Source organism: Leopardus geoffroyi, chromosome A2 (genome assembly GCF_018350155.1).
Source record: "Leopardus geoffroyi isolate Oge1 chromosome A2, O.geoffroyi_Oge1_pat1.0, whole genome shotgun sequence".
In the NCBI taxonomy this organism is placed as follows: domain Eukaryota; kingdom Metazoa; phylum Chordata; class Mammalia; order Carnivora; family Felidae; genus Leopardus; species Leopardus geoffroyi.
In genome coordinates, this window is record NC_059331.1 from 109,990,105 (window position 1) to 110,134,283 (window position 144,179).

Sequence of the window (144,179 nt, forward strand, 5' to 3'; positions counted from 1 at the left end):
CCAGTAGAGGGCGCACTCTTGCCAGCGGCTTTTGTAGCCAGTTGCTTCCTCGGTGCTTTACCACCGGTCGATTTGCAGGCAGTCTACGAGCCATGGTACAGAAACCTCCTTACTGACGCCCCCATTCTTCTTTGCTGGAGCTCTGCGAGCTACAGTCAGTAGGCGGCCGCTGCGAGGAAAATTCGACTCTATTATTTTTAATTAAGAAAATACTCTTTCCATAGGTGCTTGGTTACCTGGTAAGTTTGAGAAATTTTATTTCAGTGGAGGATAATCTTTTGAATCTTAGAATCATAGTTAGTCTTACTGAGAAATGATCTCAAATACTTCATTTCAGTTAGAGTCACTTCTTCAAAAGAAATTTTATCCTATGAAACATGCAGTATAAATGGTTTCTTTTTATAATTATTTAAAATGTTATATTAAATTTCCAAGCTATTGTAGGTTTTTCAATTTCTTTCCATTGGGGAACAAAATATAAATTTATCCAAGTAAATAAATATTTTTAAAAAATCAAGATAGCACCACTTAGGGTTCATTCTTTCCAGGGGAATAACCACATTTTTACAAAATTATTTGGTCACATAAATTGAATGTAGGGTTAGAATTACCTATCCATTTATAATGTGTGTATGTATTTGCATGCATGTGTCCATCTGGCTGTTTGTCAGTCTTGAACTGAGAGAAAATAAACAGTATGAAAGATGAACAGTGGAACATAGGTCTGCCTCTTACATATTGCAGGGCATGGGTCTCTTTCTTAGGGGCAATAGTTACTACCAACTTCTCAGGCTTTCTTCCAGAAATACGTTCTCTATATTCAAGAATGTCCCCATTTATCATTCACTATCATCTCTGTATATACCTACCTATGATAATTTTTTACTTTTTATTTTTAAAATTTTAATTCCAGTATGGTTAACATACAGTGTTAGTTTCAGATGTACAATGTAGCGATTCTATAATTCTATACGTTACTGAGTGTTCATCATGATGAATGTACTCTTTAATTCCCATCACCTTTTTGGCCCATCCGTCCACCTACCTCCCCTCTGATAACCATCAGTCTGTTCTCCACAGACTCTAAATAGTTTGCTTTTTGGTTTGTCTCTTTGTTTTTCCTTTGTTCATTGGTTTTGTTTCTTAAATTCCATATATGAGTAAAATCATATATTTTTTCCCTGACTTGTCTCCCTGACTTGTATAATCATATTTTTTCCCTGACTTGTCTCCCTTAGCATTATACCCTCTAGATTTATCCACGTTGTGGCAAATGAGAAGATTTCTTTCTTTCTTATGGTTGAGTAACATTCCAGTGTGTGTGTGTGTGTGTGTGTGTATACATTTGTGTCTTGATTTTGGATACTAACCCTTGATGAGGTATGTCATTGCAAACATCTTCTCTCATTCAGTAGATTATATTTTAGTTTTATTGATTGTTTCCTTTGCTGTGCAGAAATGTTTTGTTTTGATGTAGTCCTAATAGTTGTTGCTTTTGTTTCCCTGGCCTCAGGAGACATACCTAGAATGATGTTGCTATGGCCAGTGTCAGAGAAGTTACTGCCTTTGCTCTCCTCTAGGATTTTTATGGTCTCAGGTCTCAGGTTTAGGTCCTTAATCCATTTTGAGTTTATTTTTTTATAGGATGGAAGAAAGTGCTCCAGTTTGTTCTTTTGCATGTAGCTGTCCAGTTCTCCCCACACTGTTAAAGAGACAGTTTTTTTTTTCCCCCATTACATATTATTTCCTTCCTTGTCAAAGGTTAATTGACCACATAATTTTAGGTTTATTTCTGGACTCGCTATTCTCTGCCATCGATCTCCGTGTCTATTTTTGTGCCTTTTGATTACTACAGCTTTGAAACCTGGAATTAGGATACCTCTAGTTGCGTTCTTTTGATAGGGATTGCATTAAATCTCTAGATTGCTTTGGGTAGTATGGATATTTCAACAATATTTATTCTTCGAATCCATGAACATGAACATCTTGCCATTTGTTTGTGTCATCTTCAATTTCTTTTATCAATGTTTGGTAGTTTTCAGAGTACAGGTCTTAAATCTCCTTAGTTAAGTTTATTTCTGGGGCGCCTGGGTGGCTCAGTCGGTTAAGCATCCGATTTTGGCTCAGGTCATGATCTCACGGTCCGTGAGTTCGAGCCCCGCGTCAGGCTCTGTGCTGACAGCTCGGAGCCTGGAGCCTGCTTGGGATTCTGTGTCTCCCTCTCTTTCTGACCCTCCCCCGTTCATGCTCTGTCTCTCTCTGTCTCAATAATAAATAAACATTAAAAAAAGTTTATTTCTAAGTATTTTATTATACTTGGTGTAATTATAAATGGTATTGTTACCTTAATTTCTCTTTCTGCTATCTCCTTATTAGTGAATAGAAATGCCATGGATTGGGGCGCCTGGGTGGCGCAGTCGGTTAAGCGTCCGACTTCAGCCAGGTCACGATCTAGCGGTCCGTGAGTTCGAGCCCCGCATCAGGCTCTGGGCTGATGGCTCAGAGCCTGGAGCCTATTTCCGATTCTGTGTCTCCCTCTCTCTCTGCCCCTCCCCCGTTCATACTCTGTCTCTCTCTGTCCCAAAAATAAATAAACGTTGAAAAAAAAAAATTAAAAAAAAAAAAAAAGAAATGCCATGGATTTCTGTGTACTGATTTTGTGTTCTGCGTCCTTACTGAATCAATTTATCAGTTCTAGTAGTTTTTTTGGTGGCCTTTCAGGTTTATATAAACTTGCCTATTAAATTTTTATATTAACATAAATGATGCCGTTCTGTCAATACCTCTGAACATACCATTTTCATTTACTAATAATATTGTACCATATCAGAATAGGTACTTATGCAACTATTCACTAAATGAAAGAGAAAGAATGACCTGGAGAGAATATTTATCCATCTCTATTTTCTAAATCTTGTAGAGTAAATAATTTAAAAAAATAGTGTTTTCTGGAAAAAAAAAAAAACAGACTCTTTGGTTTAAAGGAGAAGATAGCTCCAGAATTCGTTAGTGAGCAGTGTTATTTTATATCAAACATTTTAAACGCATAGGGTTTTCATAAGCTGCTCATGTTCAGCATCTGCAACCTATGGATTCTTGTTATGTCAAGAATGATTACATTTTCCGGTACAAAATAATATCCCTCTCATTTCCTTTAAGCCTCTCAAGTTTCTAAGTCTTGAGGATACTACAACTAAACACTTGGTAAACAATTGTTTTTTTTTTTTTTTTTCAACAATATGGATAAAAAAGAGACTTATTCCTTGGTACTTGCCCTGTGGGCCCTGTAGGCACAGCATTTTTCCTCCCATACAGGAGAGGAAGAGAGGAGTAAGCAGTGGGTCTGGGGAGCAAATAGGGACAGGGCTTCTGGATGATGTGTGGGACAGCTGGCTCCACTGAGGAACTGGAGAGAGTGTGGATTAGTAAAGTAAATAAAGTAAGATGACTTGGTAGAGGTGTATCAAGCCAGATATTAAACCTTAAGAGTGTCCTCTGTTTCTTAAGCTGGCATCTTGGGCCAGATTTATACAGTGAGTGTCTTTGTGGCTTCCCATTCTATGAAGATTCAAAGTTTGATTGCACTTCGTGAAAACTCCAGCAGAATTTAAATTTACTCCCACCTACCATGTCATGACTAAGCCTATGTGCAGGACTTACTGCAAATCTCCTGGATGGGGGTTCCTTTCAGTTTTGCCTTGAAGGCACACCTTGATAATAGGCTTATCAATCCTCTCTCACTCTGGTCTTGAGTGTACTTGAATTTTCAGTTTGGCTAACTGCACCTTTTTGTAGTTCCCAAGAAGGAATGATTTTTTTTTCCCTGTACTACTCAGAGGAGAGTTTGGAAGAATGTGGACTTCAGTTGCCATCTTGATTTGAAAGATGTCATTTACCTCACTTTAAATTGAGCCTAAAATGGGTTCAGTGACTTGGCCAGGCTCACATTAGGTGGCTCAAACTTTTATCTTTTCAACCCAAATTTTATGTTTTCCCCATTAAGGGAGACATGACACATAGTGCTTAAGAGTGGAGGCCCTAGTGAAGAATAGACAGGTTCTAACATCTGGAAGAATGGGCCCATTAATGGGCCATTTTGGGGACCTCAGTCTCCAGGGCTGATTGGAGAGAAAGCAAAAACCTTCAAGGGGAATTTCCCCTTTTACTGTCTTCTTTACAATGGGACCACTGATTTTAATCATGTATTTGATCATGCTTCATCTAACATTCTCATCATTGCCTTAACAATTGTCATGACAACTGATGACTTACAGAACTCATTTGAGAAATAATGATCATGGAGCCGTATATCCTCTGTGCTCACCTTCCCATTGTCCTGCTCCAGGCCCAGAATGTCCAGATTCAAATACGTCATTTGTAGCCACTGCAACCCAAGTTAAATCATTAATATAAGTAGCGAAGATGATAATGTTCATCTTACAGACTTGTAAGAATGAGTAAGAATGAATGAGTGAGGACCTGAATGAGTAAGAATGAATGAGTGAGGACCTGAAAAGTGACAGAAGGGGAACTCTGCCTTCCCAGACATGTTGTTCTACTGTGGACCAGGCTCCTATAATTGTTACTGGAGATGACATAGAAAGTACCAATGTCAAGTTGGTCTCTTTTTGGGAGAGATGATAAATGCATATAAAAAAAAAGTTGGATGAATTCCCAATATTAGTTTCCTTGCTTATTACTTTAACTGTTCTTCACATGGGCCCACTAAGTCCAGAAACTAAGTAAGAAAACTCTTTATCAATAAAATTAGTGGATGTGAATTTTCAAAAATTCACATATGTTTAGGGATTTTCCAAAATTGTATTAAAAAAAGATGATTCACAGGTTTCAAGTACTAATTCCACTTCTATTTTAAGCAAATTTAATTGTGTCTTCATCATGTTTTCATGGCTCACCAAGTTACTTTAGTGAATGCTGTCTGCTGAGAAGGTGAGATTCTAACCTGACCAGTCCAGGTAGTTGGGAAACTACAAAGGCTGAGCTGAATATATTCTCTGGTTCTGACATTAGGTGTCACTACAATCAAGGGAAAGCAGAGCAAGCAAAGGAGTAGCAAAGTGGAATTGTAGTATGGAGGGAGAAAGATACACATTTAAATTGTGGTGTGAAGTATCTGGAGAAGAACCTATGACTTCAAGGTTTGCATATTCACATTGTCATTGAAAGAAAAGAACATCCTAATAGATGTAAAAGCATCCATTTTCCTAAAACTCGTAAGAAATACTGGCTGACTACTTTGCATATCTTGCTATTTCTTCCCCTAACTGATGGTAAAACTGACAGAGGCTGCCAGGAATTTTCAAACAAGATAATTTTAATTTGTTATGAATGAGATTTTCATAAACTAGGTCACCTTAAGAGTCTAATTCTTAAAATTACTTAAAGGAAGATTTTAAGTTTAAGCTTTAAGTATATTTTAATTACATAACTTATTGGATGTTTCAAAAGACGTTTTGCTTGATAAAGATGTTATCAACCATTGACCTTAAAGATTGAAATTAAGATTCAATGACCTTAAATTAAAAATTTATTTCCTACTTGGAAGGTTTTTTTTTTTTTTTTCTTCCACGTCACTGCCATTTGTGTGCTAAGTGTATCGTTATCAGATACATTCACATTTGTTTAAGGAAAATATTTGTAAACAGTTGGAGAGAATGGAGCCCATCTAATGTTTCCCTTAATTGTTAGGCAACATGGTCAACTGAAAAGTCTGAAAAGTTCATATTCCTAAGAGATGTATTAAATTAATTTTCCCATGTGCATGCATTGGCAAACACTGTTGGAATAGATTCAGAGTATTAACGACTCTAATGTCATATGTATTGATGAGTCAAATGGATGCTAACTCGAGTGATGTCTGAGGGTTCTAGGGGGAAAAAGAGTGTTCCATTTGTATGTGGGGTAGGGCTGATGATGAGCATTTCATGAAGCAGCTATTTATGAATCAAACTTATGAAGTAATTGAACATAGTAACAACTGGAATGGCAGTATTGGATTGAGTATCAGCTTCATGTGTATATAACTCAACTTACCAAGGGTCCACAGGATCTCTGGTTTAGACTCCCAAAACAAGTACCAAAGTTCAGTCTTGCCTCCCTGTTGATAATGGTCTCTACTGACAGATTTTGAATGGGAGTGGTTTTAGTGATGGGGAGTTTGGACCTGGGGAAAAAGTGGGAAAGATCCAGAGGGAAGATTGGTCTGTGCATTTCTGTAACTCTTTCTTCCTCAAGCTGTGATGGAGGCCTGGATTCACCCCCTCTCAAGGTTCTTTTGGGCATTATGAGCTTAATGGTTTACTGAAGATTTAGAATGATGAGTATCTGACACAAGTACATTACTTTGGTGATGCTGGGGAGTATATTGATGATGGAGATACAAGTTGGGTTCTCAGTGTTAGAGATAAACACAATTTAAGGTGTCTTGAACACTGCTTTCTTTGTTCCACTTGATAATATACCAGCTTGCATTATATGAAAACTGTTGAATTTATTTGGCCAGAGAAAGGAGACCAGACAGTATGGTCTAGAGAGCAGGCTGCTGTCATGTGCAAGGTGTTTCTGCATCATTTGCAATGGCTAGATTGTGATCCCATAGTAATTGTCCAACTCTTATTTGATATTTTATTGATGGTTTGGATTTTGTTGGTTTTCTTCTCTGAAAAGAAATGGATGTATGACATATCTCAGACTAGTAATTTTAGTATTGTTTTGAATCTGCTGTAATTATTGAAACTGTTCTCAGTATTATCTTGATGATTCACAACCAAACTTACAACTAAGTTATCCAGGTTATATTAATCGTTATATTAGCATGCCTTAGAATTGCTAATTTTTTATAACTGGAAAGAATGAAATATCTAAATATGTCTCAATCTGCCTCTGCCAAGCTGTTTCAGTAATTATGTTCACAGCCAAAAGTATGGATGTGTCATAAAATGTTAAAACTATGAACATATACTTAGTTACTATTGCTTCAAGAATTAATGATTATCTTCATAATTAGGGACCTTGTCTACCAACATGAGGAAGCCACTGATGTCACAATATGCTGTATTTCACACTATACAAAAATTAATTTCTTTTAATTACACAGTTTAGTATTCTTTACCCACATTTACTTAGTTTGTTTCTTTAAATTTCACTGATAGCTGCATACTTTTTGTTCCAATTCCTTGACAGTTTTATTTCTTATGATTGATACCATCATACATTTATGGATTTCATGGTATAAGTTAGTTGTACTCTTCTCAAAATGTGAAATTACCTTGATGCTATGGTAGTTTTAAGTATGATACCCGCAAATGAGTTTAGAGGTCAGAGTATGAAAAGTGTCACGGATCAAACTGAGGAGCTCCTATTACATGGCTTATTGGATCAACACACAGAGAGAAGCAAGGGGAAAGAGATGTTATAATTAACATGACTTATATGGAATGCAAATAGAGAGGAAGGCCACATGCTTAAATCTTGTGCTATATATAAAATCTGTACTTCCTGCCCCTTTCTGCTAGATAGCTCGTCCATGCTAATAGTGGGTTTATGATAATGGAATTTGGAGATGGGCAAGGGGATCAATAGAAGAAAGGTACCTGAGTCAACTTGTCCTATTGAAGAGAAATAGGACAAAACATCGGACCGGTAGCTCTAAACAAAGAGCAATGGCTTTTATTTGTGTGGGGTAGAAAACGTGGGGAGCCAGTATAGGTGTCATCAATAGGTGACTGATTTAAGCATGACATTAACGAAGGAGGCATGATTGGAACCTAGGAAATTTGCAAGAATTTTGGCACCTTAGTTGAGGCTTGAATTCACGTAATTGTATGCAAATTATTTTAAGTTACACTTCAATTACTTTTTTTTGTCTCCAAAATATCTTTATTATTTTTTTTCTCATTGACAATTCAATCAAGGGTAGTACATTACATTTAAGTATATGCCTGTAACCTTCTTTAATCTACAATAATAACCTCATGCCTCTTTAAATGATATTACAAGATATTCTCCAGTAAAGCCACCAAGGCATTCTTATTTCTTTGTGTGAAGGTTTTTCATTACAGATTCAATTTCTTTAAGGCAAATATTCAGATTTTCCATTTCCTCTTTTGGACATTTTATCATTTTTGTCATCTTAGTCCTTTGAATCTGTCAGAAACTCTTCTTGTTCTGTTTTCTATCCAGCTTCTTCTTAGTGGAAGGGACATTCACCTCTAGGAGAAAGTGACCCAAATTCCAGGAGCATATTTTCTGGGTTTATTTGTCCCATCCCCCACCCATCTCCCTCCATTGACACTCAGTTTGTTCTCTGTCTTAAGAGACTCTTATCATTTGTTTCCACCCTCTCTCTTTTTTCCCCTTCCCGTATGTTCATCTGTTTTGTCTCCTAAATTCCACCTATGAGTGAAATCATATGGTATTTGTCTTTCTCTGATTCACTTACTTTGTTTAGCCTAATACCCTCTAGCTCCATCCCCATCATTGCAAATGGGAAGATTTCATTCTTTTTGATGCCCGAATAATACTCCTATATATATTTCCCACATCTTTATCCATTCATCAGTCGATGGACACTTGGTCTTTTTCCATAGTTCAGCTATCATTGATAATGTTGCTATAATAACACTACTATAAATACTGGGTGCATGTACCCCTTCGAATCTGTATTTTTGTATCCTTTGGGTAAATACTTAGTAGGCCAGTTGGATCATAGAATCGTTCTATTTTTTTATTTCTTGGGGAACTACCATATTGTTCTCTGGAATGGCTGTACCAGTTTGCATTCCCATCAACAATGTAAGAGAGTTCTCCACTTTCTCCACATCCTTACTAACATCTGTTGTTTCCTGTGTTGTTAATTTTAGCCACTCTAAAAGGTGTGAGGTGATAACTCACTGTGGTTTTGATTTGTATTTCCCTGATAATAAGTGATGTTGAGCATCTCGTCTTGGGTTTGTTGGCCATCTGGATGTGTTCTTTGGTAAAATGTCAATTCATGTCTTCTGCCCATTTCTTAACTGGGTTATTTGGTTTTGGGTGTTGAGTTTGATTAAGTTCTTCATAGATTTTTGGACACTAACCCTTTATCAGATACATTGTTAACAAATATGTTCTCCCATTCCATAGGCTGCCTTCTACTTTTGTTGATTGTTTCCTTCGCTTTTTATCTTGATGAGATGAAAGTCCCAGGAGTGGACATTTGCTTTTGTTTCCCTTGCCTTTGGTGACATGTCTAGTATGAAGTTGTTCTGGCCGAGGTCAAAGAAGTTGACACCTGTATTCCCCTCTAAGATTTTGATGGTTTCCTGCCTGACATTTAGGTATTTCTTCTGTTTTGAATTTATTTTTGTGTATGGCATAGAAAAATGAAGTTGAAGATTAGTTGGCCATATAATAGTGGGTCCATTTCTGGGTTTTCTCTTCTGTTCCATCGATCTATGTGTCTGTGCTTGTGCCAGTACCATACTATCTTGGTGACTGCAGATTTGTAAAATAACTTGAAGTCCAGAATTGTGATGCCTCTTACTTTGCTTTTCTTTTTTCAGGATTTCTTTGACTATTTGGTGTATTTTATGGTTGTGTACAAATTTTAGGATTATTTGTTTAGATTTGTGAAAAATGCTGGTGGTATTTTGATAGGGACTGCATTAAATATGTAGATTACTTTGGGTAGTATAGACATTTAAACAATGTTCTTTCAGTGCACGGACGTGGAAGGCTTTTCCCTTTTTTGTGTCCTCTTCAATTTCTTTCACAAGTGTCCCGTGGTGTTCAGAGTACAGATCATTCACTTGTTTGGTTACGTTTCTTCCTAGGTATCTTAGGATTTTTGGTGCAATTGTAAATGGAATCAATTCCTTGATTTCTTTTTCTGCTGCTTCATTTTGGTGTATAGAAATACAACAAATTTCTGTACATTGATTTTTATATCCTGCAACTTTGTTGAATTCATGTATTAGTTCTAGCAATCTTATGGTGGGGTCTTTTGGGTTTTTTACATAGAGAATCATGTCGTCTGCAAATAGTGAAAGTTTGACTTCATCCTTGCTGATTTCCATGGCTTTTACTTCTTTTTGCTGACTGCTGACTTCCAGTACTGTGTTAAACTCTGTCTTGTTCCTGACTGTAGAGGAAAGGCTCTCAGTTTTTCCCTACTGAGGATTATATTAGCTATGGGTCTTTCATATATGGCTTTTATCATGTTGATGTATATTCTACCTATACTTACTTTGTTGAGGGTTTTTATCAGAAATGGATGCTGTATTTTGTCAAAGGTTTTTTTCTGCATCTATTGACATGATCATATAGTTCTTTTTTTTAAAAAAAATTAATTTTAGAGAGAGAGAGGGAGGGGAGAGGGGCAGAGGGAGAGAATTACTAGAAGGCTCCATGATCAACATGGAACCTGATGTGGGTCTTGATCCCACAACTTTGGGATTGTGAGCTGAGCCAAAATCAAGAGTAAGACACTCAACTGACTGAGCCACCCGGGTGCCCCAGGGTCATAGGGTTCTTCTCCTTTATTTTGTTAATGTGTTGTGTATCATTGATTTATTTGTATATTCAGAGTGGTTTTTTTTTCCTTTTTTAATAAACACAGTATAGTACTGTAAATGTATTTTCTTTTCCTTTATGATTTTCTTAATATTTTCTCCAGCTTAATTTATCAAAACCATATAGTATATAATACAAATAACACACAAAATATGTGTTATCCAACTATGTTATAGGTAAGGGTTCTTGTCAACAGTAGGCTATTAGTAATTAAGCTTTGGGGGTATCAAAAATTAAATGCAGATTTTCGACTGTGCACAGGGTTGGTGCCTCTAACCCCTACTTTATTCAAAGATCAACTGTGTACTTATGTAACCATCTGCACAATTAAGATATAGAATATTTCCATCAACCTCCATCCTCCAAAATTCCCTTAGGCCATTTCCCACACCTGGTCCAAGAGACCACTAGTCAACTTTGTTACTATAGATTAGTTGTGTCTTAAAAAAATTTTTTTTTAAATATTTGTCTTTGAAACAGAGAGAGACAGAGCATGAGCAGGGAAGGGGAAGAGAGAGAGGGAGACACAGAATCCAAAGCAAGCGCTGAGCTGTGAGCACAGAGCCCGATGGGGGGCTTGAACCCACATACCGTGAGATCATGAACTGAGCTGAAGTCGGACACTTAACCAACTGAGCCACCCCTAATTTTGTCTTTTTAAAGAAACATATATATGATGTAGTCTTTTGTGTTTAGCTTCTTTTACTAACCACAATGTTTTTGAGATTCATCCATTTTGTTGCTTCTATTAGTAAACCATTCTTAATGATTGCTGAATATTATTCCATTGTGTTGCTATACGTCCATGTATTTAGCTATTCATCTATTGTTCAACATTACGGTTGTTTGTAGCTTTGGGTTATTATGAATAAAGCTGCTGTTAGCATCCAAGTGCCAGGCTTTGTGTGGATATATTCTTATGTCTTTTGGACAAACAACTGTTTCAGGGTCATGGGGTAAGTGTGTATTTATTGTAATAAGAAACTACCAATCTATTGTCTAAAATTACACTAATTTCTGTTGACATGACTTGTTCCACAGAGTTGTCAACACCTACTATTGTGAATCTTTGATTTTAGACATTCAAAGGATGTTTAGTGATACCTCCTTATAGTTTTATTTTTATTTTTCTAGTCACAAATTACTTAGAGCATTTTTTCATGTACTTGTCATTTGTATATCTTCCTTGGTAAAAACTCTATTAATGTATTTTCCTTACTTTTTAAAAATGAGGTTGTTACTAAGTTGTTGTAGTTACATATGGTGAATACAACTTTTTTTTTTTTTAAATGGAGAATATTGTCTTCCAGTGTGTAGCTTGTTTTCTAATTTTCCTAGGTCTTTTTTATTTCGTTATCAAAAAAAATTTTTTTAATGTTTATTTTTGAGAGAGGACAGAGTTTGAGGGGGTAAGAGGAAGAGAGAGAAGGAGACAGAATCTGAAGCAGACTCCAGGCTCTGAGCCTTCAGCACAGAGCCCGATGCAGAGCTCAAACCCACAAACTGTGAGATCATGACCTGAGATGAAGTCAGACACTTAACCAACTGAGCCACCCAGGCACCCCTAATTTTCCTAGGTCTTACTATGAACAGACATTTTAAAAATTCCCTTTTCTAACTTTGTGTGTGTCTATTCTAAGAAATCTTTACTTACTTCAGTATTGCAAAATATTCTTTCCTATATTCTAGAAACTGTATTGTTTTAGCTTGTCGGTTTAGGCCTGTAATCTACTTTATTTTGGTGTATGTTCCCCGTGCACTTGAGAAGATGCATATTTTGTTATTCCTTGGCAGAGTATTCTATAAGTATAAATTCGATCAAAGTGGTTGGTAGTGTTGTTCGTATTTTCTATATGTTCTTTCTGTTTTCTATAAAATTAATAATTTTCTGTCCTCGTATCTATTAGTTATTGCAAGAGAAAGTTGAAATACCTCATAATCATGAATTTATCTCTTTTGAGTCTGTCACTTTTTTTGCCTCATGGGTATGAAACTCCATATATATGTGTATATATGTAGTATATATGTATACATACATATACATACACATATAATTTAGGATAGTTGCATCTTTATGACAAATTGGCCTTTTGCCGTTATGAATTCTCTCTCTTCATCTATCCTCCAGTCTACTATTTCTGCCCTTATCCTGCAGTCTCCTATTTCTGATATTAATATAACACCTCTTTCCTGGGATTTATGTTTGTATAGCATATGTTATTTCTATCTTTATACTATAAACTTCAAATATTTATAGTTTAAGTGAGTTTCTTGGATAGAGGAAACAGTTGTTTACTCTTCTAATCTAGACTGATTACCTGTTTTAATTGGGCTATTTAGACAACTTTCATTTAATGTGTTTATTGATATGGCTGGGTTTAAATCAATCATTTTATTGTTTGTTATCCATTTGATCCATCTGTTACTGGTTTCTTTTTTTGCTTTTTCCTTCCCAACTAAGGATTTTTCTTTGTTGTTGGTTTATTAACTCTGTTTTTTATATTAGTTTTTAGTTAGTTCTGTTCAAGTGTTGACAACATTTATCTAATGTATCACAGCCTACCGTCATATATTATACCATTTCCTGTGGAATGTAAGAGCCTTACATCAGTTTACTACCATTGCTTCTTCTAACTTTTGTTTTATTGTGGCCATATGTTTTATTTCCACATATGTCTTAGTCACATAATACATTGCTATAATTTCCACGTCTTGTTGTTAAATCTTGTAACAGCTACTCCTTTCTGGAAAGAAGTGAGATCTCTGTGTCTTATGAATATTTAATGTTTACTAAGCTCTCCGTTTCTCCTTATCCACAAGTAATGCTCTTGTTTTTTTCCATCCTTCTAAATCTTGTTAAAAACACACATGTGCTACTTGCTTATTCCATTTGTTCTGTTTCACAGATTTCTTCCTATACTGGATACAGCTTACATGTTTTTCCATCACATTTGTTTTCTTCTCTTCAGTGATGCTATATGTTTTGCGCATAAGTTTTTCTAGTATGTATTAAGGATTGTGATGACAACTATTATAGAGCGATCTGTTCATTCACAGATGTAAGCAAGTGGCTTTGTTCTTAGATATAAGGAAAGAAGATCTTTGAAATATTTTAGTTGATTAAATCCATGGCATGCTCATGGTACATTGGTTTTTGGCTAAGCGTAACTGCCAGGATTTTTTCCTATAAGGGTGATTCAGGTTATTTCAAAGGTAAATTCATAAAATTGTTCTCGGTTTAATCAATTCTTTTTTCTGCTATAAGTGACTTTCTAATGCTGGCTGACATTTAAGAAAAATAATTATCTGGCACCTGGATGGCTCAGTCAGTTAAGCGGCTGACTCCTGATTTCAGGTCAGGTCATGATCTCACAGTTCATGAGATTGAGCCCTGTGTCAGGCTTGTGCTGAGTGTGGAGGCTGCTTGGGATTCTCTCTCTCCCTCACTTGCACTGTCTCTGTTTCTCTCAAAATAAGTAAATTACGGGCTATTGTACTAAATATGTGGGGATTTCTCTGTGAAGTTTAAAGCGGTTCTAAGTTTTTGTTTCCTCAAGGTACACTGTTTGGTTACCACCCTCCTGATGTTTACATGAAGCGGACATGGTAAAAGGGCCCACTGTGTTTCTTCCTTGGAAAAGCCTTATCAAGGAAGACCATGAGAACTAGCTTAGCTCTCCCCAACTTAGTGCATTTTTCCTTGGATTTTTTTTTTTTTTTTAACTCTTGATACAGTGGCAAAATGATAAGGGCCAAGATAAGGATGTGAGTCTGGACACTAAGAAGCCATTGGTAAAGACTTATCTAGGCTTATAAAGCACCAACACATTTGCACACCTCGCTAGAGCTGGCTTTTTTATAGGAGACCATGACTTCAATGCCTTGCAGTAAATAAATATACATTGTCAGGTGTGCCTACTTTGTGAATTTTCTTTACAAACCAGTGCAGATGGTAATGGGTTGGTCAAAGTTTTAGCATTCCAAAAATCTCTTTTTCATAGCTTTTTCCCCCATGGAGTCACGGGTAAATTGTGGTGTAGTATGACAGATTGCTATTAGTACGGGCAAGATCCACATACTTGAGAAGCAAAGTCCCTCATAGAGTTTAAAACTCCAGCATTGGAGGCAGCTTCTCTGGTTAATACCATAACCTACAAGTGTTTTAATTACTGGGTAGAATTTGTGAAATCTGGGCTGATGGAAATATTAATTCTGAACTCTTAGGTTAAACTCCCATGTGGAAAAGCAAGATTGGCATTGGAGAACATTTTGATTCCTGATTCTTCTTAGTGGAAAGATGATGCTAGTTAAATATTTGGGGGAGAGGACAGAAAAGGCTCATCTCAAAAAAGATAGCATTTAATTATGTAGGTTTTGGGTTTTAACTTAATGGTGCCACGATTGGTGGGTTGTACAGTATTTGCTAACCTGGAGTGTTCTGTTTCAGGTTTAGCTTCAGTTTCCTTTATATCAATGTGATTGATAAGCACCTGCCAACATCTAGGACCCAAGAGGCAGTCAAAGAAAGAATAATTTTCTAATCCCCCCCCCCCCTTCTCCATGGGCTATCAAGTTAATTCTGATTTCTTTCTTAGATATTTCTTATTTCTGTAATTGGGTATAGGAGTACAGGTGAACAGAGAAGAAATAGAACCGACCTGTGGTGATCTGAGTGGTTTGATTATGTGATATCCAAGGATTCCATTTCTGATCAGGGGCCTTTAGTAGACATTTATGAAGACCTGCTCATGGTTGTCCTTTCAGGGACTCCAGAATGTAGGCCAGCCACTTAGGGATAATGAGGCTGATCAGTAAAGAGTTAAGAAGTGTGAGGGCATTTATACCAGCCATGTTTATACTACTTTGAGTAGAGGTAGAAGAAAAACTTGACAGATCATAAACCTAAAGTTAAAAATTAAAAGTGGTTCTGTGGGAAAAAGAAAAGGAAGGAGGAGAAAGATACTTAGACTGAACCCATAGTATTTGCACAGTACAAGAAGCAAGTTAAAATATCTTTTACAACCAACTAAAGGCTTTAGGGAAACACTGGACTATCAGAAGAAAAGCTCAACCTTTATGTTGAAGAAAAAGGAAGCTCATTCAGGTTGAGTTATGTCCCTGAGTGAAGTGGCGAGTACTCAAAATCAGAATTGAAGGGTTAAGGAAAGGCGAATCTTTGAGAGGGAACATATGATAAAGGTCAGTCTGGTTCTCATGGCCCATAACAAAAGAGGCTTGAGAGGGACAGTGTGGAGCCTACTGGGTTATCATAACTCTCTCTCTCTCTCACTCTCTCTCTCTTTTTGAACAGTATCTGGTAAAACAGGGTAATCTGCTCACAAGAGATTGACAATAGATTCCTGAATGGAATCCACTGTTAACTGAATATTGAAGTAGTTGAAATGCAAGAGTAAAAGCATAACTAGAAAATGAGGAAATATTTTTAAATATCTGGAGTGGTTACTAAATACTGAGAAGGAAATTTGGGAACTGGGATCAGTGGTATCACCATTGCTAATTCTGACTTGAAGAGAAAACTATATTTTGGATGCCAAATTCTGAAAGATGGCAATGAAATTGTTTTTCTTGGATAGGTAAATGTAAAATCAGAGCGGCCCTGTTTACCTCTTGATAGGAGATTTCTCTTAAGTCCAAATTCATTCGAGTTTACAGATTGGGGGATTATGGAAAACTAGGAATTAGTGCTAAACTGACCAAAAATAAAACCATGGTCTTTTTGTCCTTGTATTTTCTCTGTGTTTTGTAATTTCTCTCATGTAACACAGTCGGCCATTGTGTATGGTTGACTCAATACTCTACTTTCACGTCAGTTTTGGTAATTAGACTGCACAAGAACTACCACTCCTCCAACCCCTACCTCTGCAGACACTGCTCCGTAACTTTAGCCTTTACTGGTGTAAGATGTCGGGAAGAACCCTCTAGCTCTGAGCAGTGTCTTTATCAAGGGATTTGGGGCACTTAGTTCTGCTCAACTACTCCCCAATGTTCATTGATTTTTGCTGTTTACATTAGCACCTCAAAGATTCTATGATCGCCAGAAGATACTGCTGAGGTACAATTCTCAAAATCCCTATTTTAAGATTCTGATTATTTAGTGTCTAAGTTATTGGGGAAAGAGATGTGTTTACAGGTAAACTAGAGCAGAGTTTAAACTGTGTTAACTTTGGTGAATGTTATTATTTGAGCTGAAATTAAGATGTTTGCTTTACTACTCCCGTGATGTCATGAAGTAAATGAAAATAACAAAACCAAAGCCAGGGTGATTTCAGTCTTCACTATGTTACTCCAGCAGTTTCCAGGAAGTCATGACTATTTACTATGAGGGATTGTAGAACTGGTTAAAACATTTCCAAAAGCATCATCAGGAAGTGTTAAAATATGTGTTGTAACATACACTATATGCTCTGGGTACACAGTGGTCCAGAACCTGGTCTGCAACTTTGTAACCCTAGTATCTCATGAATATAAACTATTTGGATGAGGTCTCTGGGGTGATGATGAAACAAAGAGAGTTGTGCTGAACTTGGTGAGAACTCGACAGTCAGGTACATTTTGCATCCAGTAAAGCTGCCTGGAGGAAGCAACAACATACCGGGAGACAAGTTTGAACATTTAAGTGTCAAGGAAGGGGTTGCAAGTGACCACCCAACGTGGTTGCATCTGCCTTTGGGGTGCCTGGGTGGCTCACTGGTTAAGCATCCGACTTCAGCTCAGGTCATGATCTCAGAGTTTGTGGGTTTGAGCCCTGCTTCAGCTTCTGTGCTGACAGCTCAGAGCCTGGAGCCTGCTTTGAATTCTTTGTCTCCCTCTCTCTATGTCCTTCTCATGCTCATGCTCTCTCTCTCAAAACTAAAATAACATTTAAAAAATAAAAGAGAGAGAGAGAGAGAGAGAGTCTTCCTTAGTAAGAGGAATTTTAGGGAAGAAGTCACCAGTGATGAGCTACTCTGAGGAGCTTATAAAAGTGTCCCTCCAGAAAGAGCCCTAAATTTGTTCATAGAGTGTGGGATGCCAGCTTAAAATAGTACCATTTCAGGTAAATGATTTCCCATCCATTTTATTGTTAATTGTTTCTCATCGTGTACCTAGTCCTCTGCCCCCATTGCCCATGCTCACCCCTCCCCATCCTCAGGAGGGAGAAGAAAATAGCTAAGGAATAGGGAAGGAGACAAAAAGGAGATATGGGCAAGTGGAAGGAGTAAAAAACAATCCAGCTGTGCCCATCCCTCCACCACCTTTGCCAGAAGCTAGCCTAAGCCAGGGAAAGGAAGAGGTTTTGGTGGTTAATCAAAGGAATTTTGATTCATATTATGGACTGAAAATTTAATTTTGTAATTAGTTTACAATTTCCAGTGTGTACAGAAATAGAGAACTGTGCATTACCTAAGAGTGAGCAAAAAGGCACTGGACCTGCTGTAGATCAGGAATTATCCTCACGAAATACATTTTGAAGTGTGATAAGAAGCCAAAGTGAAGTGTTTTGAATACAACTCGAGTCATGCATGGTCAGCATACCACAAATAGTGTGGAGAAAAAAACTGAGGGGCTGTGGTGTTAGGGGTGAAGAGGACACTGTGAGGAATGAATAAGTTAGAAGCTGTGCTTTTGTTGGCTGGGGCCTTTTGGGGTTGCTTTTGTCCTCGTGTCCCTCCCTTTTGATTTGTATGATCTGTCATGCATAGAAGGCCTCGCTGTCCTGGGAAAGCCTGTGGAAGAATAATCTCATCCTGGATACCAATTTGCTCCTGAGAAGGTAAATATGAAGGCCAACATTCAGGTGTAGCTTCTGGTAAAGGGAGTCCTGGATTTTTTTGTGTTATGCCTGAGAAAGAAGAGAAATGACAAGGTCCAGTCTAGCTCACTAGGATCCATTCCTTGAGGCCTGAAAAGAAAACCTTAATTTATTAAAACAGTGTTCATGACTCTGGAATGTCCCTTCTTCTGAAGGGTATGGCCTGAAATGACTGAGTGGAAATACGAAGTGCTGTGTAACGTTGGTCCCCAATTTATCTTTACTTCAGAGATGACTTAACGATTTTTTTAGACTGATTTGTCTATTAGAAAAATCTGGAATGCTTACTCCTGTACTTACTTGCTTTTTCCTCAGTTTTTGCATCCTGTATCTAACTTTTGATTTAGAATGGTGTCATAACTATCAGACAAACCACAGATTATTCCCCTGAGCAGCTCAGGAAATTATCTGATCATGAAAATGTCACATTTTAAATGTGTCAACAGCATACTTCTTTCTCCTTTCTTTGCTTCTTGACAAAATATCTCAGTAATTTACATGCTTTTTGTTCACACATAAATGAAGTTTATATAGTTTTTGTGTTTCAGGTTGCCTTTTATTACAAACATTGTTCAAAGGCCTTGTCCCAGCAAATGGACTCAATGGGATATCACTTTTCATTCTTAATTTTCTCAAAACAGAAATAAGGTCAAACTTGTTTTAAGCTTTGAATGAATTCCAGAAAAAAGCAGTGAAATCCAATTAGCTTTCTTAATGATGTGAATTAGGGTCATCTGCGTGTTAGGTAATCTTAAACCACCCATCTCTGCATTCTTCTGTTAAGCCTGTCTTTGAAAGGTCTTTTCCACAATGCTGGGAATACTAGAGCACAATGTGTACTGTGGGGTAATGTGGGTGACATGGGCTTTGGGGGGCCAGATGTCATTTTGAAACTAGATTCTCCTTTTAAGATGGAAATAATACCCTTTGAGTTTGTTAGTGTAGGGAAGGAAAAATTCTCCCTCTACCCTTCAAGGTCTTCCAGCTGGACTAGGAATTAAATTTACATGAGACCATTGAACAGAAGAAAAACAACAACAACAACAACAAAGTTTTATGTGGGCAAGGAGGTCCAGTAATGAAATGGAGATCTCAGGAAATGACCAAGGCAGACAAGTTTTATGCTAAACAAAGAGACAATACATCTGTGAGAAGTTGACAAGACAAGACTTAGCTTTTAGCCCTTCTATCAATAAGTAATGATGAACAGAATTTGGGCTGGGGTTGTTTATATAGACCTCTTGGCCCTGAATTTCCTATGTCTGGTGATAAGAACGTCTGTACCTCCTGATCCAGGGAGAGTACCATTCACATGGGAGATTTATTTCCTGCTCTCAGGGGGACAGAGGAGGGTCTGGCTGTCATTGTTGCACAGGGTATGTCCTGAGTAACTTGTAATTAAAATAATCAGTACGCCAAAGGGGTGCATTTTGAGACAGACTGCCCTTGGCCCCTACGTTATGATTAAGATGCTTATGTGAACTCAGTTAAGTGCCTACTCCATAAGTAATACCCTGTCCATAATAGTTAACATTATTAATGATAAAGATAATGTTTTAAAGGTCTTTTCTATGTTTTAATTGAATTAAATATCTTAGGATTTCAGAAATTCGTAGGTAGCCAACTAATGCCAAGGGTAGTGAGCTTTATTATAAGTAAGGTATGAATACAAAAATTAACGAGTTATTTCAAATTTCTTGTAGAAGAAACAGATTAAAGAAAGTGGCCATTGTTAGGTTTTTGATTTCAGTGGTAAGTTGACAGCGCCATCTGCTGATTGGAAAAGCAACTTTGGGAATATGTTGAAAGACCAGAAATTCAATTTGGTCTCTTTTCTGTATTTTTTTTTCCCAGCAAGGGAAGCCAACCTTTCATTTCCTCACTTGGGAAATGTAATTTTATTGAAGAGCTTGGTGACACAGAATATTCACTTCAAGTATCTGTCACTGTCTTCAAGGAAATGATTGCCTAAAGTTGTTACCTTCTTTAACCTTCACCTTCTTAATCCATTTAGTGACTGACTCTTATCAAGGAATTAAAGAGAAACAGAATTTGGCACCTAGAAATAAGGGTTTTTGACATAAGGGTTATTTTAAGCTAGTTATTTTGAAAAAACTGCAGACCAGGGAGAAGCTTGAAAACTTTTCTAAGTGAATTTATATCTATAAAAGAAATCTCCATTTGTAAGGGTGTCTGCCTCTCTGTACTGGGAAAACAAGGATGACTCCTAATCTCTAGGAAATCTTACTGAACTGAAATCTGCATAACAACCTTCTTCCGGTTTACTCTCCTTTTCCTCATAACTGGCCTCCCTCCCCTTTGTATCTTTTTTTGTCTTTAGCTGAAGACAGGAGGTATACGTGTTATTAAATTTCTGTTTTTCTCGTATTAATCTGTCTTTAGTTACAGGGGTTGGGGGGGGTCTCAGCCAGGAACCCAGACGGTATAGGGAAAATGACTTTTTCCTTCTCTTATTGGATTTTTTTTTAAATGTTAACATGATATGATCTATTGAAATTGTGAAATATAACATCTTCATGAACCTAAATTTCGGGTAGGTTTTCTTGCTCACTTAGAGGCTCATCCAGGATCAGATTAATGTGGATAGATGCTAGTGATTGGCATTTTGCTCCTTTTTACAAAATGAGCTATATGTTCACAAATAAGTAGGCTGCCTACAGAGGCCAGTGTGAAAAGACTCATAGGTCTGACTGACAAATCGTGCAGAGATGTCTGTGTTACATATCCTAGACTGGACCCTTGACCCCAAAAAGATAACCCGAGTCCCAGGGTCATTTGGAGCAAGAGCATGATTTGAAGTGTCTTCTAGCATGACCATAAATTGAAACCTATAGATTCTTATCTATAAAAGGTGGCAAATAAACGAACATACCACACGACATACCTTTCTAGTGTTTATTGGGGTAAAATTTGTAGCTGGGGTATAGGGGTGCAAGAGCATCTTGGCTCTAGGGGTCCAAAACAAACCAAGTACAGGCACTAACCCCTGACAAAATCTATAGGCAGAGAGAGCAGTGCTGGTGAAACCAGAAAGGTATTTCAGTGAGGTCAAAACTAGCATCTCACAGACTGTCCCTGAGGTGCCAAAAAGACTTTTAGGTTTATATAAGGAAAATGTGAAACAGAGGTTGAGGGTATGAGCAGGTGAGCCATGAAGGTTAAGTTGAGTTGTCTTGGAGTCAGTCATGAGGGGACTTGGTGGCTCCGGGCAGTCTTTACTCCTTGAGGCAGTAGTTTGTATTCTTACCAGAGCATACTTGGCCCTCAGAGTCTTTTTCCTGAGTTAAGAGATAGGCTGGAAAGAAGAACTTAATCAATTAGAAAGTTTGAGGTCAAAATGGAGGTAGTTGAAATCCTCTTTCAAAATCACTTAACATGAATTTATCATTTTAACCATTTTAAAGTGCACAGTTCTTTAAAGCGTACATTCACAATGTAGTGCACCCATTCCCACTATATATTTCCAGAACATTTCATCACCTCCATCGAGCAGTTATTCCCGTCCTTCTACAACCCCTGGCAATCACTAACCTTTCGGTCTACATGGGTTTTCGTACTATGGATATTTCACGCAAACGGAATCATAGAATATCTGGCCTTTCTTGTCTGGCATATCTCACTTAGCATAGTGTTTTCTAGGTTCATCCATGCTGTGACATGTATCATTCCTTTTTATGGCAAATAATGTTCCATTTTATCTATTTACCAAAATTGGTTTATTTATTCATCAGCATTTTTTTTGCTGTTTCTGCCTTTTGGCTATTATGAATAATACTACTTATTTTTTAGATTATTTTATGTGTATGTCTCTGAGTGGAACTGCTGAGTCATGGGTAATACTTCTTAATCCGGTGAGGAGCCACTGCACTGTTTCTTGCGGTGATTACACCCTTTTATATTCGAGTGGCAATGGAGGAGGTTCCAATTTCACATTTTTACTGGTGCATTTTTGAATATAGCTGTCCTAATGGGGGTGAGGTGGCATTTCATTACATTTTTGGTTTGCATTTCTCTGATGACTAATGACAGGGAACATCTTTTCAAGTGCTTGTTGGCCATTTGTGTGTCTTCCTTGGAGAAATGTGAGGTCCTTTGACCTTAATGAACTTTGAAAAGCATCAGACTAGGGCAGAGAGAATCATGAGTAGGCTCTTGAAAATTCTAAAGGACTGAACCTCCTCAGTTCACCTTAGGTAGGTTGTGGTTCTTGTTAGGCTACATGAGGAAACCAGCATAAGAACCAATCTCAACAGCAATCCAGGTCTTAGGAAGTATTGGAATGCAGGTTACCACTGGTTATCCATTCAGTACTTACTGACATTCAACACTTGGGGGCCATTGTGGGAGTGTGACAACTGGATCTCCAAAATTTGGTGTCTACTTGCCCCCTTTCCTGCTCACTCTGTCCACTTTGTCCCTGGCTTTTCTATCTTTTTTTTTTTTTTTTTTTTAATCTGTTTTGACACTCCTGTGGTTTTCTTTTTTTGTACTATTATAGCCTTCTTCGTGTCTTGCACTCAAAACTTTCTGGGAGAGGATCTGATGCCCTTGATTGGTTGTGTACCATGATGGAGCATTCGCCAGGCAACCTGCTCACAAAAGGCTTCTTTGTAGCTTCGGCCCCCATTAGTGTAATTATAGGTTCTACTGTCAGAGATAGCCCGATAGCTTATATCCAAGGAACTCACTGAACATGGTTCAACATATAGCTGAAGGTGAGGCAAACATAGAGGTTTTTTCATGGATTGTTAACTGTAATAGTTGACACTTTACATACATGTACAGGTGGATCTGTTTTAGTTTTCTTGTGGCTCTGTAACAAATGGTCACATGCTTAACGGCTTAAATGGCTTACAACAACACAAATGTCTTGTCTTACTGTTCGGGAGGCCAGAAGTCTAACGTGAGTCTTAAGAGTTAAAATCAAGGTTTTAGAAGGACTGATTGCTCCTAGGGCCCCAGGGGAGATTTTTTTGTTCTTGGGTTCTTCCTGCTTCTAGAGGTTTCGTATTCATTGGCTTGTGGCTACAAGATCTCTGCTTCCATTATCACCTTGCCTTTTCCTTTACCTGACCTATCTGTGTTCTTCTTGCAAGGACCCTTGGGATAGCAATATCCTCACACAGATAACCGAACACCATCTCCTTTTCACAAAATCCTTGACTAAATAACACCTTCAGAGTCCTATTGCGTTACAAGGTAATGTACACAGATTTTGGGAGTTAGGTGGATGCCTTTTGGGGGAGTTACATTCTGTCTATCATGGAATCATAATGAAGAAAAACTACACAGTTTAGATCAAGGGGGTTTGGTCTTTAAAACATTAAGTGGAACAATTCAGGAGAGTAATATAATTCTAAGTTTCTAGTGTTTCTCTTAGTGTTTCATTTACCAGACTGTGGTGTGCAAATAATGTTGTTGCCTTAATGTTAACATTTTGGAAATGAGCCACGAAAGGTCAAACACAAAGTATTGCTTGGCACAATTAATAAAATGGATTACTTACAGGAATTAAGCAGTTCTAAAAAGTAATTAGGCCACCCCAGGGGTTCTTTATAGCTCACGAACTCATTAATATTTAACAAATCACCCTGCAGGAGGCACAGAGTCTTACTGTAGATCTTTCTGAAAGAGCTAAGTAGTCCAGGGTCTCAGAAGTTACCTTCCTAGGGGCAACTGGCTGTCTCAGTGGTCAGAGGATCTGGCTCTTCGTCCTGGAATTGTGAGTTCAAGCCCATGTGGGATGGGGATCCTACTTAAAAAAACAAAATGTTACCTTCCCACTGAGGTATAGTTTCTCAAGGAAATCATTGCCCACATGATTCCCCCCCTCCCCCCCCCCATCACATAGGTGAAGCTTTAAGCCATGAAGAGATGGGGTCAAATTATATAAGGAGTACATGGATAAATATTCAACTAGTTAGACCTTTTCTAGAGCCAACTTATCTTGGAGAAATGGACTGGAGTGTTACTTACACAAGAGAGATTAAAACACTTCTTTTTGTTTGTTTGTTTAAAATATTTACCAAGAGAGTAGGCAGGATATGTGTTTTATCTGAAATAGCTTATGACTTGAAAATATTTCTCTAGTGAAGAACTATTTTTTGTTTGTGTTTATATATCACCTCACCTTTACTCCCTAGAACTACAGGACTTGAAGTCCAATGCACTTGTTTTTTAGCACACTCACACAAATGCTTTCCTTTCATATGGCTCACATTTGTCCTCTGCACACTTTTACCTGCCTAACCCCACACGTGTGCATGCAGAACTTTGGCCCTCTGTTCCAGGAGGTGAAATAGTTGGGTCTTGGTTTGGTCTCTAAAGCCCTGTCTTTTGCAAGCAAATGGAAGCTGGGGTGCTTGACCTGCCAGTAAACTGAGCATGACTTGTACAATCAGCATTTTTTTCCTGCTACTTCAGCTAGGATCCATTTCTCCAAGCAATGCAATTCACCCTCTGAGACACCCTCAATCCCTCCTTCACTTGACCCCAAACTTGTCTTGGCAAGTTTTTCACAAAATAAAGTATGGTAGTACAGGTCTCTCCCAAAGACTTCCCAAAGAAGTCTTTTAATACCTATCTATCTGCTATCCTTTCTGAGGTCTCATAGAGCCTTAGAATGTAAGTTCAAGGTGTGGGATTTCTTCAACTCGTAAAGATTTTTGGATGATAATTGTGGGTTTTAATAGACCCGTCCCAGGAATGGGAGCTCCACTTGAATCCCATTGTTTTTCCTTATCCAAGTACAGTTTATAAAAGAGGTGATGGCAATGTGAGGGAAATTGCTGAAAACTCTACTGGAAATAGGCCTAGAAGGATGCCTCCAATGACTGGCTTTCTGGATGTTTATCCAAAAGCTTCACTCTTCACATAGTTTGGGATCCAATCTTCAGCTTTGAAGTGTCAGAAATTTGACATCATCCTTGGAGCTGAACTTGAGGAGACCCATAAACAAAGCTCATGAAAGACTAATAGGCAAAACCAGAATGCCTGTGTGTAACTTTACCATGGGAAAAAAAATAGTTTCCAATAAGGCAGGTTAAGGGAAAGGCCTTTAGAATCAGACCGGTGGTGGCTTTCCGCGCATTAACAGCTTGGCTAGGCCTTAATTTAGTCAAATGTGGATAAGCATAGTACCTAGATAACAAGGTCATGTGCGGAATGATTGTAAGAATCTATGCCAGGCATTTGGTGGGCATAAATGGGGTCACTTATCATGTTCATTATTCACACCATTTTACAATTGAGTACACTGAGGTTGAGAGTATTGGTTAACTGCCAAGTGGCAGACTCAAACTGGAACCAGGTTTGCTGACCGTGTTTCTGAAAGAGCTATGCAGTCTTGGGTTTTGGCATTGAGCTTCAGACAGAGGGTCTTTTCTTTGTCCAGAACTGCTTACCATTACCCTACTTTGCCTTACACAAAGTGCAAAGCTAACTTCCAAACCTGACTCTTCATCAGAGAGGAAGACATGGTGCTGAAATTTCCATCTGTTCTGAATCCTTTCACTACTAAGTGTAAAAGGTTCTGGAAAGCTGGCTTTTTATAGACCAAATATATTTCTCAGGTCAGTATTTGTGAAAAAAACCCGAAGTAGCAATTGAAGTCTAAATTCACTGATAAGGTTTCACCCGTTCCTACTTCCCCCTACTTTATTTTCTCCTAACTCATTGCCCCTCACGGACATTTTTTTATTGAGGGTATGACTTTTGTGCATTGTAAGCCTTTTTTGTACTAACAATTATGTATAAATAAAAGCTGTAATGTAGATAATCTTTTCTGGGTGCACTTTTTCTTTAGAAAATTTTCATCTAACTGTATTTCTGCATTTCTTCAGGGTCTCTACTCACTTCATCCTTCACTCTCCTAGTAGGTGACTGCCGGAATGTACAGGTAGCAGTAGAAAATAGTAGGAAGGAAACTGTGCACATTCTCAAGATTGCCTTCCACCCTCAGCTCCAGCTCTGCCTGACCTTGAGCAAATCCTTTCCCCTCCCCTTTTGATATCAGTTTTTTTCACTTGTTAATTATGAATGTAGTCTGCTCTACCCATCTTGTGGCATTCCTGGGAGAAATAAATGAAACACTACAAGTTTTGAAAAGTCTAAGGTCATTGCAAATTATTTCTGACTGAAGCAAGCCTAGCATGGATCTAGACCACAGCTCACAGCCATTACTAAATCATTTCTTTCTCTGAGAGAATCGCAGTCTTCTGAACTCAAAGTGGGGAAAGGCAATGCTTTTTGTGAGGCTCAAATGAAGGAGACACAAAGATCTGAAAGCATTCTGTAAACTACAGAATACCACATGAATGCCAAGGTGGCATCAGAGAATTGTGCCACTTCCTTGCTCAGTGTCCTCTGGCAAATTGGGAAACTTCAGGCCTTTCGATTTCTACTGGTGCCTGCTGGAACTTTTAATCACCATTGGTTTAAAATCAGTTAATACTCCTGTATGTGTGTGTGTTGCTTAGCAATGTTTCAGACTCGTAAATACTATGCAGGTGCATTAAGATGTGTGTTCATCAACCATAATGACATTTGTTTTTTGATTTGTTTGTTTGTTTTTTGGATGACATTTGTTTTGAATTGCTTCATGGAATCTTTCCTATTGTAACTTTATTTGGAGAGAGAGTGAGTGTGAGCAGGGGAGGGGCAGAGAGAGAGAGAGAGAGAGAGAGAGAGAATCCCAAATAGGCTCAGCACCCCCAGCAAAGAGCCCAATGCAGGGCTTGAGCTCATAAACTGTGAGATCATGACCCTAGCCTAAATCAAGAGTCAGATATATAAGTGACTGAGCCACCCAGGCAACCTAATTGCTTCTTGAAATCTTAATTTTTTCTTTATTACTGACAGAAACAATTTCCAGACAACTCTCTGTGACCTTAAGATAGAAAAGGCCTAAAATATTGAAGAAATCAAAATTTGTTTTAATTTTGTTGGTGAAAATCGAAGTGAGGCAGGAATTGGATGGGCAGGGCTGAGGGTGAGGCGTTAGGAGCCCTTCTCTAAGGCACTGCTCTCAGCTCTTTTTACCTAACACCGCCTGGCCTGCCCCTCCCCCTCTCCACAGGACGCACTGTATATCCCTTAGCATGAAGGGATGGGGCTGTTGTATTGCCCTTTGGGTCTCATCTTCTTCAGGGTAGAGGACACACTTGCTAGTACTTCCAAACCTAGATTCTTTAATAGTTAAGGGGCGCCTGGGTGGCGCAGTCGGTTAAGCGTCCGACTTCAGCCAGGTCACGATCTTGCGGTCCGTGAGTTCGAGCCCCGCGTCGGGCTCTGGGCTGATGGCTCAGAGCCTGGAGCCTGTTTCTGATTCTGTGTCTCCCTCTCTCTCTGCCCCTCCCCCGTTCATGCTCTGTCTCTCTCTGTCCCAAAAATAAATAAACGTTGAAAAAAAAAAAATCAGGCAAGGTGTCAATGTGAAAAATCTTGAAATTTTATGTTCATGCATATATAGCATGGGAGATGTTATAATATGAAACAGAATATGGCCATTAATCTCCTTCTTGTTCCTAGGTTGAAGTTGTTCAATGAACCTGGGTCATGCCCCAGGAGCAGACAGGAATAGGATTCTACAGCTGTGTGTTGGGGAGGGGGAGCAGCCCACATCAGTAGAAAGAGAGATGTTCCAAAACTTAGGACTCATTTCTAGTCTCCTTCTCGCAGGGTAACAATTATTGATAATGTAGTAAGTGCATCACGTACTGCTGTTTAGTGCTACATTTGAAACCTCAAATTGCAGCAGCAATTAAATTTGTTTTTTTAATTTTAGAGAGTGCGAGAGGGGCAGAGAGAGAGAGAGAGAGAGAGAGAGACAGATTGAGTTTCAAGAAGACCCCATGCTCAGCGGGGAGACCGACAAGCAGCTCAATTCCACTACCCTGGGATCATGACCTGAGGGAAGCCAAGAGTCGAACACTCAACAGACTGAGGCACTCAGATGCCCCTAGCAATTTTTATTCTTCAGTTAAATTTGGGGGAATTCTAACCAATGGATGTTCTGAGTAATTGACTTCATTTCTTAGAAAGTATGCTTAAAAAATCAACAATGCCCATGTAAACAGCAGTTAGGTCTTTGCATGGAACTTTGCAGTCACGTGACATCTTGGCAGACTTGTAGGATCAGCACAGTCCACTTGGTGGTGCTCATGACAGGGCAACTGTCTCTTCAAAGAAATAAAACAAAACAAAAAAAGTCCCACCAAAACCACATCTTCACAGCTGTGACATTTTAGTTCTGCTTTGGTGAACAAAAAGTGGTTCAGTTCCAAATTTGATCCTGTATTCAAAATCACAGTGTGCTATAAAACATCGAGCATTCCTATGAAAACAGACTGAGGTAGAGTGCATTTGTACAGTTCTAGAACATTGTTTTGTCAGCAGCCTCTTCTCACAGAATGGGAAATTTAATGTGTGGCTGAAAAGCATTATAGCATGTCATACCCAGTATTGACTTTCCATAGTTAGAGAAATGGTCAAGAAAATAAAGAATGAAATTCATAAGGAACAGGGAACTCACACATAGATTCAGGACTATGTAGATTCACTCTCACTCACTAGACTCAGGACTCGGAAATCCCAAGGAATACAGTCAGAATCTCTCTCTTGTAGGATGTCTGCTTAAAAAAACAAAATGAGGGGCGCCTGGGTGGCGCAGTCGGTTAAGTGTCCGACTTCAGCCAGGTCATGATCTCGCGGTCCGTGAGTTCGAGCCCCGCGTCAGGCTCTGGGCTGATGGCTCAGAGCCTGGAGCCTGTTTCCGGTTCTGGTCTCCCTCCCTCTCTGCCCCTCCCCCGTTCATGCTCTGTCTCTCTCTGTCCCAAAAATAAATAAACGTTGAAAAAAAAAATTAAAAAAAAAACAAAAACAAAATGAGCACAACCAGGGCAGTTTTTCTAAAAAAGTTTTGATTTATTTATAAGTAAATTCTGGACCAGGATTTGTGTATTAGGCATGCATCTGTACATTCCCACCAAGGCTATTTGCTTTTTCCTTACTTGATTTTATGTTGTGTAAAGAAAACGTAAGTCTTAACACACCTCTGCAACCTCTTTGATATTTTCTATCAAATATCCATGAACCCTGAATTCCTTCCTCATGTAGAAGCAAAGTCATACTCTTTAAAAGCAAAACCAGATAATACTGTGAGTACATGGCTTTCCACTGATACATAATAAAAATCAAACTCCCTATTACGCCACCAGGACACAGCTTTTGCCTGTTTGTCCTACGTCATTTCTCAGGATGCTTCTCTTTATTCTTTGGGTCACAGAGTCACTGGTTTTCCTCAAGTGCCCCCAGTTGGCCCAGCTCCTTCTGCGTGCAGGGCATGACTGCATTTTCTTCTCTATTCCTGTGCCCCCGCCCCAGTTCTTCTTCTAGGTGACTCATCTTCATCCTTCCGTGTTCAGGTGACATGTCTCCTTTGAGACTTTATCCTTGTGACTTTATCTTAAGTGGATCCCCTGTTACTTTCAGACTTATATTTGTTTCTTTTCAACATTTATCCACTTACCAAAGCATGTCATTACAGTTGTTAGTGTTTGCTTCTTTTTAAAAGAGATTTTATCTTCGTCTACCTGAGTTCAAATTGTGTCTCTTCACATTATGAATGGTGGGCCTTGACCAAGCATGTGGCTTCTCTAGAGCTCAGTTTCCTCATCTATAAAGTGAGCATAGCATTTATCTTACAGGATTGCCATGAAAAATAAACTCATTAATACATGCAGAATGTGTAGGATACTACCAGAAAGGTAATGAGGGCTTGGTTTTCTGTCAAGCATAATTAGTGCTATCATAATCACCATGTCTGGGTGGTGGAACATTCTTCCCCTGAGGACTGTGTCTCTCCTCTTTCCCTTCCTTCAGGAACGGCTTCCCTGACAACCCTACATAAACTCATGCCAGAACGCCCTCCCAGAACTCCATTTCCTGTCCCTTTGTCCTGCTTTATTTATCTCCATAGCATTTTAACACTTTTTATGTATTTACCTTTTTACTGATGATATCTCCTTATCACTATAATTTCAATTCCATGAAAGCAAGGAGTTCATTCTGTTCACTGCTATATTTCAGGGGTCCATCAGAGGCACATATGAGGCTCTCTGTGAAGATCTGTTGCATGAGTGAATGAGCAATCATTACCATCATCATCTGACTTGCTCTCTAAAACGTAAACACGGATTGCGTCTGCTTACATGTATGTACCTGGTAGGAATCAGTTCCTAGAGAAATAGGCTCTGTAAATATTTGTTGATGGAAAGAGTTTTAAAATGTGGAAACAATATTTTGAGACTTTGTTCAAGTCATAGACACAATAGCAATAAATACCTCATGATTACCACCCTTTCATTTATTAGTGGTTGTAGTGATGTCTCGTGGTCAAATCTATTTCTGTAAAGAACTGTAGCAACTAAAAAAAAAAAAAAAAAAATCCTCTCGGGGCGCCTGGGTGGCGCAGTCGGTTAAGCGTCCGACTTCAGCCAGGTCACGATCTCGCGGTCCGTGAGTTCGAGCCCCGCGTCAGGCTCTGGGCTGATGGCTCAGAGCCTGGAGCCTGTTTCCGATTCTGTGTCTCCCTCTCTCTCTGCCCCTCCCCCATTCGTGCTCTGTCTCTCTCTGTCCCAAAAATAAATAAACGTTGAAAAAAAAAATTTAAAAATTAAAAAAAAAATCCTCTCACCTAAATGTTCTTTTCTTATGTAACCTTTCATTCACACGTGAAGACACAAAGAGGCATTCCCTGTCTTTTTATTACACATTTGGGATGAGGGGAAGGCACCTTGTACGCAGTACTTACCATATGATCAATCACATGAGATTTATCAAGAACTTGGTGCTACATAATACCTGTGTCCTTACTTAAACATCCTAACTAGATTCAATCTTAAGTTTAGTTACTGGATATCCACTGAACATCGATCATTTTTGTCTTAATTTTAAAGCTGTCTTTGTAAGTAAAATACAGTGTTCTCCATTTGTACTAAAGGGGTACTGCTAACACCAAAGACACTGTTTTCCCTCTTTGTCGTACATAAAGTCTGATGGTTCAGAAATAGCACATTCCTGGCTTCCTAATCTCCATGTCTCTTGGTGGGATTTCAGACCCCTGTCCAAAGAGAGTTAAATAGGTAAAGCATTACACTTAAAGGGCCTAAGAATTGGGGAAGAAAGTAGATACTGTTCAATTTAGAAATAGATACGGTCCACCAGTTCTACAGACCACAGGTGCTGACCTCAGATAGAAATGCCAGCATCTGGTATTTGTGTTCTGCTGTCTGCTTCTACCAGTTACAAAATTTCTTTTACAAATGAGATGTTATTACTTTCTGAATCTGCACCTGAAATTCTTAAAAGAATTAGTGCATTTCGTAACTTTGCCAGGTGTGGCATTTTGATTGTCCAGGCTGGTTTGCGATCTTAGTTTTTTTTTTTTTTTTTTTAATGTTTATTTATTAATTTTGAGAGAGATAGAGGTAGGGAACAAGCAGGGGAGTGGCAGAGAGAGAGGGAGACAGATATCCCAAGCGGGCTCTGCACTGTCAGTTCAGAGCCCGATGTGGGGCTCGAACCCACAAACCGTGAGATCATGACTTAAGCTGAAATCAAGAGTTGGGCGCTTAACCCACCCACTGAGCCACCCAGGTGCCCCAGCAGTTTGAGATTATATTTTTGAATTCCCTATGCATTATTCCAAGGAGAAGTGAGGTTTTACTTTTAAATTCTCATTGGATTAGACACAACTGATGATGTCATAGAAACACCTTTCCAGTGATTTCTTATTACCCAGCTCTCTGTCAACTCCCTTCCATATGCTCTATTGTCCTACATACAAGTTTACTTTTCCCTTCCTTATTGCAAGTGTTTTATTGCAAGTCCCATCCTTTATTTTTTGCAAAAAACCCTTGATCTAATGAACATTGCTCTTTTTACTCTTACTACAAAGAAACATCATGAGAAAACAATTCAATCATCTGTTTTCCCACTAAATCCTGTGACAGTGAAGACAGACTGTATTGACCCCCTTGTGAAAGTGATACATGAAGGAGAGAAAAGTTTTTGCAGTTTCTCTTTTCCCCCAAATATTTTTAGTTCATTTAGGAATTTCAATATTTAATAACCATTGTTTTCTGATTTTAACATTACTTTCAAAATGCTTTATGCTTGCCATGCAAAGGATAGAGAATGTTTTTTTTAAAAACCTGTATAGTGACATGGCAGAGGCAAAACATCTTTTACATAATATTAAAATATTTTCTAATATTTTCTCTTACACGTATATTTAACAGTCTTAAAAAATGTTTTGGTATAGGTTGAGGTGGCAAATGCATTAATTTTCTTCTTTAGTTGAGTTTATGTTTTTACATTTTTTTAAATGTTTATTTATTTTTGAGAGAGAGAGAGAGAGACAGAGCATGAGTGGGGGAGGGGCAGAGAGAGAGAGGGAGACACAGAATCGGAAGCAGGCTCCAGGCTCCGAGCTGTCAGCACAGAGCCCAACACAGGGCTCGAACTCACGAACTGTGAGATCATGACCTGAGCCAAAGTCGGACACTCAACCAACTGAGCCACCCAGGTGCCCCAGTTGAGCATATGTTTTTAACATCAGTCATGATGGGTATTTCTGAGTTTATACATTGCTTATGAGTATAAGTGATTGAAATACAATGAAGAATATGGCTTTTTTTGTATGTTAAGTATGATAACTCTGTGCAGAGTATTGTGAACAGGTGAGGCCTCCTTAGGGAAAGCTTTGCATGTCTCCTGCTATTCTTTGCAGCTGCCTAATTCTTAATAGTGGAAGGTATTTTCTTTGGTTGTTCCCACGCAGAGCTGGGTGAAAACCTGAAAGCAAGAGTTCTACTAGTTATTAGTTTGGGAAGATTGTCCTTGGGGAACAATTGATGGAAAAAGGTAGCATGGCATGTGTTTTGAGTTAATTTTTGCTTGATATAACTTCTTATATCTTCCTGCCAATAGTTCTATATTGCTCTGATTTATTTTAGAAGCAGGAGCTAAAAATAAAGAATCCATTTCTTCTTGTCTCAGGAGGAATATGGCTTGTGTTTCTCAGAAAGGACAGGGTAGGTTGGTTTCTCCTTAAGCAAAAGTGAAAAAAGAACAGAGATGTGGTTCCTACCATAGAGGAGCAACAAAAATAACTGTAAATACAATCCTCAGTGGGTTGGGATAATGTAAAGTCATGGAACTTAATGGAACTTAACAACAACAACAAACAACCTAAAACTTAGGATGGTGAGACCACATGAGAAATGACTCCTCAGTACTAGGAGCCATGGGGCTTTTTATTTCTTGTGTTGCTAACTTTGAGAACCGCTGTGATGAGATTGGAATAAATACCCCAACTGTATGATCAAAGGAAGACTTAAGTGTGTTTGCTTTGATCCTGCCAACGCTAAAATGGAACAACAACAAATAATGCCTAAAATCTTTTACTTGAGGGCTCTTTCTTGTTGATTTTCATCTGAGTCAGAAATCATTGTCAACATAATAGACATTGTCATGGTGTTACTTTTCTCAGGTTTTAAACCAAAGGGGAAAAGAGCAGCTGTTTCACGCGTTGTGGGATAGGCCATGGAAATGGCGGCACTTTGGGGCAGCATCTGTGCCTCGCAACGTTTATACCTCCACTGGAAAGAAGTTCGTCTCTCAGGCAATGGTGGTGGGCTTGGGGTCTGGCAGAGCTACCCGCTCTGGTCCACTATGTCTTCCTGTACTCTTTCTATTCCTTATGAGCTGCTTCCCTTTTTTGATAACCGGCTTCCTCTTTGCTTCTGGCTTCTCCTCCTAACATGTCCCTTCCCCTGTCCATAATGTTGTGACTGTATACTGACTCACATTTTACTAACATTTGAGAGATCATTTTTTGTTTCATCAGCATCCACACGTGTTAGCTGGGAAGACCATTGCTCTCACAAAAAAAACCACTTAAGGTATTGATAAGGTGGTTGGCGGGACCCTAAAGTGCCCACTCACTTACATTAGGATGTACCTTAAAATAATGTACCACTTTTGCTGATACTGTTTTGGAACACGGCAGGTGATAAAACTATGAAAGTGGGTGTGAAAGTGGGGCCACATGCTAACTGTTCATGCACATTTACAGTTCGGCAGTTAGAAAGTCTTAGTCAAAACAAATCTCTTTTCTGCTCTATAAAGAAAAAACTCAACATTTCCATATAAACCAAAAAATGCAAATATGTGCTATCCTCTAGTATTTTCCTACCCTGATGCGTGGCTAATCAAGTTTCTTTAGTATGCACACTGGCAGTCCTGAATTACCTGTGCCCCTCCTGGAAAACATTCATAAGGCGCTAATGCACCTGACAAGCAGAGAGGAATGGATTTTGCCTTTGTGCTTCTGTGTAGTTGATACTAAGGTAGAGACAGAAAGGGAGACGATGGCTTTCTAATTAAGAAATTGCCATTGCTGATGATGACCGGTACTTTTCTTCATTCCTGTCCAGGCTTACCCTTGACAAAGCCTAGACTCAACACTTACTCAGTCCCCTTGAGCTTCTTCAAGCTTACATTGGCACACAGACAACTCCATTCAAGAGGCCTAAGGGCGTTGGAGCCACCAGAGGGTACAGCTGTTATTGCCACACTGTTTGCACTAGACAGTGAATGGTTGTGGACGTTTCATGCCAGGGTCTACTCCCAACAGCACATGAGTTGCTCAAGGCATTTCTTTTGCATCTCTTCCCCACCCCATCCCTGACAGTACTTAATGATGCACACAGATTCTAGAACCAATGTGTCACCATGGGTGAACATGGTTAAAATGCAGATGCCTGGGAGGCCCATTTTTCATGGCCTAGATTTGGAGTAACTTCCTGGAAGATGACCTTGTTGCCAGGCACCCCTTGTTGTTTGAGTCAGACCACAGTTTGTGAAACCTTGAGTAAGGAAAGAAAACATTCAGTTAAAAAAAAAAAAGCCAGATTTTCCAGGGCCTAAAAAGTAAGCCAACCAATAAAGGTATATATTTAAAAGAAAATATAATGTGGACACCTCTTGTATATGTAAAAGCTTATGAAAGTCAAGTAATAAATTGATGTGCTGTTACAAGAATTCCAAAAAATTCCAGCAAATAATGCATGCAATTGGAATTAGGCATAAGATGATTGAAATCAGGAGCAGTCCCCAGACTGGCTCAGATATTTGCACCTTCCTCATAGAGTTTAGCTTTCAAACGCTGTGGTGACATAGACGTGAACCATGCCAAGATTCCCGGTGCCAGGGTCATGCCAATGGGTGCGGACATGTGTGGACCACACTTACCTGTACTGTAGTCTTTTGAGAGGCAGGAAGCAGGAAGCAATCAGTCAATCAGATAATCACGTTGAAGGATAGATGACACCTGAACAAGGCTGAGCATAGAGAGGGTGCTCAGTTAGTGTTTGTTAAATATTTAAAAGGTTCAACACTTGAGTGTATTTTATTTCATTGGGGCACCACTTTGCCTTTTGCATTTTTTTTCTCATTCACCTCTGTTGAGGATGTGCGAGGTTACCTCAGGCTCTTTGACTGTGCTTTTTCTCTCTAACCCAAACTCCCTCTAAACATCGGAACCAGGTAAGACTTCTAGTTTTGTGTTTGTTTTTCTAAAATGGTCTGCTTCCTACGTTCCTTGCCTTACGCCTATTCCTGTCATTTTGTTCAGAGAGGGAAAAAAGGGAGTTCCTTTTCTAAAATGTGAGGCTTCCAGTGTGGGGGCTTTTACCGGAGATTAAAACCTTCCCCATTCTGGCACTGGGAGGAGCTTCCTAACCCAAACCTAGGTTTCCTGTCTAAATACCCAAGCAAATGTAGCTAGTCCCAAGTCCTGTTCATGTTTATATATATTCCTATACACTGAAAAGAACTAGAGTTCAAATATAAATGCATATTTTAATAGGCCCAAGTAAAGGAAGTCAGCACATACCAAGCAGAGGAAACTTATAAACTACTTGGAAGTTAGAAACTAGGCCTGCATTGTCAAATTTGTTTAACACCCAAATATATAAAGAAGAGCAATGATAGGAAGGCGACAAATCAAGAAAAAATAGATTTCAGTAGAAACAGGGATAATTCAGTGAATAGAGGATAATGTAACAACAACAACAAAAAAATCAAGAATCTATGAAAAATTAGAGAACAAGAATGAGGTTTTAGAAATTAAATACTTCTTGACTAAACTGCAATTTTCTATATGAGAGTTTGAAGATAATATAGAAAGTTGCCTAGAAAATAAAGCAATGACAAGAATAAAGGAAACTTGGAAGAAAAGCTAAACCAGAGAAAAATCATTCTGAGATTTATAATAGAACAGGTCTAAAAATGAGGAACAAAGAAAAAGGGAGGGTGGAAATTTGCAAAGATACAAGAATTTCCCACAGCTCAAGAGAGAACTGAGTCTTTGGAGTAAAAGGCTGCTGATAGAGTAACTGAAAGAAGACACAGCTGGATTCACATCTGTGACATTTCCTATCCTAAGGATGAACAGAAGATCTTAAAAGCTTCTAGTGAGCCAGAAGGAAAATATTGACATAGGTCAGGAATAATCAGAACAAGATAGGAATCATTGATGCCAGACAACAACGGATGGCTAACATAAAAGGTCCGAGGAAAAACGGTGTGAACCTAGGATTTTATGTTCAGGTGAACTGTTTTATCATGTGGGAAGGCCAATGTCTCAAAAACATGCAGACTTAGAAATCGTAGTTTCCACATACCTTTATTCAGAAGAAGTTACTCACAGAAATAACCTAAGAAAGGAAGAAGGAACGGAGAGGGGAGGAAGGAAGGATTTCAAAGGGTGTGATAAACAGTGGTGCTAATCCAGCAGTTTGGAGTTAATTCTAGGATGGCCGTTGTATTAGTAGACCTAGAAGACAACAGTTATGAAGAGAGAAGGTCACCTTGTTTTAAAGGAGAAAATTCACATGGATGTCATTAAGATGGTGGATATTAATGACATAGTGACAAAAGTCTACGTCAAGTTTTCCACAACAAAAAAGGAGATGCCAATTCCCTGATGAACAAAGCCATGGCTCCAATGGGTGTGATACTGAATAACTAATGAGTAAGGGAATATTCTCCTTTAAATGTCAAAGAGATAATGACATTGGGCCTGTGGAGAAGAAAATGTACTCCTAACACATTCCTTGGCTCTTCTATGAAAGAAATATACATAAAAAAAAAAAAAAATCAGTCCGGTTTCATTGACAAAAAAAAAAATACTGACAAAGTCTTAAGGACAATGGGGTTTATGGCAGGGAATTAGGAGCTTGCTTAACCATAGAAAGGGTTAGCAGAGTGAAAAGCCACCGCTAGCAAAATCTTTGGTGCTGTCTTTACTCATTGGATCTAGAGGTCTGGAAGCTACCACTGTTTCAGAGGGGAAAAAGCTGCAGAATCACCACAGAAGTTACTGGGCACTCTGCTGGTCCCAGGGGACATGGAATCTACCTTAGCTACTGTAAACACTTAGGTTACTGAGGTCTAGGTATGCTAGCCACCACCTATGCCTGAGGGGGAAAAAATGGCTTCTGCCTCCTTTCTGCCTTCCAACATTTTCCCAGGTGTATATCACTGGACCACTCTAAATTTATTCTGGAACCTTCTTGGTGAGGGAGTATCAGGGAGATATGTTGTAAGGTGTCCTACCCTTGCAAAAGTAGGCACAGTGTAAAACAGATTGAGGATATGTGTGGATTTCCAATAAGCAAAATCATTCCCTAAGGATAATAGACGTTAATTTATTTTAAATTTTTAGAATCAACCTACAGCAAAATATGGAAGATGTAAAAAAAAAAAGCTATAGTACATAAGTATTACCAATGTTTAAGGTAAACAGAATAATGCAGTATTTCAGTATACTATTAACAGATTTAAATGTAACAATAAAATATATAACAGGTTTAGCAGATATTACAAATGTAACAGATTAAAATATAAAAGATGTGAACATAATTAACAGAAATAAACCATGAAATAAATGAAAATTCTTTTTTAGAGTAGAAGTAAATAGATGATGCCTTAAATGCTTAAAAAATGTGTGTTAAACATATTATTTTGAGTGGGAGAGGGAACCATGACAAGAAATAACAGAAACAGAAATAGGAAGTGGTATGTGAGGTTGGGTGGGTAGGGGTGAGGCTTGACACTATCACTTTTCACTTTAAAATCCTTTTACGGTGCTTGCTTTAAAAAAAAATATGCCTATGTTGCTTTAATAAAAAAATAAAAATATAAAAGACTGTTCTTTTTATTATCATCCTCAAAGATACGGCTTGAAATTAAAAAAAAAAAACTGAAGAAATGTAACGCCTTTAATGATATTTGTTCTTGGCTGGATTACTAAAGCTACTTGGCTCTATTTGGATCAAAGTGACCAGGATTTTGTTTTTCATCAGTGTCGCAAGTGATTCCAGTTAGTTAACTCTGTCTCCTTTTTACACCATCATGTTAGGCACTTACCTGAAGCAGGTGTGTTACTGAAAGTGATTTGCAGTTTCCAGGCTCTGCCTCCCTGGCTATTGGTTTCCAATAAGGCACATATACCATGTCTGGGTAGGGCCAGGATCCAAATGTATCCAGTTAGATCAGATACTACCTGAAGGTATCTGGGGAAGAGAGTTTAGTCAGGAATCATTAGTTGAAATGAGTGTGCTTGAAGTGTTTTAAAGTGGCATGTATTAATTTATAAAGATAGTAATGAGTAATAATGTGGAGAAAAATAACAAAAGTCCTCTATGTGCTAATATGATATACTTACTGCTGTTTTCCTTTTAAATAAGACAGATTGGATTGATTTCTGCCTTCTCCAAGCTGTTAAATATACTAGCCTCTACAAAACTAAGTTAAATAGGACAGAGCCATCTTTCTCAAAGTATGCACCAAAAGAGAGTTGCAAGGTCAAGTAAGTTAAGGAAATGCTGGTTAAACCTACCTGAACAGACTGACTCCCTTACTGAAGAATTTATTAGTCAATTCTAACATGCATCATGAACATCTAAGACAAAATATGTGGCATTCCCAGTTCTTGTTTCACTAAGTGCAGATATCTTTACAGGATTAAGATCCTATGAAATACAGATTTGAAATTTGGGAGTTTAAATCAGGCAGTTAGGAGAAAAAGAAAGAACAGTAAAGAAGGTCTGTTAACATTTAGGCAGAGGTATTGATATTGGGGGAAATTACTTAACAATTCTAACATTGTTGGGAAATAGTCCATTGTATCTGTCCCATCTTTCTATTCATCTGTCCACCTATCATCTATAATTTTTTTTAATTGAGATAAAATTGGCATATAACATTATATTAATTTCAAATGTACAGCATATATATCTATATATATACATAAACTACAAAGTGATCACCACAGTAAGTCTGGTTACCATCTGTCACCATGCAATTGACCCCTTCCACCTGTTTTGTGCACCTAAAACCCCCTTCCCCTCTGGTCAACAATCTCTTTTTCTGAATCTACAAGTGTGGTTTTATTTTATTTGTTTTTTGGAGTCCACATGTAAGTGATACCATATGGTATTGGTCTTTCTCTGATTTGAGTTCGCATAATACCCTCAAGGTCCATCCATGGTGTTACAAATGGCTAGATTTCATTCTTTTTAATGGCTGAGTAGTATCTCTCTCTCTCTCTCCCCCTTTCCCTCCCCCCTCTCCCACTGTGTGTGTATGTGTGTATCACACCTTCTTTATCTGTTTATCAGTCAAAAAACAGGTTGTTTCCATATCCTGGCTATTATAAATAATGTTGCACTGAAATGAATTTTTCATTTTCATTGAACTAGTGTTTTTGTTTTCTTTTTCTAAATACCCAGAAGTGGAACAGCTGCATCATATGGTATTTCTAGTTTTAATTTTTTGAGGAACTCCCATATTGTTGTCCATAGTAGCTATACCAATTTACATTCCCACCAACAGTGTATGAGAGTTTTTCTCCACATCTTCAGCAACACTTTTAGGTACTTTATTCTTTCTGATGCAATTGTAAATAGGATTGTTTTCTTACTCTCTTTTGCCGATAGTTTGTTATTAGTGTATAGAAATGCAGCAGGATTTTGTATATTGATTTTGTAGCCTGCCACTTTACTGAATTCATTTATTCTGACAGTTTTTTTGGTGGTGTCATTACGGTTTTCTATATGTAGTATCCAGTCGTTTGCAAATAGTGACAGTTTTACCTCTTTGTTTCCAATCGGGATACCTTTTGTTTCGTTTTCTCGCCAAATTGCTGTGGCTAGGATTTTTAATACTTTGTTGAATACAAGTGGGGAGAGTGACATCTTTGTCTTGTTTCCAATCTTGGAGGAAACGCTTACAGCTTTTTGCCTTTGAGTATGATGCTGACTGTGGGTTTGTAACAGATGATCTTTATTATGTTGAGGTGCATTCCTTCTGTATCCATTTTGTTGAGAGTTTTTGTCATAAATAAATATTGAATTTTGTCAAATGTTTTGTTTCCATCTATTGAGATGATCATATGATATTTGTCTTTCATTTTGTTGATGTGAGATATGGTGTTTTGCTTGTGGTTGTTGAACAACTCTTGCATCCCTGGAAGTAAAGCTCATTTGATCATGATGTATGATCCTTTTGATTTTTAAAAAAAGTTTACTGATTTTGAGACAAAGAGAGAGAGAGAGAGAGCACTCATGAGTGGGGGAAGAGCAGAGAGGGAGGGAGAGAGAGAAACCCAGGCAGGCTCTGTACTGTCAGCACAGAGCTTGTGAGGGGCTTGAACTCGTAAACTGTGAGATCATGATCTAAGTCTAAACCAACAGGTCACGTGGGGCGCCTGGGTGGCGCAGTCGGTTAAGCGTCTGACTTCAGCCAGGTCACGATCTCGCGGTCCGTGAGTTTGAGCCCCCCGTCAGGCTCTGGGCTGATGGCTCAGAGCCTGGAGCCTGTTTCCGATTCTGTGTCTCCCTCTCTCTCTGCCCCTCCCCCGTTCATGCTCTGTCTCTCTCTGTCCCAAAAATAAATAAACGTTGAAAAAAAAATTAAAAAAAAAAAACAGTCAGATACTTAATGGACTAAGCCACGTAGGCATTTCTGATGTATGATCCTTTTAATGTATTATTAATTTTACTTTGCCAACATTTTCCTGAGGATTTTTGCATCTACGTTCATCTAGTATAATTGCCTGTAATTTTCTTTGTATGTGTGTGATGTCCTTGTCTGGTTTTGAGAACAGAATAATGCTGATCTTGTAAAATGAGTTTGGAAGCATTCCCTCCTCTTCAATTTTTTGGAAGAATCCCAGAAGGGTAGGTGTTAAATCTTCTTTGAATATTTGGTAGACTTAACCAGTGAAGTTTTTTGCTTCTGTATTTTCATTTGGGAGAAGTTTTTTGATTATTGATTTAATCTCCTTTCTAGTATTAGTCTATTCAGTTTTTTTTTTTTTTATTTTCATGATTTAGTATTGGATGATTGTATGCTCTAAAAATCTTTCAAAAAGTTTTTTTTTTTTTAAAGTTTAAAGTTTATTTACTTGAGAGAGACAGAGACATCATGCATAGGGGAGGGGCAGAGAGACAGAATCCCAAGCAAGCTCTGTGTTGCCAGCACAGAGCCCATTGTGGGGCTTGAACTCATGAAACTCTGAGATTATGACCTGGGCCAAGACCAAGAGTTGGACACCTAATCGACTGAGCCACCCAGTCACCCTGTATGTTTCTAAAAATTTGTCCATTTCTTCTAGGTTGTCCATTTTATTGGGGTATAACTGTTCATTGTAGTCTCTTACGATCTTTTGTATTTCTGTGGTATAATTTGTAAATTCTCCTCTTTGATTTCTGATTTTATTTACTTGAGCCCTCTCTTTTTTTTTTTCTTGTGAAGTTTAGTTAGGTTTGATAATTTGTTTCTTTTCTCAAACAGCCCTTAGTTTTCATTGATGTTTTCTATTCTATTTCTCTACTTCATTTATTTTTACTCTGATTTTTATTACTGCCTTCCTTCTACTACCTTTGGCCTTCATTTGTTCTTTTTTCTAGTTCCTGTAGATGTAAGTTTATAATGTTCATTTGAGATTTTTCTCTTTCTTTTGAAAGAGAGAGTGTGTATGAGTGGGGAAGTGGGGCAGAGGGAGACAGAGAATTAAAAGCGGTGTGGAGCCTGATGCAGGGCTAGATCCCAAGAACCTGGCTGGGATCATGACCTGAGCAGAAATCAGGACTCAGATACTCAACTGATGTAGCCGCAAAGGCACCCTGAGATTTTTCTTGTTTCTTGAGGTAGTCCTGTATCACTAGGAGCTTCCTTCCTAGAACTGCTTTTGCTGTGTGCCATAAATTTTGGATGTTGCATTTCCATTTTCATTTGCCTCAAGGTATTATTTTGATTTCCCTTTTGATTTCTTCATCGACCCATTGGTTGCTCAATACCATGTTTAATTTCAATGTATTTGTGATTTTTTTCCAATGCTGTTCTTACAACTGATTTCTAGTTTCACACCATTGTGATCATAAAAGATGCTTGGTATAATCTCATTTTCTTTAAATTTTTTTTAATGTTTATTTATTTTGGGGGGAGAGAGAGAGAGTGAGACAGAGATAGAGCATGAGCATGGGTGGGGCAGAGAGAGAAGGAGACGTAGAATCTGAAGCAGGCTCCAGGCTCTGAGCTGTCAGCACAGAGCCTGATGCGGGACTTGAACTCACAAACCGTGAGATCATGACCTGAGCCGAAGTCAGACCCCTAACTGACTGAGCCACCCAGGTGCCCCTAATCTCAGTTTTCTTTAATTTATTGAGACTTGTTTTGTAGTCTGACATGTGATCTGTCCTCCTAATCTGGAGAATGTTCCATGTGCACTTGAGAGGAATATGTATTTTGCTGCTTTTGAATGGAATGTTCTTTATATATGTACCAAGTCTATGTGGCTCAGTTTTCCACATGAATTTGTCATTTAAAGCTCATATTTCCACATGGCTTTTCTGTCTGCATGATCTATACTTTCGTTTAAGTGGGGTACTGAGCTCCCCTACTATTCCAGTATGCTATCAATTTCTTCCTTTATGTTTTTTCAATGTTTCCTTTGTATATTTAGCTGTTTCTTTGTTGGGTGCATAATATTTACAAATGTTATATCTTCTTGTTGGATTATTCCCTTTATTATTATGCAATGCCTTTTTTGTATTTTTTTACATTCTTTGTTTTAAAGTTTATTTTATTTGATATAAGTATAGCTACACCACCTTTCTTTTTATTTCCATTTCCATGGGTTATTTTTTTTAATGTTTATTTATCTATGTTGGGGGGGGTGGTGCACAGAAAGAAAGGGAGACAGAGAATCCCAAGCAGGCTCTGTGCTGTCAGTGCAGAGTCCAACGTGGGGCTCAAAACCACAAATTGTGAGATCATGACCTGAACCAAAATCAAGTCAGTAGCTCACCTGACTGAACCACCCAATGGCCCTTCCATGGCTTATCTTTTTTCAGCCCTTCAGTTTCAGTCAGTGTGTGTCCTTAGGTCTGAAGTGAGTCTTTTCTGACAATATATAAATGGGTCTTGTTTTTTTTCATTTGTTTTTTTGTTTTTATTCATTAAGCCACTCTATGTTTTTTTCATTGGAGTGTTTAGTCCATTTATATTTATAGTAATTATTGATAGGTTTGTACTTTGCCATTTTCTTGATTGTTTTCTGACTGTATTTGTAGTTCTTCTCTCTTCCTTTTTTCTCTTTCTCTCTTCCCTTGCAGTCTGATGACTTTCTTTAGTGTTAGGTTTAGATTCCTTTCTCATTATCTTTTGTGTATCTACCATAGGTTTTTGCTTTGTGGTTACCATGAGTTCCACAGATAACAGCTTCATATTCAGTCTATTTTAAGGCAATATCAACTTAAGTTTGAACACACTCTAAAACCTCTACGTTTTTACTCTGTCTCCCTCAGGTTTTGTTTCTGAAGTCACATTTTACATCTTTTTTATTTTGTGTATCCTGTAACTAATTACTGTAATTATAGTTAATTTCACTCCTTTTGTCTTTTAACCTATACTTTGTCTATAAGTGGTTAATTCACTATCTAAATTATATGTTTGACTGTTACAGTCAGATTTTTACTTTTATATGGTTTTACCTAATAAAACCTTTACTTTTATATGGTTTGTTGTTACTAGTTAGTGCCTTTTTTTTTTTTCAACTTAAAGAAGTCCCTTTAACATTTCTTGTAATGCTGGTTTAGTGGTAATAAACAAACTCATTTAGCTTTGGTTGTCTGGAAAATACTTTATCTTTTTTTTTTTTTTTTTTTTTTTATTCTGAATGATAGCCATGCCATGTGGAGCATTGTTGGTAGGACTTTTTTACTTTTAGCACATTGAATATACGATACCATTTCCTTCTGGCCTGAAGTTCCTGCTGAAAAATCAGCTCATAGTCTTTTGTGGGTTCCTTCGTACATAACAAGTTGGTTTTCTTTTGCTGTTTTTTTCCTTTTACTATTATATTTTTCAAATACGTTTTCTGCGTCTTCTCTTTGCTCCCTCTGTAACCCCTGTAATGTGAATGTTTGTGTGCTTGATGTGGTCACAGGGGTCCCTTAAGCTATCTTCACTTTTTAAAAATTGACTTTTATTTTTGCTGCTCTGTTTAGGTGAGTTCCACTGGCCTGTCCCAGGTGGTTGGTTCATCCTTCTGCTTCATCTAGTCTGTTATTGAACACTTGCGGTGTAGTTTTAGTTCAGTTACTCTGTGCTGCAGTTCTGTGACTTCTGTTTGGATCTTTCTTTTATTTCCTTTCTCTTTGTTGCCTTTCTCACTGTTTATTCAATATTCTCTTGAGTTTGTTGAGCATCTTCATGACCATTCCTTTGAACCCTTTATCATGTAAATTATTTAGGTTCATTTCATTAATAGTTCTTCAACACCCCCTCCCCCAGGGGTTTATCTTTTTCTTGTGTTTGAAACATACTCTTCTGTTTCTCCATTTTGATTTTCTCTGTTTGTTTCTATGTATTAGGTAAAACAGCTACCTCTTCCAGTTTTGAAGGAGGGGCCTCATGTAAGTGATAAGTCTTTTTATTTGGCCTTGCCCTAGTTCTTTGTTGTCTCTCAGACTTTTGGGATTTTTCTAAGCAGCCTGATTTATGCTTGATTGGTCCTAGTTATTGAAGTCCTGCCAAGTCATGTCCATATTTCAAATAAAGGGATCTCTCTCAGAATCTAGTTCCTTACTGATTTGAAATCAGACCCTCAAGCAACACCTTTTACAGTTTGCAAATATATACTGTCCTGTGACACCGGGCATAAGCCCTGCTGAGCTGTAGCCCAGGTAATTTGGATGTGTCCTCTTAGTGACAGTTGGAAATATCAGGGCACCAGGATGGTGTATAAGCTCCTTTCCAGGAGGTACAAGCAAGGTGTAGTGTGGCCACAGGAGAGCATCAAGCTGCCATCCCGAGGATTTTATTCCCTGAGAGTTTCTCCATAGTTTCTTGATGTGTTGCGTATCTGAAGCCAGACCCTCATGCTGAAGCTCCAGGCCTATTTCACAGGATGAGTGCAAATGTGTTTAAGTTTGCTATCTATGACATGCCCTGGGATTGGTAACTTGCCAAGAATTATCTGTCTTAATGACTTGTGGGGCCCTGCAACTCAAGTCCCCCTTGTCATCAGAGTCAGGCATTCATGTATGTCTGCTGGGTGGACTGTCTGCATTGGCTGACTTCAGCAGGGCCACAGAGGAGCTTGGAGCTCAAATGAGCCTGCTGGCTGAAGCTGGTCTACAAGAATATGTGTAGTCAGGGCAAGCCTGTAGGCTGCAGTGGGGCCATGTGAGCCCGTGGGGGCAGGACAAACCTGCCAGTGTTACCAAGATAAAGAGAGTGTAGAAATGATACCTACTTGTGCTAGCAGCATGAAGTAAACATGCAAAAATGGCACCTGCCAGTGCCTCCTTCCCTGGAGAAAGTCCTACCAGACCCTTGCATCTCAGGCAGATACTTAAGGATAAGCTACTGAATCTCCTTTGCCCGTGGTCTAAGCACTTTTTACACTGCTACTTTTATGCTGGGTCCCGGGGTGGTTGAGCCTGCACACAAATCCTTTAAGACTGGACTTTGCACTCCTCACAGCCTTTTGGTTCTCTTGGACATAAGTCTTACTGGTTTTCAGAGCCAAATGTTTTGGCTCTTTTATTTCAAGTGCAGATCTCAAGGGTTTGGTTTCCTGATATGGAGTACGAGCCCCTAACCCCTCAAGGAGAAGCTTGTATTTATGAAATCCTTCCTGGTCATGGGTTGCATGTCTCTGCCTCTTCTACAGTCTCACTGTGGCCCTTTTTTAGTGGAGGAGCTCTTTAGCTGGTTTTCAGGTCTTTTTTCAAGGGAATTGGTACATACATAGCTGTAGTTTTGGTGTGTCTGTGGGAAAAGGTGAGTTCATGATCTTCTTACACCTTGAACACATCTTGAAGTGTTTTCTATTTAGAAAAATATCGTGGAGAGGGGTGCCTGGGTGGCTCAGTCAGCTGAGTGTCTGACTCTTCATTTTGGCTCAGGTTATGATCTTATGATCATGAGACTGAGGCCAATATTGGGCTCCACTTTGGGCATGAATACTGCTTGGAATTTTCTCTCTCTCTGTCTCTCTCCCTCTCCCTCTCCCTCACCCTTTGCCTCTTCCCTGCTTGCATGTGTGCTCTCTTTCTCTTTCTCTCAAAATGAATGAATGAATGAATTAAAAAGAAAAATGTCCTGGAGAAACTGTCACAAAACCCCCTCCTCAGTGGCCAGGGACATGACCAGGAAGGTTTTTCTTCCCGGTGAACACAGTCCCAAGATGTCTCACCAGTGTCTCCTATGTCCTGAGGAAATGCAGCTGTTGTCCTCACCCTGGACATAGCACTGATATCCTCTAGAGCTGTATATCATGTTATTTTTATTTTTTAAATGTACTGATTTTAAATTCTAGATTGACTCAATATATGTTATCCAGTTAACTAAATGGAATCTAGGGATCAGCTTTTCAAGTTTCTTGATTACTAAAAATAAAAAGTAGCTGTTTTTAGTATCACTAATTATTCTAAAACTGTTTTTCTTAACCACGTTTCAGGAATAAGATTGTAAGAACTGCAACATTCTAGCTGAAATTTAAGCAAATGTATTTATAACATTAACAAGAGGTAAAAAGAACTGTTCTCTTTTAATTTAAAAAATCTGATATTATCTAATCTAGAAAGGACTTCCTTTCAGGTAATTGGAATCCTTGTTACAAAAACTGAGGGAAAAGCCCTAAGAAAGAAGGAATTTGGACACAGAATGAAAATATGAAAATGAAAAACCTCTTCACAATATAGTACCTTCATTTTCTCCTCAGCAGCTTTTTTTATATGACAAATTCCCCTGAGAATGTAAAACTTTGTACACTGTCTGAAGCATAATTTTAAAGAGAAGACATAGTCTATTAGATTAATATTGACTGTACTGTTCCAATAGATGAGACTTTAATGATGGCTCAGAACCTAGTGTGGACAACAGTAGATGGAAACATCTGTGTAATAGTTATTGTTTTGTCAGAGATACACATAAGATTATTAGTAGAGATTTCTTGTTCTAGTATATCCCGGGGCACACTTAAGTTTCTGTGACTTGTCACCACGGAATTTTCCCTAAGGCAATTGCAAATTAGACTATACAGAAAAAAAAATTGATTTGCTATGCCTATATCTCATATTAACACATCATTTCAAGTTTTCTCCTAAAAAGATAAATTTTTCTGAGAGTGCTAAAATTGTTGCTATATATCTTTTCCCACCTTCTTTTTAATGATCTACTTAATTTTTTCTAATTCAAAAGAAGTTCATGATTTTTTTTGGCTATCATAGAAAACACAGAAAAATTGAAACAAATGAAAAAAATCATTACATAAAAAAATTTTAAGCATTAGCCATTAATTACTATCTAGATGGAGATAGTAATATTTTGGTGACTTAATTCTCAAATTTCATTTATTTCTTTTATGTATGTGTGTTTGTATTTATTTTTAACTATTTATTATTTCTTAATTTTATTTAAATCAGCTAGCGTATGTTGTAATAATGGTGTCAGGAGTAGAATTTAGTGATTCATCACTTACATATAATACTCAGTGCTCATCCCAACAAGTGCCTTTCTTAACACCCATCACCCATTTAGCCCATTCCCCTACCAAACACCCCTCTAGCAACCCTCAGTTTGTTCTCTATATTTAAGAGCTTCTTATGGTTTGCCTCCTTCTGTTTTTATTTTTCCTTCTCTTCCTGCTTTGTTTCTTAATTTTCACACGTGAGTGAAATCGTATGGTTCTTGTCTTTCTCTGACTGACATATTTCAATTAGCACAATACATTCTATTTGCATCCATGTTGTTGCAAATGGCAAGAAGTCATTCTTTTTGATCGCCAAGTAATATTCCCTTGTGTGTATGTGTGTGTATGTATATATATATATATATATATATATATATATATATATATACATACATATATATATATACATACATATATATATATATATACATACACACACATACACACACATATAAATATATATACTTCATCTTTATCCATTCATCAACCAATGGAAATTTGGGCTCTTTTCATACTTTGGCTATTGTGGATAGTGCTGTTAGAAACATTGAAGTACATGTGCCCCTTTGTATCAGCATTTTTGTATTCTTTGGATAAATACCTAGTAGTGCAATTGCTGGGTTGTGGAGTAGTTCTATTTTTAATTTTTTGAGAAACCTCCATACTGTTCTCCAGCGCAGCTGTACCACTTTGCATTCCTACAAACAGTGCAAAAGGATTCCCCTTTTGCCACATCCTTGACAACATCTGTTGTTTCCCGTGTTAATTTTAGCCAGTCTGACAGGTGTGAGGTGCTCTCTCAATGTGGTTTTGATTTGTATTTCCTTGATGATGAGTGGTGTTGAGCATCTTATCATGTGTCTGTTAGCCATTTCGATGTCTTCTTTGGAAAGGTGTCTGTTTATGTTTTTTGTCTATTTCTTCACTGGATTATTTGTTTTTTGGGTGTTGAGTTTGATAAGTTTTTTTTTTTTATGGATTTTGGATACCAACCCTTTATTTGCTATGTCATCTTCAAATATGTTCTCCCATTCTGTGGGGTGCCTTTTAGTTTAACTGATTGTTTTCTTTGCTGTGCAGAAGCTTTTTGTCTTGATGAGGTCCCAATAGTTCATTTTTACTTGTTTCCCTTGGCTCTGGAGATATGTCTAGTAAGAAGTTGCCATGGCCAAGGCTAAAATGGTTGGTGCCTATTTTCTCCTCTAGAATTTTGATGGTTTCCTGTATTACATTTAAGTCTTTCATCCATTTTGAGTTTATTTTTATGTATTGTGGAAGAAAGTGGTCCAGGTTCATTCTTCTGCATGTCACTGTCCTGTTTTCCCAAAATCATTTGCTGAAGAGACTGTTTTCCGTTGTATATTCATTCTTGCTTTGTCACAAATTAGTTAGCCATATATTTTGGGTCTATTTCTGAGTTCTCTATTCTGTTCCACTGATCTATGTGTCTGCTTTTGTGCCAGTACCATAGTGTCTTGATGATTACAGCCTTGTAATAAAGCTTGAAATCTGGAATTGTGATGCCTCTGGAGGGCTTTCTTTGATTTTTCAACTTGGCTTTGGCTATTCAAAGTCTTACTTGGTTCCATACAAATTTTAGGATTGTTTGTTCTAGTTCTGTGAAGAATGCTGGTGGTATTTTGATAAGGATTGCATTGAATATGTGGATTGCTTTGGGTAGCAAACACATTTTAACTATATTTGTTCTTCCAATGCATGAACATGGAACATTTTTCCATTTCTTTGTGTCCTCTTAAGCTTGTGTCTTATGTCTTTTATAAGCTTTCTATAGTTTTCAGCAAATAGATCTTTTACCTCTTTGGTTAGGTTTATTCCTAGGCATTTTATGGTTTTTCGTGCAATTGTAAATGGGATCGATTCCTTGATTTCTCTTTCTGATGCTCCATTGTTGGTGTATAGAACTGCAACTGATTTCTGTGTGTTGATTTTATATCCTGTGACTTTGCTGGATTTATGTATCAGTTCTAACAGTGTTTTGATGGAGTCTTTCAAGTATTCCATGTAGAGTGTCATGTCATCTGATACTCAAATAGTTAAAGTTTCACTTCTTCCTTGCTGATGTGAATGCCTTTTATTTCTTTGTGTTGTCTGGTTGCTGAGCCTAAGACTTCAAGTTCTGTGTTGAACAACATTGGTGAGACGTTTATGATATTGAACTGTGTTCCTTCTATCTCTACCTTCTGATGATTTCTATCAAGAAAGGATGCTCTGTTTTGGCAAATGTTTTTCTGCATCTTTTGAGAAGATCATATGGTGCTTATCCTTTCTTTTTTTAATGTGGTGTATCACATTGATTAATTTGTAGATATTAAACCACCCCTGCAACCCAGGAGTAAATCTCACTTGATCGTGGTGAATAATTTTTTTAATGTATTGTTGGATTCATTTGCTAGTATCTTGTTGAGAATTTTTGCATCCACGTTCATCAGACAAATTGGTCTGTAATTTTCCTTTTTAGTGGGGTCTTTGTCTGATTTGGGAATAAAGGTAATGCTGGTCTCATAAAATGAGTTTGGAAGTTTTCCTTCTATTTCTTGGAACAGCTTCAAAAGAATAGGCATTAATTCTTCTTTAAATGTTTTGTAGAATTTGGGTGCCTAGGTGGCTCAGTCAGTTGAGCGTTTGACTTCAGCTCAGGTCATGATCTCACATTTTGTGAGTTTGAGCTTCACAGTGGGTTCGCTTTGTCAGCGCAGGGCTCTCTTCAGATCCTCTGTCTCCACTCCCTCCCTGTGCCTCCTCTGCTTGCATGCTTTCTCAAAAATAAATAAACATTAAAAAAAAATGTTTGATAGAATTTCCCTGGGAAGTCATCTGGCCCTGGGCTCTTTTTCGTTGGGAGATTTTTTATTATTGATTCAATTTCTTTACTGGTTATGGGTCTGTTCACATTTTGTATTTCTTCCTGTTTCAATTTTGGTAGTTTCTATGTTTCTAGGAACGTATTCATTTCTTCCTGATTGCCCAAATTGTTGGCCTATAATTTCTCATAATATTCTCTTATTGTTTGTATTTCTGAGGTGTTCATTGGGAAGTTTTGTCTTTGATTCGTGATTTTATTTATTTGGATTCTTTCCTTTTTCTTTTTGATCAATCTGGCTAGGGGGTTATCAATTTTGTTAATCCTTTCAAAGAACCAGCTCCTAGTTTTATTTATCTCTTCTACTGTTTTTTTTTTTTGATTTCGTTATCATTAATTTCTGCTCTAATCTTTATCATTTCCCCTTTTCTGCTATTTTGGAGCTTTATTTGCTGTTCTTTTTTTTTTTTTTTCCAGTTCCTTTAGGTGTAAGGTTAGGTTGTGTATTTGAGACATTTCTTCCTTCTTTTTTTTTTTTAAATTTAATGTTTATTTATTTTTGAGAGAGAGAGACAGAGAGCAGGGGAGGGGCAGACAGATGGGGAGACACAGAACCCAAAGCAGGCTCCAGGATCTAAGCTGTCAGCACAGAGCCTGATGTGGGGCTCAAACATATGAGCTGTGAAATCATGACTTGAGTTGAAGTCAGACACTTATCTGACTGAGCCACCACGCTCCCTTCTTCCTTCTTTAGGAAGGCCTGGATTGCTACATATTTCTCTCTTATGAATGCCTTTGCTGAACCCCAATTGTGCAGCACTGTCATGTCTTCATTTGTATGACTTCCATGTACTTTTTAAATTTTTTCTTTAATTTCTTGGTTAACTCATTTATTGTTTAGTAGGATGGTCCTTAATCTCCAGGTGTTTATGATCTTTCCAAATTGTTTCTTGTAGTTGATTCTAAGTTTCATAGCATTGTGTTCTGAAAATATGCATGGTATGATCTCAATCTTTTTGTACTTGTTGAAGGTAGATTTGTAACACAGTATGTGATCTATTCTGGAGAATGTTCCATGTGCACTTAAGAAGAATTGATATTCTGCTCCTTTAGGCTGAAATGTTCTGAATATATCTGTTCAGTCCATCCAGTTCAGTGTGTCATTTAAAACCATTATCTCCTTCTGATTTTCTACTTAAATGACCTGTCCATTTTTGTAAGTGGGGTGTTAGATTTCCCTATTATTATTGTATTATTATCAACAAGTTTATTTATGTTTGTGATTAATTGATTTATATTTTGGGGTTCTTTCAAGTTAGGGACATAATGAGTTACAATTGTTAAATCTTGATGGATAGACCCCTTATGATAAAATGCCCTTCTTCATCTCTTGTTACAGTCTTTGTTTTAAAATCTAGTTCATCTGGTGAAAGTATGGCTACTCTGCTTTCTTTTGATGTCCGTTAGCATGATAGATTGTTCTCCATCCCCTTGCTTTCAATCTTCAGGTGTCTTCAGGTCTGAAATAAGTCTGTTGTAGGATAGATATAGATGGATCTTGTTTTCTTATTCATTCTGATAACCTATGTTTCTGATTGGAACATTTAGTCCATTGACATTTAGAGTGATTATTGAAATATATGAGTTTAATATCATTGTGTTGCCTGTAGAGTGGGTGTTTCTGGTGATGTTCTCTGGTCCTTTCTAGTCTTTGTTGCTTTTGGTCTTATCCCCCCCCCCCCCCCCACCCCCAAAGAGTCCTCCTTAAAATTTCTTGCAGGTCTGGTTTAGTGGTCACAAACTCCTATTCTGAAGACAACCTTGATGGATAAATAATTCTTGGCTGCATATTTTTCCATCTTGGCATTTTGAATATATCCTGCCACTCCTTTCTGGCCTGTGAAGTTTCTGTGGACTGATCTGCTGTGAATCTGATCTCTCTTTCCTTGTAGGTGAAGGACTTTTTTTTTTTTTTCCCTTGCTGCTTTCATAACTCTTGTCTGTGTATTTTGTGATTTTGACTATGATATGCCTTGGTGATGGTCAGTTTTTGTTGAATCTAAAGGGAGTTCTCTATGCTTCTTGGATTTTAATGTCTGTGTCCTTGACCAGATTAGGAAAGTTTTCAGCTATACTATGCTCACATAAACCTTCTGCCCCCTTTTCTCTTTCTTCATCTTCTGGGACTTCTATAATATGAATGTTATTTGTCTTAAAAAGTTTTTTTTTTAATGTTTATTTATTTTTGAGAGAGAGAGAGAGACAGCATGAGCAGGGGAGAGGCAGAGAGAGAGGGAGACACAGAATCTGAAGCAGGCTCCAGGCTCCGAGGTGTCAGCACAGAGCCCAATGCAGGTTTTGAACCCACGAACTGGGAGATCATGGCTTAAGCCAAAGTTGGATGCTTAACTGACTGAGCCACTCAGGCACCCCAGTATCATTCCTATTTAATATGCCTCTGGGTTCTCTAAGTCTTGTATCATGATCTTTTGCCTTGTTTCCCTCTTTTTTTCTGCTTCATTATTTTCCATAATTTATCTTCTATATTACTGATTTGCTGCTCTGCTTTGTCCATCCTTGCCATTGTGGCATACATTTGAGGTTGTATCTCAGTCATAGCATTTTTAATTTTGGCCTGACTAGATTTTAGTTTATTTATCTCTGCAGAAAGGGATTCTCTAGTGTCTCCTATGCTTGTTTTCAACCGCAGCTAGTATTCTTAAAATCAAGGTTTTAAATTCTAGTTCAGACATCTTAAATATATTTGTGTTTATTAAATCCCTGGCTGTCATTTCTTCCTGTTCTTTCTTTTGGGGTGAATTCCTCCACCTTGTCATTTTGGAGGAGGACAAAAAATAAAATAAAAAATAAAAAATTAAAACAAAACAAAACAAAATCATATAAAGTAAGCTAGATGTTAGGTTTGTTTCGGTTTGCTTGTAGAGAGAAGCTTGATGGAAAAGAAAAAAGAGAAAGAAAAAAATTTTTAAAAATTAAAATTTAAAAAACTTAAATAATAAAGTAGAGGAAAATAATAAAATAAAATAGAATAAAAAGTAAAAAAAAGTCTCCTTGTGTATCTGAGCAAAAAGAAGAAAGAGAACAACATAAGCAAAAACAGAAGCAAAGAAAATGAACAAACAGAATGCAACCCAAATGAAGTTACATCCAGTTTCCCCTAGAACTGAAACTTTGTAGAACACTGTAGTCTGCAGGCTAAGCAGGTGGGAGGGATTCGTGCTGGTCTTCTGGGGAATGTGCCTGGAGGGTGTAGTTTAGTGGGTCTTAGTGTAGTGGTTCCATTCTCCACTTGGTGGTGTTGGTTAGCTCACTGGGGTCGATCTGTGTGCATGCACGCTAGAGGTGAAATGGCTTCACCTGGCTCTCTAGTCTGTTATGTGGGAATTTCGTTCCCTCACACACATTCGATCAAGCACCCTCCTTGGTCTCAGTCTTCCATCCATTCCCCAACTGCTCTCTGTCTGTGTCCAAGCTGTCTGCCAGCCAGGCAATGCCTCCCTCCAGAATTTTATCTCACATGGGGCTGTGTCTCAAAACCCCACACTCGAGAGTCCCCTGGGGTTAGACCCATGCCAACTCTCTGGGGGAGGATGTCAGTGAGCAATGTATGGGTGCCAGCTTTTCCCAGAAAACATTCACGCAATTGCACAGCAGCACAGTTTCAGAGATGATGGCAAATCACAACACGCAGCCAGTGCCAGATTTTGCCACTCTCTGGCATCTTGTCCCAATACCAGCAGAAGTGGCTGCTCTCTGGGGTCTGCTGGGACCTCTGCCAGCAGGGAGGCTGTATGGCCTTTACCAAATATAGTCCAAGCAGGGGAATTGCCTCTCCCCATATGGCACACAGGCCCCTCAGAACACGCTGCCTGCTCCTAGGGATTCACCCTACTTCCTCACCAGAGCACCACCAGGCACTGAGCTTCAAACTTTCAGACTCTGCACCCTACTCTTTATAGAATCCTGGCAGTATTGAAATCCTCCCCTTTCTCCCTGTTAGTGATTTTAGGGAACATATTTCTTGTTCAGTCCCTGTGAATTTTTTCGCCCTTTCTCTCTCTCCAGCTACTTTTGAGGGGAGTTGCTCCCCTTTTGAGGGGAATGATTGTCTTGCCTGATCGCAGTGCACCACACTCTTCCCCTGGCTCTTGCTCTTTCTGTCTTCTTTCTGTGAAAACAGCTCCCTACCTTCCGTGGCTCCGCAGCTTTTCTCTCTCCTGATTCAGCTCTCTGTGCCACGTACCAGCCAAGTTCTTTGGCTCACTTTACGCAGATTGTTGTGTTAATCCTCAGATCAATTTCCTAGGTGTTCAAAATGGTTCGATGCTGATTGAGCTGCATTTCAGGGATGAGAAAAGCTCAGGGTCCCCATACTACTGCACCATCTTTACTCCTTGTCCCAGTAATCAATTTTATTTATTTCTAGATAAACTTAAACATGTGTGTGTGTGTGTGTGTGTGTGTGTGTGTGTGTGTGTGTGTGGATACTCTGGTCTTTTCTGTTTTATTTTCTACTATAGAGTCTGGAAAAAATGTAAGGAAATACCACTTTTACATCTCAGGGTAGCCAAAGTTATACTCCAAGGTTCTTTATGATTTTTCTGTTGACCAAGAACTAAAGTTACCAGTTCCTCAGAAAATAATCCTTATGCTTTCATTCTTGGAAAAGCTGAGGCTGTGAAAAACAAAAGCAAACAACTTTTCAGACAGAAAATGTTCCTTGTAGTTTTGGTTGATACTAGAATTTTTTTTTTTTTCCTATGGGGCTTATGAATGTGGCAGATCATGAGCTATAGTGAGATTGTTGGTAAATGTGAAGATTGACAGGAGCTGTGATTTGGAAGTTCAATGAAGAATTCCCAGGTGACAGATTGGCAAGGACAACTGAGGAGCTATGAGGTTTCTAGTAGGTGACCGTGAGAAACTGGGCAGCAAGACTGTCAGGAGTGTGTAGTATGAATTGAACATAATTGCCTCTCCCCAAACATTCTAAGTTTAGCTAAATATTCGAGATTCTTTCAGAAAGACTGAGAAGAAGCTTCTCTTGCAAACAACATATAGCTTAGAATTTTTTGACAGGCAAGGAGATGAGATGTGGAGCAGATTTATCTGTTGGAGAGAGAATAAGAAGACCAACACAGTCTTAATGTTCCTCTCAGCTTGACTAAACTTTAGACAGTTTTAGTCTAGACCATCATTCTCTGACTTCTCTTTTCTTAGAATATTTATGTTAGGAAGCTTTCCATTGTAAATTCTTTCTCTGCCTTTGAAATGTGAATTTTCTGCAATCCACTAATGCCTTTCTCCAACTTGAGAGCCAGTTCTTTGAAATCTAATCATCAGAAACATAGGGGGCTCCTATCTCTAAGTCCCTATGTGATGGTAGGAAGCTAACTTCGATATGCTCCAATTAGAAAATACAGAAGGCCTGATTACAGTGTCCAACCTCTCTCTTCAAGCTGGCACCAGAATTTGAAAATGTTTCTGACTTTTGTTTCAAAGAAGTTGAGTTCAATCTTTCTTCCCTATTATAAGTCTTGACCCTGTTGCAATAGTCTTGAGTAAAGTTTTTCTTGCTATTTTAGTAAGTATCAGGTACAATTTTTTTTTTTTTAATTTTTTTTTTCAACGTTTATTTATTTTTGGGACAGAGAGAGACAGAGCATGAACAGGGGAGGGGCAGAGAGAGAGGGAGACACAGAATCGGAAACAGGCTCCAGGCTCTGAGCCATCAGCCCAGAGCCCGACGCAGGGCTCGAACTCACGGACCGCGAGATCGTGACCTGGCTGAAGTCGGACGCTTAACCGACTGCGCCACCCAGGCGCCCCGGCAATTTTTGTCTTTAACAAAGAAATAGGACATTAGTTGCACCAGAGTATATGAAATACAATTCTTCTCCTCTCCTCTCCTGTCTTCTCCTCTCCTGTACTCTCCTCTCCTTTCCTCTCTTTTTCTCTCTTTTCCTTTCTCTGGATAATTTCCTGAGACCTTAATTCTGGACTTGTTTTTTGCTGGAGACATGAAATATTATTTCATTCTTTACATTGGGAACAACAAGGCCTCTGTTCCAGGCTTCCCTTGCCTGAGGCAAATTAACTATTTTCAGTGTTTCAATTATGGGAAAAATAGTTATACTCCCAAAGTTGGTTTTTTTTTTTTTGGTATTATTAAATGAGATGCAAATGAGAAGGCATTATAACATATATACATATAATATGTAGAAATATCAACCAATAGTTGTAGCTCTAATAATATTAATTGAATATACATGCAAAAATCAGGAGTGAGAAGAGTCTGCATCAGAAATGAGCACGTTTATCTTGGTCCCCTTGGCAAGTTCCGGCCTCCCAGAGAACTTACTTCTCTTATTTGTCTGACATGGTGGTTGTGGTTCTTTTGGAATAATAATCAAGTATGATTATATATGTGAGAAGCAATTTTGCAAGGGGATGACCTTATTATCATTACAATTCTCTACCATTTCTCCACTTACTAGAAACTCAATTTTAAAAACGGGAAATGACAATGAAATAGAAAAGTTTCCAGAAAAATTACCTGAAAAAAGGAGGTAAATTGATAAATGCTCTATAATAGATATAGTCAGATATGCAGAAGATCAAAAATTGAGTTTTTTTGCCAATATAAAAAAAATGTGAATGAAATACTTTTGAAAAGAAATTATTAGATTGTCTAAAATGTTCCCAGAAACTAAAAAAAACCTGAATGGACCTATATATATGTGGTGTAAAAATGACAGAAATTTGTATAAGAGAATTTCTGTCAAATATTTAAGGGATAAATAATCCACAAGCTATTTAAGCTGTTCCAAGGCAGAAAAAAATGGTAACTGTCTTGAATTTTACCAAAGTTTCATATCAATTTATTTTCCCAAAGTTTAATATCAATTTTTAATAAAAAAGAACTTCTTCCCTATTTCCCCACAAGAAAGCAAATCACAGAGCAATTTTTCTTATAAACACTTTGTAAAAAAAAAAAAAATCCTTAATAAAATGCTAGCTAACTGAAGTCCTCAATACATTAATTCAATCAAATCTTAATTGCACCACTGAATCCACTGTGACTTTAACAGAAATGAAGTTTCTAAGTGTAACTTAAAGAATTTCATGGGAACAGAGGCTCTGTAGGCTGGGGCTGATGGCTTTACCCAGCCACAGGGCCGCTCCAGGGAAGATTTTCTGGTCTTGATACTGGGCTCGGGTTCCATGGCTGTGTTAATTGATACGGATGATGCAGGAGCCTGGCCAGTGCCGCTTTTGAACTGGCCTTCACAGCAACTATCCTTGCCAGATTGGAGCTGCTTCTCCATGGCATTTGCTTCTTCTCTGTGTATGTCAATTTGATTGATCCTGGTTATATATTGGGACTTCTCCTTGTAAGGGAGGCTGAAGAAGAGTTTCTGTCTCGTAACATTGGGATTCACAGTTTGAATAATGTGTAAACTTCCCCAAACAGAAGAACATGATGCAGAAGCTGGTTAGTGTGTGAACCAGGTAATGTGAAGCCCATTAACTCAAGGATAATTCAACATTAGGAAAATATGACAAAAATTAGTCATGTTAAAAATTCGCATGAGATAGGACGCCTGAGTCGCTCAGTCGGTTAAGTGTCCGCCTCTTGATTTCTGCTCAGATCGTGATCTCACGGTTTGTGGGATCAAGCCCATGTCACCGTTTGTGCTGACAGCATGGAGGCTGCTTGGGATTCACTTTCTCCCTCCCTCTATGCTCCTCCCTCCCTCCCTCTCTCTCTTTCTCTGTCTCAAAATAAATAAATACACAAGAATTTTGCATGAGAAAAATAATTATCTCAACAGATAATGAAAACATTGGATTAAATTCAGTATCAAGTCTGGATGAAAAGTCTCAGTAAGTTAGGAAGAGAGTTTTTTGATAATGTAAGGAATATTTACCTTAAAACAAGAGATAATAACATACCTTATAGTGAAACATAAAATGTATTATTTTTATCACCACTGTCGTTTCATGTCATTTGAGAAATTCACATCACTATCGTAAGAACTGTGACTAACAATGGATCCAGGAGAAAAAAAGTATCTGTATTTGCACCTGTGTTTTTCTTCTTTGAAAAGCCAAGAAAATCAACTGAAACTAACCAACAAAGAAGGAGACAAGTGGACTGCTTAATAAGACAAAATAGCAGTAGAAATGCCCTCAATTTATAAGCAACATGTGAGAAATATTATGGGTTAAAATACATTAAAAATAATAAATGACTAAGAATAATTTTAAATTTATGCTACAAGTCTTCTCTGAGGAGAATAAAAGATTTCAGTAAGTGGAGATGCATCACATTTACTTGGATGAGGAGACTTAATTTTATTCCATTATCAATTCTAATCAAGTTATTTCTGTTAATATAAGACAGGATGAGTTTTGGAAACTGGCTGAAAAATTATGAACTTCACTTGAATGAATTAAGTTTCTGTACTATTCTACATTTGGAATTGACACATTACTATGAGGAATGAATATATTTACAGTTTACTTTTGTTTTTTATATGCTGCTATTTTTCTCAAATTCTCAAGTGCTACCAGAATTTCCTGCTGGAGATATGGCATAGCTATTTGTATTTTAAAAAAACAAAATAACTTGGAGAAAGAAAATATAAAAGAGACCCTACCCTTTGAGATACTATCACCATTTGAAAGAAGAAATTAGAATATCTATCTATCCTCTCCAGCCATCATAGGTCCTACATAGTGGATTTTAAGTGATCTCAGCACAATGTGAGAGGGCACTGTGTATATAAGTATATATGCAAGTGTATATATATAAGTCACCCTTCACGTCTTCCAAATGGGAGTTGGGTTCATGCTCTGTGATTCCTGGAATTTAGCTTTTGGAATGATCTGGTAGATTGCAACTGTTAAAAATATATCAGATATTAGTTGAACTTGTACATCATCACGGGCTATATCAGACATTATAAGAAAAGAGTACCAGGGGTAACAATAACAAAGTCATGGGCTCGTCTAAAGGAGCTTATCCTTGCAAAAGCTTTTGTCATTTTTAGGATGAATTTGACATAGGCTTACCATAAACATAATCGTAGATTGGAGTCCGATCAAATGTTTTAATATTGTAGTTAAAGTAATTTTTTGAAGTGATGGATGATATTTAGGCTTTATGTGTATTAAAATATTCATGTGAAAAATCACTGCACTACTGTTCTTAAAAATGGTTTAGTTATACACACATTGCTTTAAAATGGTCTATAACGGGTACCTGGGTTGCTCAGTCAGTTGAGTCTCTGACTCTTGGTTTTGGCACAGGTCACGATCACAGGGTTGTGAGACTGAGCCGTGTGTCAAGCCCCATGCTACGCATGGAGACTGCCTGAGATATTCTGTCTTTCTCTCTCTTTCTCTGTCTTTCTCTCCCTCTGTCTCCATCTCTCTTCCTCTCTCTCTCCCTCTGTCCCTCTCCACTGCTTACACTCTTTCTCTCTATGATAAAAAAAATAACATGGTCTACAAAGAAAAAATGAATTTACATATATGCACAATAGCTAGCCACTGTCTTTGCCAAATCTGAGGCTTACTTCATTGGCACATCTAACCTTGGTCTACTTAATATGATTTTTTTTCAGTCTTCCTGTTTATGTAGTTTTCGTTCCTTAGCTAAGATTAGGTAAAGTGAAATCCGTAGCATTCTAAACATATTAACTTGTATATAAACAGGAAGATTCAAAGGAGGTTAGCTGGAACAAGGGTTAGACCTACTAATGAATTACAGTCTTAGATTGTAAAAGAAGACATCATTGGATTTTGCATATTTTCCAGAAAACTCCTGTGGTTTTATTTTTCTCAGTTTTTCTTTTGTGACTGTGCCAGGAGATAAAAACTGAAAAGCTACATGGTTAAAAAAAAAACATGCTTTTAAAGAACAGGTGTAGAGTAGAATTTGAATGCATGTCTCCAGAGACGAGTGAGAAGTCCAGGAGATAAAACTGAACTTTCACCTTGCTAAAGCAAGCAACTTTAAAAAGATTGCCTGCAGGGCCAGAAATAAAGACTGAGAGAAATTTACAAGGTTGGTGGGTTACAGTGAGCACTGTTACTTGAGTTTTATTTTATTTTATTTTATTTTTTTACTCTAAATTCTTGTTTATTTATTTATTTTTTATTATATGAAATTTATTGTCAAATTGGTTTCCATACAACACCCAGTGCTCATCCCAAAAGGTGCCCTCCTCAATACCCATCACCCACCCTCTCCTCCCTCCCACCCCCCATCAACCCTCAGTTTGTTCTCAGTTTTTAACAGTCTCTTATGCTTTGGCTCTCTCCCACTCTAACCTCTTTTTTTTTTTTTTTCTTTTTTCCTCCCCCTCCCCCATGGGTTCCTGTTAAGTTTCTCAGGACCCACATAAGAGTGAAACCATATGGTATCTGTCTTTCTCTGTATGGCTTATTTCACTTAGCATCACACTCTCCAGTTCCATCCACGTTGCTACAAAAGGCCATATTTCATTTTTTCTCATTGCCATGTAGTATTCCATTGTGTATATAAACCACAATTTCTTTATCCATTCATCAGTTGATGGACATTTAGGCTCTTTCCATAATTTGGCTATTGTTGAGAGTGCTGCTATGAACATTGGGGTACAAGTGCCCCTATGCATCAGTACTCCTGTATCCCTTGGATAAATTCCTAGCAGTGCTATTGCTGGGTCATAGGGTAGGTCTATTTTTAATTTTCTGAGGAACCTCCACACTGCTTTCCAGAGCGGCTGCACCAATTTGCATTCCCACCAACAGTGCAAGAGGGTTCCCGTTTCTCCACATCCTCTCCAGCATCTATAGTCTCCTGATTTGTTCATTTTGGCCACTCTGACTGGCGTGAGGTGATACCTGAGTGTGGTTTTGATTTGTATTTCCAGTTCTCCCAGCATCATTTGTTAAAGAGGCTGTCTTTTTTTGCATTGGATGTTCTTTCCTGCTTTGTCAAAGATGAGTTGGCCATATGTTTGTGGGTCTAGTTCTGGGGTTTCTATTCTATTCCATTGGTCTATGTGTCTGTTTTTGTGCCAATACCATGCTATCTTGATGATGACAGCTTTGTAGTAGAGGCTAAAGTCTGGGATTGTGATGCCTCCTGCTTTGGTCTTCTTCCTCAAAATTCCTTTGGCTATTCGGGGCCTTTTGTGGTTCCATATGAATTTTAGGATTGCTTGTTCTAGTTTCGAGAAGAATGCTGGTGCAATTTTGATTGGGATTGCATTGAATGTGTAGATAGCTTTGGGTAGTATTGACATTTTGACAATATTTATTTTTCCAATCCATGAGCAGGGAATGTCTTTCCATTTCTTTAAATCTTCTTCAATTACCTTCATAAGCTTTCTATAGTTTTCAGATCCTTTACATCTTTGGTTAGATTTATTCCTAGGTATTTTATGCTTCTTGGTGCAATTGTGAATGGGATCCGTTTCTTTATTTGTCTTTCTGTTGCTTCATTGTTAGTGTATAAGAATGCAACTGATTTCTGTACATTGATTTTGTATCCTGCAACTTTGCTGAATTCATGTATCAATTCTAGCAGACTTTTGGTGGAGTCTATAGGATTTTCCATCTATAATATCATGTCATCTGCAAAAAGTGAAAGCTTGATTTCATCTTTGCCAATTTTGATGCCTTTGATTTCCTTCTGTTGTCTGATTGCTGATGCTAGAACTTCCAGCACTATGTTAAACAACAGCGGTGAGAGTGGGCATCCCTGTCGTGTTCCTGATCTCAGGGAAAAAGCTCTCAGTTTTTCCCCGTTGAGGATGATGTTAGCTGTGGGCCTTTCATAAATGGCTTTTATGATCTTTAAGTATGTTCCTTCTATCACGACTTTCTCAAGGGTTTTTATTAAGAAAGGGTGCTGGATTTTGTCAAAGGCCTTTTCTGCATCGATTGACAGGATCATATGGTTCTTCTCTCTTTTTTTGTTAATGTGATGTATCACGTTGATTGATTTGCGAATGTTGAACCAGCCCTGGATCCCAGGAATGAATCCCACTTGATCATGGTGAATAATTCTTTTTATATGCCGTTGAATTCGATTTGCTAGTATCTTATTGAGAATTTTTGCATCCATATTCATCAGGGATATTGGCCCGTAATTCTCTTTTTTTACTAGGTCTCTGTCTGGTTTAGGAATCAAAATAATACTGGCTTCATAGAATGAGTCTGGAAGTTTTCCTTCCCTTTCTATTTCTTGGAACAGCTTGAGAAGGATAGGTATTATCTATGCTGTAAACGTCTCGTAGAACTCCCCTGGGAAGCCATCTGGTCCTGGACTCTTATTTGTTGGGAGATTTTTGATAACCGATTCAATTTCTTCGCTGGTTATGGGTCTATTCAAGCTTTCTATTTCCTCCTGATTGAGTTTTGGAAGAGTGTGGGTGTTCAGGAATTTGTCCATTTCTTCCAGGTTGTCCAATTTGTTGGCATATAATTTTTCATAGTATTCCCTGATAATTGTTTGTATCTCTGAGGGATTGGTTGTAATCATTCCATTTTCATTCATGATTTTATCTATTTGGGTCATCTCCCTTTTCTTTTTGAGAAGCCTGGCTAGAGGTTTGTCAATTTTGTTTATTTTTTCAAAAAACCAACTCTTGGTTTCGTTGATCTGCTCTACAGTTTTTTTAGACTCTATATTGTTTATTTCTGCTCTGATCTTTATTATTTCTCTTCTTCTGCTGGGTTTGGGGTGTCTTTGCTCTTCTGCTTCTATTTCCTTTAGGTGTGCTGTTAGATTTTGTATTTGGGATTTTTCTTGTTTCTTGAGATAGGCCTGGATTGCAATGTATTTTCCTCTCAGGACTGCCTTCGCTGCGTCCCAAAGCGTTTGGATTGTTGTATTTTCATTTTCGTTTGTTTCCATATATTTTTTAATTTCTTCTCTAATTGCCTGGTTGACCCACTCATTCTTTAGTAGGGTGTTCTTTAACCTCCATGCTTTTGGAGGTTTTCCAGACTTTTTTCTGTGGTTGATTTCAAGCTTCATAGCATTGTGGTCTGAAAGTATGCATGGTATAATTTCAATTCTGGTAAACTTCAATTCTGGTAAACTTATGAAGGGCTGTTTTGTGACCCAGTATATGATCTATCTTGGAGAATGTTCCATGTGCACTCGAGAAGAAAGTATATTCAGTTGCTTTGGGATGCAGAGTTCTAAATATATCTGTCAAGTCCATCTGATCCAATGTCTCATTCAGGGCCCTTGTTTCTTTATTGACCGTGTGTCTAGATGATCTATCCATTTCTGTAAGTGGGGTGTTAAAGTCCCCTGCAATTATCACATTCTTATCAATAAGGTTGCTTATGTTTATGAGTAGTTGTTTTATATATATGGGGGCTCCGGTATTCGGCGCATAGACATTTATAATTGTTAGCTCTTCCTGATGGATAGACCCTGTAACTATTATATAATGTCCTTCTTCATCTCTTGTTACAGCCTTTAATTTAAAGTCTAGTTTGTCTGATATAAGTATGGCTACTCCAGCTTTCTTTTAGCTTCCAGTAGCATGATAAATAGTTCTCCATCCCCTCACTCTCAATCTAAAGGTGTCCTCTGGTCTAAAATGAGTCTCTTGTAGACAGCAAATAGATGGGTCTTGTTTTTTTATCCATTCTGATACCCTATGTCTTTTGGTTGGCGCATTTAATCCATTTACATTCAGTGTTATTATAGAAAGATACGGGTTTAGAGTCATTGTGATGTCTGTATGTTTTATGCTTGTAGTGTTGTCTCTGGTACTTTGTCTCCCAGGGTCCCCCTTAGGATCTCTTGTAGGGCTGGTTTAGTGGTGACAAATTCCTTCAGTTTTTGTTTGTTTGGGAAGACCTTTATCTCTCCTTCTATTCTAAATGACAGACTTGCTGGATAAAGGATTCTCGGCTGCATATTTTTTCTGTCTAGCACACTGAAAATCTCGTGCCAATTCTTTCTGGCCTGCCAAGTTTCAAAAGAGAGATCAGTCACGAGTCTTATAGGTCTCCCTTTATATGTGAGGGCACGTTTACCCCTTGCTGCTTTCAGAATTTTCTCTTTATCCTTGTATTTTGCCAGTTTCACTATGATATGTCGTGCAGAAGATCGATTCAAGTTACGTCTGAAGGGAGTTCTCTGTGCCTCTTGGATTTCAATGCCTTTTTCCTTCCCCAGTTCAGGGAAGTTCTCAGCTATTATTTCTTCAAGTACCCCTTCAGCACCTTTCCCTCTCTCTTCCTCCTCTGGGATACCAATTATGCGTATATTATTTCTTTTTAGTGTATCACTTAGTTCTCCAATTTTCCCCTCATACTCCTGGATTTTTTTATCTCTCTTTTTCTCAGCTTCCTCTTTTTCCATAACTTTATCTTCTAGTTCACCTATTCTCTCCTCTGCCTCTTCAATCCGAGCCGTGGTGGTTTCCATTTTGTTTTGCATTTCATTTAAAGCGTTTTTCAGCTCCTCGTGACTGTTCCTTAGTCCCTTGATCTCTGTAGCAAGAGATTCTCTGCTGTCCTCTATACTGTTTTCAAGCCCAGCGATTAATTTTATGACTATTATTCTAAATTCACTTTCTGTTATATTATTTAAATCCTTTTTTATCAGCTCATTAGCTGTTGTTATTTCCTGGAGATTCTTCTGAGGGGAATTCTTCCGCTTGGTCATTTTGGATAGTCCCTAGCGTGGTGAGGACCTGCAGGGCACTTCCCCTGTGCTGTGGCGTATAACTGGAGTTGGTGGGCGGAGTCGCAGTCAGACCTGATGTCTGCCCCAGGCCCACCGCTGGGGCCACAGTCAGACTAGTGTGTGCCTTCTCTTCCCCTCTCCTAGGGGCGGGATTCACTGTGGGGTGGCGTGGCCCATCTGGGCTATTTGCACACTGCCAGGCTTGTGATGCTGGGGATCTGGCGTATTAGCTGGGGTGGGTAGGCAAGGTGCACAGGGGCAGGAGGGGCAGGCTTAGCTCGCTTCTCCTTAGGTGATCCACTTCAGGAGGGGCCCTGTGGCAGTGGGAGGGAGTCAGATCCGCTGCCGGAGGTTTGGCTCCGCAGAAGCACAGAGTTGGGTGTTTGCGCGGAGTGAGGAAGTTCCCTGGCAGGAACTGATTCTCTTTGGGATTTTGGCTGGGGGATGGGCGGGGGAGATGGCGCTGGCGAGCGCCTTTGTTCCCCACCAAGCTGAGCTCTGTCGTCCGGGGGCTCAGCAGCTCTCCCTCCCTTTGTCCTCCAGCCTTCCCGCTTTCCGAGCAGAGCTATTAACTTATGACCTCCCAGACGCTAAGTCGCACTTGCTGTCGGAACACAGTCCGTCAGGCCCCTCTGCTTTTGCCCGCCAGACTCGGGGGCTCTGCTTGGTCGGCGAGCCGCCCCTCCGCCCCGGCTCCCTCCCGCCAGTCCGTGGAGCGCTCACCGCCTCGCCGCCCTTCCTACCCTCTTCCGTGGGCCTCTCGTCTGCGCTTGGCTCCGGAGACTCCGTTCTGCTAATCCTCTGGCGGTTTTCTGGGTTATTTAGGCAGGTGTAGGTGGAATCTAAGTGATCAGCAGGGCGCGCGGTGAGCCCAGCGTCCTCTTACGCCGCCATCTTCCCTCTCTGTTACTTGAGTTTTAAATGTAAGGCTGTAGTGATAGCAAATTTGCTAAGCATAGACATGGTTAATTGCTCATTTCTATACAGGTAACATCAAAATTGGTGTTACTGACTTAAGGTAGTTGGTTCATTGGGAGGGATTATTACAAAATTTCATTTGTGATATGAATAATGATTTTCTAGGTATTATTTACTTTGATAAAATGAACAGCATTCTAGTACTCAATTTCAGTGTTAGTGGAATAAAATCAGAGGTACCGAATGTGGCTTTATAACAAATATTTTCTCAGTGAAGTGCTCATTAGTTAAACTCGACATTTTACCTGTGACCTTGGTGCCAGTGCATATTATTTTAACCTACTAATGTAGCTTGGTATGGGTTTCTCACGAAGTTATGGAAGGAGTTAGATTACCTTTCTTCTTATCCTGGGGTGCCTTCCTAACGCTTTCCCTAACTACACTCATCACACTCATTTCCCGCAAATTAAGTATGTGTGTAGGGCAGATCCTGCGAGTTCCTATGGACAATTGGGTTGTCTAGCTCTGCGTAACCTGTGCCCATTTCAGGTTGTGAAAGTTCTATTTATCTCCTGCTTTTCTTCCTCGGCTCTTATTTCATGAACACCGACTCCTAGCTAAGTAAACATAACTTGAGTTGATTTTCTCTGGCAGGAGTAGGAACAGGGTCTGCAATGATAGCAGCCCTAAGACTAAACAGGCTGCCCCCATCCCTCACTGTCTGCGTTCCAGAATAAAAATGACAGGTAAAATTAAATGCTTTAAGCCTAAAACAGAAATGGATTCCCCATCCTTTTATATTCTTGAACAGTAATATGAATTACTCTTTTTAAAGGTTTTGGTTCAACTAGTCACAGTATTCAATTGTCTGAATTGGACAACACCTATAGCATGATCCGCTCTATTTCATTCTGCTTTTTCGGCAGGTTTATATATCTTCCTGATGGCATGGTTTTATAGCCAAAACAAAAGAAAACAAGAACACCTTCAGCCAGCATTTGGAAATTACATGTGTTTCTTTTTTTTTCAATCATCATTATCAGTGTTGAAAATATTACCCTTGACATGTGGGAGATTTTACACTATGGTATGCCTGTAAAACCCCAGATTTTTACTTAATTGATCTATTATTTAGATCTGTTATTAGATCTATTATTTTTAGACAGTGATGCATAGCAAAACTTGCCTTGCCCTTGAAACTTGGCTCTTGAGCTGTAATATGAAACAAACAGCTGGGTTTACAACAAAAAGCTGTGATTGAAAAGGCATTTTCGTGAATGAAGTAACTGAAAATATGTGATCTCATTTCATACATTTACGGTTGCATACTGAATCTGTACAGTAAATAAACTAGGATGGCTATAAGCCTTTCAGATATAGTCATGGATCCCTTTTGGTTCATTTTTGGTTCATTTTTACACATAGAATAAATGTGTGTGTTGAGATGAAATGTATATAAAACTGAATTAAGATTCTGAATTAGGTCAGAAATAGTGGTAGCCATTAAAAATTTTGTTTTTAACTGCCTATATGAAGGATAAAAATGCACAAAAGACACAGTTATAAGACACGAAGGATTCCAAGAGGGGACAAATATCTCATTCAGTGCTCTGCATGTTCCTGCAATGGGAAATCAAGACTTTTCATCTGTTCTTTCTCTCATTTCTAAGTCAGGAAGAGGAGAGGAGTGATAGTGACATGGGTCAGGGACAAAATGGATTCCTCAGAGTCATTATAGGAAAAAGCACTGGGCATAGGCGTTTTAATGTAAAAATGGAGAAGGTTAAAAGTGCAAGTGTTTATACATGACTTGTTAATTAGATTTTGTCTTTTTGGAGTTAAGGCTTCTCTCTTGTGATTAACTCTCATTTTGGGTTCATTTTCTGTTTTTCTCTCATGAAGCTAAAGAGGACTCTGGGGCTTGCTTCTGTTTGGAAGTAGACAACTTGCCCCACTTACTCCCTACCCCCTCCACCCAGTGAGCTCGGGGAAAGTCCAGCAGAAAGACCTGCATTGAATTGTTGTGACTATTGTTCATGGCCTGAGGGGAAAAATGGCTTCTTTCTTCAGCGTGCTTTTGCTTACATTCATCTCTTTTGGGTTCTTCTCTCTTTGCAAGTGTTCCAATCGAGTGGGCCTAGGTTAGGGTGTAAGCTGAGGGAAAGGGGGCAGAGTGAGTTACTCCACCTCTTTCTAGAGTGGAGCACGTAGAGGTGAGTGGCCTTGGAACTGTCTTCAGCCTAAAGGAATGCTTGGCTTCTGTAGTCTAACAACCTTGGCACAGCTAGGTGTTTCATATATTTTTGGGTCAAATTCTCTGCTTTAGATTTTGGGTGTCCTTATCCTTTCTCTGTATCTGTGTATGTGCATGCGTGCACGTGCACGCACACACACACACACACACACACACACAGGACGTGAGAGACTTATTCTGGTGGGAGATCTGGCATTGACAGGCACCTAGTAGTGGTGTTGGGAATGCTGGCCATCTCTCTCCATCTTGGACATACTATTAAAACCATGTAACTCTCTCTCATGGAGATTTGCCTGTGGCACTTACCACTTAATTGTTTTATTCTTGCACGTATTCAAGCTTTGCCTTCTTTCTTAGGCTCAAAGCTGTGTAGGGACTAAATCTATGTCTGATTCATCTTTAATTCCCATCGGTGCTTACACATAATAGCAGCTCAAACATTTGTTGATTATTACATACTTGTTGTAGCAACATTTAAACAAGCCCTGAGGGACTCTTTATGATAAATTAACAAGTGGTTCTTTGAGCACCTTTGATTGAACATTTGTAGAGATGGGGATAAGATGTCTCAGTAGTACCCACATTTTTAAAAAACATTTTATTATAGAAAATTAGACACATGGAAAAGAAGAAAGAAGAGTAAGCCTGATAATGAGCCTTATTTACTCATCACCGAGCTTCAATAATTATTCAGATGTGAGCAATCATTTGTCATGTATCCCCCTGCCCAATCTCCCCAGATGTAGTCAGACTATTTGGAGAAATCCCAAGACATTGGCATTATTTCATTTCAACTACAGATATTTTATCATACTATATTTATTTTAAATACTATGCTGCACGTACTCTTTTGGGTTTACTATGTTATATTCTTCTAAAAAGGATAGCATATATCATAATGTGTTTGGGGGGTGTGTATTGAGCTAAGTGGGTGAGTTTTAGGGAGTTGATTTGGGGATCACCAGAAGCCCAATGTGAATCCTATGATGAGATGGTTAGAATACAAGATGACCCAGTAGAAGAGCTTAAAACACAATGAAGGGAAGTTTTGTGTGTTTCTTGTTACTTTTATTTGAGTGCCAGCTTTCCAAAATGGAATCAGTTCTTCCAGACCAAGCTCAAGTTTAGTGATAAATTATGGTGGCTAACACATCAGGTGGCACCAAGTCATGGATCTGCTGCAGGCACACTTCCAACATCTGGAACGGTTAAAGAGTTACCTCCAGAAACCACAGTGAAAATCTGAGTGGAGACAGACGTACACATGCTGCTGTTGTCATACATATAAATCTGCCAACCAATCACAGCAAGGCTCCCTGTGACTCAACTTGGTGGAATATCACCATGTTTTCTAAGCATGGTTTCTAAGCAAGTCCTGCTGTTTAAAAGCGTTATAGTCATCACATTGGCATCCCTACAACAGTTAGCAGAGTGTCTAGAAGGTGCACAGCAGGTACTCCATACCTTTTTGCTTAATTCAGTGGTGAAGACAAATAGGCTAGCACTTACAAATGAGAGCAACATTGGTTAGGTGCATTTCAGGATTTCATGAAACAGTGCCTAACTGTTGAATTTTATAAAACACAGGGGTAGAGATGTATTTTTGGCATGTGGCAAACAGCAAATAAGATGGATGACTTTTTTTTTTTAATTTAATTTAATTTTTAGAGAGAGAGAGCAAGCTGGGGAGTGGGGCAGACAGAGGAAGAGAGAGAGAGAATCCACACTCAGCTTGGAGCTCAGTGTAGGGCTCAATCCCACCCCTCTGGGATCCTGACCTGAGCTGAAATCAAGTGGCATGCTCAACTGACTGAGCCACCCAGGCACCCCAGGATGGATGACCGTTTTAATATCACGTGGTCAAAAACACATATATATTCTGGTTAGATGTACATAAAGCACTTGAGTTTGAGGTGTGTAATGGGTACATAGTGACAGGTGGGAGCCTGGATCTTCAGCAGTCTGAAGAAATCATGTTAATGGATTTCTTTCAGCGAAGGTATGGATATAAATAGATTGTCATGGGATGCCTGGGGGCTCAGTCGGTTAGCATTTGACTTCGGCTCAGGTCATGATCTCGCGGTCCGTGGGTTCGAGCCCCGCGTCGGGCTCTGTGCTGACAGCTCAGAGCCTGGAGCCTGCTTCACATTTTGTGTCTCCCTCTCTCTCTGCCCCTCCCCCACTTGCGCTCTGTCTCTGTCTCAAAAATAAACAAACATTTAAAAAAATTAAAATAAATAGATTGTCATGGGGGAATTTCTCTTAGCAGAGGGCATCAGGAGGTCATATTCCCATTCACAGTATTTATGGGAGGGAGAAAGGAGAAATATTTTGATATAGATTGATGATAAATAATTTTTCTGTGATTATATAATTCTGAGGTCCTTACTTAAATTTTCCTCATGTAGATTTTGACATTCCTTAGAACCAATGGAATTACTATGGCATTGTAGGTTGGGGATGAGGGCAGTGGGTCTTGATATGTTTGATGAATATAGATGATTCCTGCCTATCAGTCACTTTTCTTCCATGTGAGCTGAAAGGGCTATGCAGTGATTACTTTATTAACAGCTACAGAAAAGTCCATTATTTGAGAGGAGAACTCTGGTCAAAGCCAAGCTGGAGTATAGGCCTTAGATGAGAAGCCTGAGTTACACTTCCTCCTCCCACCCATTTCTAAAACTGAGGACTCGTATATTTTTGTGTGCCTAGGCACAGAGAGGGATGGATAGCCCTAGATGGGACTGGATGAAATCTGGGAGTATGAGAATGTGTCTCCAAATGGATGCTCCAACTCAATTCATTAATTCTGCAAAAGGGAGGGCAAGGGCTGTTTTAGAGGGGATGGCTCACAGGTCCTTGTAAGGCATAGTGAGATCCCATCCCAGAGTCACCATGACCAATCAGTACCTGCGTTTCTGACCAATCTGATTAGCAATTTTTTTCTACTTTTTGGCAGGGTGTTAGGAAGAAGGTGGGCAGACATGAAGGATATATGATTGTAGCTTCCCTTATTGTTTGTTAGTAGTTAATAGGATACATTAAAGCATTGTCTGTAACTAATGTTTCTTCCGGCTCATTAGCCTATAGGTAAAAAATAAGGTCACAGACCATCTATCTAATATTTTGTTGGTTTAATAGTCATACCTGCTAATGCAGAAACTCCATTTCCCTGAACATCATCTCTAGGTGCTTTTGGAAGCAGGTGAAACCTGTGTGTAGCATTCCTGAAAGTAGCTGTCCAGTCTCTCTGGCTGCTCACAGAGGTACTACATGTGCCTTTCTTGCCCCTCCAGGCACAATTCCCTTTGGTGTCCTTTGTGTTCTAAAGGTATCAGAATTTCATGGTAGTTTGTGGTGAGTGAGGAAGAAAGGCTCTTTTCTGTTAGATTTCTACTGTACTAGAGGTCTGTGTCAATGCTGCATGGACCCAGGGCATATAGAAAACTGGCTTTTCTGTTCTTAAAACCTTCTTTTAAACTAGGACCAAAAACCTGTCAATGCCTAGCTAGGTATTGGTTGAAGTGACCGCCCTCCTTGTGATACTCAAAATGACTTCACCTCTTTTGACACTAAGGTTTCGTCACTTGGTAATGGCTACTAGCTGACTGCTGTTTTTCGTTTTGCAAAGGATCCTCTGACAAGGGTTTCATATGTCTTCGTGAAAACAGGTTTCTCTTGTGTCAAATCTCTTTGAAGTGCAGCTGTGGACAAAGCTTCAGTTTGTTGTCTCCTGATGTTCTAGGCACCCTGCATGACCGCTTCTCCCTTCTGCTTATCTGATGTGCCCAGACCCTGAATCTCGAATCAGATTCGGCTAGGGCACTCCTGGAGGTGACTGCTTTCTTTCTTAGACTTGTCACTCAAGCATCCAATGTATTTGACTTTGACCCATAGATTTATTGCATTTCCACTTGCATACCCAGTTTAGCAGATGGGGTCCACTATCTTGGTGCACAGAGTGTTCTAGAATTTAGGTTTGGGAGGGAATCTTATCATTGACTGAATTTTAAATTTGGTAATAGGATTCATGTGCCTCACTCTACGTCCTGTCTTTTTGCATTCGGACTCTTAGAAAATTATAACATGGGACCCTTTTGTTTTGTTTTGTTTTTGTTTTTGTTTTCAGGGCTGTCTGGGATATTAGCACATTTTGTCACCTGTCACTTTGTGCCCTCTAAATATATTTAGAAGTAATTATTTTTTATTATGTGCCTATTAGGTACATAAAATGGTTGCTCTCATTACATAAAAATAACTGTTTCTTACTTAATTTTACTGCTTGAGTTTTTAAATAATTCACTTATTTATATACATTATGCTTATATTTTTATATTATTTTCTTAAGTATCACCTGTATTCATATTTCTTCAAGAAGAGGTCTAAAATTCCTATCAAGTGAAAGAAAATGGTGAACAGAATCATCTCTAGGTCCTCATACAGCCTGAAAATTCTGCTTACTCTTCGAACCTTGCCACTAGCTTCTCATTACTCTTGTTTCTAAGTTAAAATGATGGGATTAAATTGGCCAGAAACCCTTAGCTTAGTTATAAAATTTTAATAACTGGAAGCTTTTAAGCAGTAAACATACACACTTTTTTTTTTTTTTTACATAAAAAAGAAAGCATTTGGAGTCTCAGAGATTGAATATTAACCATGTAATTGAGAATGCTTGCCATAGTATTTTTAAAAAATTTCATGCTTTTTATTTTAAAATAGTAAGAAGTGAAATTTTAACCATGTGTTCTGTCTGGCATGGGGGTTGGGAACACCCTAAATCTGAATTTAAGGAAGGTATTCCTCTAGGAAGTGAAAAGACTTGGACAAATGGCTCCTTAAATCTCCTACGACTGTAAGCACAGAAAGGTACTTTGAGGAAGCGCTACTCTGTGGGAGAAGACGCGTTGCAGGCAGTGCTGAGAAGAAGTGAAATGTGAGCGGTTGCTTCTGCCTTTTTACAAACACTTGACTCACTCTGGAGATACAGCTCAGGGAATGGTGTGCATCAGCACATAAGAAACAGATGGCCATACTAATAGCTGTCCCGGGGATGGGCTGAATTTAGGGCACATGAAAGCTGCAGCGAGGGGCCCGGCAGAGTTCTATTTTGAGTTTAAAATGTAAATGCTAAACTATGTAGTGAATCACAGGCTTTTGGATGGCCAATAAAGGCGGTTGAAATCATAGGCTTGGAATTAACAAGAACTAGTGGATGAAATAGGGGATAGCTGGGTCTTTTTTTTTTTCCTCCTGGAACAATAAGAATTTATGGGATAGCTCTTATTACTTCCTTTGAAACAGTGACATTTTAATGTATGGATTCTTAAGTTTGTCCACCCAAGAAATTTAGATGAAAGGTTTCCTATAATATAAAGACATTTTATGAGGATTAAAGTAATGTGAACAGGTTAAAGTATCAGCATTATAGAGCTGGAGAATGGGAGTACAAATGCCTCTGTCTACATGAAGCCTAAAACAACAGTGACATTCTACAAATGGCAGAGCTGGGGCTAAAACTCAAGTTCTTCTTTTCTTTTTTAATTTTTTAAAAATGCTTATTTATTTTTGAGGGGGGGGGGCGGAAAGAGAAAAAGCCTGAGTGGGGGAGGGGCAGAGCAAGACACAGAATCCAAGGAGCAGACCCCAGGCTCCACACTTTCAGCACAGAACCCAAAGCAGGGCTCGAACCCATCAACTGTCAGATCATGACCTGAGCCAAAGTCAGGCGCTCAACCAACTGAGTCACCCAGGTGACCCCTTTCAGAGTTTCTTATCTCAGTGGTTGCCTCAGTCAGGAACATAAGGATCACCTTAGACATACTGCATTTCTTACCTCCTGGCTTAAAAACTTTTTTTCTCCCCTGCTTCAATTTATCCTGCTTTATTCAATTATTTTGATACTATGGACACATTTGGGTGTTAAGAAACTCTTTGTAAAATTATTATTATTTTTTTAATGTTTATTATTTTTGAGAGAGAGAAAGAGAAAGAGAGAGACAGAGAGACAGAGACCAAGCAGGGAAGGGGCAGAGAGAGAGAGGGAGACACAGAATCCGAAGCAGGCTCTGAGCGCTCAGCACAGAGCCCGATGCAGGGCTCGAACACACAGACGGCGAGATCATGACCTGAGCCGTAGTCGGCCACCCAACCCGGCCGCCCAACTGACTCAGCCACCCAGGCTCCCCATTTGTAAAATTATTTCTAATGATTGATACTGTACTATCGGGAGATACACCATAATTATCTATTTTCTAACTCTGTTGTGGTGATTTCACAATATATACACGTATTAAATCATTATGTTGTACACCCACACTCACACATTGTTATATGTCAGTTATATCTCAGTAAAGCTAGGGGATAATAGGGTTGAAATGTCTTAGCGGTGCGCAGCTAATAATCTTAGGGCAAGGGCCAAACTCTTTATCCTAGTAATCATAGCCAATTACCACAGTCTGAATTTTCGCTACTCTTCATATTTATTGTCTTAAGTCCCGTCATTCACATCTTTTGCTGTTTCTTACACTTACCTTGCCCTGTGTGTATCTTTCCATCAGGCTCTGTTTTGTGGGCTGGATTTTGAGAAACATTTTTAGTCCTCTTTATTCTTCACTCACTCTTTCATCTTTACTTTCATTTGTATTTTTTTTTTCTCCGTTAGGGCATTCATGCAGGGAAAGAAGTGAGTGTTTGGGGTGGTATTACTAGAAAACCAGACGCCTCTTCATCAAATAATCCCTGCTCCTTTTCCTCTGTTGGAATATATTCCTAAAGAGGGGATAGACTGCTTGATGAACTGTAAGCACGTTGCTGATTCCATCCTAAAATTATGCAGGAAAATACACGCTAGTGTTTGGAGGAAAGAAATGGTAGAAATGAACTAGAAGATTGGATGCAGAATGAGAGAGGGTTGGGAAGAGGCAAAGGGGCACTTGTTTGGGCATTAGTAGAAATTGTCTGTTAACATCTCTCTAAAATGAACTACCAAGGAAAATTCTTTTATAAGAGAGATAAAAAGAAAATCAGGGACAGGTATTGGTTTTCCAACTTGTTTCCCTACCTTCAGCCTATTACTATGCTTAAAAACTATAATATCTTCTATTTTTTTTCAAATACATGTGCAAAATGATTATTATATGGTTTATTAACTAAAGTACTTGAAAGTATTTTCAGTTTTCAAAGCACTCATATAAAAAAGGCTTGAGATACAGTGTGTGGAATCTAAAATATGTGCTAGTAATCCATTCCTATGAAGAAAGCATGTTGTTAAAGCCAAAATGTGCTATGACATCTGCTAAGTCATTCCTGAATCCATATAAAAGGAAGGCCAGTTCCATAAAATTCTGAAAGAATCAGTCAAAGCCAAAAAGTTAATGTGACCAGTTGTTTTGCATTATGTAGACAAGAAAACCATCTGCTTTTCCAAACAGTGGTCTAAGTGACATTGGAGTCCTTGTATCTTGGCCTTGAATCAGAAAATCAGCTGCATCACCCCTGTGGTCACTTTCTAAACAAGGACATGGCTGGTGCTGGAGGTTCATCAGGATATACATCTTAACCCATCACCCATCACCTGTCCCCAAGTGTGCTCTCTGGGTCTGTGGTTCTGGTCTATTTTTCCCTTCCTAGACTTGTGCCTTGAACATGGCAACTGCCATTACTCTTCTAGAACTGCATCTCGTTTTCTCCCTAAATCAGAGTCTGTACTGGCCCCTTTAGTTGCTATCAATGCATCCAGGTTCAGCCTGAGCTCATAAGGCTCTTGGGATGCCAGTGTATTCCCGCGGTTACAATTCCTGATTGTTTCACAGTTTCTCTAAGCCATTCACTGACTCTTCTCATTTAAGCTTCTTCTCCAGTCTCTGTGTACTGCCATCGACTCTGTACCTACACCTGCTTAAAAATGTATTTTCTTCTTTGTAAGTTTTTTCCTTAACTGTTCCTTCTGTCTGGGAAGCTTCCCTGAAGTGCCCATCCGCAAAATATTTCTACTTATTGACTGATCAAATGCCGTCTCTCCAAGAAGCCTTTCTTAGATTCTCCTAGATGAATTTAGACTTTCTGTTTATCTATCCACCCATCCATGAGTTTCTTCTCCCATAGCACAATGTATGTATCTTCATTAATCATGTTTTCTGAAATGCTGCTTTGTATCACTTTTCTGCTTTTCTGTTTTATGGCTGTAGGGGTCTGTTTCTCTGAACAAGTTATGATTCAGAAAGGCTGAGGCTGTCATTCATTTTTATATTCCCACAGAACCTAACATGCAGCTTTGCAGGCCACGGTCATTCAGAAAATATTTGTGCAATTTAATAGAAACAGAGAACACATTAGGGCTGATCAATCAAATTTGATGGTTGATGTTAACATTTATTAGTTGGCAAACAGTGGGTGCATGGATAGGTATGGGGGCTATTTTCTAATGATATTTTAGAATATTAGTTTCAGATGTTTTGAGGGGAGTATAGTAGAGCAGACTTCTACATATATTGCTGCTTGTAATGCTGACACATGGTTTTAAGATTTAACATCATTCCCTGCCTTTTTCTCTGCATATTATGGATTTGAACAAAATTTTAAAAACATTTCTTACTGTCCCAGGAAAAAAAACAATTTCAAATTCATACCAGCTAGCCTTCTCGTTAGTTTTCAAACAGAAATGTATTGACAGGAAACAAAACCCTTATGTGTTTAATTAATATTAACATTCATAAAGTATTATTTGAATATAACTTAATATCTTAGAACACTTAGAGGCTTTGAAACTGGAGATTATTTCCCAGGGGAAAAGTGAAATGGTATTCTCTGTGACTGCTTTTCAAAATCTAGGACCCAGTGAATTAGTGGATTCTAAACTTGGCAAGCCAGTCTCTCCTAGTCCTAGTGGGAAGTATTTTGATTTTAACTTCCTTTGGAAAATCTCCCAAGCTGGAGGGGAAATAAACATACTTCAAGAATCAAGGCTCCTTTTAGAAATTCAGTTTTAAAATATTTTTTTTAAAGGAATTCTGGCTCCAACCCTTTTTTTATTTTTTTCCTCCGTCTTAATCAACATTTCATCCTTCTCTTGTCAGCTGCCAAAGCCCAGCCTTTTCCTGGGCTCTTAGGGATTTGAAACATTTTGGCAGGCTGAGAATGGGTGGGAGATGCTCACAAAGAGGGTGAGAAATGATGTTTTCACTTCCTAATATTCTTGGCCAGATTGATTTTCTGTGTGGGAGGAGAAAACTCTGGAATCATGTCAAGTACTCCACAGAGATTCAGACAAATAGGACTGGACGCATTAAATCAACAAATACTAAGCATGGGTGGGGGGTGGGTTTTAGCCAACATAGAACTTGAAAAACTTAGTACATACTCTTCAAAAGCTTAGATACAGTTGTGGAGATAAAGTGTTTGCAGCTTTTAATGGCAACATACCAGATACACATAAGTCCAAAAAGTACACACTCAGTTTCCAGATGTATGGAGAAGAAACAAAAGGAGCTATGAGAGGAAGGGGATCCTTTTTTTGTCATCCTTTCTTTTTCTTTATTTTTAAAAATTTAAAGGCAACTTACTCTCTTAAAATTTTATTAATGTTTCTTTTTGAGAGAGAGAGAGAGAGAAAGGGAGAGAGAGACACACAGTGTGAGTGGGAGAGGGGCACAGAGTCAAAGTATGTGAAGCAGGCTTCAGGCTCTGAGCTCTAAGCTCGGCTGCTGGGCTTGAACTCACGAGCCGTGAGGTCATGACCTGAGCCAAAGTCAGACTCAACTGAATGAGCCACACAGGCGTCCTTAAGTCCGATTTAGTTAATATATAATGTAATAATGATTTCAGGAATAGAATTCAGTGATTCATCACTTACATATAACACCCAGTGCTCATCCCAGCAAGTGTCCTCCTTAATGCCTGTCACCCATTTAGCCTATCCCCCAACCCAATACCCCACCAGCAACCCTCAGTTTGAGAGTCTCTTATGGTTTGCCTCCCTCTCTGTTTTTATCTTACTTTGCTTCCCTTCCCCTATGTTTGTTCATCTGTTTTGTTTCTTAAATTCCACATATGAGTGAAGTAATGTATTTGTTTTTCTCTGACTGACTTATTTCGCTTAAGACACTCTAGTTCCATCTACATTATTGCAAATGGTAAAATTTCATTCATTTTGATTGCCAAGCAATACTCCATTGTAAACATATACCACATCTTCTTTATTCATTGACCTGTCGATGGACATTTGGGCTCTTTCCATAGTTTGGCTATTGTAGATAGGGCTGCTGTAAACATTGGGGTGAATGTGCCCCTTCGAATCAGCACTGCTGTATCCTGTGGATAAATACCTAGTAGTGCAATTGCTGGGTTGTAGGGTAGTTCTGTTTTTAATTTTTGGAGGAACCTCTACACTGTTTTCCAGAACAGCTGCACCAGTTTGCATTGGAGGGAGTCTTTGTAGACATACGGTAACATGAAGGTCATCTATGTTTCCAGAGGAAATTGGAGAAGTATGAGAATGTGTCACTGAAGATTGATATTTGACTGGGTTTTTAAGGATTATTAATGTTGATAACTACTATTATTTGTCTACCTCCTGTTACATGCTTTGCATGTATTCTGTCTAGTCTTAACAAGTGTGCAAAGTGGGTATTACGTGATTTTATTGTAATGTCTGCCCTTTCATCGGACTGGAAGCTCTGTGAGGACAGGGGTGGATTTACCTGCTTTGGGTCGTCTTCCTATCCTGAGGCTCAGCTGTGTCTGGCAGATGAGCAGTACCCAGTAATAATTGGTGGACTGCAGACAGGAAAGCTGCCAATCTGAGGTTAAGTAATTTGCCCAAATTCAATGCCCGCAAGTGGCAGAGCTGGGATTCGTGCATGTCTATTTGATGTCAAAGCCTGAGGTCACCTGTGGTGTAATGCTCTTCAGTGATGAATCTGATACAAAGAGTTGGAGAGAAACCAGAAAACCATGCCATTTTGGAACATACAAGCATTAGGAAGACAACAGAGAAGTAACGAATAGGCCGCTTTAGCTTTGGTAGTAGGCTAATTGGAAAAACACGTTGGGGCCATATTCTGTAAAACTTGATATATCAGACTCCAATTTTTTTTTTCATTTTTCTTTTAGTGGAACATAATAAAACATTTTTTAATTAGAGAAATAATGATCACAGCAGCACTTTAAGGAAAACTCCCACAATAGATGTGCAAAGGAAGTTTTGGAAAGAGAGACTGAGAACTAAGGCCAGCGGGGAGACTCCTCCAGAGCTCTAGCAGGGTATGATATATATGCAAGTTCTCTGTATAGATATGGGTCCTGTGTTAGGTCAGTGGAAATGGAAATAATGCGTATGAAAGAGATAATCTAAAGGAGGTATCTTCAGGTATTCATTATAAGGCGGAATCATAATCACTTTAGTGCACTTCAGTTTTAAGTCTGTTATAACTGAGACCATGAATGATGCATTCAATGGGAATAAATTTAACCATTGAAAACTTGTACTGAAGTTAGGGGTCAGGAATAGAATAGCGTTAGGGAGCAAAAGCATAGAGGAAGCAATTGAAACCGGTGGATGAAGACAAACAAGGATTGATGTTAGAAAGAAGCTCCATTTAAAAAATAGTAATTGATGGGGAGCCTGGGTGGCTCAGTCGGTTGAGGGTCCGACTTCAGCTCAGGTCACGATCTCACCGTTCATGAGTTCAAGCCCCGCGTCGGGCTCTGGGCTGATGGCTCAGAGCCTGGAGCCTGTTTCAGATTCTGTGTCTCCCTCTCTCTCTGCCCCTCCCCCATTCATGCTCTGTCTCTCTCTGTCTCAAAAATAAATAAACATTAAAAAAAATAGTAATTGCTTTTTGATAAATATTCATAGTGAACTATAAATAATCAGATGGACACATTTTAATTGTATGGCTCACTGAAATTTTACAAAGTGATACATCCATGTAACACACAAAGATCATGATCTAGAATATTACCACCATCCTGGAAGCCTCTCTCATAATAATTCTCTTCAAAAAAAATAACTATTATTCTGATCTCTTTTAGAGATATTTTAGATCCTTGAATAATTGAAACCATACAATATGGTATGTATTCTTTTGTGTTTGGCTTCTTTTGCTCAACATTATAGTTGTGAGATGTCCTTTTTTTTTTTTTTTTTTAAGTGTGACCCATGGGTTATTCAGAAATGTATTGCTTAATATTAACAAATTTGGAAGATTGCTGGGTTTTTGTTTGTTTGTTTGTTTGTTTGTTAGTTTTTACTGTTAACTGATTTTAGCTTAATCCCACTGAAGTCAGAAAACATTCCTGGTGTTATTTCAGTCCTTTGAAATTTGTTAAGAGTTGCTTTATTGTCTAGCAAATTTTCTTTTATGGGTAAATGCTCTATCCCATTAAAAAAGAATATGTGTAAGAATTTATACTCTGAAATGTTGAGGACAATGTTCTATAAATGCCAATTAGATTAAGTTTGTTAGTCATGGTGTTCAACTCTGGTACATTTTAATGCTTTTTTGTCTGCTTGTTCTCTGTTACTGACAGAAGTATGTTATACTTTCCCGTTATTAACATAAATTTGTTTAGTTATTCTTTTAGTTCTCTTTTTTCTTTGTAATTCTTGACACTTTCTTAGTACAGTGAATTTAGGCTTATTATATCTTTCCGTTAAAATGAGATTTTATCACTCTGAAATGTATCTGCTTATCTCTAGTACTATTTCTTGTCTTAAAGTCTACTTTATTTAATAACATTATGGCTATGCTATTTTCTTTTGTTTGGTATATTTGTAATACACTTTGTTTTTCTATCCATTTATTTTCAATCTTTCTGTGTCTTTATACATAAGGACAGATATTGACACATATTAGACTTGTATATTATATATCATAGTCATATTATGGAAGCCAAAGTTTAAGGATGAGGAACAAGCAGGGCTAGAAAATAGAAGCATCATCAAAGATGTAGGAGGAGAATAAGCCTAGCAAGGAATTAGTAAAACTAAGAAGAATTTCAAGCAGGATGGAAAATTCAGCCTGCTTTTCTGCTATCCAAACAGAGGCGCATGTCAAGTGCCATAGAGACAGGAAGGCGAATAGAGATGATGAAACATCATTAGATGTTATGTAGTCACTAAAGATTTTTTTTCTATCTTATTATAGTAATGACAATAAAATGTAATCAGCAGATTTAGGCGTATTATTTCTCACATTTAGCTGTAGAAAGAGTAATGCTCTGAAAACATGCTTCACTCTTGAGGGTCAATCTGGTCACATCTTTTGGCCTTTCCAGTAAGTTATTCAAGGATCTACCTGCTGTTTTAGCAGACACTGGTATCTCCTTCTCAAGGCTTAGTCTTCCCCTTTAATTATACAGAAGTCTCAAGGGCTTGCACAGTGCAATGCAGGGTGTCAGGCTACGGGCATCCCTGAGGGCAATGGGCACTGACTACTGCCAGTGTTCTCTCTGACCTATAGGGTGCAGGGCTGAAGCTGAATCCTGTACAGCGGGACTCTCAGAGCAGGCCTGGTGGTGGGTGGTCCTTTGCTGGTCCATTTCTGTTTCTCCTTCTTCATCTTCCCCCAAAGATAAAAAGTTTTCTGTTTTATTTTATTTTTTTATTTTTTTTTATTTTTTAAGTTTATTTATTTTTGACAGAGACAGTGCAAGTGTGAGCTGAGGAGGGGCAGAGAGAGTGGGAGACACAGAATACGAAGCAGGCTCCAGGCTCCAAGCTGTCAGCACGGAGCCCGATGCGGGGCTCGAACTCACGAACTGTGAGATCACGACCTGGGCCGAAGTCAGACGCCCAACCGACTGAGCCACCCAGGCGCCCCAAAAGTTTTCTGTTTTAAAGCTTCAGAGCACAAAGCATATGTTTAAATAAATTACAGTTCAGTCATCCAGAGGAAAAGCTTGTACCTACAAGGAAAGATAGAATGACTTTTTTCCTCCCTTCCCCTCCCTCATGGTCTTCTGTTAAGTTTCTCAAGATCCACATATGAGTGAAAACATAAGGTATCTGTCTTTCTGTGACTGACTTATTTCACTTAGCATAATACCCTCCAGTTCCATCCACGTTGCTGCAAATGGCCGGATTTCATTCTTTCTCACTGCCAAGTAGTATTCCATTGTATATATAAACCCCATCTTCTTTATCCATTCATCAGTTGATGATGGGGGGGGGGGAGAGAGGAAAGTGGGCGAGGGGCATTGAGGAGGGCACTTGTTGGGATGAGCACTTGGTGTTGTTTGGAAACCAATTTGACGATAAACTATATTAAAAAAATAAAAATATAGAACACCCACATAAAAGAAAGAATGAGTATACTATATTGACCACATGGAAGCACCTCCAAGCCAGACTAGTCCTGAAATAAAGGAAGGTACATGTCAGTGGGTGTGAATATGACACTTTGCCTGGACGGGATGACTCTTTGCCCAAAGGAAGTTACTCTCAGTGACTTCCCGTGCTTTCTCCGCCTCTTCACAGGGGGATTCCCTCCTTGATTGTGAGATATGCACACAGTCCCAGGAGGAGAGGACCCCCTTCAGTCATTTCACATTGATATTCTGATACTTCTGATTGAGAAGAGTGAAATACAAATGATCTCTTATCATTTGTCCTTCTATGTTAGGTTGGCAGCTACATTGTGCAATTATTTTCACAGCTATGTTAGCCTGACTTTATTTGCAGGTGGCTGATTAGTATGGAATGCATGTAAAATGCTAAAAGGATAATGAGGTAAGTTCTCGGAAATAGGGGAAATAGCTGGGAAATGAGGGAGAGACTCCTCATCATCTGAAACAGAAAGCAAAGAATATTTACTCAGACTAAATATGTAAAGAACATTGATGCTGGCGGTGGTAGATAGGGGAAGGCCTGGGAAATTGACAGTTGTTGGTATTAATTTTTTTTAGTAGAAGTTCACTAGCAAAGCATTTGATTGTGATTTTCACACTGACAGTAGCTTAGAAAAAGTATACATGATATGCATAAGTCTAGACAGTAGCTTTATTACTATAACAAAAATAGAAGAAAAAATTGCCCCAAATGTTTGTTTTTATTATAGAAATTTTTCAGAAAAATATGAAATTAGAATAGAATGATCAACCTCCATTAATCCATCACTTAGCCTTTAATACTTATGAATACAAAGCCAGCCTTGTTTCACCTAGATCTTAGCCACTTTTGGGGATTATTTTGTAGCTAATCCCAGACATCATATTATTTTATCTGTAAATCATTTGCTATGAGATAAAAGAAAAATTTAAAAGCCTAAGGGGATACCTACAACTCTGTAGCCACAAATTTAAAAATCTGGACTTAACAGATGATTTCTATCAAAATACAAATGGTCAAAAATTGATCTAAGAAAATAATAAAAGAATCAGGGGCACCTGGGTGGCTCAGTTGGTCAGGCATCCCACTTCCATGGGGCTTGAACTCAGGAACTGGTTATTACTAGGTGCTGGGTAAGTATAAAGAGTTTAATATTTTATTTCCAACTACAGGTCAGCATCAAAGATAAGGCTACAAAAAATGCATTGTTTAGTCTATTTTATTATCTCAAATCCAAGAAGAAAGTAATTCCAGATTATAAAACAAAGTAGAAGTTGAACAGACTAAATAAACTTATTCATTAATTTTTTTTAATGTTACTTTTAAGAGAGAGAAAGAACAAGCAGGGGAGGGGCAGAGAGAGAGAGGGGGGCAGAGAGAGAGGGGGGGGCAGAGAGAGAAAGAGGGGGACAGAGGATCCAAAACAGGTTCTGCTCTTTGCTAACAGCAGAGAGCCCATTGTAGTGCTGGAACTCATGAACTGTGAGATCATGACCTGAGCTGAAGTCACATGCTTAACTGAATGAGCCACCCAGGTGCCCCTCATTAATTTCAATTTACAAATCATTTTTCCATCCATCAAGAGTTCTTATTAACGATTATTTTTTGGGACATCTCTTTTCTGAGTAGGCTATTAGCCCTGGGTTTGGTTTGCCATGTGCATTTCCTTCTCTGGGGTTTTTATATGGAGAAGGCACACAAGGATTATGAATCAAATGAAGAGCAAGGTGTCAAAATATTAGTTAGGGCAAGAACCAGAAAGTATCCAATGATGGGCTTTATGGTTAAAAAGAATGTGGTTTAGACCTGATGATAAAGTGAAATGTTCTTCCCCCTGCTGTGTATTTAAATCTTAGAATAAAAATGATCGGGGATGCATCTTAGAGGAGTGGGTTAAGACTGTGTAGGCAGAACAAGGCTTGGGGTCCTGTCAAAACAAGCCCACAGAGCAGTCTTATGTCTACTTGGCTGGAGGGGAAGGAGTGCAAATGGAGAAAGCATAGTCCACATTTTCTAACCACTTGGAATAATAACCAGTAGAAGAAAGAGGCCACACCTTGCCTAAGGGTAGGAAAAGAAAGAGGAAATGCCTGCACTGATTCTCATTTCTCAGCTGCTGCAAGCCACAGCCAATACAACATATCTTGTAAATGTCAAGCTCTGGATAATCAGTTCTTCCTCTCTTCTGGAGGACCAAATGTTAGGATCACAGGGAGAAGCCTGAGACATTTGGTCTAAACCTCCTCAAAGTGAGGGTCAAGGAGAGATGCCCCTTCCCCTGCAGGCTTCCTGTCATTTGAAAAGTTGTCCCCTGTAGTTGATAAGAGTGCACTTCCCATTTCATAAGAAGGATGGCTGTTGGATGGTTTTCTTCAAGCAATTTGCAAAATGCCTTTTCCACCTTTTTCTAAAATGCTTGATTTTTTATTGGGCCAAACCAAAGAGCAAGAAAGTTAGAAGAAATCCTTTGGAATACTGCCAACAGTCTTAACTTGAAATTTGTATTGGATTAACCTGTGGACGCGAGATTCTCCTTGCATTCATGCAAGAGTTATAGGCAAAGCTTTGCCATTAATGCTGTCTAAATTGTATAATGGGAAAAGACAGTTGTACTATGATGATAGTTTGTGTTAACAACTTGGAACTGGTTTAGAAGTGATTTGAGTTGTTGTTTGCTTGGAAATAGCATTCAAACAGCTTGAGGGATTGAATCTTAAAATCCTCAAAGCTTTCAAAAGTGTGCAGTAACTTGTATGAAGATGCCGATTAGTAAATATGTGCAGTTACATGTGAACACTTTCAAGATTGCTTCAATGTTACTATTGTTTTGAGTGTTGGCGTGAAAATATATGTGTAAGTAAGTGTTTACTAGTACTTACTCTGCTCCAAGGACACTTCTCAGTTCCAGAGAGGGACAAATTAACAATTCTCTGTGATGATACTGCTAAAGAATAAGTCTATGCACAATACGATCTACCTATCTTGACTGTGGAAGAGAAAAGTAAAGCCAGTTGACAGTATCTGACAGTATCTGGGGCTCTCTCTGTCTCTGTCTGTCAATGTTTGGTAGTATTAGGGCACCAAAGTCACCAACCAATACATGGTTTTCCTCTGTCTGTTCCCTCCCTTCTCTATTAACTGCCAGTATGTAGATCAGATCTTCACCTTCTCTTGCTTAGGGACTATCGCAATAGACCACATACTTGCATGCATATCCAGTTTTGCCCCCCCTTGCTTCCTCCACTGTCCTTTAACCTGCCTATCTGACACTGTCAGTTCCTCAGCGTAACTCCATGACTTAATGTTCAACTACACCCAAAAGATATTAATAACTTTAGACTCTGAGTTCCTCAGGGCTTCATCATACTCTCTCCCTGTAGGGACTGGTGTTTTCTGTTTCCTCACTTCCTAACTCCTATAGGGTCTAGGTGTTATATCTTACTTAACATCTTTGCATCTCTAGGGAGCAGTAAGTTGCTTGGCACCTAAGGGCAGACCTACCTAAGGGTGATCTTCCTGAGCTGAGATTCTCCAACAGATTTTCCGAAGGTTCTGCTTGAGTTTGTTTTGTTTTTTTCTTACTTTAGAGACGAATATATATACACGTATATGTATATGTGTATATATATATGTATGTATATATATGTGGGTGTGTATATATACGTATATATACACATAGATATTTGAAGATTGAAGAGTTAGATCAGATTGTTCACTAAATATTGGGATATGCCATAAATTAATTTTATTTAGAGGTATAGATTGTTTAATTCTACTGTAATATTTTATTGCAAAGTAACCAGACATGTTTTCATTTAAGTGGATGCTGAATTTTGTAAATAATAGCAACTGTAATATTTTCATTGCCTTTTGTCATACTCATTAGAGCCATAATGATGATAAGGGTGTATTTTTTAGATATGTTTTTAAGTTTATTTATTTTTGAGAGAGAGAGAGAGAGAGAGAGTGCGCGCGTGCGCACAAGTGGGGGAAAGGCAGATAGAGAGGGAGACAGAATCTGAAGCAGGCTCCAGGCTTTGAGCTGTTATCACAGAGCTGGATGCAGGACTCGAACCCAAGAGCTTTGAGATAATGACCTGAGCCAAAGCTGGCCTCTTAACCCACAGAGCCACCCGAGGACTCCGTGGATGTGTTTTTTAATCAATAGTTAGAATTAGTTTGAAAATACATTTAATTTTTTTAAAGTTGTATTTTTGTTGAAAATACTTTTTGATTAATCACCTGATTTTTTAGAATTTTGGCAGGCCCTGGATTTCTGAATACATTGTATAATTAACGTAAACTTTAGGAACGTTCTTTTGTTTTGTTTTGTTTTTTTAATGATCCAAAATTAAGTTGCTTTTAGTCACAGGATTTCTGTAAATACAAACTTATGTCAGAAGAGGACTTTTATTTACTTTTTGATTCAACTCAGCATGTTTATTTAATCTGCAATGATTCAGCTTACTGGCTGCTCTAGAAACTTGGAGTGTGTTCTCATGATGGCTGAGTAAGTTGATGGCTTTGATCTGAAAAGTAAAGAAAGGCTTAGAGGAAAGCATTTTTTCCCCTGCAAATTTGCCTTTCGAATTTCTTTTTCTGTTAGGCAAGTATTGCTGTTTGGTTGTATGTCACTCTCATTTAGCTTAGATTTCTTATACGTGGAAAATTGCAGGATTTTGTTTTCATTTTGTGATGGTTTTTGGTGTTTTCAAATGGAACAGGCAGACTCATTCCAGGCCCTGACAGATCTCTGCGTTGTTGATTTTGTCTCCCTTCTGGACATCCTGGAACAAACACAAAAGATGATGTTGATATTAATCTGTTAAGGAGGTCACAAAATAACCAATGTATGAATCATTGAGTTTAATTTTTCAGAAGGTCTAGCAGGAGAAAGATGACCAGTGTTCATTTCCTCTGTAGGCAAGGTTGATGTATAGAGTCTGTCCTTCCCCATCTCAGGCACTCTGCATTTACTCATTTTTTTCTCCTCTGGCATCCCTCCTTCTGGCCATCCTCCCTTTGCTTTGAGTGGTTATCGTTACTTTTTTTTTTTTTTTTTTAGAGAGAGAGAGAGAAAATGCCGCGAGCTGTGGAGAGGGGCAGAGAGAGAGAGAGAGAGAGAGAGAGAGAGAGAATCTTAAGCAGGTTCCATGCTCAGTGAGAAGCCTGACAAGGGGTCTGATCCCAGAACCCTGGGATCACAACCTGAGCTGAAATCAAGAGTTGGCTGCTCAAGTGACTGAGCTCTCCAGGTGCTTTTACTTTTGTAATTACTGCGCAGGTGACTCTTACCTCAATTTGTGCTCACTGCTGACGTTTAGGCTTCTGCATCATCTGAATTCCTAGGTGCTGGGTGAATCTCTCCATAAGGTTCATGTAACTTATCATTATGCACTTAGATTATGCCTACATGCAGGGACTGCTTCCCTGTGTTCCGCTGAAATTTGATCTTTTGGAACCCTGGCTTTCGAGCAAGTTGGTTCTAAGACCAAAAAACAAACAAACAAACAAACAAACAAACAAACCATGGAGCCATTCTGCAGGCTTGATCCTTTCTTATGTGAATGAATGGTTAGTATTTCTAATATGTAAGATCTTCTTAGATTCTGACATTTTCAACAGGGACATCAATCATGACCTGAGGGTTTCATGGTTTGCTTTCACAAAAATCGGATGCTTTATAAGCTTAAACCCAAATGACATTTAATATTTAAAAAATGACAGAATTAAGTATCGTGGAACCTCAGTGTTGGGAGGGACCAGAAGGTAACTTCTCCTTTGTATGTACAAATGTCCTCTCCTTGAACATCTCTCACAATGGGAAACACAATACATCCTGAGGCAGCTTGTGTTGTATTTGCACAGACCTGACAGAAATTTCTTCTTACTCAACTGATACTTGCCTCCCTGAGATTTTCTTTGCTTGCCTCTGGTTCCAAGCCTTTGAGGCCGCCAACCCAAACTTCCCCTTTTGACTGTAGAAAGCTGTCACATAATTCTCAGCTGCTTTTGTTTCAGGGATCACAGCGCCAATTCTTCCAACTGTCCTGCCTCTGATTTGATACTAAGTCCTCTCATTTCCTGGCTGGTCAGTTCTTCTTTTAGTCCGTCTCTAATTTGACTGAAATGTGTTGTCCAGACCCAAAGATGAGGTCTTCTCCCTCAGCTCTTCCTTGGGGCTTTTGATACTGCAACCTAAAAATGAATTCAGCTTTGAGTGTGTGTGGACGTATCGTACTATGAGTTCAGACTGAAATTATGACATAGAATCTTGCATTTTTAAATAGATCATGCTAAGTCACTTCCTGCTCCATTTCACGTAGTGAACTTCTGAACTTCACATCAGTGTATTATGTTCATCCATGTTATATTGTACATGGTTCTTAGAACTATTATTTAAATAGTTTGAATTCTGAATCTGTGGTCTAACATATTCATCATCAGTTTTGATTTCATGTTTCCTCTGTGCTTTGTGAATGGGTCTTCTCTAACTTCATTAAAGGTAGTGATGAAAATGGGCCAAGAGAGCACAAGGGACCCCTGTGAACTGCAACTGGAAATCTCCATTCAGGTTGATGCCCATCTTTTAATTGGAGCCACTCATAGTTGTCCAGTAAGTCGCAAACCCACCTAGTTGTCTGAACACATGGCCCGGATTTCCATCTTTTCTTAAAGGATATTATGAAACATCTAACCATACATACCCTTTCTGAAAACTCCATAGACCAATTACTTTATCAAAGAAGAAAATAAAAATCATTCTTCATAACTAATCTTTAGTAAATCTGAAATGCATTTCAGTTATCAGTCCCTTCCTGCCCATTGTTTAGAAACCATCATTTAAATAATCTGTCTTAGAACCTTGACATGCAAAGCTACCATTTCTAAATTATCTCTTCTTTTGTAAAAAAAAAATCAGAATGAATTCCCCACATCCTGCTTTTCCGTATCTTGCTATGCTTTGTGATTGTTAAATTATCATCATATCTCATTTTCAGACTCTGAGCTACCCTGGATGGGCTTTTCCTTAATTAATTAATTAATTAGGAGTCTTTAGGTAATTGTATGAGTCCTTCTAGTGTAGGGCTTGCACCCCCCCAGGACTTAGCCAAGTCTTGACACAAAGCCTATTTTGTCATTTTGAACAAATGATTCTTTCCTTATCTCGATACCACAGCACCTTCAACAAAATAGGGGAAACATGGTCCTGAGTGAGCAGGGAACCAGCTTCTTTCTTTCTACTCTATCATTTTTTTTGTTTTTTTTTTCTCTTAAATAAAAATGATTTTAATAGTATTTTATTACAAATGACATATTACATTTTTAAATGGGAATTTATCTTGTTATTGTTTTTTTTTTTTTTTTTTTTTTCAACGTTTATTTATTTTTGGGACAGAGAGAGACAGAGCATGAACGGGGGAGGGGCAGAGAGAGAGGGAGACACAGAATCAGAAACAGGCTCCAGGCTCTGAGCCATCAGCCCAGAGCCCGACGCGGGGCTCGAACTCACGGACCGTGAGATCGTGACCTGGCTGAAGTCGGACGCTTAACCAACTGCGCCACCCAGGCGCCCCTTGTTATTGTTTTTTAAATTTATTGTCAAGTCAGCTAACATACCGTGTAGTCTTGGTTTCAGGAGTAGAGTACCGTGATTCATCACTTACATACAACACCCAGTGCTCATCCCAACAAGTGCTCTCCTCAATGCCCATCCCCCGTTTTCCCCATCCCTCCCAAACCCCCACCCCATCAACCCTGAGTTTGTTCTCTGTATTTAAGAGTCTCTTGTGGTTTGCCTCCCTCTTTTTGTATCTTATTTTTCCTTCCCTTCCGCTATGGTCATCTGTTAAGTTTCTCAAATTCTACATATGCCTCCTCTGTCATTTTAGTACTTGGGTTTCAGCTTCAAGGTCCAACAGGAACTCCATCCATCCCTTACATCTTTCAGGCAGCTGGAAGTAGAAGGGGCAAGGAGACAGACTGCTGAGCCAGCATTTTTAAAACAGCTTGTCTATCCTTGTTTGCCAGAACTTTGTCAAATGGCCACACAAAACTTCAGGGAAGACAGAAAATGCCATCTCTGACCAGGTGCACCACAATTCCACTGGAAGTTGGTTTGTATCACTCAGAAGGTGAGATCAGTTTTTGGGTGGCAAGGAGCCATGTCTGCTAAAACTAGAAAATAGGGTAAGTAGGAGTTGAGGGGTTGTCTCTTCTTGTCCTTCAAAAACACATTTGTCTTAAGTAAGTCTAGTATTTCTGACTACTTTTTTGCCGCAGACATCAGCAATAAATCCATTTTATTGACCCTAGAAGTAGGTAGACGTTTTGTATCTTGAAATTCAGCCTTCTCAAGAAGGTTTTATGTTTGTTTTTGTTACTGTGTCTGTGTCTCCACACTGGCTTCTCTAGCTTCCTCCTCTCTTTAGTCCTCTTTGGAGATTAGCAGTTGCTCAATCCGAGCAGCATATTTGCCGGCTCTCCAACCATGCCGAGTCACGTTGACATCCACATGTGTAGATCATGCAGTTAGGTTTTTTTTTTCCTTTTCATTTTTTTTTTTTTCTTTTTCAACGTTTTTTTTTTTTATTTATTTTTGGGACAGAGAGAGACAGAGCATGAACGGGGGAGGGGCAGAGAGAGAGGGAGACACAGAATCGGAAACAGGCTCCAGGCTCTGAGCCATCAGCCCAGAGCCCGACGCGGGGCTCGAACTCCCGGACCGAGAGATCGTGACCTGGCTGAAGTCGGACGCTTAACCGACTGCGCCACCCAGGCGCCCCTCCTTTTCATTTTTGAAAAGCTATCTTCCCTAAGTTTTCAAGAGATTGTATCTAGTAGGAAGCATTCGTCTCTTCCTGCCAGTTTTTTTTTTTTTTTGCCCTGTTATCAATCAGGGTTTCAGGGTTTCAATCAGTGTTTCAGCCTGAGCTTCTACCTCCTTCTGTAAGGGCTGGGCATGTGACCCTGGTCTAGTTTAGTATGTTCTCCTTTCTTGTTCATCATGATTGCTGCAGGAATGGGCAAGTGATCTGGCTGACATGTTTCACTGGAAACCGTGCAAGGGACCCCTTCTCTCTTTCTGAGATTGTTTGGGGTCATCTCCACCATCCCACAGAGAGAGAGCCTGTCTGAGAATAAAGCCAACACAGAAGAAAGCCAAGCAGTGAGAGGGATTAAATGAGCATTCTGAGGATAGGAATCTACCCTAATTCTAGTGCTACTCTTGAACTTGTGTGTTATGTAAGCCAGTAAAGATCCTTTTCCCTGTTAAGCAAGTTTGAGCTCAATTTATGCAATTTGTACTGAAGTGAGTCCTCATCAATTCAGTTTGTTCACTTCGGGTTCTTGTTGATTGCACCAGCCAACTTCTCTTTCCTTATTTGTTAAATGAAATGTACCAGTTTTATTTGATACAGATGACCCTACATGGGCTAGTTGAATTATATGAATTGGGTGTGCAATAATTACATAGTAAAACCTCTAAGCTGTCAGTGTCCATTTAATGGTGCTTCTGAGTAATCATCAGGTTCTGTGTTTACATGAAATAAAGCAATAGGTCTCATCTTGGACTCAATCTCCTTCAATCTCTGCTGCCTCTCCTTATCTCAGCATGTAAGGAACACAGAGAGGGAAACTAGAACAGGCACATATAAATGCATTGCAGAAAATGCATGGGAGTAGGCCTCTTTCAGAATGTTTTGAAGGCAATTAAAACCTCTCCAGGGATCAGTTAATGATGCCTCTGTTCCTTAGAACTTGGACTTTGAGCAACTATGGAAAGCAACTCTGAATTTCTCCAGGAATAATTAGGATCTTGATATGGTTAAACAGTCATTTCAATCTAAGACAGTAAGGGACACAAGGGAAGGAAAGCAAAACTAACATTGGTTAAGGGTCATTTATGTTTTCAGTGTGGTCCAGGTTCCTTTTATGCAGACCTTGCTGCTAAAAAGAAAGCAGACAGAGGCATTTTCCAAGCCAAAACTGTCTAAGGAAAATGGGAATATAGTGCCTGGTACATGGGAAATATTCAATTAATTACACCAACTATGGGGGTAGTGGTGATGATGATGATGTCCAGACACCTGGGTAAAGTACATCTCCGTAGAGCGCTGAGGTTCAGGTGCTGGTACCCTGAATGAGAGACCAGGTTCACGGTGGTCCTAAGAGTAGAGCCCTGGCCACCTGTATTTTTATAAATTATATTTTTTAAAATGTTTACTTATTTATTTATTTTGAGAGAGAAAGGGGGAAAGAGAAAATCCCAAGCAAGCTGCACGCTGTCAGCGTAGAGCCCCACGTGGGGCTTGATCTCATGAACCATGAAATCTTGACCTGATCCAGAATCAAGAGTTAGACGCTTAACCTACTGAGCCACCCAGGCGCCCCATGGTCAGCTGTATTTTTAAGAAGCTCCCTAGGGGCGCCTGGGTGGCGCAGTCGGTTAAGCGTCCGACTTCAGCCAGGTCACGATCTCGCGGTCCGTGAGTTCGAGCCCCGCGTCGGGCTCTGGGCTGATGGCTCAGAGCCTGGAGCCTGTTTCCGATTCTGTGTCTCCCTCTCTCTCTGCCCCTCCCCCGTTCATGCTCTGTCTCTCTCTGTCCCAAAAATAAATAAACGTTGAAAAAAAAAATTTAAAGAAGCTCCCTAAGAGGCTCTGGGTGCTCATTAAAATGTGAGAATCTTGTCCTCAGGGGTGACACTAGAGGGGGACAGGAAGGGATAATATTAATTCGTAGTAATCATAATCAATATTAGTTGGTATTTCAGTAACTCTTGAATTTGTAAATCTTCAAATTAACATCACCAGACAGTAATTTTAGAGCAGTTTCAGTGACAGCAAGATTTGTTTAATCTTTCAAGTATGACAGACTTTCTGCAGTAAAGGTGCAGTCTCTCTTTCCTGAACAATCCTAACTATGGAGCAAATATACTTTATTTTTCGTGTATGCCAAAGCCAGTTAAAGATTATAAATAGAGATTTCACTTGTTCATTTACTTTATTTTCTTTTTTCCCCCCCTTTGCTTTCCCTTCTCCTTCTTCCTTACTCTTCCCTTCTGCCCTTCTCTCCCTTTTTCCTGCCATCCTTTCCCCTGAGGTTGTCGCCTTGCGATGTAATGCTTCATTGTAATCAGCAGAGGGCACTGTTCTGCAGCAAATGTGGAACAGCAGTATCCGAAACGTAATTTGGGGATCCTATTAAAGGAATCAGAATAAAACAAGCTCATAAATGTTGTTACATACATGAATGCTTATTCCATTTGAATTATGGTGATAGACGTGAACCTGTAATGATGACATGGTTCATAAAACAATCTCCATTTTAATAGCTGTGTTTAGTGATGTACCCTTTCCTTTATGAGAATTTAATTCTCTCTTTTCAACTCCTAAACTCCTGAATATGATACTCTTTTAAACAAGACAAAGGCTTCTCAAGCCAATAAGGCTGTGGCTCCTCCTGAAAACCCTGTTTTATTGGTCTCTTCTGTGTAATCGTTTAGTTTAATTTGATAAGCATTTCTGTTTTCCCAGGATAATTAGGTGGATAAACATGAAAATGTTCAAAAAGAAATGGAGCCAATTAGATTCTTTATCAGAGATTTCCACAGAAGAAATGCTTTACAGATGGACAGACTTTCCCTCAGAGATTTGAGCCTAAATTAGAATTCCTGGAGTTTACAATGGACAAAGGAGGCAGCTTTCTTAAATAGAACGATGTCTCAATTATCTGAAGAAAAGAGCAGATAAAAGCGAGAAACTTCCACATGCTTCAGAATTAACACTTCTGTGGTAAATGCAGAGGGACATGCCTTCAGTCAGAGCAGAATTTTATCCCCAGCCAATTACAACCACCTTTAAACAGGTTGGACAACTGGAAGAGATTGCTCTGTGGCTGTGGGTGATTTTCCTGGCCCTGGCTGAAATAGACAGGTATCCAACATTTGTTAATGCTGTAAATATGTCAGCATGCATGTAAAAGATACTCGCGTATTAGGCCGACTGAATGTTCTGTAATTGTCCTGATGATAACGGTCCTTTAATACATTAGCTCCTTCTTTCTGTGGAGCTTAAGGAAATGTTTTGAGGAGTAAACAACCTAACATTATGTTCTATTTATTTTTGATTCTCGAAAATAGACTCCTATTTGAAGTGTAGTATCTGATCTTCTCTCTCCAAGTTTGATCTCATGTTTTCTGCTTTTCTATTAAGATTATTTGATCTCTCATTAAGTGATCATTCAAGGTGCTACAATTCAAGATGTGGTCATATTAGTGTGGAATCAAGGAACATGTTTTTTTTCTACTTGAAAAACTTTACAGTGTAACTCAAAGAATAAAACATGTAGTAACATTTTTTTCTTCATCACTTCTTACGCATCTTTCATGGTTTTCCTAGTTACTCTCTGAATTCTGGGAAGCTGCTCAAAATGAAAAATCTTCAGAATTAAGAAAATATGTTTCTAAATGTAAGAATCCCCTACCCCCATGATGACTCCCACGTTTTTACACTTTAAACTTGAGCACACTCTTGCAATTTCCTGGTTCTTTCAAGCTTCATGTGGGATGATAATAGATATCTTCTAGAAAAATAGCCCTTTCATTTCATAAGGATAGTGTCTGTTTTTCTGTATACTTCATCTCAGGGTTTCTTCACCCTGCTCCCAGTCTTGTCTAGATTTCTATAGGGCCTTTTATTTTGCTTGTCCCAGAATCTCAGAGTAACACTAAAGTCCTCTCCTTTTTTTGTCACAATATCTACTACCAATGACAACCTCAGAACTCTGAGTCTCTTGGGTACCAGAGCTTAAGTGGCTTGAACCAGATATTAATTGAGGAGGCAGTTGGGATGTTAAATTGTCACTTGACAGGTAGAAATTAATAATTGAGTAGTGTACTAAGCTTTTGTTTCCATTTATGGGGAGAACTTTGGATGAAATGTTGGGGGTATGATCTAGGCTATGTATAAAAAATACGTCATTTGAAGTTAGTTGTAGTTTGTCTGAGAGCCCTCATGTGTGAGATGAGTGTGTGCTCTCTCTGAAGACAGAGGTGACTGCTTCTCTCAAAATGGTTTTCTCCCAGTTTTATCTATCTAGAGATGCAAACCTACATTCAGTATTACAGCCCTGAGCTAGTATTTGGAGACATATTTTTCAAAGAGTCCCTAAGTATTTTGATGTTTTTACAAGGACTTTCAAAATTCAATTGTTGGCTTTTCCTCTTAAAATAAAACCACTATATTTTGAATAAAATTTGAAAACAGGGTGATTTTTAGCTTTTACACTATCTTCCTAAATAACAAAACCAGAGAAAACCCTAAAAACCTAGACAAAACTATAAAATGTGATCATACTATAATGCTATTTAAAAATAATGTACACTTAGTGTTATACTTTAATAAAAGAAAAACATAAAGCAGAACTGAAGAAAATTCTGCCTTCCAGATAAAATTTCCTTTACCACAAAAGGTACTAAGTTCTAAAGAATCTCGAGAATATTTATAAAAATACACTTTAAGAAATCTATGGAAGAAACTCAAATCCAAATTGGCAATTTATCCTAAGCCCCTAGGCTTGATTAATGATTTTACGTTTTTCTTTTACTCTGTGCTCTTGAAATATATTCTTAAGTAGATGTGAATTAACATAAGCCTGTTCTTTTTGCAAGACAGAGTGCTAATTACATCATAGACAAAGGAAGACCGATCTTTCCAGCATTATGAACAAGTGAGCGCAACATTTCAAAACAAATTGGATGGGAGTGAACAGGTTCTGATTTGTTCTTCCTTTTCTCAGTTACCTCTCATAAGGTCATAGGAGCTCAATGCACGCTGGAGTGTATTAAAGCCAGAGGGGGTGCTTTCTAAATTTCCCTTCCCCTACCCTGTGACGACTTGTATTTGGACTTGATGACTTTATCTGCTCTATGGCTAAATCCAGGGAGGACTTATGAGGATGTGATTTTCTACACGACCCAATGACAATAGAGCCGCCTGTTGACATTTCATCAGATGGTTAAATATCAACAAAGAAAAATGTGGTTCTCTCCGAAGGCTTGTTGTCATCTGTGCAGACCCTCAGGGAGGGGTAAACAATTGCCAGCAGTTAGAGGGCAGGAGAGAGGAGCATCTGGGCTCAGATGTTAACCAGGCAGTCCCTGAAAATTTTGCAGGCAACTGCCTCCCAGGCGAACTCTCAAAATAGAATCCATCAAGGGGAGGTTCAGCAGGCATTCTGTGGCCATGACAACTGGATTCAGGTACCAGAGAACTCCAGCCATGGTGCCAGGCAACCTTGTATCCTCCCATGCTCATTTGAGATGGCATTATTACCAACTTGGCTTCATGTTGTCAGGGGTTTTCTGAGGAACACAGATTTTTTATCACAACAGCTGGGAAATCCTGCAGGAAATCACAACCTTGGTTTTTTTGATTTTCTTGTCAGACCACTGAAGATTCTTTTTTACAAAATGAAAAAAAAAATCGTTTCAGTAAAAAGTAGATGAGACCAACCTTTGAAGACGAACTTACAACTCCAAGAGCAGCGTGACTAAGTTTATCAAATTCATGCTTTAATGAACAGAGGAACTGAGCTAGGAGCAAATGTCATGGGTGGAAAAATCAACAGCATGGTCTCTGGGAAGTGCAATGCCTGAATGATGTGTGGATAATTGCATAACAGCGATGCAGTATTGCTACCGAACAATCAGTACATTGTCTGTTCAAAATGAGGAAGTAAACAGTTTCCAGTGTTGCCATTGCAAGTTCCCTAAACACTCACTGAACTTATGGGGACATTAGATTTTAGAACTTGATCCAGAGTGTTGGATTCCTGTGCTGCTAAATGGAAAACAAGATAGGTCAAGGAGAAAGAACAAATGGAATGATACGCCTTGTTGCACCTGCATGATGTTCTCACCCATGTCTTTGTTTGCACTTGTGTGACTAGGAAGTCAGATGCTGAAATCTGGACAAAGTCAACATCTCTTCAGCGACAAAGTCAAAATTTATTGAGGGACCAGATGAAAAGACAACCATCCCCGAAGATGAGAAATAAATTATGTAACTATGTAGATTTTAAATTCTATTAGGTAGGATTAGAACAGTTTTGAGGACCAATTTTCCCCCCTCCTTGGAGGTGATATCCTCTTGACTGTTCAATTTGGCCTCCCATGAATTATACAGTTTTTTTTTCCATTGTGGGGGGGGGGGGAAGCAAGCTATGCATGTCTCTGTATGAGTTCTGAGGATTGTTCCCTTAGATAGTTTTTTTCCCCCAAGCTTGGGGAGTTTGTTTTCACTCTTACACTGACCAGAATACAGGTAAAGACTCAAAAGGGACCCTCTGCAAATTTCTGGAGTGTTCTTTGTGTCTGTGTGTGTGTATCTCTCTTCTTTGAGAATCTGCCTGTAAATCCTTGGCCTCTGGGACTCTTAGTTCCGTGTCCTCATCTCAGGGACTCTACCAAGCTCCACCTGACTTCCAGCTTCCTGGGCTTGGGCCAAGAAACTCACTCCAAATACTAAGCTGGGCAACCACAAGGATTACTTTTTTGGTTTCCCATCCTTAAGTCACTGTCCTTTGCTACCTGATAGCAATGTCTGAAAATGATTGTTTCATATATTTTGTTCATTTTTTTAGAAATTTGTTTGTTTGTTGTTTGAGAGAGAGAGAGAGAGAGAGAGAGAGATCACACATACGTGTGTGCAAGTAGCGGTGGGGGGCGGGGAGCAGAGAGAGAGAGGAAAGAGAATCCCAAGCAAGCTCTGAGCTGTTAGTGCAGAGCCTGATATGGGGCTAGAACTCATGAACCATGAGATGATGACCTAGGCCGAAATCAAGAGTTGGGTGCTTAACTGACTGAGCTACCCAGGAGCCCCTGTTCATTTCTGAAGTTGTTTTAGGAGGAGGGTATATCTAGTCCCTGTTATTTCACCTTGGCTGGAAACAACCACATAGATTTTAAATTGGAAAACATTTTTTATCACTGTCTCCTTAAAAATTTCTCATGACTTCAGACACATATTATCTTCTATACTGAGGAATGGGTTTACTATCTTCAGCAGTAGAGAAGATCATTGTTAAGGTAGTTGTCAGTGGGAGCTGGCAAGTCTCCTTAATGGTAGTGCAGGTGTCTTTCTCGGATTAGTTAGCTACTGGTTGATAACCATGATGGCTCCCTCTGGTCTTGAATTTGACTTTTCACATAAATAAAACAAAACCTAATTTGCAGTTTGAAATTATAGTCTCCATTGTATGAGGTCTCTCTCTTCTCTCTTTTTTTATAGCTGAATCTCTGGAGTACATAGTATTAGGGTAAACTTTAGGGTAAGTAGTCCCTAGGAGATATGTGAGTATAAATGCAGTTGACTTTGTTCTAGGCTTGTGTTTAGCCTTATCCAGTATTAAAAGTAAGTTTTGCTTCATGTATCACGATAGAGTTGAATATGCTTGATGTTTCCTCTCAATTCTGTTTGATTGCCACTGGAAGCTCTTTTAAGGTCTATTAAACTTGAGACAAAAAAATACGTGTGTGTGTGGGTGGGTGTGTGTATGTGTGTGTGTGTGTTGTATATGGTAAAAATAAAAACATCAGTGGCACAGATAGCATGGCAACACTGAAAATAGGGTAAACTTATAACAACTTTAAAAGAAAAGGACTTCTCACAAGACACCAATCTGCACAAAATGAGGCTGTGTGTTGGTTTCTAGAAAAGTTACAAGAAAATGGGAGAAATGATGTGTTGTCGCTATAGCTTTCATGTAGAGGTACTTTCAATGACCTTTGATACTGGATGAAATATAAATGGTCAAGTTTACTTTTTATACCCCTTAAACAAGGCTGCATCTTGGCAAACAGAAAACAGAAGTAGGAAGAATCAGTAGGTAAAAAAATTATTTTGGGTGAAGTTAGGAGTCTGGGGACCAGATGCAATGGTTCAGTATCTTAAAAAGTCACTTATCATGTGACAATCCTGCTATAGTCTCCCTAATAATTCAGCAAATTATCTCTTCTTAAGCATTTGTTTTTAATGTAATGAGTCTCTGAATTACTAAGGAGAATGAGATCATGTTTTGGTTAACCTTGATATTAAGCACGATAAAGCTATTTGTGCCTTATTTTATATCTGGAAAATATTACTACTGTTTAAAAAAAAACTTTTTTATGGGTCAACATTAGTAGCATTTTTCCTATGGTTAACCTAAAGCCCATTCTGTTTCATTAAAGCCCAGTCTAAATAACCCTGCTAATCATGATATATACTTTTTTTTCAAATTCATATAGTTAGTGTTAACCAGTGATGTATTTGATTGGACACTGCCTTGCTAATTCTTATATGTATATTAACTACTTAACTTTGTCATATCAAAGTTTAGTTTATAAGTTTCTTGAATGCATCTTACCTATATTCTTCTTTGATAATTGTTTCATCTTTTTTTTTCTTTTTTCTTTTTTCTTTTTTTTTTTTTTTTTTTTTGTCCACTGCTGAGTTGAGAGTAGATGCTTGATAAATACTTGATATTACGGTCTTGATAACAGGTGAAAATATTTAAATCTGGATATATCCCTGTCTTCTCTTCTCCCCATCATCATCAGTTCCTTTAAAAATCCAGAAAACTGGGGCGCCTGGGTGGCGCAGTCAGTTAAGCATCCGACTTCAGCCAGGTCACGATCTCGCGGTCCGTGAGTTCGAGCCCCGCGTCGGGCTCTGGGCTGATGGCTCAGAGCCTGGAGCCTGTTTCCGATTCTGTGTCTCCCTCTCTCTCTGCCCCTCCCCCGTTCATGCTCTGTCTCTCTCTGTCCCAAAAATAAATAAAAACGTTGAAAGAAAAAAAAAAAATCCAGAAAACTAAGGCAGGAAATAATTGCTTGTGAAGGGCCACACAAGAAGTTAGGCCTGAAACTAAAAAATTGCACCTCACACTTTCAAACTTAGAATCCTAAACGCAAAACAAAAGGCCACACAACCTCCATCAGTATACTTAGATTAAGAAAAACATCCCGAAAGGCAAAGGTGCTCTTGTCCTGAAGGTAAGTTTGTGACAGTGTTATTCATTGTAGCAAGTAGAGACTTCCGCTCTTGTTAAAATGTCTGCGGCCCCAGCATGCTGAAGACAGGGGCGATGTAAACGTTGTTGAACATAGATTTTGGAATCTGGGAAAGAAATCCTGTCTGGTCTCCCCGTGGATGAAAGGCTCTCACTCCTCTGGAGTGGTCAGTTGTTGTGTGGTGTGTGGACAGCTAAGAGTCATTTCCTCCTCTTTATTCCAAATGAAGCTGGACACTCCCTTTACATTTTTGAAAAGTTATCTGTGTTAAAAGGGAGCTAACGTGTTTACCCAGTGGGCTCGCAGCCAGGACCATGCCACCTCCTTCTCTTGGTCTGTCCCCTCTCCGTTTCCCAATCTCCTCTGTACCAAGATGGGCAGATAGGAAAAGTTGCCAATCAGGATGCCAGAGCTTCAAAGGGATCCATCGTGAGTGCACACAAAAGCTCGTTTGTTCAGTACTTGGAAGGAGATGCCAGTGGCTTCCAGGCAGACAGAGAATCAGGGGTTTGTCTTCACTTGACTTCTTGATTGCCCCATCTGGCTGATGGAGAAGTCATTCTTTTCATCTGGTGGCTTCACTAAAGTAAGAATGACTGAATACAAGTGCCTCTCGGACTTCACTTAACTCCATTTTGAAAGGGACAAACAAAGTCATCTCTGCTTCTGGAACCATCTGAATGACAAGATTTCTTAAAAAAATAAATAGTGTTTGCCATTAATAACCCTCGTATACTAGACTACAGACTTTAGTGATAAACATGTCAGGTGACTGGCAATATGGGACGATCTGACTTTATATGTCAGAAAGGTTTGGGCGGTACTCCTCACAAACATCCTCCCTCAGAAAGCCCATAGAAAGAGTACAATTCAAGTTAGAATACTTGACATTCTATGTTCAGTGTTCATTACTTTGCCAAAAGCTTACTTTTATAATTCCAGCAATCATGGGGGGATCCTGTTAGGCTGTTACTGGTTGTTTGACCCTGGTGTGAATATATTTTCAGAGTATAGGTTCCGGGGACAATTAATGGTGGGACCAGAAAGAGTAAGGGCATGTTTGAAGGAGAGAAAATGAGCCTGAAGTCAGGAAAGAAAGGTAGTGGATTTGGACACTTCTAAGCAGGGTCAGGAGTAAAGTGAAGCCTGTGAGGCTCCCAGGGCATAACCAATATATACATATTTTTCCCCCTCCTAAGTGTACTTTTAATTATGCAACTATAATTTTTTTAAATTTTATTTATATATATATATATTTAGTTATATTTTAAAACATTTTTATTTATTTATCTTGAGAGAAATCGGAGGTGGGGCACAGAGAGAAAAGAGAGAGAATCCCAAGGAGGCTCTGCACTGTCTGCATGGAGCCCCATGTGGGCTCCAATTTTAATTAAAAATATTAATGAAAGTTATGTTACATATTTTCTAAAAACAAAAGTGACTTATCTGGATACCAACTTTATGGGAAAGTGCGAGGTACAAGTCCTGGGACATTAGGAAGTTAACTCTGAAAAAAATAGGTTGGGAGTCAAAAGTTGGTATATAAAATACAAATAGTTTAAATTCTAATAAAAAAACAACTTCAAATTTTCTTAATTTATTTTTGGCAGAAGGACAAATTGTCAATATATAATAAATCAATTGCTTATATTCTCAAACATTAAAAATTCTGGGTGGAAAAGTTAGAAAAAAATCTATTATAAAAAGAAACACAATTAAGTGAGCCTTACACTGTTTGTCACTGAAAATCAAGATGCCTATTTTAGTTACCATTTGGCTCTAATTGGGACGTCTGGACCATTCGCTGAGAATAGAATAACTCTCTTTTCCATTTCACCTACAGCTGCCCAAGAGATCTTTTTTTGAGAACTGAAAAATGGTTAGCTATCATTTGTGATTCATATTCTAGCATTGGCCACCTCTGAACGGACGTATGAACACTTAACATCGTATCCATCCTCCTAACACATCTGCAGTGTCTGTTGCCTGTTAACAACTGGCACAGTGTGTGCAGTAGATCCCTAGAACTTACCCATGTTGCATTACTGAACCTTTATATCCGTCGAATAGCACTGCTTCACCCAGACCCTGGCAACCACCCTTCTTCTCTGCTTCTGTGAGTCTGAAAGATGCCGCATACCAATGGAAGCATGTGGTATTTGTCTTTCATTGATGATTCCACTTCACATAATACAGTGTCTCAGGAGAGAGTATCTGAGGTGGCGTCGCTCTTAGGCTCATGCGAGTGCAGACGGGGCACCTGGGAGTGAGCGCCTCTTAATTTTTGCACCTGGGGAGCCATACCTGCACCATCCTCATCCCATCCCTGCTTGTAAGACAATCAACCACTGACTATAACCTTGATCAAGACCATTCCTGGTTCCTTAGGAGCAGCTGTGGGTGTAGCAACATACGCTGGAGGATGAGTGGGAAGAAATGCACTCTGTTTTTGTTGTGTGATTTGAGGTAAGCTCAATGACTTCCTTCAGCATCATTTTCACCCAGGAAACCGAATTAATATTTTCTGTCTTTACCTGTCAAGAATTGGGAAGAGTCGGAGATTTTACTCTAATTGTAAGCAAACAAGTTAGCCTATCACATTTTCATGGATGCTGACAGAAGATCCATGACTCTCAGGTCAGATACAGGAAGCTTTCTTACTCGTGGTCACAGCAGTAGCCAGATCGTCGGCATTTGTATTGGGTCCTTGAACTGCAATTCCTATGGGGCTACAAGAGGCAGATCAGATGACACAGGCACCTGCAGTGGGTTGCATTACAGGAGGCGAACCCCAAAGTTAAGGAACCAAAGTATTTTGTAATGGACAATAAGAATGCCTGACCTTTGCTCAGAAGAGAGAGATTAGCTTACTCTTTGCTCCAGCAGGCTCTGTGGAATATTTGCCTCCCTATCTTCTTTAAGACTCTGATAGATTGGTTTTTATTTTGTAGTTTATAGACAGCCAAACTGAATTCTATCTAATAGAGAGCTTGACATCTTGAGGTAGAGTGCGATAGCAGAAATTGAGGACATGACTGTCTTGGCGGTAAGGAGGTATTGAGGTAGTGAGGGGTCAGATATTGCAGGCTGGACAATTAATAACTCTTCTTATGGGATAGAAAATTCTTGTATTGTCACTCATCCTTTGGAAGACAAACCACATATGAATTGGAGCTAAAGCACTAGGGGAAATGGCAGGAAGAATTCAGAATGTTGGGGTGTGTTGGGTGGTATTTGGCATTTTAGTAAATTCTGGAAGGAGTGAGAAATGAGCTCCAAGGTGGTCAGACTTCAAGCAGAGAGACGGAAACACCTCTTCTCTTAGAGAATTTCCATAAGCAGCCTGTAGCATACATTGCCCATGAGATATTGAAGGTGAGAGAAAATCCCCTTCTATAGCTCAAATTAAAGCACTTTTAAGTGATGGTTACAAAGTGGTACTATTAGCAGAAAATAATATTGTACCACCAAAGCTCGTAGCAAGAGCTCTCAACAGATAATGAGAACTAGATTGACTTACACTACTAGCTTCAGGTTCTCAATTTCTCATCCAGATTTATTTTTTAAGTGGTGTCCAAGTTTCACTCCTTTGAGAGAGAGAGAGGGCAATAAATAACGAAGGTGGTAAATAAAAGGTTAGAGTTACCAGGCTGAAAAACTAAGTATTGGCAAAATCTTGGTTTTATTTGTATGTAGAACTAAACATAAACTAGTTTGTAAGAAGCCTACTAAGATATAAGGAAATGATATTGGCAAAGATAACCTCAAGTAGGTCTTCAACACCTGGTGGCAAACCCTTAAGTTAACTTTGGGCTCTGCTGGAAGTGGGCTTTGAAAGCTGTGCAGGCTCCGAGAAGATCATATGCTCCAGGACCTATTTCAGCACGTCCAGCGATGGTAGTGGACATGAGTAGCTCTCTCAGGAGAAAATGACAAGATGAGAGTGTTTTCGCAGAAAGAAGAACCAGAGACTTCCAGAGGAACCAAGTAAGGAACTTACTCCACTGCCAGAGCTATGTGCTTTTTCAATTCTGTCCATTGGTTTTATAATTGTTTTTATAATTGTTTGGACCTGTGAAGGTAGTGTGTTGGCCCATTCTTCCGACTTCCCAACGTAAGGTTTTATTGTGGTTATGCTGTCCCTTTTCTGCCATAGTGTTTCAAGTGTGTTGGAGGCAGGATTTTTCTCTGTTTATAGGTCACCAAGCTAAGGGGAATACCACCTTACTTGACAGAGGGAACTGTGCATCACCCAGAGATCCTAGACTCAAAGCAGTAGGTGGGGAAGACTTTGGGTTGTGTCCACTGAGAAGGGAGTGTGTTCTTGTAGAGAAGGAGTGCATATAGATGGAGGTAAGTCTAAAAACACAGACTGTAACAAAGACCACTGATTATCTCATGAACATCCATTTTACTCTCCTTTTCAATTATAAAACCTTAACTTCATTTTGGGGATCTGTTTTCTCAGCTAAAGGCTAATATTTCTCAGTATCCATTATAGCCTTATGCAGACATGTGGCAAAGTTCTGGCAAATGAGATGTTAGAGGTAGTACTTCTTTAAAGGGCAGGACACAGGGTCCTATTTTTTTCTTCCTCCATCCCATCCTACTTCCTGGAATATGTATATAATGGCTGGCACCCTAGCCACCATTTTGCGGGGTGAGGATAAATCTCTTCTCTCTAAAGTTTTGGCATGAAAGTTTGTATAATACATTAATTCTGATGAATTAATAGAAATGACAAGTCATCCTTGGAGTACTGACCTCAATACTTCTTTTATGTGACAGAGTAACACCTTTTGTATTTAAGCCACTTTGAATTGGGGTGACAGTTCATACTTAGCTAAACCTACCTTGATAATTGTAAATTTCTACACAAATATGAGGATATTGTTACCATTATGAATCAAGAAATCTGTCAAAACAATGGGTGCACCTCTTTCCAGTTGAAACAAAGCAATATTACTTTATTAATTTTTAAAGAATAATTTTGACAGTGGGGTAAGATAGTATTCTTATTCTGATAAGAACTATTCCACCATAGTCTCAGTTTTACAGTTCTAAAATCTTAAGTCCTGGGGGCACAATACTTTGCCATACTCATGGGGACCTATAATGGAAATACTTTATCAAGGATATTGCTGAAGGGACAGTAGTTGGCTGAATGACCCCACCTCTTACAACACAGTTATTTGGACCAAAGGTGGGAAACTAACCAATGCATTGAATACATAAGCAGATTAGTGACTTTTGATTGACACGTTCTGGAATGAAAAGAGGATCTGGGTCAATCAGCATCTCTCTGTCAGCAATTTGAATTAGGAAAACAAGATTGGTATCAGTTAGCAGTGGAAGCTAAAGTCAGCAGAAATGGTCAGAGTCAGACTAGGATGGTTATGTGTAAGCTAAGAATTTAGTATGGTATACCAGGAATGAGCAGAAGGTTAGGTGAATAAAGGACATGGGGTAGAAGGTGAGGATGCTGCTGAAAATAGTATAAGAAGAGGAGATACAACAAAATGAGAGGTGGAGAGAGTAATGAAGAGTCTTGCCAATAGCAGAGACATTTGACCTTGTGCAACTAAGGAATTTGCAGCTGTTGAGTTCCTGCTTCATTATGACAAGGTAAGACTGAGCTCGTGGGTTTTCCACTTTGTTCATCTCTCACCCCTCCCAAAAATACATCCTTATAATAGCAAATTACCCAAATCTCTTTCCCTTATAGGTAAGAACCTGATTGGAACAATTGGAATATAGAGAAATATCTACTCATGTTTAAGTCCCAAATTGTAATGTTTTCCTATCATCAGGGACTAATGTAGCCAACTTTAAGTTATTTGAATCCTATTTAATTTTGAAAAAGGTTAATTATCATATTAAAAGCAATGTAGTAGAAGACAGTTAAAATAAGCTTAGGTGCAAGAAACAGATAGTTACAGCAAGAACCCGAGAGGAAGTGAGAATTTTAATGATGAAGTTAATAGTCTTCAGTGAGCAGTTTCAGGCTGATGGTAAGCGTTTTATGTGTATCATCATCATCCCATTTACAATAGCCTTATCAGGTGGAAGTTCTGATTATCCCCACTTTTCAGACAAGAACATTGAGGCGAAGAAGATTAAATATTTGTCAGGCTACTGAAAGGCAGAGCCTGGGATTTGATCTTGGCGTCTGTGTCTAGATCTATAGTGACTCTGCTGTCGTGGTCCCTCTCCCCCACTGATAAGTAGCTCTAAGCTACTTATGGCAAAGTGAATATGGATAGCAATCTACAAGGTTGTTATTAGGAGGCTGGGAGCCCAAAAGCCATATTTTAGGGGACTCTGAGAAAGGTTTTGACCTAGGAGGCCAATTAAGGAGATTGTTAGGAAATTTGGTAGGAGAGAGACAATGGGCTTATTCAGAGAAATGATGAGAAAAGTCTCACTCGATATTCTCTTAGCACCCAGGAACTTAAGGTAGAATTGAAACCACTCTTTTAAAAAAATTTTTTTTAACGTTTATTTATTTTTGAGACAGAGAGAGACAGAGCATGAACGGGGGAGGGTCAGAGAGAGGGAGACACAGAATCTGAAACAGGCTCCAGGCTCTGAGCTGTCAGCACAGAGCCCGACGCGGGGCTCGAACTCACGGACCACGAGATCATGACCTGAGCCGAAGTCGGCCACCCAACCAACTGAGCCACCCAGGCGCCCCTGAAACTACTCTTAACACAAGAGTTAATAGTGTTGTGATTAGGGACATGGACTCTCCACCCAGGCTCTGCCACTTACTATGAGTGTGACTGTAGACAAGTTACTTACACTGTATGCCTCTGTTTCTTCATCTGTAAAAGAAGATTTCATCAAAAAAGGATTTCCTATGCATTTTGTAAGATTGTTGTGGGAATTAATAATTTAATTCAAGGAAGTCCTTGAAAGAGTAGCAGAGAGGAAGAGCTCAATAAATTTTGGTAATTATTATAATTATAGTTCTCATCCTTTTCACTGTCTCCAGCTGTTAGGTCAGTGGACAAGAAATTCTCCTGAGTGCTGGACAGGAGGTTTTCTATACTGTGGGTGCCTGGGAGCATTGTGCCTCATCTTTGTACCTTCAGACATGTATGATTGCTACTATTAATAAAGCACATCTATGTCACCCTGGCTTAACTACCTTACCTCCAGTGTTCACTAACAGCAGCAACTCACATATCCCGAATGTTTAGTAAATGCAGAGCACTTTACATAAATCTTGACCTTTACAATGACATGAGTAGGTGCTATGGGTGTCCCTCTTTCACAGGTAAGAAAAAATTAGAACTTCTTTAAAGTTAAAGAATTGAAAGAAAAAAAAAGAGGCATTTATTTTAGTTTGTCTGAATGGCTGTAAGACCTCTCAAAGTTCTCCCCACCCCCTTCCACTTGAACAAATTATCTAAGAAAAGAGCCTGCGATACAGATTGGTGTCACAAGCATATCACAGTATCAAAAAGCTGAATGAAAGTCCATGCATTGGCACACAACACCTAATTAGCATGGAAACTGTTGTCTACTGGATTAACATAGACCTTTTCTTCCTTCTTCACTCTTTGTTTCATGTGGGTCTTCATTTAACTTCTCAACCACAGCAGTCAACCTAAGTTAAGAGATAGGAGGATTCCTAGAAGTGAATGCGACCAAAGTTGGCAAATGCAAATGTACCAAGTATTCTTTACAACTTATGAGAGATGAATTAAGTCTCATCATCATGCTTACACTACACATCTTTTTTTTTTTTTAATTTAAGACCATTACTGCATTGTTAGATGCTGTATAAGTCATCTATCGCTACCATAATGCTCCATAACAGATGATCCCAAAATTTTGTGTCTTAAAACAGTATTGATGTAGTTCTGGTCTGGGGAATCAGTTTAGGCTGGTTTTGGCCGTGCTTACTCACATTTCTGGAGATTGGCCGTCAACTGATCTGCGCTGCCTTTTACTAGAAGGGCTGGCAAGAATTATGCTGCTCTTTGCATCTCGGATCCTAACGTACTAGCCCGAGCATGCTCTTAGGCTCTGGTAGAGGTGCAAGAGAGAGGGCAAGCCCAATCACAGAAGCGCTCTTTAGGACTTGGCTTTTGTAGCACCTGCTAGAAATCTACTGCCCGGAATAAATCACATGGCCAAGGGGATGGGTAATTGTATTCTCACTCTTTAGTGAGAGAACTCTTTTGATTCAGGGAAGGGTAATGAGTTCAAATCATTATTGCAATCTCCATAGGTGAATTTTTCTTAAAGGTAACTATTGTCTCCACTTTTTTTAAGTTTCGTTTTTATTTTATTTTATTTAAAAGTATGTACCTAAAAGAGTCAAATAGTGTTATAAGACTTATATAGTCCCCTAGCAATTTCAGCTCTTTTAGCTGTTTTGATTATTATTGTTATTATTAACCTCGGTAGCTCTTAAAAATGCTTACATTGCTACTTCTTGACTGACATTTTAGACATTGCTTATTGACTTCTTCCTCAGGAAAATAAAATTTACCTGTCTGTAACTGAGTTCTCTCACCTGTCACCAGGCACATGCACACTTCCCATGTGTGCTTCTATCTTTTTGATATTGGTTTATAATTTTGTTTAGATTCTTTCTCAGTATTTGAATTATTAATTCTTTGTTAACAGTGATTTTTTTTTTTAAGAGAGAACATGTGCAGGGGAGGGGCAGAGAGAGAGGTGGACAGAGGATCTGAAGCAGGCTCTTTGCTGACAGCAGAGAGCCCCAAGCAAGGCTTGAGCTCCCGAACCCCTGCGACCATGACCTGAGCCACCCAGGCACCTCTGTTAACAGTGCTTGTAGCTGATCCATATAGTAAACTGATTACTTTTCCATTGTTGTACACTTTTTATTGTCTCTGAAGTTAATTACTGCCTTATTTTTCTTTGCTTCTCTATTATCACTAATTCAGCCTTAAATCTTAATCACTTGTGTAAATCACATTTCAATACGTTCAAACACACTTGGGAATTTTGTTTCATTTACATAGAGCTATCTCTCCCCAGAGCTGTTGACCTGCTCCAAACTGTATGATTGTCTGCAGTATACTATTAGGATTATCTTCTTTTTACTATCCTTCTGGAGATAATATTTCCTGGACTCATATCTTCCTAATGCTTGGATTACTCCTTCATTTAATGGAGTGCATACTTTGACAGCTTCCTGAAAGAAAGTAGTTAGGAAGTGTGTGTGTGTGTGTGTGTGTGTGCATTTTTTTCTTTTTAGAGACAGGAGATTATTTTATATTTTTATTTTATTTTATTTTATTTTTTAATTTTTTTTTGTTTTTTTCAACGTTTATTTATTTTTGGGACAGAGAGAGACAGAGCATGAACGGGCGAGGGGCAGAGAGAGAGGGAGACACAGAATCGGAAACAGGCTCCAGGCTCTGAGCCATCAGCCCAGAGCCTGACGCGGGGCTCGAACTCACGGACCGCGAGATCGTGACCTGGCTGAAGTCGGACGCTTAACCGACTGCGCCACCCAGGCGCCCCTTATTTTATATTTTTAAAGTAAGCTCTATACCCAACATGGGACTTGAACTCACAAACCAGAGATGAAGAATTGGATGATCTACCAACTGAGCCAGCCAAGTGCCCCTAGGAAATATATTTTTACTCTGAAAAATTTACTACATACTACTGTCAGTATATAAAAGATATTAACTTTGTAATAACAATTCACATTCAAAGAGATAGGTGTGGAAGATTGACAAAAGTAGAAATTGTTGAACTGTTATATTTTATTATATGGCTAACCTTTTGTACATTTTCAGATTGAGCTGTCTTTGGCTCTTTACTGATAAATTCTTTTCTGCAGTATTATAGTGTTAAATTGTTCAAATACAGAAAATCTGGAGATAATAAAATGAATAATGGTATACATTCACTTAGGGTTTCAGTATATGGTGAACATTTATCTATCTATCTATCTATCTATCTATCTATCTATCTATCTATCTCCATGCTTTTTTTTTTCCTGTACCACTTAAAGGTAAGTGGTTGACACTGCGAAAGTTACCACTAGATATATCAGTATGCATCTCCTAAATATGAGAGTAACAACTAGTAATAAACCACTCTACCCTTCACCCACTTAAGAAAATCTAGTGTTAGGTTCATATTCAAATGTTCACAATTATAACAAGAATACCTTTTTATGCTTACTTCTCAAAAAGGAAAACTACAACGATAGTGTCTGATCTGGGTTCATGCACTGCAACTGATTGTTAACATATTTTTGTCCACTTTTAATCTACCACAATCTCCCTATTAAAAATAGTTTTTAATTTACCTGCAGACAAATTCACTTTTTGGTGTGTAGTTGAGTTTTAGCACATGCTTAGATTCATGTAATCACCTCTGCAATCAGGAGAGAGAACAGTTTCATCATTTCAAAACATTTCCTCATATTGCCCATTTGTACTGAATCCCTCTCTTTGCCTATAACCCCTGGTAGCCATTCATCCTAATGCCTCTGTTACCTATATTTAACTCTCCTTTACAATTGCTTTTTCCAAAATGTCATATAAATGGAATCATCTAGTATGCCAGCTTTTGAAATTGACTTCTTTGACTTGGCATGATGCATTTGTGTTTCGTCCATGGTTTTGTGTGTATCAGTAGTTCACTCCTTTTCCTTATTGACTTAAATTCCATTATATAGCTATATCACATTTTTTTATCGATGTACTCAGTACAGTATCAATGTACTCAGTATCGATGTACTCAAAAACCTAAAAAAACATTTAGTTTTTTTTTCAATTTTTGATGGTCATGAATAATGCCACTATAAATATTTGTATGCAGGGTGTGTGTGTGTGTGTGTGTGTGTGTGTGTGTGAGAAAGTAAGTTTTCATTCATCTAGGGTGAATACCTATATGAGGCTTGTTGGGTCCATTTGGTAAGTGTATGTGTTTTTGTTTTTGTTTTTGTTTTCCTTTTTCCTGCAAAAAACTGCATATTATTGCTTCCATTTGACCCACAGCTTGGGAGAGGGCTCCAGCTTGTTTAAAAACTGCCTACTTGCTCTAAGGAGAGGCTCAGGCAGATGCTCTGACATCAGGGGCTGCAGACAGGGGTACCTGAGCTGGGAAGGTTCTAGCAGTGCTTTAGGATTAGCCTTTTGAAAAGATACTTGCCCTCCCATCCTAGGGATGGCCAGACTGTGGAATTAGGTGGTTGCCCATCTTTTTGATAGTTCTACCTGCTCATCTAGTTAGTGGTTCTCCAGGAAGTCACAGAGATGGACATCTGTGCATCCCAAAGCACACAGATGCCAAAGGCCTGGGTCAGATTCTTTTTTGGGGGCCATGGTGGTTTCAATGGCATCCCAGGTTTCATCCTGCTCATCTTGGGAGACTTCCACATGTCCTGGAAGAAGGTACCCACCACACAAGTTTTGCACCTTCTAGAGATGCTGAATGCTCTTGTGGCAGAGGTGCCCACATACCCACTGTCAAAATAGAAACGCAGAGAGAGGTAGGTGTAGGATGCCTGAAGATTCAGGTTGACCAGGAGTTTGACTGTGACTGCCTCCCCAGTGGAATTATTCTGATGAATCTGTGAGCTCATGGTTGGCAATAATAGGTTCTAGAAAATGGAGGCAGAAAATGGCCAAAAAGATGTTTCTCAGAGGTTGTGACTGGAGGGGTTGGAGAGTGGTTGGAGGCTGGAAGAGGGGGTTTCCTAGGCCTGTTCTGTCCAAACACTGTTGAAGCAAGAGACAGATAGGCAGAATCACTGGTGTGCTTCTTGTGTATGTTTAATTTTTAAGAAACTTCCAAACCATTTGTCAAGGTAGTTGTACAATTTGGGATCCCACCAGAAATACATGGGAGTTCAGTTACTCAGTACTAGGCTTTAATTTCATTTCCCTAATAACAAATGATGTTGGATATCTTTTCATTTACTTCTTTGCCATCTGTATTCTTCCTTGGTAAAGTGTATATTGTCCGCCTTTTACCTGGGCTGTTTTTTATATTATTGAGTTTTGAGAGTTCTTCCTATATTTTAGATAAAATCGTTTTATTATATATGTGATTTATAAAAGTTTTCTCTCTGTTGCTTGTTTTGTCATTTTCCTCCCATGCTCTTTCAGATGAAGTCTAATTTATCAATTATTCATTTTTTGAATTGTGGTTTTGGTGTCTAACAACACTTTAACTCAAATTAATGAAGATTTTCTCTTGAATTTTCTTTTTCACTTTACCTTTATTATCTGGTTTTTGAAATTTTTTTTAAAAATGTTTATTAATTTTTGAAAGACAGAGAGAGACAGAGCACAAGCAGGAGTAAGACAGAGAGGTGGGGGACACAGAATCTGAAGCAGGTCTCTTCAGATTCAGATTCAGAAGCAGGCTCTGAGCTGTCAGCACAGAGCCTGATGCAGGACTCGAACCCACGAACTGTGAGATCATGACCTGAGCCAAACTTGGATGCTTAACCGACTGAGCCACCCAGGCACCCCTGGTTTTTGAATTGTTAATGGTATCCCTTGACTTCCTTTTTTACTTGTACAACAATAAAAGATGATATTCTGCTTTCCTCCCTCTTTCTACTTTTCCCACATATTTTCTAGACGTATTCTTTGTACTTTGTTAGAACATTTTAATGTTTCTTTTATTTTTTGGGGCGCCTGGGTGGCGCAGTCGGTTAAGCGTCTGACTTCAGCCAGGTCATGATCTCGCGGTCCGTGAGTTCGAGCCCCGCGTCAGGCTCTGGGCTGATGGCTCAGAGCCTGGAGCCTGTTTCCGATTCTGTGTCTCCCTCTCTCTCTGCCCCTCCCCTGTTCATGCTCTGTCTCTCTCTGTCCCAAAAATAAATAAACGTTGAAAAAAAAAATTTAAAAAAAATTCTCATCAATGTTTCTTTTATTTTTTTAAGTGTATTTACTTACTTTGAGAGGGAGAGAGTGGGAGTGAGGGAGGGATAGAGAGAGAGAGAGAGAGAGAGAGAGAGAGAGAGAGAGAGAATCCTGAGAATCCTAAGCAGGTTCTGTACCCTCAATGTAGAGCCTGACACAGGGCTCAATCCCATTAACTATGAGATCATGACCCAAACCAAGATCAAGAATTAAGTGCTTAAGCAGCTGAGCCACCCAGGCATCCCAGAATGTGTAATGTTTCTATACTCTTCATCCATTTGTGTCAACAACTTTGTTTTAGTTAAGGATATCCAATTCAACACATTAAATGTTCATGATTACTGCTTTTCCCTGATGTTTCTCCCGTTATTTCTTGGTTGGATGAAACTCATTGTCTGGAAGATTTCTTGTAAAAGGCATGTAGGTGCAATATTTACTAAGTTCTTGCACTTTTAAAATTGTTTTGTGACAGCCCTGATAAGTTGAAATTCAGCTTATCTGGATATAAAGTCTTTGGCTTACACTTTCTTTCAGTTTCTTAAAAATACTGCTGTACTGTTGCCTTTCTTTGTATATTGTTCTTGAGAACTTGATCATCTGTATAAGGAATAGGATAATAGAAATAGTGATTAGCAACAGAAATGAGATTTCAAATATATAATACACACACACACACACACACACACACACATTACTATTTCAGCTGCAAGATAGCAAAGGTGTGTTCTTCTTTGACTTACTCTGTCATTCTTTCAGGCAGGTGTACAAGTAAGACCAATATTCTTGGTTGCTCTTTTGACTTTTATATGGTGGGACAACAAGGATGGGCATGTACTAATTTTAATTCTCTGTTGTGAAATTGAGCCTGCATGTGAATTTGTCTTTCTGTAGTCCCTACTTTAATCCAACTTTCACTATAGGGAGACCTAAGATTTGAGTACATTAGACATAACAAATTCACTATTAGTTGAACATAGAATCATCACTTTCATATTGCAAATATCACAATGCTGTTAGTAAATGTTTGTTGGACAGGTGCATGAATTACTGGCATTTTTTAGTTACCTACTTTGAAAAATTGAGCATATTAAGTATCTGTCGGGTAGGATCAGTGAGAATGGTCACTGGGACCACTGTAGTCACCCATGTCAGTCAGATAAAACTGTACATCTGGGAGCATGGTCTCAGAGAAGTTACCCAAAACAAATGTCCCGAAACTAAAAAAAAGGGAAAAGATACTTCTCCAAAATTATGCCAAAGAAAATTATTTCGTAATCCAGATGTCAGATGTTAGAGTGATTGGGGTAACCAAATAGGAATAGAAGCAGCATGTGCTTTGTTCTAACCTTGTCAAAATTAAATAGAGTCAGATAAAATCATGAGGCACAAATACAAATTTTTCATATGGTAACCACTTCGGGGTCTTAAAAGAGTGCAGAGCTTGGTTTTCTCCCAACAACATTATCCAGACATTCTCCCTCTTCCCCATTTGACTGTCTTAATGGCTCCTTGACCATCTGAAAACAGCAAGAGGGTTTGAAAAAGGAAATGGAACCCAAGAATAGGAGGTGAGGGGATGTAACTAGGAAAAACACCCTTGAAACAGCAGTCTTACTAAACCCTAACACTTAACGGTGTTCTAATAGATATAACGTATGGGTACTTAAATTTTATCTATTAAAAACACCTTCACTTTACTAAAGTGAATATTCTACAAAGAGCAGTTACTTGAATTTTGGATAATTTCATTCCTACAATAGAAATGATGCTGAAACCCATCATAATATCATGTGATAAATATAATTACTTGTGATTTCCTTTTTAAAAATTTTTCTCATAATTTTTTTTTTCTTTCTTAAAAATTTTTACTCAGTCCGGAGAATCATCAGTAGAATTGAGACTGGTGAAAAAATGAATTGCAACTCCCATTGTGGTTTGCCTCTGCAAGCAAAAAAGCCACTGTTTTTCCTCCTTTGAATAAGGGAAATGAGTTTGGCCAAGGATGGGAAGCTTTGTGGGTGGGGGAAGGAAAGGGCACAAGGAACAATTTTTACTTTGTTTTTGGCAATGAAAATAGTAAGACTCACCAGTGTCATCAGTAATACGGTTTCCTTGGTTTTGAGTTCTGATGTAGTGACCAGTCTTGGATGCTATGGAACAGAGCTGACATCACCCTCCCATTCTTCTAGTCTACCCATTTGCCTAGAGAAGGCAGAGTGACTGAAGCTTTTCATTTCTAGAAACTTAGTGCTTTCACCATAGTTTTGTCTGCTATGTCCCTTAATCCTCCTGTTTCAAGGGGATGGAAGGGTATAAGATTGCTTTGAAAGCTTAATAGGGTTTCACCATATGCACAAGAATGGAAGGATGAGTGTTATGTGGACATGAAGGGTGGAACAACAGTTTTGCATGGACAGGCTGCTGACAGATAGGGTTTGGTAAAATAGGATTTGCAAGAGAATAAAGGACAGATTATGATTATCACCTGCAATCATAGAAAAGGTTTTATAATTTTTAACTAATTTTAGGAATTTTTAGGAATTTGTGTCAGCATTGTTCTAGGGCTCATGTCTACATACAGCATATTTGCAGTTGCTTTATGTAGTGTGAATGCCTTTTGTGAATGTCCTTATGCTGAGATACTTTGGTGTCATTATTATGAGATATTTTGGTAAGATTGTATGAGATCATGGTAATATGGTAGAATCTATGCTGATTTCTCTTGATCTGCATACTTTGAACTGTTATAAAGTAGTTCAGGCTTATTTACTTTTTAAATTTCCCTTTTTTCAGATTTCTATATTGTAATACATTTCAGTATTTATAAGAAAATGTAGCAACTTTGGTTACTTTTCATTCATTCACCATTAGTGTGCACTAAAGATCTTGGGGTCATTTTTGTTGTTGTTGCCTACTTGCCTTTCCCACTATTATTATTATTATTATTATTATTATTATTATTATCATTATTTAACCTGAGATTTTCTACAGATACTTCTTTTTCTGTATATATACTTTTTGGTCATCATCCTGTTTCAGACATCATTGCATTATACCTAAACTACTTCAATAGTTCTTCTGTTTGTTTATCTTTAACATTTTGTCCTCAAATCTGTGGATCTCAAAACTGCTTGAAAAGCTCAACTGAAGACTCTTTTTGTTATTCGAATTAAATGTAAAAAGACTTGCTTTGATCCCTGAACTAACTTTTGGGTAGAATAAGGCAACATTATGCTTAAATGAATATAATTATGATTGGTCACTAAAAATTTAACTGAAGAATTAAGAAAATTAGCAAGAGGTGGTTAAAGTAGTCAGATGGGTATGCAAAAATTCATGATTTCTTTGACTCAAGGCCCAAAGATCAGGCTCATGTACACAGTGAAAACGGTTTTGTCACCTTCTGAATCTCGCCAACTCTCTCATGGAATTCAGGCCAAGAAGCTGGGCATATGCCTTGGTGGCTGGCCATGGTTCTTATCTTGTTCTTGGCTAAGCACCTTTTCTTCAAATATAACCTGGTCTGCAGAGGTACGACTCTGCTTTCGACTCATCATTGGTAGCTCCATACTCAAACAATCTTAACCCATTGGTGCTGAAACACAAGCATCATCATTTATGGGGAGGGTCCTTGTATAACTAAAAAGTGCATTGGAGTGGTTTTTCAGAACAAAGGAATAAACCATACAAAAAAAAAAGAGTGAAGAATGTTTCACTTGCGTAACAGAAAAGCTTGAAAATATTTCAGTTCAGAATTCCCTAGCTACTTCACAATCTCTTGGCTGTGAGGAAATAACCTCACTCTGGGATGGGGCATTTACAAGGGATAAAAATTAAGTCTTGAGAATCAGAACTAAAAGTCAGAATTCCTCAAGTAGTCAACATCTCTTTGTCTTGGCTTTCTGACCTGTCTGCTAAGGATGATGTGTATTAGATTGATTCTTCACTTGATATCTATTAAAGCGCGAATGTTATAAATTAAGAATTGAAAAAGAATCATGAACTCTCTGATTCTACTTGTTTTGTTTGTTCAGGGAAATCTATGTGCCTAATGATACTCAAACATAATTTCTTGGGGTGTTTTGAAGATTATCTGAGGTGTCTTGTCATCATAAGTGTAGCAGGATGGGGTTTTCTCCCCTCTACTCCCTTGCTGCCCTTCGGGAAAACCCTATCCTGAAGGCTTGTCCCCCTGTTTGAAAAAAGATTCTGGTAAAATGGAGACATTATGAAGTGACTGTAGGTATCATAACTCAGTGGAATTATACTGGGGGAGGTGGTCCGACTTCTCTCAAGGGGGCAATATGCTGGTCTTTATGCTATGGCTTTCTGAAGCCGAATCAGCAAAGGCTGTTTTCTTTCACCCTGTGCTCCTTGAGAAATAAAGGGACATTAAGCTTCAAGGGGGAAGTAAGTGGGTCATTAACTGTGGGCTTGAGCCAGTGGCTGAAAGGAAGATGGCGGATCAGAGAGGAGGAAGAGGATGAGGGAGGAGGGAGGAATACCATCTGGGGCTCACCTGAGTAATGCTGAGAAGCATTACTGAGACTAGAGTAGTGTTGGTTTTTGATCATGTCACAGTAATGTCTTTCTGTGGTAATAGTTCATTCCTTTTTTTTTTTTTTTTTAAATACGTTTGTGGTTTTCCTCTAATAAGGGCAAAATTGTAGGAATTCATTTGCAATTTGGGTTTTAGTCCTGCTTTTCCCTTTCCCTTACTCCACTATCAAGCTCTTTGACACCAGCAGCATGGGTCCCCTTCATTTCTATAAGCCTAGTGGGAGGAGGAGAGTTTTTGTATCCTGAGGCAGTTGATCATTGTTTAGTCACTTACCTCCCAAGCAGAGATCTGGGTCCTGGGGTAGGTGTGGGGTGAAGGTGGAGCACCCTTGGGCTGAATAATCATGAAAGAGCAGAATCAATTCTGGGGCTACCCAGGCCAGCCTAGCATGAAGACAAAGTAATCTGATTCCCAAAAACCTATTCAGGCTCACGACTGAAGTAGATGAAAAGAGTATAAGAGAGGCAGTTAATATCACAGTGGCCTGGAGTGCTTTCTCAAAGTCGTCCTTGAAGAAAGGAAATTTCGCTGTTCAAAATGATGAATGTCATTTTTCAAAAGCACAGAAGAAAACATCAAATTGCTGATCATGTCCCATAAGTCTGGCATTTGAGCAGATGCCCTTGGGAAAGACTGTGAGCTTCTTTTCTCACCACCATGTCTTTGGGAAGGAATGGGAACGATCCAGTGTTCTGTCAGACAGCCATGTCTTTAAGTGACAGGTGAACACTAAGAGAATTGTCAACACTTGCAAAGTGTAAAAATTTCTATCATTAGAATCACATGTTATATATCTCATCTGTAAGCTACTGTTGCTTGAAATTCATAAAGGGTAAATAATGTTTTTCAAAACATTCTGTTAGAAAGTTATTCAGCTTTGACATATAGATAATAACAATATGAATAAACTGCATGTAGTATAGTAACTAATATGTAGGTATTATGAATTTTTCAGATAAATTGCCAAATAATCCTCATCATTAAGAGCAATGGAGACAGATTTGACTAAGGTCACAGCTCAAGATGAATTTGGGAAACAGTGAGTCATTGCCAGAGTAATGAATCAATTTTCTTAGGATAAAACTACAAATCTTATTTTTGCCAATTCTGCTAAACACAGAGCTGAATTAACGTATTATAAATAGCTGTCATCTTATTGAGCCTCTTTGATATGCAAAAGATAAGTTTTTCACATGGAAAAGATTTCTAAGCTAATAATATACATTTTGGTATATTTAAATTAAATGAAAAAGAGAAAATTCATCTAACCTGATGACAATATGATGTCAGCTTCTCTGAAAGTACCAATAAATGGATGACACTTACATATATTTTTTAATGCCGTAGAGAGGATATTGGGGCAGATATAAAGATGTAGGGGTGATAAAGCCAGTAGTTATGTAGACTATATAGACCTAGAGAGTTGGACAGTGTGGTTGAAAAACCCAGTGAATTTTGTTGTTTTTTATTCATTTTATTTACAGAAATGGTATAAATTTAGCATAGTCTTGACCTAGATTTTTGACTGTTGATGTTGAGATATGTTCATATTTTAGTTTTTGTGCATTAATTTAAAACAACTGAGAGATGCCAGTATTGCCTTGGTTCTTCTGAGAATTCTTTTCTCTTTGTTTACAAGCCATTTATATTTAAAAAAAGCAATACAGCCCTAATCAGCCCTAATAAGTGGTAGTGGAGTCATGCTGTCTGGCAAAAATAAGAAAGAGCGACATCTCAGAAACTGACTTTGTGTGGTTTGGGCTGACTTTTAAGTCTCACCGGAAGTTAATTAAAATGAACTTTTTTTTTTTGGCTTTTTAAGTTTATTTTATCATCTTTGAGTTTACTCACTTAGTGGTAGATGCCAGAAAATTCCTCAATTTATGGTACTAATTGAAAAAACAACTCTTGAATCTGGACAGAGAGATCAGACATTCCAAATAACTCTTTTTAGTTGGATTAAAGGGTTTGCAATCTAAATATCTTGATTTGGAAGAAATGTGAGGAATTTCAAGGTTTCCAATCCTAAAACTATGAATGAGAGTGCTTGGCCATGCCAAGCTTATTTCTGTAAATTCTTTTGGAGCTCAAAGGGTGTGGTCTAGACGAGGTTGCCCACGGGGTGATATCCAGGGGTTATATATACATAATCTGAGTGTATCTTCATTTTAAAAACATGTATATTAGTTCATATCCTGATTCCTTTAGGGAACTTGAGTTTACTTTGATCGGTAAGTCTCAGGGTCTATGATATTTTTCCTGGCTAGCCCTGCAAGCACTTGAACTTCTGCCCTTCAAACAGAACACTGCCGGTGGTGATTGTCCCTGGGTTGGGGTAGATTACCAACAGCAATTTCACACTGTGCACCTGAGTGTTTGTTTTGATGTGGCTGAAGACAATATTTACAGTTGTTGTCAGTCTCTCCTCAGGATGAGCCTAGACTTTTCTCAAAACAGAATAGCCTCTGTTGTGGTAATTGACCTACTGCCTACAAGCCTAAATATCAGAGGTCCCTAATCCTCCTTTGAAGGGATTTCTTTCTCCTTTCCATTTAACATCTTGTAGTTTGTGTCACATTGCAAAGTGTGTGAGCAGATAATAAAAGTGATGACACATTGGGAATGCCTTTGAAAATTGCTTAATATTGTAAAGCATCAGTTTTTTTTTTCCTTTAAAAGGGACAACCAGACTTTGCAGACTGTACCACTGATTTTTACTTTAATGTCAATGGCTAGCCTGGCAGATAGAATAGAATGAGGGGGCAGAAACTGGAACCGTTGGGAACGTGCTAAGTTGGAGAATGAATGCAGCCAGGGAAGAAGGTAGGCGTGTTTGCAGCGAAGATGAGAGTAAACACATACTGGTCTAACTTTAACAACGAAGGGAAAGAGTTTCAAGCAGAGGGTTGTCAAGCCAAAATTTATTGCTTAAGAAAGTTACAAAAATGATTGTAATGTGGAGACTGATCCCAGAATAAAAATCATTTTGTGAACACTTGATTGGGATTTCAGAATTTAATCGTTTTCAGCTGCAACAATGAATGTTCAAACCACATAAGAAGCTTTAGCTTCACATATTTAACAGGTTTTCCCCCCCTATGCTTTAGTTTTATTTATTTATTTTCATTTTATGGTGTATCATAACCACATGTCTCTCATTCACCTTGTATTCCACTGTTAGTGTAAGAGTGGACTATAGCAAGCTAAAGGAAAGACTTTGGACTTCAGATTAATATCTGAGTTTCAGTCCTTGCTTTTGCAACTGGTTGTATGACCCTAGACAAATTACATCCACTCCCTGAGTCTCAGTTTCCTCATCTGCACAATGGGATATTTGTAAAGAACCTATCCCATGTTTCCTGCATTGTACAGGATACTAGAAAAATAGTAGCTGTCTTTATCACTATGGTTACTGTTTGAAGGTGAGGCTAAGCTGATAGAAAAAAAAAATATTTAGTGAGATTTTCTAATAGATTAAAAGGAATGAAATCAAACCTAGCAGTCAATATGGAGCAAAGGCTCACTGCTTAAAATAAAATTAGTTCGGCGCTCTAACTTGACACATGTACATTATTATGTCATATATATTCATTCTTAAGTTCCTCTGTGTTCTAGTGAATTAAATAACGAATCTCTTTGAGGTGTGAGTGAATTTTTCCAGAAGTTATTTATTTAAAAGTAATTAATGTAAAAGTAAAAAAAATGTATTCTGTCCTTTAATTACTAGCTTGGAGGTTATCTGAGCTCCGTATGGCCTCTTAGTTTTCTTTTGGTTTTTGTGGGATTTGTGTCTGTGTGTGCACATGAGCATGTATGCGCACATGCATGCATCTGGCTACCTGGTGGTAATGGTGAGGAAAATTGAATCTCTTGCATTAATTTATACGAATATGTTAACTAAGAAGCATTTATAGGTTTGAAACACTTTAAAAGTATACCACCACTTGGAAAAGTACCATTTTCTTTCTTTAGAAAATTCTTAATTCCTTGACATTTGTGTTAACCAATCACTTGGTTAGTGTCATTTAGTTTTTATACAGTCAAAGTCATTAGATCTACATACTTCATTCTTTGGGTCTGTTTCAAAATAAGCATGCACTTGCTGGCACATGTTTCTGCCACATTCTTTGCTTCCCCTAATAGACAAGTTCAGACTTAGCAGGCAAAAGTCCAGTGGAAAGTACCGGAACCGAGGGAAGAATATTTGCCTAACCACCCACACCACAAAATGCTTTCTTGGAATCTGCTATTTAAGATGGTACCCTACCCCCCCACACGTAACCTTTGTCTTTCTGAAAAGCAAACCTGATTCTACAAGGAAATCGCAAAACAAAAAATACTGTTCTCTCAAGTTATGCCGGATTTATTTTCAAAAAGAAAACGGAATCAGGCTAGTTAAAAAATTATAAACTGTCCCACATCAAGTATCTAACCATTCATGGAAGTTGGCTTTTCAATCTTAGGTTTTAAGGACAGGTAGTGGAGGATTTATGTGAAAAAAAAATGACTTAAGTATGACCAAAGGCTATAGAAATTAAACTTTTTTTTGTTTGTGTTTGTTTTAACGTGTGTGGGACTTTTCTTCTCAGTCTTACGTAACTATCCTGATGATCCTGAACTGAAATTTTGTTTGCTGAGGTTATCTTGGACCTTTGGCTTCCCCAACCATAGACCCTATAGCACACTTGACTTGATTTGTCTCTGACTTTTAACCCCATCAGCTGTTTTCTCTGTGGAAGTTGCTGCCATTAGATTCCGTAACACCATTCTTGTGTCCCTCTTCCAGCCTTGCTACTTTTTCCCCAGTCTCCGTTTGTCACTCTTTTTACTTTACTTATTTCTTTATTACTAGTTTCCCCCTGGAGTTCCATTCTGGGGCGTATTATTTCCCACATATATTCCCTGGACAACTTAAGTAAGTCATGAGTCAAAATATCACATGGACACTGATGACTCCATAATTTCTACCTCCAGCTCTGTCTGTCTACTTTCCCTATCTGAGGTTTTGCATTTTAAACTCACAGTTTCCTACATATGACGTTTTTTTTTTTTTTTTTTAACGTTATTCCCCTACTTCCCTTAGACCTGCTTTTCTTCCTGTATTTTCTATCTTACAACATCACTATCTATGGTGGAGCCCACTAAAATCTGTTTAAAGTGAGGCAGTGCTAGACTCCCAGGCCTCCAGGACCTTGTCCTTGTCCTTTCTCTACCTGCAGTACTCTCAGATGTTCCTTCCCTTAGTTAACTCTTGAGAATATTAAACGTATCATATTAATTCCTCAGAGTTGATCTCTTAGCTTTATTTTGCACAAGCTGTTTCAAAACTGACTTTTGTTTCTTAGAACGTGCTACAGCCTGAAGCAAAAAACACACTTGAGTAATTATTAAATACAGGGCCGTTTTTCACTGGCTCACTGTCTTGCAAGAACATAGGGAATGTATTTATTTTGGTCCACCATTATATCAAGCACAGTCGCTGGCACCTGGAATGCTCCTAATAAGTCCCTTGGGAAATTGAATGAGTGAATTCTTGGCACCTCCCAGTGCCCCTCCACTTCAATCAGGTGCCATATCCTTTTGCTTCTATCAAGCCACACGTCTTTCACATCTGCTTTTTCATTATTATCTCCAGTCTGGTTCTTGGAGGAGGTCCTCAGCATCCCTTGCCCACGATCAGCCTTAGCTCCATCCACCAAACCATTAGTATTGTTACTTTTTAGATACAAATAAGATTCTCCCACTCTAGAGTCTTCAGTGACTCCCAAATTTCTCTAGGAACACATTTAAGCTCCTAATCCTGGTCTACAAGATTCATGACAATCTGACTTGAATCTCCTTTTCCACTGTCGTCTTACCTCCTTATTCAAGGTATGCTTCAGTCACTGTAGGAGTCTTATTTATGTGCCTTGAACACATCCTTTTTTTTTTTTTTTTTTTCATTTTCTCTGTTGGTTTCTCTGCTGTTTTGAGCTTCTTATTCTGTATCTTGAACTTGAATATTGACATTAATCTCACAATTTTAAATTACGATATTCTTACTTTGGCAGGCTATTACCCATTTACATACTTGCATAAAACACATTTTCTAACAGTCTATTAGCTGTTGGGTATAATTAACCAATAAAGGCAAAGAATGATGGTAAGATCTCTTTCTCTGATTTTAGATTCTGCCTACTTTTTGGTGAACGGAACTCTTGTTCTGTTTCCCATTGTATTTTCATATTTGCTCCCTTATCCTTTTCTATTGGCATGACTTTTTCTGTCAGCTGCATTCAGGTCATATTTCCTGTATCACCACTCTGGCAACTAGCAATTCTCTGTTCTTCTCCAACTGTGGTTATGCAGAGATTGGTGGTAAGTATCCTCTTATCACATGCACTGATCTTACTTGTGAATCAAAAATCAGAGTGACCCCATTTTCTTCCCTACTGTACATCTAAAAATGGAGAGTATTTCTTGATTAATTTTTAGTATATCTCCCCATTCTTGAGAAAATTGGCACAAATCTTTGAGGGACTAGGCTGGAAGATAACTTATGCAGCCATCCTCCACATCCAAAATCGTGTCTTTTCGGTACTCCCAGCCAAGTTTTGTGGTCCAGATTTGTAATTCTGAAAATCTCACTTGGAGACTGGGGCTGTAGGACCAGGTGAAAGTTCCATCTCTTCCATGCATCATTTTCCTGTGTCTTACTTGGTCTTCAGGCATAAGAGTTTTCCCACTAGACTTGTTGGCTACCTAGCTTATTAAACTGAGTCATGGACTTAAACCAAAAAGTAAAGTCTAAAAATAGATTAGATAACTCAAAATTAATGCATGAATGATTAGCTGTTGAAGTATTAAAAATGGATTACTTGTTGGTACTAGAGTCTCAAAATTATTTTCCAATATGTCCTCCTATATTGTTTGATCTAAAAATTAATGTTTCTCACTATCGTAAAATAGATGATTTATGAGGAAGTGCATGTGAGTTTAATTACTTTGACAGTTTATATATGTGGTTGCTGGTAAAGCAGATTCTGGATTTCTAGAATAACTAGAGGAAGAAAAAGAGGTTACATATTCAATGAGGATATTTCTGCAATTAGTAGTTGGGAGTAGATCTTCTTTGTAGAGTTTACCTGGGTGGAATTTGAATTTATTCTACTATGATAGGAAAGGGTGAAATATTTTGACCACCTGCCATTTATTGAGATATTAGTCTAAAATTTATTTAACCTCTCTTTGATTCTTTTTTTCAAAAAGAAAAGATGAAAATATCTATGTTTAGATTTATGGTGATTATAAAATTAAAGAAAGTCTTTTGTTCAGGAGAAGCAGAGCTTTGCATCATGGTGAACTCGGAGAGAAACATTTTCTTTGTATCTTTATCATGAAAAAAGGGTATGATATAACGGGTATCAATAGAATACATACAAAGTGTAAAATCTCCAGCTTTCCTCTAACAGTTACAAATGTAGTAATATTCATACAGCTGTTGTAAAGTTCTTAAGGTAGTCTGTGGAATTCAATTCAGTAAAAGAAATTCTGTAAGGGATCATAACTAGAGTCTATGTTTATGGTTGTGATTATCTAGCAAGATGCATGAAATTTAAAATTGCTTGAATTTCTTCACAGAAAAGGGAAAAATTACCCAAGATGTTAGAAGGTTTGTTTACAGAAAAATTATACAGAAAACACAGGTCCTCTGAGAATTAAATGTTTTTATAAGCGAATTTAGTAAAATGGCATAGTTAATTGCACAGTGATTAATGGAGGCAATGAAAATATATAAAGATCATGCTGTCACAAAAATGAAAGTGATCTGTATGTACGTAACCTACACTCATCAGTTAAACTTAAGCAGAACTGTTTCCCCTACATCATGTATACTCATTATCTATATTAGATTGGTTATCAATAATAATCAAGTTAAAGTGGCTGACTTTGTCTTTGCTGGACTTTTTTTTTTTTTTTTTTACCTCTTAACTACCCTTCAAATCCAACTCTAATCTCACCATCTCTTAAATTTTCTTTCTTCTCTTTGTCTGCATGTATATTCTCTATTGTGCACCATACCTCACTGTATGGTTTTTATGTTCAAATTGTTTGTCTCACATGCATAGTTTCATTGTAGCTGGCAAATTATCCCAATAGAATACAAGACAGGACTTTTTAACATTTGTCTTACATAGTTAAAGATGGAATTAAGGTCGAGTGCATAATGAATATTTAGATGGCATAGGTTAGTCCCCAACTGGAAGAGTCTTAAAGGATCAGGATACATTTTGAGGTAAAATTTTGAAATCATGAGTGCTTTAGTTTCAGGCCTTCCCAAAAGGGCTTTAGTTGAGTATGTGTGTCTATGTCTCTGTGCAAAACCATGTTTATTGATATTTTTCACTGTTGTAGGGATATAGGTCTTACTGAATATCATTCTATTATTGTTTTTTACTACAATGCATAAATAGAATATCATTTTATTACAACTATGTTTTCTACTAGTCTACATTTTATGTAACTCATGAGCTACTCAAAATAACATTATATTTTAGTGGTGATACTTCTCGATTCCATATCTGGATGCAGAACACAGATATTTCAATAGGACATCACTGCCTCCATTAAGATTCTTTATCTCTGTCCTGGAATTCAGCCCATCATTGAAACTACAATTATGTATAATGAACAAGCTAACAGTTCTAGTATGGAAACATGAAACCTCATTTGTGGTAATAGAATTTGACTTGTCTTCTTCCTCTCACTTTTAATAATATCATAATGTTGGTGCATCTGAATGTAATTAGCATAAGCAGTCTTAAGAAATGCTTTGCTGTACCAGAAAACATGAATTAGAATTTCAATTATTATTGTTTTTCCAGGCATTGACTTTTGGGGCCAGGCCAAATGGATTTCTGGTTAGTAGACTGTGTTAATCAATATAACTGTGAGTGTATGTTTTCAAGAGTAATTTAATGACCAGATTTTCTTGCCTCCATGACATGAATATTTCTCCTCTTTAGTGTCTGTTGGAATGGACTTATTTTTGGAAAACACAAGAAGGTGAAATTAGAAGGCAGTAAGTGAAAAAATTCCTTTTCCCTGTTTTATTTCTTCTCCTGTGTGAAAATAGGGGAAATTGTGCTAAAAATAAATATTTCAACTTCCCACTCATGAATTATTCATGTAAAGTGAAAAGGCAAGAAACATATAATATGGAAAATTGATCTCCAAAGAAATACTAATCCAAAAGTAATTTGACTGAAATAAATAACCAGTAAGTAGCATGCCTTTAACTGAAGCTGTATCCTAGTTAGGAATAAGATACCAATGGATGGTGGTTTTACATGGAAGTATTCTGGTAAATACTTGAGGCAGAGCCTCATTTGAAAAGAGCTGGACCTTGAGCCTTTAATGCCTCAGAAATCCTCTGAGATCAATGTGTTACAGCTTGGGCTTGACCCTGATCTGGCGCTCAGTGAATTCGCTGACCATAGCCATACCTTTTACTTCTATGGAAGTGAATGAAATACCTCTCACTAGTTGCTATCTTGGCTAAGGAAGTCAATATGATACTGACGGATTACTGTAATTGTGGTCTGAAGTTAAATCTTGATGTTTATTACTTAACTACCTGGAGAGTAGAGAACTTCAAATATCTGGGAATTTCAGGTAACTTCTAAATTTCTGGAGATTTTAGAGAGGACTCAACTGGACTCCTAGTTGTCCCATCTCAAATACAGCTTAGAGCATTTCCCAGAAATTATTGCCATACCCTCACCAGGTGTGTGTGTGTAATCTCATTTATGTGAAATAAATACCTCATTATACATTTGTTTTTGGTGTAGGTTCTTCTTTAGATTTTGGAAAGTTTGAATGGCCCTGTGTATGTTTGAGTCCATATGTGTGTGTTTGGTGTGTTCATGAGTATCTTTATAGCAAAGACAGAAAGAAATAAAGCCTTGAAGGAAGGAAGGGAGGGAAGAAGAAAGATGGAACACTATGATCTTGAAAGTAAATAAAATTAAGGTAATAAAACCATTATTTAGAGTACACAATAATTATATTCTGAGTTTTACCTTGTTGAGTAAACTATTTTATATCATAAAATACACATATCAATAGCATCATGCTGAGTTTTAAATTTATACTAACAATCTTCCATTGCATTCCTTAAATGAACCATGCGTTATACACTGAACTTATGTTACAGTATAAGATTTCCTATTATTTGTAGTTTACTCATATGTACAAAATATTGGAATTGGCATGTTGTAGATAGATCTTACAAGCCATGTAATCTTGGCATTGTGAATTGTTTTATGGTCTTGGGTCAACATTGATGAAACGATAGTGGTTGCATGGAGAAGCTACTGAGAATTCTGGGGGTGTATTTAGATTAAGAAAAAAAAAAGAGTTCTGTGATTAATTACTTATGTCTGCATGGGCCCAGCATAGAAAATGGTGGCAGGTATGTTAAGTATTTGACATCTGTAATCTACTTAAACATCCTAAATTTACAGGAAAAAGAAAAATCCAGATATGTATATGCTGAGTCTATTATTATATGACACTTTAGAGATTATGCAACATCTTTACATATGCCATGACCGTTAACTTTTACACAATATTGTGTGTAATATTGAACCCCATCTGTAGATAAACTGATAAGTCCACAAAGCACATTAGTGGCACAGCTAAGATGAAAAACAAGATCTTCTGTCTTTCAGTCAAGAATCCTTTCCACAATAAAACAAAAGATGCTGTTGGATCAGTAAGGAATGTCCTTGTGAGTAACACAAGTTCTGATTAATAAATGATAGATTTAGAATGTCATAATTTGCATTTGCTGTCTATTGCTGCTGTTACAAATTACCAAAAGCCCAGAGGCTAAAAACAACACAATTTTACCTGACAGTTCTAGTGGTCATAAAATTTGCTTCACTGGGCTAAAAATGAGGTGTCAGGAGGATTGTGTTCATTCTGGAGCCTGGGAACAGAATCCTTTCTTTGTATTTTCCTGCTTGTAGAGGCAGCCAGTGTCCCTTGGCTCATGGCTCCTTCCTCTCCCTTCAAAGCTAGCAGTTTAGCATCTACTTTCCTCTCTGACCTCTGTTTCTTTCTTCACATTTTTTCTCTCAGATTCTGATTTTCTGTCTCTCTTTTATAATTACCCTTGTGGTTACTTTGATAATCCAAGGTGTTCTTGGGTAATCCAAGATGTTCTTCCTATCTCAAAATACTTACTCACACCTTTGAAGTCTCTTGTGAACATAATATATTCACAGGTTCCAGGGTTTAGGGCATGGACATTTGGGGGCCCCAATTCAGCCTACTATATATAAGGTTAGTGTAGATATTTCAGAGAGATGGTACAGTAACTCATTTATGAGTATACCAGTTCATGTTACCATCTATGACCCAGGTTTGTTCCTTCTTTTCCCTCTGCCATATTTGATATACTGGTCTATTATTTCATGGTTGCAAGATGACTGAGTGGCAGAAGGTATAACATTAATCTTTAAGGTGGGAACAAGAGAAAAGTGTGATGGCAAGTCCTTTTCTGTTTACTCAAGAAGTGAAGCTCCAGTTATGAAATTCCCCCTGTATCTCTGAAACCAGCAATATACCACAGAGATTCCCCTAGCTGCAAAGGAAAATGGAAATTTAGATATTTCACTTTAATCTCTTTTTTTGAAGATTGCAAGGAAAAGAGGAGGTTCAAAGTTGAATGTTCAGTGAACCAATCTTCTATTGGTCAGAATTCCTAGTTGCAAACAATAAATTTGTATTTAAGCATAAACATTTGTTATAGAATATCCAGTTTATTACAGAATATCCAAAAGGAGTATAGAACTAAGATTACTAATTAAAAAGGCTAATGATAGAGTGAGGATCATACCCAATATAGTATTAGACTTTCCTAGCAAAAACATCACAGCTGCTACTGTCTCTGGATGGCAGTGGCTATCCATGGGTCTTTGATGTGGAATCCAGAATATCAGTAATACTATTCCTACCAAAGCACATGCTAAAAGATGACCCCACCAGTGGTCACTCACTCAAATTGCTTTTATCTGCATCTAAATCTCAAGTGCACCTGACTAATGAAACCTGGGCATATGTCCATCCATAGCTGCAAAACAATCAGAGAAATGTTAAGTCTTCCAGGTCTTTCTGGAAGCAGAGCCTAAGTAAAGGATTCATATGCTGACATTTTATTTGAGAGGTACAAATTCAGGACTGAGAATAAGGAAAAAGTGGAAGCAGAACAAGGTGCTATAATGTACTTCTGAGATTGCTGTTGAACATGTGTCCATTGGCATGCCATTCTTATCCAGAACTGCTGAAAAGAGGAATTGATTGAAGGTTATGCTCAGAAGGGAAAAAAGAGGAAAAAATTATCTGTGGAGCTTCTTCTCCTATTTCCTATTGGCCAAGGTCAACCTTGCAGTGGGCCAGTTCCTTCATTCATCCAAGTTGTATAATTCAGCCCACTGGTGACCATTCAGGAAGCCAGATTCCACTCCTGGCACTGTGGCATTTCATCTTAGTAAGTAGAGGGAAAATTTAGGGCAGATCGTTTTAACATCTGAGAGATGTTGACCTAGTGGGTCAGAGTTTCATTTCAGGACAGTGACACATTCCAGAAGTGGATAGCAACTTTAGAAGGAAGGAGACAGTTGAAAAAAATCTAAGTGTGCATTGATGGGCATCCTGGGCATTGTTGGAAGCCGGCAGCATGGGTGGTGAAAGCACCGAAGGCAGAACCGAAGAGAGAAAAGGTTACTGAAAACACTGCAAGGAAACCATGAGCAGGACATCAAAGGAGAGAACGTCTGCCTTGAAGTAGTGGAGAGGGGCTATGCTTATAGGGTACAGGGAGGGAGTAAGGGGATTAGGGAATTTTCCCTTTTTTGGAATCTTAAGAACTGTGTCTGGTTGTAAGCAGCCCATTGGTTGGTTAGGACCTGTGTCTTCATAAGCCTGTTTGCATTCAGCTTGGGTAGTCACTGTGGGCCTCTTTGCTTTGCTCAAGTTTCTATTGTTGAAGACTGTTGCCTAAAAGTGGCTTCTACATGCATCACAAGTTTTTGTCCTATACAGTAGGGTTTTTGGTTTACACCTTAAGAAAGCTGTTTTCATGATGTGGAAACTACAAAATACAGGAAAGGTGTTGACAACAGAGTGGGCAGCCCCTAGTGACAGATATCCATACCACCAGCAGTACCTGATCACATAACTAAAGTATGTCTCTCATGATAAGTTAAACAGTAAATGGCTATGGTAGGAATTAAGATAAATAAAACAATGTTAGACTTTTACAATCTTAGACTTTTTACAAAAGAGGTGAGATCTGGGTTAGGCAGTAGCATATGATTTTATCCAGAGAAGCAAAGAGAGTAGGAAAGCCATGCATAAAGATACATATGTGGAAATGTTCTTAGTTTGTTTATAAGATGGTGGAGAAACGAATGCTCTATCAAATTTCTTGCAAATACATTTTCACATATTTATGGGTTTCTGCTTATCTCTAATTAATTTCCTGACCTAGAGGTCCATGAAACACTGTACTGGAGAGAATCAAACCTTAATTCTATCATGTCCAAATCTCTCTTGAGAGACATTTCTTTCAGTGACCTGGGAAGCTGAACTTTCTTAATTGGATTAGTGGCATTTCTCTGTTTCATACTGAAACAAGACCCACAGGCCTATACTAGCTAGTGCTTTATAATCTACATCTATTTTGTGGTCATTGCTGAAGTATAAGAGCTAGCCTGGAGAGACAGGAAGTGGCATTAGAATTCATTGTGTTTAGCCTTGCTAAAAGATTTAGTCCAAGATAATAAAACATTGCCCTTTTTTTTTTTTTTTTTTTTTTTTAAATATCAGAATACATCTTTGCTGTAGAGTTGAGGTCTGCAAAGAAAAGTCAAAATATACTTTTCATTCAGTCAGGGCCAATATTTCCAGGACATTCAATATTTCAGGGGAACCTTAAATTCAACCCATTTGCCCTCAGCTATTTTCTTGTTAATGAGGGAGGAAATCCTACAAATCTTAATCCCCTTTACCAAAATACCAAAGCAATTCGTACCTTGTATCAAATAATTATGTCTGAGGTAAGCTTAGGGAATTTAGTCATTTGTAGAGGGTTGTTTTTCCCATAACAAAGTCTCTAAATAGAATTAACAAGTCTATCAAATGTTAATTTGTCAAGAAAAACAGAAAAGCTAATAAGGAAAATTGGATTTATATTGTAAATAGAGTATTATCTTCAAGGCTTCCATGTCTCCAAAAGGAAGTATGACTGATATATGACTGAAGGAAAGTCTTAATCAAGCAAACCATAGGGTCATTTTCTCTTCATTGCACTACAGAATTACTCTTGGGTAGTGTTTGGGAGAACGTCACCTCTGCCTTTTAGGGTTTTTGTTTGTTTGTTTGTTTGTTTTTGTTTATGGAATATACAATGATAGGGACAGGCCTGACTTTGGGATCCTGGTTGTTAAAAAACAAAATTCAACTGAGTAAATTTTAAAGATCTTAATGGCTTTGTTCAATAATTCTTGAATCTAACAGATAGAAAGGAGCTGTACACAATGGAAGACTTTATAGGTAGAAGGCAACAGGAACAAGGAAGTCATTCTAGGCAAAACAAGTTCGTTATTATAAGGTCACTTTCCTTTAGGGCATGGTAGGGGTCTATCAGGCAGATTATCTTACTAGTGCTGATGACAATTCCTGATTAACTGGATTAAGGTGCCATTTCTGGGAGAGCCAAAACTGTAATTAAGTCTTGATGTGATGACTTGCAGCTTACCATACATGACTCCATTTGGGGCTCATTTCTTGTTTTTAACATGATCATCAGCCGTGGCTTGTCTCTGACAAAACACTGCCATTCCCGTGACAGGTGAAGGAAGGTGACTGCCTGGTTCTCCTGGCTACTTTAAGACAGTGAGAAATGAGAACACAGTTCTGACCCTGCACAAAGGCAGATGCCAGCCTGCTAGCAGGGTTTTCAAGGATTCTAGGCTTTCCCATGGTGAGACTTCAGACATGTGACGTTTGCCTTAGAGAGTAGACATTGACGACATTATGGTAGAAGCTAGAGTACCTAATACCTTCCCTGGATTTGTAGGAATCTGAGGGCATTTGTTCCACACCTATGTTCTGTCCTACTCTCTCATCTATTTTCTGGTCTCTTCCACCTCCCCTGTTTCTTCTTTAACACTAGCCAGGTGAACAACAATTTCAAGAATTGGGCCTGAGGTACCCCTTGAAATTGCTTTTGTGGAAACTAACATCTGTTATTTACATTGTTGCTAGGTTATATATAAATTTTAGGGCAAAGACTGAATATGTTTTCTTCCATTTCGATGGGGACAGGAAGAGACAAGGTATTTGTTAAAAGAATGAGATTAGAGAGATAGCTGCTGACACCACGTCTCTTTCTAAGGAGAAACCAGGAAACTTCCCTTGCTCTCTCCTTGGCCCCTAATTGACCTGAGTACCCATGGGAAGAATGGCTTTGTCAACCACTTCCCTTTTTTGCCATTTTCAATGGAAATGACCCAGAAATTGAAAGAAGATTACAGTGTGGCAACTGCCCAATCTCAAATGGCCTTACAGATAGGCAAGTTAATTGGTGGGAATCTTGGTTATTGGAAAACCAATTGAAGATGAACAACCTCCCGTTTTGATGTGCTGGTCTAACCCTACTCATTTTCTCACTGTTAACATCACCTTCTGATGCCCTTTCTATGCTTTATGTTTGCCTCCTGCCTCTTCCACATTCTCTTTTTAGCTCCTGACTTTTATAGGGATTTTAAGAACAACATTTAAAAATTTAAAATGTCATATATATGTTATATATGTATGTGTGTGTATGTAAATTACTGAAAACACAAAGCAAAACACTCATAATCCTATTGTGCAGAGATAAATACTTTTGACATTTTCTTTAGCATTTGCTGTGTGTGTGTATAAATATGTAAGTTTGCCAAATTCAAATTATTCTGTATGCTTTATAGCAGTGTATTATAAATATTTCTCAGGTTTTTTGTTTGTATGCTTGTTTGTGTGTTTTGTTGTTGTTTTGTTTTGTTTTTTTGGTCCTGTAGACACCAGTTTATTAGAGGGGCTGGGGTCAGAGTGGGTACCATTGGGAAGAGGGGGCAGAGGGCCTAGGCAGCACTGGCAGCCTGAGGTCAATAAGAGAGAAGGCCAGGGGGCCACAGCCAGGAAGGCTTGGGTCAGCAGGCGAGCAGTTGGGCTGCTGTTCACCCTGCAAGTGTCCATGCCCAGGGCATGATGAAGGCTTTGGGAAGATGTGGAGATTGCAGGTGCCTGGCTCCAGTTGCAGGTGAGGGGACAGGATGATGAGAAGCCCTCCCCCCACCCTTCCAAGGAGTCTTAAGCCACTGAGAGACAAGCTTGGGAGGGAAGGCAATAGCACTTAGGGTTTGGAGAAGGCACTTAGATAAGACAGGCAAGGGGCATCCTATTTTCTGAGAAGAGATTGGCTGAAGGACCTCAGAATACTGGTGACAGTGGCAAGAGTTCGGAAGACAGTGGCCATGTAGTTGCTTCTGACCCTGCCAGCAATGTTGTAGAATTGTAGAAAGAGCTATGGACTCCGGTTTGAATAGGTAAATGTAGGCGTTTGAACCATCCAGCTCCATCAGGGCCCAAGAGAAAGGAGCTGTCATAACAGTTGCTTTTATTTCTACTGCTTAACACTCTACTGCTATCACCTCCACCACTTGAAATCCACCGAGGTCTTATTGTGTTCATTATTGTTTCAAGTACTTTACACACAATACGTACACTAAATACCTGAAGATCGCACACATTTAATTTTCCCAAACACTCCCCCCCACCACAGTTGCCCCAACTTTATAGAGGAGCAAATTCAAATGGAGTCTTAAAGAAATTAAATAAGTTGTTCAAAGCTTAAAATCTGGATTTATAATCCTTGTTCTATACTGCATCTTTATAATCAAGATTCAATTTGAAATATTATCCTTATGTGAAAGATACAAGTGCCTGATGATCAACAAGATGACTATAATTTTTGATACTCTACGTAGCTCAGTAAAACTGTGTCCTGGTGCTCTTGTAGGAATAGTATCTGCTTTTCCACTCTATTTTTGTTGAGTTCTGATTAGGATCAAGATGTTACCTCATGTGGTTGAACTATGTTCATTTTCTGGCATAAATTTATTTTGAATTTTTCTTCAAGGTTAGCATCAAATTTATTTAAGTAAAATTATTAGTATATAAAGAGTTTCAAATTGTAAGCAATGGTCTCTGGCTTCTTTTCCTGTTATGTAAAGTAAGAGTATTAGCCTTAAAAGGAAGCTACAGCTAGTCCATTGCCTGTTCCAACCTGTGCTGGGAGTTCCTCTTATCAAATATTATTAGAGAGAGAGAGAGAGAGAAAAAAGAGGGTAACTGCAGGGTAGACCAACGGTAAAAGTTTAGTCTGCTTTGTTAGCTGTGAAAGTTGGGGTAACACATGTATATTGTGGATTTTGATGTCTTGTAAAACAGATACTAATCCATACCTTCTTGGTTTGTTTTAAGGAGAAGATGAGATTTTTTAAAAAGTAACTTGTGGGAAAATGCTTTTGAAACTCCAAAAGTTTCACTCTAGAAAATATGAGGAACTTACTTCACCAAGATATTATCAAGAGGGTATCTGTTTATTCTTAGGTCACTAGGTCAAGTCTGGTTTACTTCTAGTTGAGAAGACATTAATTAAGACTCTGGATGTGGCAACATGTCTCCTGTCCTACCATCTTAATATCCATCGTGAAACCAAAAACATTAGAATATATTGCTAAACATCAACTTTTATCTTCCATATGTAAAGTTTGGGTTTCTGGGAAATATCTGGAAGAATGACATAAATTAAATTTGAGCCTTAATATATATTAAATGAGGGGTTGCAATCCTTTTTAACTTGATCAACCTACCCCTTAGATTAGCAGGAAGTGTGCTCATTTCCTAGCATAAACAATTGTTCTTATTTTAAAATTTGTATTGGAATAATGATATTATTAAAAAGAATGATTTAATAATTCAGTTAATGACCAAAGTTTTGGAGAAAAGAGAATAATAAATACACAAGGGAGGAAAAATTGCTTACTTTAAAATGTATTAACACAAACTTATTAAAACAGTGCTTCCCAACAAGGAGATACGTTTATATGTATATTTTATAATAAAATAGTCCTAAATAAAGGGAATATTTTGACTATTTAATATCAGCCTATCCTATTGCTCCTATATAGTGGTAAACAAATATGTTGCTGCATATTAGTTAGCTTTTTTCTGAAAAAGCTGTTCTGACATTATTAGGTTACAGAGCTGAATAATAAAAATTAAGGTTTAAAATTTTACTTTTTTTCCCCTTACTTTCATTCTATATTGATTATGTATGCATCTATTTCTCTGCCTATTATTTCAGCCTACTTCTTTTCTCTAAGCTAAATATTCTATAACGAATTCACTACTGATTGTTGTGTTTGCATGGATTATATCATATTCACTGTTCGTTAGTGAAAAATTGAATGCTTATAGTTATTTTTTCATTATTTCATATTATTTAAGTATAATGACAAGACTTTCATTTTTATTTAATCACAAGTCAATTACTGATTATTCTTTCTACAATGGGGGAGCCAGAATAAATTCAAGATGGAAACATAAGTACAATCAATTGAAACACTGAAGCCATTGAGGGATGAACTAATCAACATTTATTGCACTGCTAATATTTTAGAATATAATGTAAGTAGTTCTTAGGCAGCAATATCATTCTGTGGATGAAAATGTTGGATTTTGCATCCAACAGATAGGAATTTTAATTTAAGCCTGCAAAAAATGTAACCATTTTGAGGAAAGTGGGTGGGTCATAGCTTTTTCCATTATAGAAAGGCAACAATAATACCATACGGAACCATTAAGAGGGGTCTAGTTAATGCAGGCAAACTTCTGAGCATCGAGACTGCCCCTCTCCCAGACTCATGCTCTATTTCTGTTTAAATTTTTTTTGTAAAGTGCCTTTAAAAACCCTGGTTTTGTCTGTTAGTAGTTGTTGACTTTAATCAGGTTACCTAGTTTCTGCAAGTCTGGTGACTTTGCCTATAACATGGGAAAACAATTGTCCACACTTGAATCCCTTGACCCACAACTACATTGCAAAATCCACCCATCAATCCACTACATAAGATTTTTCTCCTAAAACCCAAAACTATTAGTATGACTTTCTAACTAATTCTTCCTAGGCTAAGGGATACACAGATGAGTTGACTCAATTATTTATGCTCAAAAGTAGTCAGTCAAGCCCTAAAATGTAATACCCAAAGAAAAGAGGAAGCATGTTTTCCGTCTGACAGTATTTACTTTTCCAAGCATATAATATGTTCGTGTCTCTCACTTTCTGTGGCAAATCTGATAGAGAAAACATGGAGAGAAGCAATGCAGTTTGATAATTAGAAAACTAAGCTAAATATGTCTTTTTTCCTAAATTTTTCACTTGAAGTGTATGGTCAGGCATTTTATTTCAGAACAGTTCCTGTACAATTTTCTTTATTCTCCCTTCTAGTAATCTCAGCCTTGATGAGCATACATTTTAAACCTTCACCCAGTTTTGTGATTTGTGTTGGTCATATGTCTTGTTATTATTTACAGAGATTTAAGATTCATTTAAAAACAAGAAAAGATGCACTGATGCATGGTATTTAGAAAGAGAAATGTACATCAGTCTCCAAAGAGAATATGCTTTGAGTATAAATTTTCAGTGATTTACCACAACATGTAAAAGCACTCAATTCCATTACTGTTCAACAGGATGTTTATCACCTACTTCCTAAGTTCATATTTTTCTCAACTGAAACTTTGGAGAAAGAGGAAAGAGAGCTAATATTTGCTGAGAGCTTGTAATGCGAGCTGTCTAGGCTGTCTCATTTAGAATGGCTGCACACCTTGTCACCAAGGTGACAGTCCTCCACTTACTAGATGAGGCGGGTAGTTAGAAGTTACCATCCTGTCTTTAGTCAGTCGCTAGTAAGTCACAAACTTAGGCTTCGGGCTCTACCTTTTATGTTTGTACTGTTGGTTGCCTTTTTATGTGCTATTCTTAAATAGTGTGTTTTCGTCAAGTTCAAGTCCTGATTTTAGGTGGCCTCAAATAAGACCATTTCTGGAACCTCTTTTCTTTAATGCTAGCCTAACTTATACATTAGTGAGCATAAAGTTATTGAATGGTAAAACCTCAGGCAACCAACTCCAAGGGTCTTATTAAGTATATTACAGATTTGCGATTTGCAGAAAATATTCCAGGGTTTGAATACTTCCGCATATGGATGTAAACTGTTGGAAATTCTCTTTTCCTGTTGAAAGCCAAAATAGGAAAATATTTTTTCTCATGAATACTTCGTGAGGTATTTCAGAAAAACAGAAATGGGAGTTGAAATGCTATGTGAATAAAAAAAATTGTCATTCTTAAGGTAAAGTAGGCAGCAGGTATTTTGAAACAAAAGTTACCAAAGAAAAGCAATCTCTTTAGGAATAGTGTTGAGCAACACCTGGTAATTTTTTTCACTGGTAACAGATCGAGGCAGATTTCTCTGGAGTTATTATCAGAAGCCTCTTCATCAAGGAAGCAATCATTCTGATATAGTCTCATGAAGGAACATAAACAGCATGGAATGTGGCAGAGCAGACTTTGAAAGAAGAACTAAGCAATAACAAAAAGGACCAGATTGAGAGGCTTCCCTCACTGAAACCAGTTTCGCTGATGCCTTTAATGAGGAGAGTTTAGACATTAATAGCATGATTGTGTTCTATGCTCATTTTACACATTTTAGTTTTTGTATTCATATCTAAGTTAACAATACAGGAAAAATTAGAAGTATCATTTTGTATTGTGTCTCCTGCCATTTTGTTGCCTTTATACATGACCCTCCATTAAAGAACTCCATTCAAACGCACTTGGACAGTTGGATCAGGAGGACCTTTTTGTCATCATGGGCAATATTTGGTTATCTCCAGGGACTGGTAAAAAGTGGTGCTCTTGATGAGGTGCTACTGCGTGGGACCTGGGCCACTTTTCTAGACTTCCACAACACTGCACTAGGGCTAGCTGACACCAGAAAACACTTGGATTATTAGCACTTATGAGCCTCTGAGTCACTCAACTGTTTAGAATAAGTGAAGTGTCTGGAGTCTTTGTGCCTGAGAGCATTCCCTGGCCGTACACTGTGGTAGGTCCATGAGGTACAGGTCAGAGATGTGAAGGAATTCATATCGCAGGAGTGACCCTCAACTAATAAGGGATTGGGTCTGGTGGATAAATATCCCAGCGTTCTTGTTATTGAGACAGATCTGAGGAATGTTCTGTATGGCTTTTTAGAAGATCTCAGAGGGACTGAGCCCACTGAGATTACCGTGGTAACCTGCTCATTCACACTTCCTGTGCTGGCTTCTTTTCCTTTTGGTTTTACTTTTTTATTCCTTTACTCTTCTCTCTGGAATCAGTTCCCAAATAAACCCCTCACGCTCAGATTCTTGTCTCTGCCTGCTAACCCAAACTTAGAAAAAACCACCTGCTTTTTTTTTTCTACCTAGCATACAAAAAAAAAAAAATTCCCTTCCAAATTAAAGTAGATTTTTAAGAGATTGTGTTGAAAAAGATCTTGTTAATGTTTTCTCACCAGTGAGGTTAGTGACTTGAGGAATGTAATGGAATTGGTGAAGACACTTGGGAAATATGGTGGTGATCAAACCTGATGGCCATGGACCAGAAGAGTCCAATTTCTGCTAACGTTCTCAGGTGGGCCTTCCTGTGGCGCATTCTACTTGCTGGTGCTGCATTTAAGACTCTATTCTCTTTGGATGTAAAATTGTGTGTGTGTGTTATTATGAGGCATCATGTTTTTACAAAGCTGTGCTTGTACAAAACTATTTTTGGTTTAAAAACTCGGGGGAAAGCTTAGCACCGTGATGCCAGGAAAGTTAGATCAAGTGACGTGTGCGAAAATGTACCCCCTAATGCTTGTATTGCCCACAATAATCATTGAGATCATGCTGTAAAGCTCACATTGAAATTAGGCCAGGAGATTTGACATAGAAATCTATAAAACCTGTGTATCCTTAAATTTGTTTTATTTGTTTGTTATCAATAGAGACCCTATGATTTTACTGAAAATGAATACTCATGTAACCTAAAAATTAGGTTAACCAGTGATTCATGGGCTTTTAGGAATAGTTTAAGATTTTTTATTGTAAATCTGATTTAGAAATGTATTTTGATTTATTTCTGCTTTACAAATGTTTGTTTCAACATCCCTCTACTTAGAGAAAAAACATTTGGATGAAAATAAATACCCTTATAGGCACATGCCATATTTTCAAGCAAACTATTCTGAAGGTTTGGCTACTGACCAGAGAGGTGAGACATCCCTGGTTTATTCTAATTCTTCTATTTTCTAGAATTGCCAGACTCAATTCTTTTCACTCTACGCCAGGAAGTAGAATAATATTTTTAAACTGTCAATAATCTAAATTACCACAGAAATTCCTATTTTTAAAAAAGTTTAATTCCTTTCTCTAAACTGGGGAATCTGCTTATTTCTTCTTTCTTGCTGCATTACAAAAATTTGGGTTGTCCTTTCTGATCTCACTAGTAAAGAAATATGAAGTTTGTACAATTTCATTATTAATGGGTACATAAACTAAATTTAATAGCAATAATCTAAAAGAAAGTACTTTTCATAGCTACATAAACAATCAGATTTATATTCTTACATGGTGTTGATCACAAGAGATAAGACTTAAAAAACTAAAACCAACTGGAACAAAGGGTTTGATTAGAGATGACAGTTGTTTGAGAGTTTATTTTTGTAGGACAAAGGCAAGTCTTTAATTGTTTATTTTAAGGTTAGAGAGTTTACATTATGGAGGTATTCATATCTCCATTTCTTTCGTTTTGCTGTGACACATTTCCTGGATATTTCAAACCACTCTGTTTTGCAAAGACTATTTTGCATTCTGAAGAGGTTTCCTGCCTAATTTAGTTCCATCAACTGATTGCCATGGAAACTCTTGATATCCTTTTCTCTTCCTGGAATGAGATACTGGCTCTGTTTCAAATAGATTTTCTTTCTTCTTCTTCTTCTTTTTTTTTTTTTAGCACAGAAACTAGAGTAAGTTTCATAAAGTAAAATGTATTTGTCAATGAAGGAGTACCCTTCAGGGTGAACCAGTGGATGGAGAAAAGCCACAAGCCAACACATAACTACTGATCTAAATAGGTAATTTAACAGATAGAAACTGGTAGCCGTCTAGTCCAAATAAAAATGAAATGATGCCTCACTGATTTTTAAAAAGTTTATTGAAAAGAAAGGAGAAGTCAGCCCTTTGTTCCATATCAGCCCAGCAAAGTCAAAACAAAACAAGCAGTGATACAGTAACCCTAAAATTTTGTGAGGTTGAGTCAATCTGAATTTCTCAAGGACTTCTCAAATCAGATTCACTTGGTTGGTTGGGAAAATAATTTGTGTAATGAACTTTCACACAAAAAGAGCCAGTCATTTTTATCATTGATTTTATTTTAAGTATATTTTTGGAGGAAGACAATATTGGATACATTGTGCCATTCTATTAAGACCTATGCTTTGAGACTAGAATCATATTCTGAGTTTATTCACTCATACTTGGCATTTTTAAAAGCAATATTCAAGAAGTATAGCTACTTCTAACCATGAGGAAGAGAGGAAGGATTATGTGTATGTTCACTCCTTTTTTTCTGTGTACGTATATGTGAGAGAAAGCTTTTAAAAATTTTTTTTCAATGTTTTTTAATTTATTTTATTTTTTTTTTCAACGTTTCTTTATTTTTGGGACAGAGAGAGACAGAGCATGAACGGGGGAGGGGCAGAGAGAGAGGGAGACACAGAATCAGAAACAGGCTCCAGGCTCCGAGCCATCAGCCCAGAGCCCTACGCAGGGCTCAAACTCACAGAACGCGAGATCGTGACCTGGTTGAAGTCGGACGCTCAACCGACTGCGCCACCCAGGCGCCCCTTAATTTATTTTTAAGACAGAGAGAGACAGAGCATGAGCGGGGATGGGGCAGAGAGAGAGGGAGACACAGAATCCAAGGCAGGCTCCAGGCTCTGAGCCGTCAGCACAGAGCCCGACGCGGGGCTCGAATTCACAGATCGTGAGATCATGACCCGAGCCGAAGTCAGACGCTCAACCGACTGAGCCACCTGGGTGCCCCTATGTGAGAGAAAGGTTTAACTGCATGATTGTTTATATGTACACAACTATTACACATAACTGTTTATGTGTCTATATATTGCATACAGACATGTGGTTGTCAGAAGTACAGATTGATAAGAAGAAAGGAGGTCACTATTGCGACAAAGAGGAAAGTCTTTCTGATGATTCTCTGTAAGTTCCAATAGAATGGTTTCTGTAATTTGTGTTATGTTGTTTCTCATAACATTCAGATTTTGTATTTCCTTTGTAAAAAATGAGAGAATCACGGTCAGGCCTCAGGCCTCTCCACCTCAACTGGTAGTGAGCTCTGTTTTCCCAAGTCATAAAAATGAACAGAGCCAAAATTTGGGTTCCTTGCAAACCATGGATTTATTTGGCAGAAACTAATGGTTTCTTTCGGTGACTTAAAGTTTGTCTATATAAAATCATTGGTTATAATTTTTTTTTTTCCTGCCTGGAGTGATAGACACACTACTTTTCTCTCAATCTTGTTTACATACCTAGAAAGTGCATTACTCTAAGAAGTTTATTCGAAATGAAAATTGCCCACAGGGTGGTGGGGTGGCTCAGTTCGTTAAACATCCAACTCTTTTTTTTTTTTTAATTTTTTTTTTTTAACGTTTATTCATCTTTGAGAGACAGAGAGAGACAGAGCATGAGCGGGGAAGGGGCAGAGAGAGGGAGACACAGGATCCGAAACAGGCTCCAGGCTCCGAGCTGTCAGCACAGAGCCCAACACGGGGCTCGAACTCACGGCCGTGAGATCATGACCTGAGCCAAAGTCGGCCGCTCAACCGACTGAGCCACCCAGGCGCCCCAAGCATCCA

The 144,179-nt window shown here is 38.4% G+C and overlaps 1 protein-coding gene across 1 annotated transcript in view; it reads right to left on the reverse strand.

The window, feature by feature from the left end:
• Positions 1-398, reverse strand: part of LOC123606514 (histone HIST2H3PS2-like) — a 785-nt gene extending 387 nt beyond the window's left edge. Inside the window, exon 1 of the mRNA XM_045495003.1 lies at positions 1-398. This exon is cut by the window's left edge and continues 387 nt beyond it. Coding sequence (XP_045350959.1) covers positions 1-94 — 94 coding nt within the window. The 5' untranslated portion in view covers positions 95-398.
• Positions 399-144,179: the final 143,781 nt, after the last annotated feature.